Source organism: Ochlerotatus camptorhynchus, unplaced genomic scaffold (assembly GCF_037179485.1).
Source record: "Ochlerotatus camptorhynchus isolate MF236.1 unplaced genomic scaffold, CSIRO-AGI_Acam_v1.1 ptg000281l, whole genome shotgun sequence".
NCBI classification, from domain to species: domain Eukaryota; kingdom Metazoa; phylum Arthropoda; class Insecta; order Diptera; family Culicidae; genus Ochlerotatus; species Ochlerotatus camptorhynchus.
The window spans coordinates 505,574-624,587 of record NW_027040770.1 but is presented as its reverse complement, the minus strand read 5'-3'; the positions used below and the strand labels follow the sequence as shown (position 1 = coordinate 624,587).

Below are 119,014 nucleotides of genomic sequence, written 5' to 3'. Positions count from 1 at the left end.
GGTACAATTAATTTTGAAAGTTTCAAATTTTAAAAATAGGGACGGATAACTTTTGCATTGACAGTTCGATGTATTTAGTTTTGAAATTTGAAGACTTTCTACCAAAAAGAACCAATGCATGCTGTTAATTTTACCATTGGATTGTTTTCTTAATTTTAATAACGATAATTTTGTGTATGTGGCCGTGTGTGTGTGTGTGTGTGTGTGTGTGTGTGTGTGTGTGTGTGTGTGTGTGTGTGTGTGTGTGTGTGTGTGTGTGTGTGTGTGTGTGTGTGTGTGTGTGTGTGTGTGTGTGTGTGTGTGTGTGTGTGTGTGTGTGTGTGTGTGTGTGTGTGTGTGTGTGTGTGTTTTTTTTTTTTTTTTTTTTTTTATAGTAAGGTTTAGGAAAGCTTCAAGAAGCCTGGCCTGTAGTGAAGGTGGCACGGTGTGGTATCCACTAGTTGCCTAGTGCAGCTCCACTAAAACCCATTCCTTACTCTCTCCTCTGCCTGGATCCCCCCGGGACCACTGTGAAGCGACTACTTCGGGGGGTGGCTGTGCTCATGCACTTGTCGTACTCTCAGTGCTAGCTGGCGTTGCTAGATCGCTGCTCTTCTCTCCATTTACGCTGCAGCTCTGACATAATCTGTGTGACTGCCCTGCTGACGGCATTCCAAGAGTCCTCCTCTCGACACATTTCATCAACGACATTCTCCACGTTAAGGACGGGCATCTCCGTTCGCACTGCCACGAACCTTGGACAGTCAAAGACCACATGCTCCGGCGTTTCATCGTTGCCACACTCCGGACAGAGGGGTGACGCTGCGTGTCCGAACCGATGCAGGTATTTCCTGAAGCAGCCGTGGCCCGACAGGAACTGCGTTAGGTGGAAATTGACTTCTCCGTGTTTTCTGTTCACCCAGGTCGAAAGAATCGGTATTAGTCTATGTGTCCATCTACCGTTCTCCGTCGTGTTCCACTCCTGTTGCCACTTAGCCAATGACTCCACTCTCACAACTTTCCGTACTCTTCCGGCTTCTCTCTGCCTGTAGCACTCACTGTCCTCCGCCAGGGTGATGCCGATAGGGATCATACCGGCGATAACGCATACTGCTTCCGACGAGATGGTTCTGTACGCACTCACGACTCGCATGGCCATGAGCCGGAACGTACTGCTCAGTTTCCTTTGGTTCTGCTTCGTTTCCAGCGCTGGAACCCAGGCTGGACCTCCATATCTCAGTATCGATGATGACACGCTGGCCAGAAGACGCCTCTTGCTACTGCTGGGACCAGCGTTGTTCGGCATGATTCTAGCTATCGTGTTGATGGCCTTCGAAGCCTTCTCACAGGCATATTCGACGTGGCTGTTGAAGTTTAGCCGGTCATCGATCATCACTCCCAGGTATTTTCACACACGCTTCGAGGTTAAGGTGTGCTCCCCGACGGTGATTTCCGCCCGCTGTACCGCTTTACAGTTACTGACCAATAACACTTCCGTTTTGTGGTGGGCTATTTGCAGCTTCGCTCCTTTCATCCAGTTACCAATCATGTCGATTGCCTCGGTTGACAACACTTCCACCTCTTCCAGCGTCTCGCCTGTTACCGTCAAGACGACGTCGTCCGCAAAGCCAACGATCTCAACTCCTTTGGGCAGTTTCAGCGTTAGCACGCCGTTGTACATCCCGTTCCAGAGCGTTGGACCAAGGATGGAGCCTTGTGGAACTCCCGCTGTGATCCTAATCGATCTCTGTCCCATGTCTGTCTCGTAGACTAGAACCCGGTTCTGGAAATAACTCCTCAGGATCCTGCACAGGTAGTCAGGGACCCTCATTCTATGCAGTGCTTCGGCGATGGCCTCCCAGCTGGCGCTGTTGAACGCATTCTTGACATCGATCGTTATGACGGCGCAATATCGATCTCCTCTCCGCTTCTGTTTGGACGCCTTTTCAGCTCTCTCGACCACTGTCCGAATTGCATCCACCGTCGATCTCCCTTTCCGGAATCCGAACTGCCTCTCCGACAATCCGTGCTCACTCTCCGTGTATTTCGTCAGCCTGTTTAGGATGATCCTCTCCAAGAGTTTTCCGAGTGTATCCAGCAGGCATATAGGCCTGTATGGTGCTGGATCCCCCGGCGGTTTTCCTGGTTTCGGCAGCAACACTAGCTTCTGTATCTTCCACCTGTCAGGGAAGTGACCCTCGTTCAGGCATTTCTGCAGCACCATCCTGAACATGTCCGGGGATGACTGGATCGCCGCTTTCAACGCTACGTTGGGGATTCCATCCGGACCGGGAGCTTTCTTCACCTTCAATCCTTTCGCCACTATTACGAGCTCCTCGTTGGTGATTTCGACGTTATCTCCCTCTCTTTCTCCGTACGGTGTAGGTGGCCAGGTTGTTGGGTCGTGCTTCGGGAAAAGTCCTTCCACGATGACTTTCAGCTTCTCTGGGCACATTTCAGCGGGCATCGTTGGACCTCTGATCTTCGCCATCACGACTCGGTATGCGTCGCCCCAGGGGTTGGCATCAGCGTCTTGACACAGCTCCTTAAAACAGTTCGACTTGCTCTGCTTAATCACTCGTTTAAAAGCGGCCCTGGCCGCTCGAAACACTTCTCTTCGTTCCTCTCTGTCTGCTTCCGTTCTTGCTCTCTGAACACGTCTTCTGGCTCTGAGACAACTAGCGCGGAGAGTACTAAGTGCCTCGTTCCACCAGTAGACTGGAGGCCGTCTGTTATTTGGCTCCAGTTTCCTCGGCATGGTCGTGTCACATGCTCTCACTAACGTTTCTGTCAGCTCGTCCGCATTTAGATCTACGGGACTTCCGTCCACACGAAGTGCCTCAACGAACAAATCCTTGTCGAAAGCTTTCGTCTTCCACTTTCGGTCACAAGTTCTCGTCCTCCGTACTGCCACAGTATTCCGTTGACCGATGCCATATCGTATCGCCTGATGGTCGCTATGGGTATATCCTTCGCACACTCTCCAATCCATGTTTGCCATCAGCGACGGACTGCAGAAAGTAACGTCGATAATGGATTCTCGGCCATCTCTGCGAAAAGTGCTGCTGGTGCCTTTATTGGCCAGCATAACTTCCAGTTTTGCCAGAGCTTCCAGCAGACTGTGCCCTCTTGCATTGGAACACCTGCTTCCCCACTCCACTGCCCAAGCATTGAAGTCTCCTCCGATGACTACCGGTCGTCGTCCGACCAGCTCTTCGGTAAGTCCATCAAGCATCTCGTAGAACTTCTCAATCGTCCATCTGGGGGGTGCGTAACAACTACACATGAAGATTCCGTTGATTTTGGCGATGACGAAGCCTTCGTATGAGCTCGCAACCACTTCTTGAATGGGGTATCTGCCCATAACTTGTATAGCTGCCATCCCAGCTCTATCCGCAACCCAGTTACCGTTATCGGGAGGGACTCGATACGGTTCCGCAATGATTGCAACGTCGCACTTTGTTTCTGTTGTCGACTGCCACAACAGTTGCTGAGCAATGTCGCAATGATTGAGGTTTATTTGGGTTACTTCCATTACTGTTGGCCTGCCATCGCCTTTTTGTATGCTAGGCATTTGAAGCCTCCCGTCGTATGATCGTTACCGTCCTCTTTTTTGCAGAGCATACACCTCGGATGCTTCGTGCAGCCTCTTGCAATATGGCCTTTCTCTCCGCATTTCCTGCACAGATCAGATCTGTCAGGGCCATTGCAGTTCCTCGCCTGGTGACCGAATCCCATGCACTTGAAGCATCGCTCCAATTGCTTGGTAACCCGAGGAGTGGCTTTCAGCGAGCACAATGACCAGCCAACCTTGACCTTGCCCGTCTCCAACAGCTTATTCGCTGCAGCTGTCGAAAGCCGTATAACCGCCGTTTGCATGCCGCCGTACGCCTTCCTCATGCGGATTGACATCGGGACATCTCTTAGATCGCAGTGCACTCTCAACGCACTTCTTAGCTCCTCTTCTGTGGTGATCTCGTCCAGGTCCCTGCACTCGACCACTGTCTCCTGGGATAGAGCTCTTACGCTCGCCCCTTCGCCAAGAGACTTTTCGACGAGCTCCTTGAAGGCTGAGCTCTTGATAGCAGGATCCTTCTTCAGCTCAAAGAGGATCTCGCCTTTCTGGGTTCGCCTGGTTTTCACCACGTTCTCTCCTAGTTGCTTCAACTCCGGATCCTCTCGTACCTTCCGGAGGAGTGCTGCATACGACGTTTTGTCCTTAGCTTCGACGATCAGAGCATCGCCCTTACTTCGCTCCCGACGAGTCCTGGGTATCACCTTCTTCTGTTCAGCTTTCTTCTTCATGTCTTTTTCCTTCCGTTTTTTCCACTTCTCCTTTGGCTTCTCGACGGTACGCCAGCCTTCCTCCTTGTTGTCTTCTTTGTCGTTCTTGACTTTTTTCAACTCCTCTTCCTCTCCTGGAGTTTCCCTTTTCCTCTTCTCCGAGCGCGGATTTCGAGGTCCCTTTGGCGTCTCCTGTATTTCAGCTGCTGCTTTCTCCTTGGCCTCGATCAGTGCCCTTTCGGCAGTTACGGACCTCGTCCTCAGCGCATCCTGTTCACGTTCGGCAGCAATAATGGCGGATTTGATGCCCGTCACCATTTCCTTTATTGCCTTGTGGACGTTGCTCTTATCCTTGATGAAGTCATGGAGTTCATTGATCCTCCTCCTGACCTCCATCAATTTGGTCTTCCCAAGCTGCAATCCTTCTTGGGGTGTGCTACTGCTGGATTTCGGTGTGAACACCTGGCTTAGCATAAGACCTAGCTCTCCTTGGTGTCCTTGCTGCTCACCTTGGGGCTTACTGCTGCTGTTGGAACTCGCTGTTGCCTCCAGGTTCAACACTGGTGATCTCTGCAATATCCCGCTCCTTGCGAACACGTTCGCTCCTCCGTTTTTGTGTGTGTGTGTGTGTGTGTGTGTGTGTGTGTGTGTGTGTGTGTGTGTGTGTGTGTGTGTGTGTGTGTGTGTGTGTGTGTGTGTGTGTGTGTGTGTGTGTGTGTGTGTGTGTGTGTGTGTGTGTAGGTGGGGGGGGGATTAACCAAAGCACATCAACATTCGGAATGACTACGACTCCATATCACATTCTAACAGGTAGAAATACCAGGTTCACCATTTATTGTGTATATTCAGATAGGTACTCACCACTAAGCACACTCCTGGCAAAAGTTCCACCGATGCCGCCTTTGGTAGATGATCTATGTAGTATTATATTGATTCTATAGCTCGATATTTCAGAGGTCGAGCTTCAGAATGCTGTGATGTTGATGTTAAAACCAAAGGATCTTTAAAAATGTGATAACTGGTGATTATATTGAGTACAAAGGACACATGGACCAAAACAGAAAATTTTCTGGGGATATACTACAATAGATCAAATTACTGGTCGCAGTGGTGTTAGGTCTCGAACAGAGGAAAAAACGGTCCTAGCTAAAATATTCCGGAAATATGGATCTGCTACAGGTTCTCTGGAAGTCATTCTGGACTTATGATCCTAGCTAAAATATTCCATAGAGTGTGGCACTCCAATCCACTACAGCAAAGTCAAGTAAATATTACAATTCCAATCATACAGTTAGGTTCAAGCTCTTGCCGAAACCAGACGTATCTAAAGTATTCGGAATATCTTTTTTTTTCTCTCGTGCGCGCACCTCGGTGTGTGAAAATCGTTTTCGCGTCAGTATTGCCTGACGAAAAGTTTTGCAATTTGCAAACGTTGTGCCTATATAGTGACCATGGCTTCAGTGCGTCCTCGTGAGAACACATTCAAGGTCGACTTCTCAAATTTTCCCAAACGTCCGTCGTTTGAAGAAATCCACACGTTTGTGCATACCGTGGAACATGTCGTTCGTTTGCAAATGAATCATGCACAAAACTGTGCGCATGTGAAATGCCGTGATCTACAATGTGCTCAGGATGTTGTTGAGCAGCATCATGAAAAACATGAACTCGAGGTCAACAAGACGAAGGTGAAGGTGCGCCTGTTCATGGATGACGGTGGCATCGAAGTCAAGACCCATGATTTATCCGAAAACGTTCGGAATGAGGGAATTGTTGTTTTTTTCTGAAACAATTTGGAGACGTGAAGGCAATCAAGGATGTGGTCTGGGGTGAAAACTTTGCACTCAAAGGAATTCCAACAGGTGTGCGTATCGTGAAAATGGCACTAAAGCGCCACATCAAAACTTTCGTAACCATTCAAGGGGAGCAAACGTTGGTTACCTATCGTAACCAACTCCAAACGTGCCGTCATTGCGCAAATCCGTCTCACCAAGGCTCTACTTGTGTGGAGAACAAAGAGCTGTTGGGACAAAAGGTTGATCTCAACAATCGATTGATCCAAGCAGCACAGTCCAACAATACCCAAGCAATCGACAATCCATCAACTAGTTTTGCCCATGTAGTAGGAAGCAACAAGAGTTCCGCACCAACACTGTTGCCCAAGTTCGTATCTCTGGGCCCGGTGCGATCACCATCGATTGCAACTGCTCCAGACACCAACAATGCCTCTACACCTCACTCATCTGCTCCTCGGCGCCTAATACATCGGTGCCACAGTCGGAAGAAGTGTTAGTTTGTTTACTAAAATGAACCATGCCCATTTTGTTATGGCATGTTTGCTATAAGAAATGCGCCTCGTGTTTATTAGCGAATTTCACATCAAAGATTGATTAATTGAGTAGGAAATCAGTTTGGCACGGCATTTGTGACCAGCATACACCTTCCGGTAGTATGAAACAGGTCAAAAACTGTTCAAATCCGCAGATAAAAATTTTTGTTTTGAATTTCTGTATAGCAAAATAGTGAACTTTTCGTGAACTTTAACGGCAAAGAACTCACCAACACTGGGAGACCGTGAGTTCCTGCCCACCTGTCATAAAACCGTCTTGCATCTGCTCAACCCGTCGACGACACCACCACAAGCAACGATCACAGCAACGAACAACTGGCTGCGGAAGGACGTGAGGATGAAAGCGGAATTGCCCCACAGGAGAAGTCTACACGAAGTACTCCACATGAGCGGGTCCCAAGACGGTTTTATGACAGGTGGGCAGGAACTCACGGTCTCCCAGTGTTGGTGAGTTCTTTGCCGTTAATGTTCACGAAAAGTTCACTATTTTGCTATACAGAAATTCAAAACAAAAATTATTATCTTCGGATTTAAACAGTTTTTGACCTGTTTCATACTACCGGAAGGTGTATGCTGGTCACAAATGCCGTGCCAAACTGATTTCCTATTCAATTAATCAATCTTTGATGTGAAATTCGCTAATAAACACGAGGCGCATTTCTTATAGCAAACATGCCATAACAAAATGGGCATGGTTCATTTTAGTAAACAAACTAACACTTCTTCCGACTGTGGCACCTATGTATTAGGCGCCGAGAGCGGGCCCCTCAGCCTGAAAAACAACAACATGCTGAAACTACAACGAGTTCAGTGAGTACCTTCAAAGTCCCATCCAAAGTATCCAATCCAAGTAATATCTCGATGTTGATTTCCGACAGTTAAACATTCTTAACGTACAAAAAACAAAGGCTAGACAATTAGAATTAACCCCCGAAACCACCACCAGCCAAAACAATCCTACAGCTAATCCCGAGTAGACCGAGGGTAATCGGTCACCCACTCTCTAACAAAATGAATATAACACCCTAAGTGAAATGAATAACTCTCCTCTTAGCTACAATATTGGATGTATCAATATTAGTGCTATGTCAAATGTAAATAAAATTTAGTCCTAGTGTACATTTATTCGTTTGATGGATATTGAAATCATTCTTTTACAAGAAGTCGAAAATCCCCATATGTCCATACCACACAGTTCGAAAAAGTAGTGTAAATTTCTGTTCAATATGATGCACATAAATGGAGCGTCACCTATCATATACGTTTACATTATATATCATGTAAAGTTCTGACACATTTCATGCAATGTAGCAAATATTGTATACAAAAGCACATCTTTGTAAACAACATTGTTTGCAAGTTGCTCGGTTGCGTGAAATGAAATACAAGTCTACGTGAATGAATGTTTACATCACAATTAAAATTCAGGATTTTTATCTGTGCAGGCTTTAATGTAATCACAAATGTCGATAACTCCAAAAGAGGAACTGCCATAGCCCTCAAACCTCACGTACCTATTTCCAATATTCAAAGCAGCCCCGACAGTCGAATTCTCACCGTAACTGTTGACAATTCTATAACTATTTGCAATGTTTATGCTCATTCAGGCACTCAAAATGCGTCCTCTCGTGAGTTCCTCTTCAGACACACTCTCCCTCACTACTTGCAAAGCTCTCCGTCCCATCTAGTGCTAGGTGGGGATTTCAACTGTGTTGTATCGACCAAAGATGCAACCGGGTCCAATAACTACAGTCTAGCCCTCAAACAACTAATAGATAATCTCCAGCTGTGCGATAGTTGGGACCATCTCCATAGAAACCAAATTGCATTTAGCTTCGTCCACCCTAATTGTGCTTCGCGTATAGATAGAATTTATGTATCCCCTACCCTTGTTCCGCATCTTCGCACGTCTGAGTATCTCGTTACACCCTTTTCTGACCATAAAGCATACAAAGTGAGATACTGCCCTTCAGATCTAGGTAAACCACACGGCCGTGGTTTCTGGTCGATTCGCCCACATGTCCTGCCTGACTACCGAAAACCTTGAAGAGTATGAGGTTCAATGGAATCGATGGCTCAGAGAAAGAAGAAATTATGGCAGCTGGATGACATGGTGGATCGAATGTGCCAAGCCGAGAACTCTAAGTTTTTTCAAATGGAAGACCAATCTTGCATTTCGAGGATTTTATGCTAGCAATGAATTACTGTACTGCAAGCTTCGTGAAGCGTATGAAAATTTGTACCAAAATTCGCAAGGAATATCCGAAGTAAACAAAATCAAAGCTCAGATGCTTCGTCTGCAAAGCAATTTCTCAAAAGCTTTTGTACGAATTAATGAATATTGCAGGTGAGAATATTTCCGCTTTCCAGCTTGGGGACCGTCTTCAGCGTCGAAATAAAAGTGCAATACATAGAAAACGGCAAGGGAACCATCACTTGACAAGTTCTGTTGAAGTCGAAAGACACGTCTGTCAATATTTTCAGGAACTTTACTCTTCTGAAAATTTGCCAGATAATACAAATTTTCCAAGTAATCGCGTTATTCCTGAAAATTCTGCATCAAACATGCAAGCTATGGATGAAATTACCACCCAAGAAATCTTCTTTGCCATTAAATCCAGCGCTTCAAGAAAATCTCCTGGATGCGACGGCCTGCCAAAAGAATTTTATATGAAAACCTTCGAAATCATTCACCGCCAGCTAAATCTCATTATCAATGAAGCACTGCGTGGCAACATAATGAAGAAATTCATGGATGGCGTAATAGTTCTCTGTAAAAAAAAAGGTGACGATGATACAATCAAAGGATATAGGCCCAAATCACTGTTGAACTTTGATTATAAAATTCTTGCGTGCATTTTAAAGCAAAGAATGGAAAAAGTTATGATGGAGAACAATATATTAAGCCCAAATCAGAAATGCTCCAACGCCAAAAGAAACATCTTCGAAGTTATATGTGCTATTAAGGATAGAATTGCGGAAATAAATTGCAAAAAAGAACTGGAAGGCTCATCTCTTTTGACCGCGTAAATGTAAATTTTCTTTTGGTTGTGATGCGGAGCATTCAACTCTGACTTTGTGTCTCTCGTCCAAAATATTATGTCCATGTCCGGGGGTTAATCATTCTCGTGTACTTGAGAATGGAAATCTAGCAATCGAGCTCCCGATCCAACGCTCAGTCCGTCAAGGTGACCCCTGTGTATGCACCTTTTCGTCATTTACCTTCACCCTCTCCTAGAAAAACTCACTTCGATCTGCAACAACACTCTAGAACTCGTTGTAGCTTATACGGACGACATATCCATAATTGTGATGGACAAAACAAAACTGGATACAATCAAGAAGACGTTTATGGACTTTGGAACTGTCTCGGGAGCTGTCCTGAATTTTACTAAAACAACATCTATCATCGTAGGAAGACATCGCAATATCAGACGCGACTGCGGCTGGCTCGCTGCGCATGAATCGGTCAAAATCCTAGGCGTCGCATACTTCAACTCTCTGAAACGCATTATTGATTACAATTGGGGAGACGTTATACGAAAATCATCTCAACTTATGTGGCTTTTCAAACCTCGAGTTCTCAGCGTTCACCAAAAGGTCATCCTTGTAAACACGTTCATCACTTCGAGAGTGTGGTTCATGGCGTCGGTCCTCAGCATTTCCAACCAGGCAGTGGCCAGAATGACATCTCAAATTGGATCGTTCATTTGGGGGCGATATCCTTGTAGAGTAGCAATGGAGCAATTAACTCTTCCTGTGGAAAAAGGTGGACTCAATCTTCACCTTCCGATGCTTAAGTGTAAAGCATTTGTAGAATATACCAGAATAAACAAGAACAAATAAATATCTTTAAATAACACATCAACTTAAAGCTTGGTTGCATAAACAAACAAAAAAAAAAAAGAAGAAAGAGAAGAAAAGAAAAATAAATGCTAATGATGAATTATTATCACGATAAGCCTTTTTGAGAACTTCTACCTTGCATTCCATGCGACCTTATCTGAAAGCGGAGAATACCTATTCTGCCTAAAGAGGGGAAATTAGAAAGCTCCCTGATTGGTGATTAGCAAATAGAGGCGAAATTAGATGGGGTATAAATACGAGGTACCTGTGATCGCTAAGCTCATGAGTGGAGATTCTCTGCTTGTTCGTCAAGCAGTACAGTCCGGTATTTGCTCGCTCTGTCGAGTTGTTCAAAAGTTTCTAGTTTGTTCCAAACATTCGCAGTTTAATCGCGTCGTCAGTAGTGTCGGTCGCTTCGTGTGATGGGAAGACAGCGCTCCCGGAGCAGGCTCCGAGAGAAAACGGAGAAGAAGAACAGCGGTGAGGGTAGCTTGAGTGTACCTATTTCGAATAGGTACGCTACTCTTCCCACCGATGTAGGGAATCCCACCTCAGCCACGGTGAAGCGGTCTAAGAAGAGGAAGAAAAATCAAGTCCAGTCCGATGGTGCGAGTGGACGGGACGATGCCACCGCGACGAACGTCAGCGTCATTGGTGATTTCGGCGACGCCGTCGACAACGAAACTGCTGCCAGCCCGAGTGCAGCAAAAATGAAGCTTCCTCCACTGGTGGTGAAGCAAGTCCCACTCAACACGCTGATTGGCGATCTTTCATCGCTGGGCGTTGCAGCTGAGTTTAAGCTCGGCAGGATCGGCACCAAGGTGATGCTCCGAACCAAAGCGGAGTACGAAGTGGCCGTGAAATATCTGAAGGATACCAAGGCGGAATTCTTCACGCACGACATCCCCGGTGAGAAGCCCTTCAAGGTAGTCATCAGGGGTCTACCAAACTTCGACCCCAAGATGGTCGAAGCCGAAATCAACCGGTACAAGCTAGCCCCAATCGCTGTCTTCCGAATGACAAGGAGAGATGAAAACGTGAAGACGTACCCGGATTGTCTTTTCCTGGTGCACTTCCAGAAAGGGACGGTGACGCTCAATGCGCTACAAGCCATCCGATCGATCTACTCCATCATCGTACGGTGGGAGCCGTACCGTGGCGGTCATCGTGACGTAACGCAGTGTCAGAGGTGCCTCAATTTTGGACACGGTACCCGCAACTGCAACATCAAGCCACGTTGCAGCAACTGCGCTCAAGAACACGCCACTTCCAACTGCCCTGCGGATGGAGCCGTGGCGATAAAATGCGCTAACTGTGGTGGTGCACATCAAGGCTCTGACAGACAGTGCTCCAAACGCGAGGATTTCAAACGCATCCGAAAGCTGGCGTCAAGCAACAATCAACCAGGACGCAAGAAGGACAAAACCCCATCATTCAGGACGGAGGATTTTCCGCCTCTTCGTGCTCCCCAGCAAAGGCAAGCGAATTCGCGGGTGCAACCCGCCCCTCCTCAAGAAGCTTCCGGTGATTCTGCTGGCCAAAGCTCTCCATCCCCCCCTGGATTCTGGAGACAACCAACAGGACAAAACAACAACCCCGATCTGTTCTCAGCGGATGAACTGATGGAAATTTTCGTCAACATGTCCGGTGCTCTTCGTAAGTGCCGCAATAAGCCCGAACAGATCCAAGTGCTCGGTAAGTTCATCATCCAGTATGGCGTCTAAACCGCTAACTATCGTCACCTGGAATGCTTGCTCTGTAAGAGCAAAAAAGATTGAGCTTGCCGACTTCCTCCGCAAGCACAGCATCGACGTGGGCCTTTTAACCGAGACCCATCTAAAGTCCGGTGACAGCTTCTGGTTGCCTGACCACAACATTATCCGGCTTGATCGCACCAGCTCCAGGGGGGGTGGTGTTGCGGTCGTCGTCAAGAAAGGAATAAAATACCACACTCTGTCCCATATCCGCACCTCTATCATCGAGGCCCTTGGTGTGGAGGTGGAGTCGTCGACTGGATACGTCCAGTTCATCGCCGTCTACTGCCCTCGACAGTGTGCCGCCAGCAGTGGACTAGCGGCTAAATTCAAGAAGGACCTGTCCACCATCACCCGTAACGGTTCCCGCTTCGTCGTTGGAGGAGATCTGAATGCTCGCCATGAGGCCTGGCGGAACTACCAGCAGAACCAGAACGGTCGTCTCCTGTTCGACCACTCACAGCATGGGCTGTACTCCGTTTGGTTTTCGGATGAACCAACATTCATCTCACCGGCGGGCAACCCATCGACGCTAGACCTGTTCATGACAAATATCGGCTTGTCCAAGCCGGTAGCCTTGAACGAACTCAGCTCCGACCACCAACCGGTGGTGGCTGAACTGGGCTGCAACGTGGCTCCTGCTTCAAGTCTGCGCAAGGACTACCATCGCGTTAACTGGGCCCAGTTTGGACGCGTGGTAGACAGGCACATCATCGACAACCCGCCGCTTGACACCGTGGAGGACATCGATCGAGCGTTGGAGGGACTCCATCAAGCCATAACCGTGGCTGACGAGGCGTGCGTCCGACGAGTTCCTGTGAGGGGTAAGTTTATTGCCATTGATTCCCACACCCAACTTTTGATTCGCCTGAGAAATGTTCGTAGACGCCAGTTTCAGAGGACTGGAGATCTGGGCAAAAAACGTGAAACGGCTGATCTGAACAGACAGATTGCTTCCAGAATGGACTCACTCCGAAATGAAAGTTTCGGGCGTGTTGTCCAGAATCTGGACGACCGCTCTAGACCATTCTGGAAGGTAGCCAAGGTCCTGAAAACTCATCCCAAACCCATTCCACCTCTCAGAGTCGAAAATGATGACGATCGGCTTTTAATCACCCCACAGGAGAAAGCAAATGCGATCGGCGAGCATGTCGCTTCATCGCATTTGCTTGGCTCGAATATCCAAAGTCCGCTCGAAGATCAGGTTGCGCAATGCGTTCAAAACCTAGATGCCTCCCCTTGTGTCGTTCCTCCGGCGGATATGATTACAGTACAACAAATTTGCTCAGCGCTGAAATGCACCAAGAACATGAAGGCTCCCGGGTTTGACGGTATATTCAACTTGATCTTGAAGAGACTCAGCATGAAAGTGCAGTCTCTTCTAACCGCTATCTTCAACAGATGTTTGGAACTGCACTACTTTCCAAGTATCTGGAAAGTAGCAAAAATCATACCAATCCGCAAACCCGGTAAGGATCCAACATTGTCTTCAAGCTACAGACCAATCAGCCTCCTTTCAGCGCTGAGCAAATTGTTCGAGAAACTCATTCTCAATCGTTTGCTCAAGTTTGTCGAGGAAAATAACATTCTCCTTCCGGAACAGTTTGGGTTCAGAAAGGGGCACTCCACCAATCATCAGCTAGTACGGGTGATGAATAACATCCGAAGTAACAAAGCTGTATCCAAGTCCACAGCCATGGCCTTGTTAGACGTTGAAAAGGCGTTTGACAATGTTTGGCATGACGGACTTGTGTACAAGCTTTGTAACTTCAACTTCCCATTACATCTGGTTAAAGTCACCCGTAACTACCTTCAGCAAAGGTCGTTTAAGGTATCGTTGAATGGTTGTCTTTCCGACACGTTTTCCATCCCAGCAGGAGTGCCGCAAGGCAGTCTACTGGGCCCGTTGCTTTACAGCATTTATACTTCCGACATTCCTCCCCTTGGAGACGGTTGCGTGTTCTTCCTGTTCGCAGATGATACCGCAATAGCCGTCAAAGGAAGGATGCCTCGCGAAATAACGAACAAACTTCAACGATGCCTTAACGCCTTTGCTGATTATGCCACCACGTGGAAAATTAAAATCAATCCCTCCAAAACACAAGCGATCATGTTCCTACATCGGCAATCGCCCAAACTGAAACCGGCTCCATCTTGTACTGTAATCATGGATGGCACAAGGGTTGAGTGGTCCGCCGAAGTAACCTATCTCGGGATGTTGATCGATGAAAAGCTCCTCTTCCGTTCGCATGTAGAGAAAACTGTAGTCAAGTGTTCTACCTTGGTTAGGTGTCTTTATCCGCTGATTTGCCGCAGATCCCGCCTCTCAAGGGTGAACAAACTGGCCGTCTACAAACAAATCATAGCACCTGCGATCCTCTACGCAGCTCCGGTGTGGGAATCATGTGCACAGACTCACAGGAACAAAATTCAGGTAGCTCAGAATAGAGTGCTGAGGATGGTTCTTGATCGTCCTTTCGACACTAGAATAACAAATTTACATGAAGAGGCAGGCATTGCCAAAATAGATTCCAAAATTAACGAAATTAAGACTAAATTTGCACAAAAATGTAATTTATCAGAACATGCTTTGATAAGCAATTTGTATATAGTAGGTTAGGTGTATATAGTAGTTGTAGGTTAGTTGTAGTTGTAAATAGTAGTTATAAGTAGACTCCTTTTTCCAATTCAAATCATACCAATCCCACCAAGGTGGTCATTCTCTAAAACAGGCCTGATAGGACTAGGAACTGTAATTAATAATTAAAATCTCACTGTACTAAAGTTGAAAAGACGCATCTGTGTCACTTGAAAAATTCATACATGTAAACCACACAAACACAAGAAATAAAGATCATTTAACTGTTAAAAAAAATCGCTAAGCTCATCATTCGCTGCCAGACTGTTGAGCAGTTCAGTCGATTTGAATTCTCTCTAGTTTCGTTCGTTCGTTCGCAAGTCGAATTAGCTCCGCGTTGTGTAGTGACGCTCTCGCTGACCCAGCCATGGGTAAGAAATCGCGCGGTAACGCGAGTGCCGGTTTACCGGGAAAACAGACTCTCCCAGGAGACGGCGCGACCACCGAGCCAGCCCAGAAGAAGCAGAAGAAAACCCCATTGCCCATCCCGACAGGCGTTGCGGACCCGCAGCCGGGGCCTCCCGGAACTAAACGACCCAGACCTGAAGACAGCAGCGCCACCGTATCAGCAGCAAAAAAGCTGCTGAGCAACAATCCGTTCTCCGCCCTGCAGAACGGAGTCCAGCCGCAGTCGGACCCTGAGACGGTGCCGAAAAAAGTTAAGTTGCCACCCTTCTATGTGAAGGGCTTCCCTCCCGGGCTATGGGAGCAGCTGGATTTCTACATTAAGCAGGGCCTTCGCTGCACCATTCAACGGTGCACGGAAGGCTACAAACTGATGGTCCCGGCCGAAAAACACTTCAACGCAGTTCAGGCCCTCTTGGACAGAATGAAGCTGGAGTACTTCTCCCATGACATCGAGGCCACCAAGCCGCTGAAAGTGGTGCTGCGCGGGCTCCACGACATGGACACCACCACCTTTATGGACGAGATTAAGGCGAACGGCCTCAAGCCGGTCGAAGTCCACAAGATGACCCGCAGCAAGGCCATCAAGTATCGTGACCAGCTCTACCTGGTCCATCTGGAGAAGAACTCCACAACCGTGAAGGATCTCCAGACGACACGCACACTGTTCCACATCGTAGTGAAGTGGGAGCGGTATAAACCCACCCACCGTGGCGTCACTCAGTGCTCGAACTGCCTATTGTTCGGGCACGGCACCAGGAATTGCCGCATGGCCAGCCGCTGCATCAAATGCGGCAAAAACCACAAGATCGACAACTGCGACAGCATCGAGGAAGCCACTCCCACATGCGCCAACTGCGGTGCCGCCCACAAGGCCACGAGTAAGGCCTGTCCGAAGCGGGCCGAATACGCCGAGATCCGGAAGAAGGCCTCGTCCAACAGCCAGCCCGGTCGCAAGAAGGTTCCAGAAAACAACGCGCAGAACTTTCCTCCGTTATCACCGGTCCAATCACGGCCAATTCCAGTGTTGCCGCCGCTCCCGCTCAACCAACAGTTGGCTGCCGCTTCAGTACCCGGTCAAGCCTCCGGGCCATCGACGGATCCCCCTGCTCCGGGATTGGCCGGTACAACCGGTGAAGCTACAGACGATTCTCCGCTGTCAACGGATGAGATCGTCACACTGTTGGCCCAGGCCATCATCATCAAGCGCACCTGCGCAACAAGAACACAACAGCTCCAAGCTATCATCTCCTTCGTCGCTAATTATGGACCGTGAACCCATAAAGATCGCCAACTGGAACGCTCGCTCCGTAGGGGCGAAAAACATTGAGCTTGCAGACTTCCTCCGCAAGCACGACATCGACGTGGGCCTTCTCACCGAGACCCACCTCAAGACCGGTGACAGCTTCTGGCTGCCCGACCACAGCATTGTCCGGCTTGATCGCACCAGCTCCAGGGGGGGCGGTGTCGCGGTCATCATCAAGAAAGGCATCAAGTACTGCACCCTACCCCACTACCGCACTTCCATCATCGAGGCCGTCGGCGTTGAGGTGGAAACATCGACCGGAAACGTCCGGTTCATCGTTGTCTACTGCCCCCGGCAATGTACCGTTAGCAATGGTACAGCACAGCAGTTCAAGAACGACCTTGCCATCATAACCCACACCAATGCCCGCTTTGTAATCGGAGGGGACCTGAACGCCCGGCACGAGGCCTGGCGGAACTACCAGCAGAACCAGAACGGCCGCCTGCTATTCGACCATTCCCAGCATGGTCTCTATTCCGTCTGGTTTCCGGACGAACCAACCTTCACATCACCGACGGGCAACCCATCGACGCTGGACCTGTTCTTGGCAAACACCAGATTAGCCAAGCCGGTTGCCGTCAACGACCTGAGTTCGGACCACCAACCGGTGCTGACCGAGCTGGGCTACAACGTGGCCCCTGCACCGTGCCAGCGGAAGGACTACCATCGAGTCAACTGGGTCCAGTTTCGACGCGTGGTCGACCGCCACATCGACGACAACCCACCGCTCGACACAGTGGATGACATCGACCGGGCCCTGGAGGGTCTCCATCAAGCCATATCCGTGGCTGACGAAGAGTGCGTTCGACGAGTTCCTGTGAGGGGTAAGTTTCAAGCAATTGATTCCCACACCAAACTCTTGATTCGGCTCAGAAATGTTCGTAGACGCCAGTTTCAGCGGACTGGGGATCTGCAGCGTAAATACGAAATGGTCGATCTGAATCGGCAGATCGCTTCCAGAATGGTCTCAATCCGGAACGAGAGTTTCGGGCGGCTCGTTCAGAACCTGGACGACCGTTCCAGACCATTCTGGAAGGTTGCCAAGGTGCTGAAGTCTCACCCCAAGCCCATTCCACCACTTAGAGTCAATGACGAACGGCTTATCACCAACGAAGAGAAGGCCAATGCAATTGGGGAGCACATTGCCCAGTCGCATTTGCTTGGCTCTACAATCCCAAGTCCACTCGAGAACCAGGTTGTGCAGTGCGTCCAGACGTTAGATGCCTCCCCTTGTGCCGTCCCTCCAGAAGAACGGATTACAGAGGAACAAATTTGCTCAGCGCTGAAACACAGTACGAACATGAAGGCTCCCGGGTTTGACGGAATATTCAACCTAGAGTTGAAAAATCTCAGCGCGAGGGTGCACTCGCTGCTGGCTGCCATCCTCAACAGATGCTTGGAGCTGCACTACTTTCCAAGCATCTGGAAGGTGGCAAAAATCATCCCGATCCGCAAACCTGGGAAAGACCCTTCACTACCGTCAAGCTACAGACCGATTAGCCTGCTCTCAGCGCTGAGCAAGCTGTTCGAAAAATTGATCCTCAGCCGACTAAACAAGTTTGTGGAGGAACATGACATTCTTCTTCCGGAACAGTTCGGGTTCCGCAAGGGGCATTCCACCAATCATCAGCTAGTGCGGGTGATGAATAACATCCGAAGTAACAAAGCTGTATCCAAGTCCACAGCCATGGCCTTGTTAGACGTCGAAAAGGCGTTTGACAATGTCTGGCACGACGGACTTATATACAAGCTTTGTAACTCCAACTTTCCACCATACCTTGTGAACATCACCCGTAACTATCTCCAGCAAAGGTCGTTCAGGGTGTCGTTGAATAGTTCCCTTTCGGGACAATTTCCGATCCCAGCAGGTGTTCCGCAAGGGAGTCTGCTGGGACCACTGCTTTACAGCATCTACACGTCGGACATCCCTCCTCTAGGAGACGGTTGCGTGTTCTTTCTGTTTGCAGATGACACCGCGATAGCCGTCAAGGGTAGGATGCCTCGTGAAATTACGAACAAGCTCCAACGATGCCTTGACACCTTTACTGATTATGCCACCACGTGGAAAATCAAAATCAACACACTAAGATTTTTTTACAGGAGTCAGTATTTTTTTACTGGGTTTTTGAATTGCTGAAAAAGTCGGTAAAAATTCAAATGACCGTTATCCGTAAGGAATCAATGAAATCGACCAATTTTATTTTCTATCATTAAATGGGGTTAACAGAACTAAGTATGTACAAGTTCAGAACAAATATTCTCATTAATAAATTTTCCACAGATTTTTAAACTTTTACCGAACAGTTCCGCAATTCAAAAACTCGGTAAAACCGTACTGACTCGATTAGTGTGAACGCCTCGAAAACCCAAGCGATCATGTTCCTTCACAGACAATCATTAAAACTTAAACCGTCTCCCTCCTGTACCGTAATAATGGATGGTACAAGGGTCGAGTGGTCCACTGATGTTACTTATCTCGGGATGTTGTTCGATGAGAAGCTCCTGTTCCGCTCGCACATAGAGAAAACCCTAGTTAAGTGCTCCGCCTTGGTTAGGTGTTTGTATCCGCTCATTTGCCGCAGATCCCGCCTCTCAAGGTAGAACAAACTGGCTGTTTACAAACAGATCATAGCCCCCGCGATCTTCTATGCCGCCCCGGTGTGGGAATCGTGCGCTCAGACCCACAGGAACAAAATCCAGGTTGCACAGAATAGAGTGTTGAGGATGATCCTAGATCGTCCATTCGACACAAGAATAGCAGACCTCCATCAAGAGGCAGAAATTCCCAAAGTAGATTCCAAAATTGATGATATGACAACTAAATTTATTCAAAAATGCAATCTTTCTGAACATGCTTTAATAAGCAATTTGTACATAGTAGGTTAAGTGTATATAGTAGAGTACAAAAACAAAACAAACCAATCCCACCAAGGTGGTCGACCGTGTACTAAGTCTAGGACTAATTCTGTAAAACAAATTTTGAATTTTGCCCATACCTAAAGATGAAGAAAGCAATTAAATCACTTAGTAAAAATTTATATGGTAATCGTCCAAGTTAAACTAAAATAAAGATCATTTAAACTAAAACTAAAAAAATCGCTAAGCTCATTCTTGTGACACGTTTTCATGATGACGCAGCAAGCAGCAGTAACAACAACAGTATCAGCAAGGATGGAAGCAGCAGCAGAAGTAGAACAACGGCAGCGGACCGCTCTTGCCAGTGCGATTGACCGCATGCATCAGCGAGGGCCGAAGAGAATTCCGACCCTCATTTCAGCTGACGAGCAGCAACCCGGCAGATTCGTGAAGCCGTTACCCCCGGTTCACGACAGCATTGTTGCTAAATCGCTTTGTGATGTGCCAAGAACAAACTCCTTTTGCACCATCTTTCGTTAGGCTCATGGCAAACCCACCCAACGTCAACGGAATCCCTGCATTGTATCCATGCCTGAAAATAATTACCAAGGAGTTACCTTACATCCCCGGAAATGTGTAAAGGAATCCTTCTGCAAGTAGTATCGAAAACTTTTATCGTAGTTCACTTAAAACACCAAAAGTAATGGAAGAAAATCCTAACGTTCAATGGGCTAAAGTTTGGCGAAACATACGGCTTAGAACCCTATCAGCAGAAGAGAAGTCAACGTATTACCTATTGGTAAACAACAAAATCCCGCACGCGGCCATGTTCTACAGGCAGAATCGAACGGATACTGAAATATGTGCTCATTGCCAGAATGCAGTCGAAGACCTTGAACATAAACTCTTTACATGCAGGCGTGTACGCCATCTGTGGGATTATCTTCGTCCAAAATTGGAGCAAATTTTAAACCGAAGAGTAACCTTGCAAATGTTTTTGATACCTGAATTTAAGAGTGCGAACAGAAAAATGTTTATCGTTTATGTAAACTTTGTTTGAGATGTCAACAGTAGTTTTACAATAGAAGCACTGGATTTTGATCTATGTTGTAACTGTCTAGATGCTAAGATGAAAGAGTTCTAAATAAACGAATTAAAAAAAATCATATGACATATGATTCTGAGGACACTTGCCTCTTCCGGGATCTGTTCCAAAGTTTTCCAGAAGTCATTTTAGACTTATGGTCATGACTAAAATACTCCATACCCTTTCAGAGAATGGTTTTCTCACCTAAAGACACAAATACATATAGAGGTTGGCCCGTGGAAAATTAGAACTTTTATTTTTGTGGGCCAGTCTAATGCGAATGCAGTAAGCTTGAAATGGGAAAAGGAATAAAAAGGCGTATGAAAATCCTATAGCAATCGAATACGATAATAAGAAACTTATCTCAAAGACAATCAGCAGTTAAATCACTAGAATTGTAACAATAAAAATTTGAAAGCTTGCGACTGGTGTGTTGTTAGAACTATTTTGGGTTTTATTGTAAGACACACACATAGCAAAAAAAAACCGTAGACCCTGAATTGAATGAAAATAATTAAATACATCCCGGAATACGTTAGAAACGTTGGAAACGTCAGAAGTCGTGTACATACCAAACCGAAAGCGAATTTACAATATAACTTGTACCATTTTTCAATGGACACCGATAAAGGCATGTCCAAACCATACACATTTATCGGCATATTATGCATCTCGTAATTCATATCAATAGTAGCAAATCTCAGCTATAATCAAACGCAGAACATTTAATCTGTTAAAGCTTCACAAAATCAGATACCACCATTGAAACCACTCGGACGGACAAACGGCTGATAAGATTTGTTCTGCTATGACAGGTCGTATCAGCCGGCCGTTGTCGGTGTTTGCATATCATCGTCACCATCGCCATCTCCGCCGTAATAGTTCACAGAAGCATCAGTAGACACAGTGCACCAGGAACGTTATCTGGCCATGATGAAGAAGGAAAGCTCTCTAAGCCATTGGCAAATCTCATTTGCAATGTCACCGCGAAATGTGCGCTGAGCGGTTCTTTGTGTCCGTTCATTGCAAGTGTGCAATATCACGAAATGGGGCTACGTCGATCGGTGGATGCCGAAAATTTCCCATTCAAATCGGTTCTTAATCAGTTTTTGGGTGCCATTGCCGGTCAGTTTCGTGGCTTTAATTACGAAATGGAACGTAACATTTGCAATGTCTATCTGGTTTTGTCGTTGGCAGTTAATATCATCACAATCAGCCATGGTGCAGCCATCGGATGGGTGTCACCGTTTTTGCCCTATCTTCAGTCTAGCGAAACACATCTGACATCTGGTGCGGTGAGCATCGAACAAGCATCCTGGATAGGATCCCTTCTGTGCATCGGTGGATTAATTGGTGCACCGTCGTTCGGACTGCTGGCTGATCGGTTTGGTAAAAAAGTGGGTCTGCAGCTGATTGTACTCCCGCATGTGGTTAGTAGCACGAACGTCCTCTGTGATGCGTAACGATGCAAGTATAAATATCCGTAGAGTTTTGTTTTGATTTGCTTAAATCTGTGTGACATGGTGTTATGAAATTGTTTTGATGAGAATTAGCATTTCGAAAGAGAAGGTCAGGTCATGGTCATTTCTCCGAGAACACGTGCGATAGAGTTTTCTTGATATTCATTAGGGTGGGTGAACCAGTAACCAGCAAGAAGCAAGTTTTGTTTTTCAAAGCATAAATAAGAAACTTGTTCGCGTCAACCCAAGGCTCAACTCTTCTATTTTTACGAAAATTTAACTTCCAATAGGAAGCATGCTCCTAAAGTTTTAGTTGTTATTGTAATTAAAAGATTCGAATATCTAAATCTTCAATTGAATCTAATTCCTTGCAGATTTTCACCGTTATTCACGCAAAAACCCTCGAAAAGGAATAAAAGCATTAATTTGACTGGAAAACCTACTCAAAGGTGCACCATTGCATTGGAAAACATTATAACCACAGACAAACAGACATAACTCTTAGAAGAAAATTCTTTAAAAAATATCGTCAAGCGTATTTTGAATGCGCACTAGCACCACAGACAAACAGACGTAACTCCTTGAAAAACTTGTTCTTGAAAACATAGTATCTCAAAACATATAACCTCAGTAACGACATCTATCTGGCTTCTCGCGGAAAACAAGCTTGCTCGCTAACTCGTAAACAATATTGCATAAAATTTCTATAGAATATATAGAAACGTCAAAGTGATCCGATGCCAGCGCTGCGGCGAGTAGTTCGCGGAACTGATAATATTCAAATCAACCGTTAAATGCATGAACGAAGATACACAATGAAGAGTTACGTCTGTTTGTCTGTGCTAGCACCATCTATCATCCACATTCCCAAGCAATGTTTTGCAACCGGAGCATCCCTTGTGCATGCAATTTTTTTCACTAGTTGCTTTTCCCTCGTTCTGTCAACGCGTCAGCTGTGTTGAAGAAAAACAAAACAGATACCTAGAATTCAGTGATGTCGGTTCTATGAAATTTTCCGAAGATCTATATAATTGATTGAATTCTACAGAAATTCGGATCCGTATGAAAAATTCTCAGAAGCTAAGACTTTTTTTAGGGATTTGTTTTGTTTGCTTAGTGTGTTTTTTTTTTCTTTTGCTGGAAACAAGGTAATGCATCCAAATATGGGAATTGTCGCGTTTGTCATTGACGCACGACAAGATACATTAAAAAATGGTCATCCTGGAAAATTCTCGTCAAACAACAATTTCTTGTCGCACGACAAGATCACCACGACAAAATAAAGAATCCATCCAGTCGCGACTATATATTCTAGTCATATGTCACTCATTCTGTTCTCTGAGACAAAGTCCATATAGGTTGTTTAAAAAGGAGGATCACGACAAGAAACCATCCATTCTAAAACGGAGGTTAGATTTAAAACAAGGCCGGAAATAATGTTAAATTCCTTCAATATTGGTATTTCCTATTTCAGAAAAAAGTGGGAAATACTGCCAAATACCCTTCAATATGTATATTTTTGGAATCGGGATGACGTCTCGAGACCGAAAATCGATATCCAGCGCCATCTTCAAATCCAAGATGGCGGCTTCCGATTTCAGAAAAAGTAGGAAATACTGCCAAATACCCTTCAATAAATATGTATATTTTCGGAATCGGGATGACGTCTCGAGACCACATATCGATATCCAGTGCCATCTTGGAATCCAAGATGGCGGCTTCCAATATCAGACAAAGTGGAAAATACTGCCAAATACACTTGAATATGTATATTTTCGGAATCGGGATGACGTCTCGAGACCACATATCGATATCCAGTGCCATCTTTAAATCCAATATGGCGGCTTCCAATATCAGAAAAAGTGGTAAATACTGCCAAATACACAATTAGTATATTTTTGGAATCGGGATGACGTCTCGAGACCAAAAATTGATATCCAGCGCCATCTTAAAATCCAAGATGGTGACTTCCGACTTCAGAAAAAAGTAGGAAATACTGCCAAATACCCTTCAATATGTATATTTTCGGAATCGGGATGACGTCTAGAGACCAACAATCGATATCCAGCGCCATGTTGAAATCCAAGATGGCGGCTGCCAATTTCAGAAAAAGTTGGAAATACCGCTAAATGCCCTTCAATATGGGTATTTCCGGAATCGGGATGACGTCTTGAGACCGAAAATCGATGTCCGACGCCATTGTTTTATCCAACATGGTGGTTCTCAGATTCTGAAAAAACTGTCATATACTCTACAATATGTATGCGTATTTACGGAACGGGTTCGACGAAAATATATGTCCGACACTATTTTGTAATCCAATATGGCGGCTCTCAGATTCAGAAAAACTATCAAATTTGGGTTTTTTCGGAACAAGTTCTACGCGTACATCCCGAAAATCGAGGTCTGACGCCAGTTTTAAATCCAAGATGGTGGCAAGTGACTTCAGAAAAAAAACTGTCAAATACCCTTTAATATGGATATTTTCGGAACTGGGTCGACGTGTACATCCCTAAATGATGTCTGACGCCATTTTGGAATCCAAGATGGCAGCCGTTGTTTTCTGAAAAGCTGTCAAATTCTACGATATGGATATTTTCGGTACAGGACGCGTGTATGATGCCGAAATCGATGTCCAATACCATTTTTGAAATCCAAGATAGTGGCTCTCAGATTCGGAACAACTGCCAAATACCCTACATCATGGGTATTTTCGGAACAAAACTACAATTTATGTCCAACACCATTTTTTAATGCAAGATGGCGGCTCTTGTCTTTAGAAAAACTGTCAAATACCCAATAATATAGATTTTTGAGATGTCATGTAGATGCCGAATATCAATGTCCGATACCATTTTGAAATTTAGGAAAAGATATAAAGAAAGTCAAATAACCTACAATATGAGTATTTTTGGAAAAGGAATGACGTCTAGATAATTACATCTAGAAATAGAAGACGAGTGACCTGAAATCCAAAATGGCAGCAACAGGATACAGGCAAAGTTGGAAATACTGTCAAATACACATGAATGTGGGTATTTTGGGATTCGCGGTGGTAACTACGGATTAGCAATTACTGTCCGATGTCATATTGAATTCCAAGATGGCAGCTTCTGGTTGCAGATAAACTGGATAGTAATGTTAAATACCCCCACAACATGGGTATATTTTCAATGGGTCCGATATGTAGAGGCTCAAAATCGATGTCCGACTGTCAAATACCCTTCAATAGACGGAAAATTGATGGCTGACGCCATTTCGGCATTCCAATTTTCGGCATCTGCACGTCGTCTTTGAGCCGAAAATATCCATATTGTAAAGTATTTTACAGTTTTTCCCACTTTTTCTGAAATTGGAAGCCGCCATCTTGGATTTCAAGATGGCGCTGGATATCGATTTTTGGTCTCAAGACGTCATCCCGATTCCAAAAATATACATATTCATTGGCAGTATTTCCAACTTTTTCTGAAATTGGAAGCCGCCATATTGGATTTCAAGATGGCGCTGCATATCGATATTTGGTCTCTAGACGTCATCCCGATTCCGAAAATATACATATTGAAGGGTATTTGGTAGTATTTCCCACTTTTTCTGAAATCGGCAGCCGCCATCTTTGATTTCCAGATGGCGCTGGACATCGATTTTCGGTCTCTTGACGTCATCCCGATTCCGAAAATATACATATTGAAGGGTATTTGGCAGTATTTCCCACCTTTTTTTTTTAAACCGGACGCCGCCATCTTGGATTCCAAACATCGATTTTCGGCAGCTTTCAGTTCTGTCGGTTCCAAAAATAGCCATCACTGCAAACACGAAGCTTAGCGCCAAGATTCAAGCTACCTACTTCGAGTCAGAGGTGAAATCACGTCAAAACAACACAATTCTAGTTATTTCTATCTTGTTATGTCTCGCATCCAAAGCGACATCCATTTATTAGAAAACGACCAGCGGCAGTTTTGTCGCGACAGAATGGAAGAATGACATGACAGACTTTTTTCGTCAATAACCATGTCGACAGTTTCCGTCAATCTTGTCGTCCGACGTACGTGAAACAACTAAGTCATTCTGGAAAACGTCACGCAACAGATGTTTCGTGACCAAATGAGAGAAAGACAAGAATAGAAAATGTTTCGTCGAGAGACAGCCCAGTAGATCAGTCTTTCAAGCAGAATTTTGTTGCATCGTGCTTGTCAGATGAGCGTTGACTTTTTGTTGTTGTCGTTGTTATATAGTTTATCGTCATGAGGTTGACAATTCCCAAGCCTGAATGCATCACTTATTAGTGCCCTTTCTACCACCGCTCATCACTTGAATGTGTACACAGGAGATAAAAAAAAACAATATGTATCAATCAATGATATTCATGGTGAAGTATTGAATATCAATAACTGGTAAAAGTTGATAGAATAGTATATTCATCAACATGATTTGTTCTCGAATTCTGTGTACATCGTACAACGTATTTTTCTGTATTCGTCAGATGTGGCATGTGTCTCCAGTGGAATGCCTTGACCACTTATCATTTTCAAGAGCTGACATCTACTAACTAGACGTGAAAAAGAACTGGCATCACTGAAAGGTTCGAAATGTGGTGGCTTGCTCAATGCTTCAGTGGCGCCACTCTGACAAATGCAAGCACATTCCCTACGAAAAAATTATTTTCGATGAATGTGATTGTGAGTGTTATGTCTGCTTGTCTGTGATGTAACTAACGTGTCAGCCACCCCCTATTTGAGTCATAACAAAAAAATTAAAAATTTGTACAAAATGGTAAATACTGACAGAAAAAGGTTTAATAATCGCGCACACTATTAAAGATGGATTTGCAGTGACAAACAAAACAATAAGACAACAATGAAATGTAATTTTCACATAAGCGTCGCTTACCTTTTGAATTAGACGTGTGCAACGCCATGTGGCGAGCACTTGTACTAGCATGGCAAGAGGCAAAACAAATCATTCGAGCAGCACACATTGAAAATCTGAAATAAGTCATAAAAACGTTCGCCGTTCATATGTTTCACATGTTATTAAAACAAATATCGTTGTATTTTCGAAGTAGGTTACTTATCGTTGAGCCACTACATTCTATTAATATGTAGCACATTAAACATTGTGTGGTATTTTATTGTGAATTTTTTTGTCGGTTTACAAAATTGATTGGAACGATGTGCCATAGCTATCAGTGCACGGAATATCAACGGATATGGATCATGCAGCAGGCGAAGAAAATTTCAATGCTCTCTGAATCAAGAAACCACGTGTGTCAACTGGACGTCCCTGAAAAACCACAGCTAAGGCAGACAGTCACATCAAGCAACTTTGCAAAAATATTGATCCCTTCCAATCAGCATCGAAGATAAAAGAGGAGCTTGTCCGTGACTACGAGGACAATTCCGAGACGGCTTGACGAGAATTAACTCATTGGTAGGAGCCCCAAGAAAGTGCCAATTCTCACACAAAAACATCTTCAAACACGGCAGAAATTTGCGAAAGAACATTTGGATTGGTAAAAGAAATGGCGAAATATCCTGTGGTCAGACGAGAGTAAAGTGAATTTAGTTGGATCTGACGGAAAATGCTGGCTTCACCATCCTACTGGATAAAAAAGAAGATTGATTTATGCAAAGTCAAATATCATTGAAATGGTAATTCATGCAAGATAATGATCCTAAGCACACCGCCCGCAGTGTTAAGAAATGGTTTGAAGATCACAAAGTTGATGTAATGCAATGGCCGGCACAGTCTCCTGATCTCACGCCGATCGAAAACCTATAGTAGATCGTGACGAATTCCGTGAATCCTGTGAAATTAAAAAATAAGAACTGTGTGACAACATCCAGAAAGCATGGTATGCTTTTCCTGCCAGCACACGCCGATTAAAGAGCGGTCCTATTTTATTGTCGCTCAATTTTTTACCGCCGAGTATGCGTCGAGTTTTTTGTCTATGTTTTTTAATAACTAACTTAGATAGTCTGATTTATTCACTAAACATAATAAACTATCATTTTAAGAAAACAATGCTTTCATTATGATGATTTTTTAACGTAATTTTGAATTTAAAATAGTTTCAACAGTCTTATTGTTTTGTCCATCACTGTATACGTATTTAATAAATTCCACTATGAGGATATAATAAATTCTACTAATTCTGCTCTATAATCCCGTTTCCGTTTATACGCGTAGTACACTACTACCACAGATAAACAGACATAACTGTCGCAAGTTGTTCATCGAACACGCGTATAACGATCAATTTAAATGTTTTTTAGATTGCAGTACCGCCAACTGTGGCACGCGTTCCCTTGCGTTTGACATTTACACACTACCGCCATCTGTTGAGCATACTGCCCATCACAGTATACTCAACAGATGGCGGTACTGTTTTAGCGATGATGTTTTATAATGAAAAATATGTGTTATGTCTGTTTGTCTGTGCTACTACACCAGTGTAACTACACCACAAAAGCAAATACAGCATAACTTTGTGCTTTGTGGTTGTTTTACGGCATTTCTACCCAAGTAGCACTTGTTGTCATATAAAAGTTACTGCCACTATTTTGTTACCAAATTCTGTGTCTTAAAATCATTACAGCAACAATGAAGGCAACAGTAATGCTACCAAAAATGCGCAAGATGTGAGTTTATATATAACCAATTCAATGTTTCAAAACTAGTTACTCAGTAGTGACGAAATAACAATATTCGATTACATGCAATCATTAATAAGTTTACTTGTAACGTTGATTGAATTTAGTTTAATTTCGGCGGTGATTATTGTTTTGCAGAGTATCTTTATGGCATAAACCTTTTGAGGCCTTGATAAAATTATAACAACTAATCATACATACATACATTTATTTGTATAACATCACATTTAAGATAAGACATAATCAAGAATAGTACAATACTCGGTTTGCGGCTGCGGCTCTCAATCCTCGGTCATGTCCAATGCTCGCTAGATCACGCTCTACCTGGTCCGCCCATCGTGCTCTTTGCGCTCCACGCCTTCTTATGCCAACCGGATCAGTAGCGAACACCAACTTTTCAGGGTTTTTGTCCGGCATTCTTGCAACATGCCCTGCCCACCGCATCCTTCCGGCATTAGCCACCTTCTGGATGCTGGGTTCGCCGTTGAGTGCAGCGAGCTCGTGGTTAATTCTTCGCCGCCACTCACCGTTCTCCTGCACACCTTTTTTGACCGTAGTTTCTTCTGGAGCCCGTATTAGGCACGACTTCCACTGATGATGTGCCTTCGTATTTCACCAATCCAAGGTATACTAATTCCTCCACTACCTCGAAAGTATCTCCGTCTATCGTGACATTACTTCCTAGACGAATCCTGTCATGTTCGGTTCCGCCTACTAGTATGTACTTTGTTTTTGACGCACTCACCACCAGACCTTTGCTGCTTCGTGTTTCAGGCGGCCGTATAGTTCTGCCACCGTTCCAAATGTTCTTGCGATAATGTCCATGTCGTCCGCAAAGCACACCTTCTAGAGCGATGTTGAAGAGTAGGCATGAGAGCCACCTTGTCGCAGTCCCCGGTGAGATTCGAATGAACTGGATAGTTCACCCGAAACCCTTACGCAGTTTTGCACACCGTCCATCGTTGCTTTGATCAGTCTGATCAGCTTCCCAGGAAAGCCGTTCTCGTCCATGATTTTCCATACCTCTGTGCGGTCGATACTGTCGTATGCCGCCTTAAAGTCGATGAACAAATGATGCGTTGGGGCCCGGTATTCACGGCATTTCTGGAGGATTTGCCGTACGGTGAAGATCTGGTCCGTTGTCGATCGGCCGTCGATGAAGCCGGCTTGATAACTTCCCACGAACTCTGTAATTTTAGGTGATAGACGACAAGAGATGATCTGGGATAGCACTTTATAGGCGGCATTCAAAATGGTGATCGCTCTGAAGTTCTCACATTCCAAATGGTCGCCTTTCTTGTGAATAGGACAGGTTAGCCCCTCCTTCCACTCCTCCGGTAGCTGCTCTGTTTCACAGATACTGACTATCATCCGGTGCAGGCAGGTGGCCAACTTTTCTGGGCCCATTTTGATGAGATCGGCTGCAATACCATCCTTACCAGCTACTTTGTTGTTTTTGAGCTGCTGAATGGCATCCTTAACTTCCCTCAGCGTGGGAGTTGGGTCAGTTCCGTCCTCTGCTGCACTAACGTAGTCGTTTCCTCCATTGCGCTGGTCTCCCGTGCCTACGTTCTCCTCGCCATTCAGGTGCGTATCGAAGTGCTGCTTCTACCTTTCAATCACCTCACGTCCGTCCGTCAAGAGGCTCTCGTCCTTATCCTTGCACATTTCGGCTCGCGGCACGAAGCCGTTGCGGGATGCGTTGAGCTTGGGAACGGCACAGCAGTTCCATTTCCTCGCACTTCACGCGCTCTGCTGTTTCCGCTTCTGTTTATACCGTTCCACGTTCTGTCGGGTTCCATGCTGCAGCATTACCGCCCGCACTTCGTTCTTCTCCTCCAAAATCGCTCTGCACTCCTCATCGAACCATTTATTCTGTCGACTTCTTTCCACGTACCCGATGGTGCTCTCGGCTGCGTCGGTGATGGCTGTTTTAACTGTATTCCAGCAGTCCTCTAGAGAGGGCACGTTGAACTCGCCCTCCTCGGATAACGCTGCCTCGAGATTCTGCGCGTATGCTAAGGCGACATCCGGATGACGGAAAGTTTTGGGCGCAGTTTGACCATCATCAGGTAGTGGTCAGAGAAGTGCCGTCCATCAATCAGAACGTGGTCGATTTGCGATTCCGTCTGCTGTGGTGATCTCCAGGAGTAACGATAAGGGAGGCTGTGTTGGAAAAAGCTGCTACGTATGGCCATGTTCTTGGAGGCGGCGAAATCAATGAGTCGTAGGGCGTTCCCGTTCGTCAGCTGGTGGGCGCTGAACTTTCCAATCGTCGGTCTGAATTCCTCCTCCTGGCCTACCTGAGCATTTAGGTCTCCTATGATGATCTTGACGTCGTGACTTGGGCAGCGATCGTACTCGCGGTCGAGCTGCACGTAAAATGCGTCCTTGTCATCATCAGTGCTTCCGGAGTGAGGGCTGTGCAGGTTGATTAAGCTAAATTTGAAAAATCGGCCCTTGATCCTCAACCTGCACATTCTTTCGTCGATCGGCCACCAACCGATCACGGGCTTCTGCATTTCGCCCATCACGATGAAAGCTGTGCCCAGCTCGCGTGTGTTGCCACAACTCTGGTAGATGATATGATTACCTCTAAACGTTCGCACCATGGATCCTGTCCAACACACCTCCTGCAGCGCTAAGATGCCGAATCCACGGTCCTTCAGTAGATTGGCGAGTATTCGGGTGCTCCCGATGAAATTGAGAGATCGACAGTTCCACGGGCCGAGTTTCCAATCGCCAGTCCTATTTCGTCGCTGGGGTCGTTGCCGTTGGTCTAGGTTCGTATTCCTCTGTTGCTGATTGCTGCAATGCTTTTTTACGGCTGGCTCGCAGGGCCTGACACCAACGCCCTAACTTTCTAGAGGACCAGGGTGCACAGTTGTACTTAGAGTCCTTCACTGGCACTCGGACGTAGATCAGCCACCCCTAACATGGGGAACAGACGCTGTTGTGAGCCGCTCCTCCTGGAGAACAGACGAAGTCCCTGCCCCTTTTCCGCACGAATTTTACAGGTCAAGACATTCGTAACTTTTCGGTCACTGTTGTGTGGCAACTTAGTTACAGTTCAACCAATTGATAACATTAGATCGACAAAAAAAAAGGTTACACTGTGTCACCATTAACACCAGATAAGTCGCATTTTATCTCAACATTGTGACAATCTGACTATGAAGTTAATGACCATTGTGTGACATTAAAGCGTCCTGTTACTCAGGAGGTTATGATGTAACTTCATATTCGCTTGTAACTTCATGTTTATGTAATATTTGTGTTAAGAGAGAATTGTGCTACCTGGGTATATTGCTGACAGCCCAAGCAACACCATTTGTTTCTCAGCGAACAAAAACAACCTTAGTGTGACTAAATAAAGGTTTAAATTATGGACAATGCATCACATATAAAACATCATTGTACTTTAAAAAGCGCAGAAAGTGGAGTCTCTTTGCAACTTATGTTTGTTGCAAAAGGTGTTGCAAATCAGTTTCATGGAAGATAATATGTTAATGACACATAACTTATTTGCAGGTTTTGACTGACTCAGCTGTAATGTTTAGCTGACATCGCTAACAGTACAGTGGTGTTTTCGAATACATTCGAACGACATTCTAGTTAACCATATACATATATATGTATATATGTATATATATGTATTGGATATTTTGGTGTGGTTATGCGGAAATAGAATAATGATGTTTTTCTTAGGACTAAAAAATCTGAGATGATAATCGTAGAAAAAGTCATTTGAATAAACATTGAAATTAATGACTTTAAAGAATTGAAAAATCGGAATACAAACGCTTCAAGTTTATGGTGAAACGAAACATTTTACTTCGAATAAATATACGCGCCTTCTAAAAATTATCAAATTCATATCACAAATCTGCAGCTCAAAAATGTGTCAAAATTAAAAAGTAATCTTCGCAAAATCAATTGAAATCATACTAATGGAAAACATTACAGCTGTAATAAGTATTACATGTTGTTATGTTAATATGGTGAGAAACATTGAAACAATTGAAAATTAAATTCATTATATGTATTTCCGGAGGATTGCACCAACAGCATACTGATTATGTACATTGTGGATCAGAATTTTCATTACAACAATATTTCTCCCTAGATGTGTGTGTGTGTGTGTGTGTGTGTGTGTGTGTGTGTGTGTGTGTGTGTGTGTGTGTGTGTGTGTGTGTGTGTGTGTGTGTGTGTGTGTGTGTGTGTGTGTTTGTGTATGTGATTAATTTTTGGTTTCATTCAGCATGAAGATGCGCTCTTAAAACTGGACAATGTCAAAAAATACATGAAAATGTGTTGGCTGACCGGAAAGTGAAGGTGCGCGCGCTAGCAGATGCCGCAAAGATTGTATTGAGCGCACACGCCATATTTTGGGCGAGATTCTGGATATCAAAAAAGTTATCCTGCCGCTGGGTGCCACACAAGCTCACTCCTGACCAAAAACACGAACGCGAGAGCACTTTGAAAGAGTGTTTAGACTTACTGATGCGGAATCGGGCGGACTTTTGGCGTCGATTGGTAACTTTTGATAAAACCTGGACCCACTATTACACCCCAGAGAACAGAATGAGTGTCCGGCAATGGACTGAAGCCGACACGAGTGCTCCGAAGCGGCCGAGGGAGGCTCGATGGGTCGGAAAGGTTATGGCGTCGGTTTTCTGGGATTTTCATAGCATACTCTACGTGGACTAACTCGAAAAAGGAAAAACCATCAACAGCGAGTATTACATGGTACTACATGGTGCATTATTGGAGCGATTGAAAGCCGAAATCGGTGCAAAACGGCCATCAAGCGAAAAAATATTTTGTTTTTGCAAGACAATGTCCGGTGCACAAGAGCATCGCAACGACGGCTAAAATCAATGACTTACGGCTCCAATTGCCTCCGCATCCTCCGTATTCGCCCGATTTGGCTCCCTCAGACTATTATCTCTTCCCATACCTCAAAAGATGGCTCATCAATAAAAAAAATCAGCTCACGTGAGGAAATCATCTACGCTGCGGAGGAGTATTTTGTAGCCCTTCCGGAAAATAACTTTTCGGACGGGATCATGAAGTTGGAAAATCGCTGGAAAAAGTGTATCGAGCTAAAAGGGGAACCTGATAATTTTAATTTTACCCCACCTAGTAAAATTAAATCTCTCTGGGCAACTCAACAAAAAGAAAATGAATACTACTTCAACAGTTGAGAAAGGTGGATCAACCATTTGTAAACAATGGCATTAAACGCGGATTTCTCGAGAATCGAACACATTCACGCAATCAAGCACCGGTATCTGACTGAGCAAACTTCCTTTATCGAATGGCAATGTTGGTTTGCGTGGGTATTTTTTGAGAAAATTGCGTTTTAAGCCATTGCATACAAATAGTTGATCCGCCCTTTTGGATTGTTGATGAAAGCAGTGTTTTTAATTCTCATCGTTCTTGTCCTCTGAGAAATGTTTTCATTCGGAAAAAACTAACTCCTGCTAAACTCTTTCCATCCACAGGCTTTCTGGCTATGCATTCTGTTCGGACAGAACGTTTACTTCATCTACCTCGGTCGGATACTAGCCGGCAGCGGTGGAGGCGGAATTTTCCGTGCCATCCCTCTCTACATCGCAGACATTGCTCACTGCAAACTACGTGGGATGTTGGGCTCGATTCTGGTCATTTCACTCAACATCGGAATTCTGTTGGGATTTGTGCTGGGACACTTTCTGTCGTTCTTCACCGTGCCGGTCGTGATGCTTGCGGGTCCGGGACTTTTTATCGTCTGTACCTGTTTCCTACCGGAAACGCCCTACTGTTTGCTGAAACAGAATCGAAACGAAAACGCCGAACGATCCTTGATGTTCTATCGGGGAATTAGGGGACACTTTCAGAAGACTACTGACTTTACGAAAGAATTTGAGCAGCTGAAAAAAGTGGTGCAAAACGAAAGAGCATCAACCGACCAACACAGGCTTACGTGGAAAGATATCTGTTAGAACACATTTTATTTATGGTGTGGGAATCCATCTTTTTTTGATTTATCTGTGTTTCTCAACAGGTACAAAGCAAGCCCGAAATGGACTGGGAATCGGAATCTTTCTGATGGTGCTGAACCAATTCTGCGGGGCATTGGCTATTATCACGTATTCGGCCAACGTTTTCAAGGAATCCGGTTCTGATCTATCCCCGAATGTGTCCTCAATCATAGTGGCCCTAATTCAGTTGCTCGGAACGATTGTGTCCTTTGCTTTAGTTGATAATTTAGGTCGAAAAATGCTGCTGCTGATTTCCACTGCAGGGACCACGGTTGGCTTATTCGCCATGGGACTGTTCTCATTTCTGCAACACAGCGGACATGATTTAAGCCACCTTGGCTCCATCCCAATTCTAAGCTTATCGTTTACCATTCTTTTCTCATCGTTTGGAATTCTACCACTACCGTTCGTGATTTTAGCAAAGGTGCTGCCACAAAAAGTATACGCAAACTAATTCGCAATCCAATTGAACTTTTAACCACCAATGCTATCCCTCATCACCAGATCAGAAACGTTGGCAGTACAATCAGCATATTGATGATTTCTTCTAGCGCATTCGTCGTTCTCAAGGTAGATAATCATTTAAATTTTAATTAATTCGTTTCATCTCAATCAACTGGTTTCAGCTATTTCCAATCATGATCGACCGAATCCACCTGTACGGTACGATGTGGTTTCATTCCTCGATTTGCTTAGCTAGTATATTTGTAATTATATTCACAATACCAGAAACCAAAGGAAAAGATCTCTTAACTGTTGAACAGGAGCCAGTGGTAACTGAACGGAATAAGGTGTAATTTTCAAAAAAAAAATAATTATCATTAGTGCATTTGGTATTAGGTACCAGCAATAAAATTAAGACTTTCCCTACGTCATCGATGATCTTTTACTTGAATATTCAATTTAAATTTGAACAATTATTTGACATCCAAGCGCTTTATTCGCAGCCCATCTATCTGACAAAAAATCTATGTTTTATCCAGTTTTGTTCCCTCCGGAATCATATGGTGGCTAGTTGGAGTAATCTTATAGAACAATGCCGGTCGCAAATGAATTTTTCCAAAACATTTAAAGCATTTCTACTTGCTCCACATTTGACGCCTCATTGGGGTAAATCGAAAACAGTACAGAGGGGCAGGATGAAATGGTGAACGTCATATTCTTAATGCAAAACTCAGTTCTATTGGTTATCTCAACCAGAGGCCTTCCTTTCATGTTGGCAAAACAATGTTTTATGAAATTATGGAATAATAAGATATTATTGTAATATTTTGTTTGTGTAAGCACATAATAATGTGAAGTTTGTGTTTGACACATAATACCTGCCAATTTTGCCACATGAGAGTCGCAATAAGCGATTTTGTCATTTATCACATTGTGACTCTGTCAAAGCTAAATCTGCAGGTTTTGTGTCAAACTGAATCTTTACATTTTTTTTCTAGTTACCACATACAAAATATCATTATAGTATCTTATTATTCCATATGTTCATAAAACATTTTTAAGCCAAAATGAATGGAAGGTACCCTGATCTCAACAATGGAAACTCAATATTTTTTTAACGAACAAACTAATTCAACAAATAATTATGCTAGGTGATACTCCAAGGAAGCCTTAGCGTGAAACTTCAAGAACACAAATGTCAACTTCCACAAAGCGTACAAATATGAAATTACTACTCCTTAGTTGCAGCGTTACAACAAACAGAGAGTAGCAATTACGTTATTGCATGTTTTGCGGAAGCTGACATTTGTGCTTTTGAAGTTTCACGCTAAGGTTTCCTTAGAGTATCACCTTAAAGCTGAATATGACTGTTTATAACTGAGTAAGGCAATATTTGTCTGTATAAGCTGTAAGAATAGGGTGGAGCTTATTTTTCAAAATCGCTCGGGACATGTTTTCCCCTGTGGAAAATCATTGGGACTGATAAAAGTAACATATACAAAATTTGACTTTTTTCGTTGACATTTAGAGGTGCCGCAAGAGTTCTAAGTTCAAAATGTCAAACGATGAGCTTTTTTCAAATAAAACATATGCTTATATAAGTAAACACATGATTTTGTGACCCTGAATAGCGAAAATTTTGAACATTTTGGATTTTTGTTTTACTTTATTTAGGAGATAAATTTTGCAATCTTTCCTCGATCTTGAGATATATCTGCATATGGACTTCCCAACTAACATTTTCAGCTTTAAGAGCCAACTTTTCCAGCGTTGTGCTGTTAAGTTGCAGATACAGATACAAGCAGAAGCCAGCAAAATAGTTTTGAAGAGTGTTTACTTAACGATAATGGCACTTCTATGCAAATATTAGTCAACTTTCAACTTGAAGCTGCAAAACAATGCTAACAAAGTGAATATATTACTCATTTGATGGCTTATTCACAACCAACCATTCTTGCTGAATAACATAAACATCAAAAGTGCTTTTCCCACAACTAAATAATCTGTACTCAGCTAATAAACTGTGTTAGCGATACTTTGAAAGCATTTTAACAATGACCTTGGTATATTTTTTGACGTGAGCTGTTTTACAGCTTTTACTCTGCTCCTTTACAAAGCTGAATTAAATAGTCGAGAAAAGTGATTCATGTGCACTATTATAAAGCCTCTACTCAGCAATCTTGTTGTAAAAAGGCATCTAAATTGTTTTACATAAGTTCAAAGTGTTTTCCAATGCGGTCGTCTCGAGTTCGATTCCAGGTTCCAGTGCGGTGTGAATAATTAGGTGTGTGCTTATAACTAATTTTGATGAATTTGATTTGCAGCAAAATAAACTCAATAAATTCCTCCAACAGAAAAAAGCGTAAACAAAAAAGCTGCGTAGTGATTATTGGATAACCGGGAAAAGGTTGGAATTGCAATAAGAGCTTGCCCCAAGCGTCCCAACAGCCATAAGTAGCTGACTAAGTTCACCAGATTTACTTGTATAGAGGTTGAATAAAGGTTTCTTCAAATCGTATAACGTTTGAATACAGCTTGAGGCTGTATAAATGAAATAAGTAAAACGTTTACATTGTGGTTATGCTGATCTACCGCAATCGCAAATATGAAAATGGGAGAGAATAAGAGAGGATGGAAGAGGAACAGAAGTAGAAAACAAGAAAAATGAGGAGAAAAGGTATACTCTATCTAAATAAAAATTCAAGCGAACAACGAGCTAGAACACGATTTCGAGTTATGGTAAGTACTTAAACGTGCATGGGAAATGTGGTCGAAGGAGATACCCTCGGGAGAAGAAGGAGAGTTAACTGTATTTGAAATGTGATTTCAATTATAAGTATTAGAAATACTTAGCAACAATTGTTGTTTTCCTCATGTTAGGAAGGTTTTTTTCATGAAGATTTACATTTACAACTAGGGTTTAGAACTTATTTTTGTTTCGATTTATGTTTACATTGCCATTTTCTATCATCAATCTTTTTCGGTGTGATTGTTTACGACCTCCATATTAATTATTTACTTCCATTAATATAGGGTTCATGACACAGGAAACAAAATCGGGAGATCTCCAATACTCAATGATTACAATGGTAACAACAGTCAAAACAAGCATAATTAACAATACAGTGTGGTAGATGTATATATTGATTTTTTTTCCTTGGTTTGTTTTCCGTCGATCTTGTTTTCCGTGCTGAGCACCAATGCTACCGACGCCAGGGAGGTAGCTCCCAAACCTGGACCCTACCTATCGACCCATCAACTCATGAGCCGGGGACCAACGGCTTTACTTCCCTTCCGAAGGAAGGCGTGATCAGAGATGTTAAATATGCCTCAGAACATCCCGGCGGCGCCGACTGGGATTGAACCCAGGCCTGCTGGGGTGAGAGGTAATCACGCTTACCACTACACCACCGGCGCCGCTGTGTGTGATAAACAAAACTTTAATAAATTGATGAAAAGAACAATTGTTGAAAAGTAGTAATGGGCAGAGTTGATAATCAATAACCGTCGATAACATCTGCATTAACGTCTGAAATGCAAATTCGACGATTGTCGATTGACAACCCTGTTCATGAGCAGTTAATTCCGTAGTGATTTGAGATTTGGGCGTAATAGCATTTGTAAACAAACACGTCAATCGCCGATTTCTCGCGAATATAAGCTCAACCTCGAAAAGTAATAACACTATGAGGTAGAGGAATGATTCCTCTATCATTTGGTATGGTTTGTTTGAGAGATTGAGCTTTTATTCAAGAGAAATCATTAATTGACGCGTTTGTTTACAAAAGCAATTACGCCCAAATCTCAAATCACTCTGGAATTCTATGAATCAATAAATGCTTTACGTTTGAATTCATATCACACTTCAAATACAGTCAAGACTCATTTCGAAATTATTTCCTAAATCTTGAATCGCAAATATCTATGTATAAAGAGTTTATTGTAATAAGGTAGGGTTACGGTATGTAATGTGGGTCTAGTCCTTTCATTCGGCCTATCACGCAAATAAATAATTAATTAAGGAATATTACACAAAAAATAAGGAAAATATTGATCACTGATGATTGATAAATGTGTACCACACACAAATCAATTTATATCACAACATTTCAATACATTTTCAGCTCTCGTAAGTAATAAAACTGGTTGAGAATATCACTCTGTTCGGAGTTTTTAGCCGCCATGACTTCTAAGGTTAAGATGGGAAGGTTGCACTGACGATCATCAAATGGCCTGATTATGGCATTTATTGAATGGAATTACCTGATAATACACACTAGACGTAAAACTCACAGTTACTGTTTGAATATTTTATGTTTATTTTAATTGTTTAACAACGTTTTCACAAGTAAATCATGGACCCAACTTTAAGGACACATTTCTTTTCTATGTTCCTAACTTTGGCCCATGAAATTCATTTGACAGCATATAGCAATAAGAGTAACGTCAACAATGTGGTTTGCATTTGGATGATAAGGAACGAACAGGAAGGGAGATTTTTTCTGCCAAATCTGTATAATGAACATCACAATGTTTTGATTTAGATATTCTGCGGTCGAAAGACGATAAGCGAAATTTTTAATTTTTAATTTTTAACTTGAGTGATTTAATGTAGTTTTTGTAAAATTTTCTCTAAGAAATGTTTTGAGGAATGAAGAGTATTAAGTTAACAGTGATAGTGATAAAAAAAAATACATAAGAAAACGTTACCAAGAGCGTTTTTTTTGAGAATCAAACAGGATAGGACGAAGTTGCATCCATAAATAGACCCAATTTGGGGACAATAGACCGATATTACATACATTTCCCTGGTGAGTTTTTGTCTTAAAAAAAGTAAGTTTTTCAATTTTTTGCGGTTCCTGATAGCAAACGACATGATAAGCATATCTAAGCATACCATTTAGCAGTAGAATATCGTTTGCAGGTAAATTAATTGATGAGTTATGATTAAAAACGTAATCTATGGCTGCATATTAGACCGAGGTTAGGGACGTATACCCTATGCTATTTTTTCCCTCTCTCCCTCTTCCCACTCTACTCTACTGCCGCAGGGCTACTGTACCATAGAGTATAAATCATGTAACATAAAAAGTTTCAAAGTGGCTAGAAATTAAGATTCCTTGAAACCATTCTTATTTTTCCACAGTCACCAATTAAAAAGTCATTCAGTTGTTTACGATTTGACGAACACATTTTGCGTTAATCACGCTTTAAATTAGCGTTATGTAGAAAACTATTTCTATTTACCTCAACGTGACGTGACGTGTTCCAAGCTTAATCGAAGAGGGGCTGTCAAATCAGCAAAGAGCACCAGCAAAAGAGCACCAGCAAAAGAGCACCAGCAAAACTTGAATTCACTTGAGTTGTCCTGTGGTTTCAACTTACGCCGGTGCACATTCTTCCACATTATAAAGGGTGGCCCACATCAAATTGAATCACGGAAAAAAACGCTCTAGAAAATTGCCTAGTTGACCGATCCTTTTCAAACTTCCATTCAACTTCAATACCATAGTCGTACGCTCGCACCTTACGCTTAACTCCAGTCATTAGGTTCTGTACAACATCTGGACTCGTCCAGAACTGTCGATACATCTTTTCGACGTCTGCTACGACCATCACCTGACGAACTCGACTACGCAGAACGATTAACCTTAAGTCTTGTTGAACTAATGGTCCAGCATATAGCGCATCGTTTAGGGATATTCCTGAAGATGTTTTGCAGGATGCGTTGAATACCCCCTCACCTTGGTCGTGGTACTAGACTTTTTGATAACGGGGTGATGTAGCAGAAAACACCGTTTAACTGCATGCTCTTCGCTGTCGTCCAATCTTCGCATGTGACCGAGCTCGAGGTATTCGGTCATGAAATCACAATACTGCTTCTGTAGACTCTCTTGCCAATCTTCGCTCCACAGCTCGCAGCCGTCTTAATGCGATGTCTCGGGATTCACCCAGTTCCACCAAAACTTCGTTGTTCTTGGGGAGGGCTACTGTGTATCGCCCGTCGGATTCCCGCCTAACTGTACGCTGGAACTGCTCCTCACAGTGCGCTTCTTCTGGAGAGTATTTGTTGACGGCTCCTTCTTCTTCGCAGGACCGTGCCATTATCTCTTCGAGATTATCCGATACCGCCATGTTACAGACGTACTTAGTACCTTGGCTGGATGAAGTGACTTCGCCTGACACTATCCACCCAAAAACCGATTCCGTTAGTACTGGTAGGTCCTTGCCCAGCTGTATCTCCCTTCCAGACGGGAAGTAGTTGAAGAAACCTTGGATGCCCAGAACCAAGTCAATCTTTCTTGACCGGAAGAACTCCGGATCCGCCTGTTCGATCTCTACCGGTATGTTCCATCCATTTGCCTGAACTGTAGAAGTTGGCAGACAAGCTGTAACCTTCGGTAGGACGACAAATTCCATCGATCGAGAGTACGATGAAATCCGAGATCTGACGACAGCCTTGATTTTTCGAGTTGCCTTTGTGCTCGACTGTCCGATACCAAGAATCGATATGTTGGCCTTCTGCCTGGAGACATTCATCAACTGGCACAGATTTTCAGAGATGAAGTTACACTCGGACCCTGAGTCCAACAGTGCACGTGCTAGATAGCGAGAACCTTGATCGTCCTCGATCGCAACGACAGCTGTAGCCAGAATAACCTGCGATAAGAGACACTGTGCCGCTTTTGAAGAAGTAGATTCAACCGCTGAGGCATTCGCTGCCTTGGAGTTTGCACCAGTGTCCTGCGATGCTATTGCTATTCAAACTAACGGGGTTCTACGGTAACGTGAACCGTATTATTTTTCATTTATTTATTTATTTGCTTTATTATAGAGACTTTCAGCCTTTAGCTGGTTCGTCTCTTGAACCATGTTATTATTTTTAGCATTTACAAGTTGTTTTCAATTCATCGATGGAATAGAATTTTAGAACAAGTGTACTGAGGCCGAAAACGCCATTCAGGGGCTTCCTTAGGGAAGTCGAAACAAAGCGTTTTTTGAACGCTTGTATACAAACAGTCGTTTAGATTTCCATAATGTGGCCTTTATATGCTTCCGGAATGATTTCGTTCAGAAAAAAATGCATAACAACAGGAACAAATGTATAAAATTTATTATACTATAAATAGAGATGGAACATTTACCGTTTATCGTTTCAAGTTCGATGTCGAATTCATTTTTTGAACAGCAATCACCATTCCTGCATAACGTATTAATAAAATAATTAAATGCTTTATTGTACTTCTAAATTTGTTTTAATAATAACATTAAAAGTAAAAGGAAATTAAATAGTTTTGCTACTGGCTCAGCAATATACAACTAAAATATCAGTAAAAACGCAATAAAATAAATTTACTGGTGTTTCAGTAAGATTTCGCTGTAACTTGTTCGTATGCTACAGCTTCAGCAAAAAAAAATACTGAGATTAAGTAAAATATTTTGACAGAAGATCGAATTGCTGGAAGTTTCAGCAACATTATTTTGCTGGAAAAATTGCAGATCATTCGTCAAGTCCAACATCAGCAAAATGGTTGCTTGTATAGTCGCATGTTGCCTTTTTGACTATGTACAACTGAGAACAACGGCTATAACAGTGTTTGCAAGTTCTGATGAGGCCCGTATAAGGCAGAAAGTTTCTCTTATTTGGCTTATTTGGCTGATTTTAAGTATCAAAGGTAATTTGTTATCATAACTGTATATGATATTATGAAGAGGCTTATTATGGATGTCACTTCATGGTGAAAACTTGTCACTTGTCGTCAAGGTGAAGTGATTCCCATTTGATTTGTACGGTAATCACGGCACTTATTCTGAGTATCACTGTGACACCCGTAATAAAGCTCGAAGTTCCATGAAGCTCTACTGGGAGTTGATCACTTGTCTGAACATCTTGGCCAGTCCACACATAATACGAGTATCATCGTTTATGATCATATTTTATTGGGGCAAAATTCCTCTTTTCTCATAAGCACTAAAAAGCACTTCTACAATTATAAATTGAGAGTTTTTTTTAATGCGAACAAATGCATGAATTTGAATATTATGCGGCAATCACAATGATATGGTACACCGGGGGGAAGTTGAAACGGTAGGTGTATCTATTACCGGAAGGTTATAATCACTGAAATTATTTCTAATCTTGTAGCTTGTGTTTCTATACAATGCCTCCCAAAAATAATTACAGTGAATATTCACTTCCGCTAAGAGATACGCATACCGCTTAAACTTTCCCGCGCGTTTCAACTTGCCCCGGTGTACCTTAATCTATGCACAGGGTAGTCGAGAAAATTTCAAACCGTAAAGATTTCCTTGACTAGACCGGGAATTGAAACCGCCACTCCTACTTCGTAATACCGTGCCTTCACTGATTACACGCTTAAAATCAGAATCTGTCCTCGGTGACATATATTGCCGTAACAGTTCAGTAAACTGATAATTTTCCGAAGTTCCGTTGAACAAATAATAGTTTATATTCGGATCTGGTTCTTAGTAATAATTTATATTCGTATCTGGTTCTAGCACAATTTCGCATAAAACAATCATTTTCCAAGCTTCGTCAATATTAATCACTAATTGGAAAAATCTCAAACTGTCAAAACCAGCAAAATACTTAAAATATCTGTCAAAACGAAGACGGCCAAATTCTAAACTTCCGTTTTGCTGAGAATAAGTAAAATAAAGTAAAAAAAGCGAAAGTGGTAGGCAAGCTGAAAAGAAGAATGAAATTGGCAAATCAACGTTAGTCCCCGTGGAGAATAGAAGATCTACATATGAGAGTTATGACGATTTTAACATTTTGCACGGTGAGGTTGCACGAGAGCAATTTTAAAATGCATTATTTTTCGAATAAATTATTTTAATAAAATTAAGTTATTGCTTTGCAACTTTGTAGCGTCATAAAAGTAATAAGATTTTTAAAAAATACTTCATTTGCAAAACAAAAGCATTTTAAAATTGCACTTGTATACCTCCCCATGAAAATGTTTGAAATTATCACTCTCAGTTCTTCTATTCTCCACGGGGGCTAACTTCGGTTCGCCAATACTCATCACTCAAATGAACGCAAAAAAAAAGTGGATGCGATAATATGACGGAAATGAGATCGCTTCAGCTATTAAATCAATATCCCATTATTTTTTTTTCAGTAATATATAGGTACTGCTAATAAGTATTCATTAATTTATTCGAGAAACAAGATATTTGCAGCATTACATTAATTGTTTGGGGTAGCTCCAGTAAACTTTAGATAGCACCGTTAAAATTAAAGGATAAATTTAATTTTTGGTCATCTATTGCGCAATGTATGTAATGATTAGACAACTTAAACGTAAGAATTAGTTCAACATGAAATGTCTGGATTAATCGACCGTCCGGTATTCGGAGCATTATGAAAGGGTGAAAAATATTATCAAAATTGTTCTTCATCTACTGATTCAATACGTTCCCAAATAAGACTACTCGCCACCAGGTAGCGCTGAGTATTTTCTTGCACACGATATGTCATGCAACATTATACGGTCGTTCAGAAAAACTCTAAATTGAGTCGATTTGACTCAATTTCGTGGATTTATTCAAAAGTTAGTTTATTTTTCCCGGATTTTCCAGGAAAAATATTCTCAAAAACGAGGAAAATCGATGGAGTTTTTACTCAGTTTATTAGTATGCTCCTAGACTGAGTAATATTTGCATGGATTTGCCTCATATTTGAATAGTTTTTCCTGGTTTCCACGACTTATGCCCGGAAAATTCAACTCACTTTTGAGTAAATCCATTTTGCGGGAATTAAGTCGGTTAAACTCGATTTTGAGTCCATGTGAACTAACGTGTAGTAATCCACGTCCAACACGTCCAATGATATCAGCAAAAAACTGAGTGGCTTTTCACTCAAAATCACAAAAATTTCGGTTACTCATAAACTGAATAGAATGTTCCTCACTTTTCCCTCAACCTGCTCGAATAGACGAAAACTTCACTCAGTATAAGCATAGAGGGAACTCTTAGACCAGAAGGTCTCGAAAAAAAGTGCTCAACTTTTTGGCTCAGCTCTGGTACTATCTTTGGTCCCAAGCTAATCGATGCACCCCTCGAAGCATAGGAAAATCCACGAACCCCTCATTTTATCAGTCAAACTTTCATAGCGAATCAAAACAAATATAGTGTAGTACTAGAATTTCGACTAGAATGGGGTACGTTAATCGATTTGCTTGGGACCAGGGGGACCCTATCCCTGTCAACCACATATATATGCACCATAGCTCACATGATCTTGACATTTTTGGAAAATCTGACACTTTTGGACATACTGACAGCGGTAAAACTGACGGAGGCACGACAGAACAAGACAGCTTACTTTTTCACACTTGCATTGCAGTGCTGAATGCTAGAAAGAGTAGTCTGTTGCAGTCATCCTCCTTACCCACTATATTTATCACATTGATGTGAGCTCCGCCGAAATTCGTGATTGTTGCCCCCGTGCTTGGGACCAATAGACTAGTCAAGTAGTGAGCCAATTAATCATATTGTCGAGCAGTTTTGGGACGACTTTCTACCAGCGCGTTTACGGAAATGAAACAATCAATTTCAGATTTTTCAAGCATTTTACAAATAAGACCCTATTTTCTCGAGGTTGTAGAAGAAAAAATATTAAAATATTGTTCCACGTTAAAGTTCGAGTGGTAGGAAACGTCATTTTAAACTGCTCGAATGATGTGATCCATTTAAAATCGTTAGTTTCCACCGGTTGGTATAAGGGCACACAGTACAGAAATTTCTCCACACGAATAAGTAAAAGTGACTCACAACTGAGTAAAAAAGGCTCAGTCTATGATTTTATTTCGTTTACAGTGTATACTATGGACTGATTGAAACCTCTCTCGAATTTCCTCATATACGACAAGTTTTTCCCGGAAAATCGAGGATAATTCTACTTAGTTTATGAGAAACTAACGTTTTTGCTAATTTGATTGAACGAAACTCTAATTTGAGTGGAGTGAGTTTCATCGGTCGTGAATGAGAATAACACAAGATTGAGTTGAATTAGACTCAAAATTACAAAAAGTGGGATTAGTCAATGAATAAGTAAAATTTTCCTAGATTTTCCAGGAAAAACTTCTTGAATATGAAAACAATCGAGAGATATTTAACATAATATACTCATAGACTGAGAAAAATGGTGGGCAATTTTCCCACATTCAAGCAGTTTTTCTAGGAAAAGTAAGAATAATTTTACTCACTCACTGAGTATCCGTAGTTTTTACAATGTTGAGGGCGATGTGAGGGCGCGCTTAACGCGCTTTTAAAATCTAATGCTTGTCACATTCCTTTGTTATAGCTGAAACTTCACGGCACTTTCACCTCAAACGAAGTGACAGACGGAGCGGCTCGAAAACTTTGGTGACTAACCTGCTATTTCAATTTTTCAGTGTACCACACGGAAACACCACTACTACTAGATTGTACCACATGGCAACACTACTACTGGATTGTACTAGCATTTTCACCAAATGTATTAGAAAGTTTTGGTTCTATCTCTTTCACTCTACTCAAAACTGAAATGCATAAAAAAATGGCAAAATGATACACTCTTTACACCACAAACGAAGTGACAGACGACTAACTGGCGAAGAAATCCATTAAAATAATGTGGTTCACTGTAAAAGAATTTCCTTGGAAGCTTGTACCATCATCCACCAGATGGGTTAGTTTTTTTTTTGTTTTGATTTGAACAAAGTTGATTTTGTGTACAATGATTCTTTGACAGTGTGTAAAGAGTGTATCATTTTGTCATTTTTTTATGCATTTCAGTTTTGAGTAGAGTGAAAGAGATAGAACCAAAACTTTCTAATACATTTGGTGAAAATGCTAGTACAATCCAGTAGTAGTGTTGCCATGTGGTACAATGTAGTAGTAGTGGTGTTGCCGTGTGGTACACTGAAAAATTGAAATAACAGGTTAGTCACCAAAGTTTTCGAGCCGCTCCGTCTGTCACTTCGTTTGTGCTTTACGCACTATCAAAGAATCATTGTACACAAAATCAACTTTGTTCAAATCAAAACAAAAAAACTAACCCATCTGGTGGATGATGGCACAAGCTTCCAAGAAAAATCTATTACAGTGAACCACATTATTTTAATGGATTTCTTCGCCAGTTAACCGTCTGTCACTTCGTTTGTGCTTTCACCATTCAACTTCCAGTACCAATTTTAGAATTATCATAAAATTGCACTCCAGTGCAGAACTTCAAAAGCATTTGTTAGCATTTAGGAAAGTGCAACATATATTCAAACAAACAAATGTCTAAAATGAGCTCAAAACCCAGCTGACCTTTCGTTTCTTCTTTGTTTTGCTACACACGCGAGTATTTCCATGTCCAACGGCAATGACTAAACTGGTATTTGCTTCAATGTTGATGCCAAATTCTTCGTAATGAAATGCCTATCGTGTGTGAAATAGAGCTATCACTTTTGTTTTTATTCCTGAGGAGCAAATCAGCTAGAAGTATTAAATTGTCTCCTTTACGGAACAAACATGACGAAAAGGTTACATCTTGAAGCCGAATAGCGAAAATCCAATGAAAAGCCATAAAATAAATTGCCTTCCTTTGACACATTACTTAAAAAGATTAATATCCAAGTAATCCTTAGGAGACAAACAATTAATTCCTCCTGTTGATTGTTTACAAACGCAAATAAGAAACGTAGCAAACTTTGTTTATAAATAATAACCACGAGCGAACTTGCAGAAGCTTCACCACTCCTTCCTTTTTCCTTTCCATGACTTGCAAAGGCTGAACAAGAACTCGTAATTTTATATAATACATTTTTGCATTCACCGTCTAACGATGCGGTGGTTGTTTGTGAATCATAGCTGGTAGCTTTCCGTTACGAATTTTGCAAGGATAATTTTTGTGAAGAGCTTTTAACGTCAGTGCTCTCAAAAATTCCATTAGGGTTTTTTGTATGCGTACATTTGAAAGAATTCAGTCTATGCCAAATCAGAAATAGCTTGATACTGGAAACCAGTTTATTGTTAGAAAATACCAACGCTATAGAGATCACTGTTTGCATAAAAACGATGATTTGCATGTTCTTTTCCGCTAAAGTTGGTCACGCTTAGCAAGACCAGAATACTTAAACAGATAGCAGAGTCATCCCCGTTCGAACCGATAGCAGGAATACTATTTTTTATTGACCACCAGTTAGTTAGTATAAGAAAAGCTTACCAGACAGGCGGAATCGCGAAATTTAAACTTAAAGAGGGGGCAGCGCCAAACGGTACGATGGATACACACTTAGAAAAAATCACCGACTTCGGTAATTCATTTACCGAATTCTCAACAGCTGAACGGTCGGTAATGTTTTCGGTAATCGAGAACATTACCGAAAAATCTGTAAACTGGATCAGCAAAATTAGCTGTCAAATTTACCGAACGATCGGTAACGTTTACCGATGTGCATTGCTTGATTTGTAGTCGACTTTACCGGAGAACTGTAATTTTGAGGACGATATGCAAATCGAAAATTACCGAGAGATTTGTAATTTTCTAAAAAGGTAACCGACTCAACTGTAATTTTCTTTAATATTGTTTCATGGTGGTCAATAAGTTAGTGTTGCAAATTGCACCACCAATGAACAAAATCAAGTTTTTGTCGGAAGGATTCGGCGCTACACTGAAAACAAGGAAGCTTTGGAAGAATATTCCAAATGCTGTTTTCAGATCGTCGCCAACGGGAATGGAACTTGGACCGACAGAAAAAAAACAAGCAACAACATCGGCCATCTGTAATCGGTATTTATTTAGATAACGAAAATTAATTATTTACGGAAAATATCTACGATTCACTCATTTTGGTGTTGAATAACAGCTTCCATAATTTCACCTTCTTATTTTTCACAAGCACGAACGCTTTTAAAGTCGATCGAAAATAACAATATGGTGGATTTGACGTTTACCTAGACCATTACCGAACTCAGTAATGGAACGCTTTGTTTACCGAAAATTCAGTAAAATATTTCACCGAAGTCAGTGATGAGGCTGATTTACAGACCTGCCGGTAAAAATGGTTACCGTTTTCGGTAAATTAAAATGAAATTACCGAAATTCGGTAATTTCATTTACAGTTTTCAGCAATAAAGCGAGAAAATACCGAAACATCTGTAATTTTTAGCATTACCGATCTAAGACGGTAATTTTTTTTACCGAACTCAGGGTCTCTGTTTAAGTGTGTACCGTTTAGATTTATAGCTCTTCCGGATTTTTTTAAACGGTTGTCCCACAAGGTCGGATGAAGTTATTCGTTCATATGTTTCGTTGGCTCGAATCGTATACGCAATACGCATGTACGATCAGTGTTGGTATTGTAGGATCGTGTTATCAGTTGCTATGATCTGTTTGAATGCACAGTGCGCTACCGTTCACGTGGTTCAGGCAGAAGTGCGGAGAGTACCCAACGTGCATTATTATCAATGGATTGTTGATTCATTGATAACTTCGTGAAGCAATTTTATGGCTTTTCAATGGTATTTACTCACTGAGTACAGGTTATAAAACATCATTCTGGTGTGAACGTAATGTGTAGTAAGATTAGATTTTTTTCCGAGGATTTCTTATTCTTACTAGATTACATTTGAGAGTATTGTTATCAGATAGAAATTCAATTACCTTTATTTTTCGTGTGCTTCTCATATTCAACTAGTTGTCGCTTCGAAAATAATATTCTACTTCTACTGTTGAATCGATGATTGTTGGTTAATTAATGTGACCAAGAAATATGCAAAATATTGCGATGCACTCAATTATTATTCGAATCGAAAAGAAAAGTTAATGTGAAAGGGTTGTAAGAAAATTTACATACAAAACCCTGCTGCCAAATAGAATTTTGATTTCTCCGCCCATCTCTCGCTCTGAGTATTTCTAAGTAACATAAATATGCATTTCGTAGAACAAAGTGTTTGTTCGAATTTGCATAATTTTCGGACTAATTAAATTATATGACAAACGTAAAACATAAGAATGTTTACCTAACGGCACCTGTGGTGTAGTGGTAAGCGTGATTATCACTCACCCCAGCAGGCCTGGGTTCAATCCCAGTCGGCGCCGCCGGGATGTTCTGAGGCATAACATCTCTGGTCACGCCTAGTAAGTAAAGCCGTTGGTCCCCGGTTCATGAGTTAATGGGTCAATAGGTAGGGTCCAGGTGTGGGAGCTGCCTCCCTGGCGTCGATAGTATTGGTGCTCAGCACGGAAAACAATATCGAGAAATCAAGAAAAAAAAAATTACCACGCAAGAAAAAAAGAAAATGAAAATGTTTATTTTTTTTTTTTTTTTGGTTTTGTGAAAATTAATTCTTTGAGAATTTGAAGGTTCATTCTGAATTTATGCGAAAGATTATCATTAATTTAAGTAATACTCATATTTGTTTGGATCACAACCCGCATAAATGCGCACCATTACTTGACCTTACCAAAAATTGTTAAAAAAAATTTATAATCCATGCTAAACTTTATATGAACGTTTGTGTGATAAACTTTTAACCTTGTTATGGATTTTTGGAAGTAAACCTTTCAAATAATGAGTTGTTAAGAACTATTACCATTCCCAATTCTTGTGTTCTCCATACATTTTCGGAAACGGAATTATATTGGAACCATTTTATTTATGATGGTAATGGTTTAATGGTAATGGTTATGGTAGTCAGTAAGGTCCATGGATGGTTTTGTTACATCAATCAACTTTATGTGGAATATATCGCGAATTGGTTGCCTGTAAATTACTGATTACTAATTCGCGATATATTCCACGTAAAGTTGACCCATAATACAAAACCATTCATGAACCTTACTGTCTACCATAATCATTACCATTAAATTTATCAACAACCCATTATTTGAAAGGTTTACTGGGCTACAAAATGGTGAGTTGACCACCTGGAAGGAGCGGAGAATCTAGCCCTGGTCCTCACAAGTTCCTACTTCACGCCTCCTCGAGTCATATGATAACAAAAGACTACCAGCTGAAACATGGACACAGCTGGGTGGCGTAGCCTGGGCAATGTTGCCAGTCCGGCAATAGCAAAGTGAAGAGGTGCGACGCGAACACTGGCGCGGTAACCATAGTACCATGATAGAGGAAATGCTTCACCAAGCCCGAGCGTCTGTTCACCATGGAGGTGCGGCTCAAAACGGCGTCTGTTCTCCATGTTAGGAGCGGCTGATCACCGTCCTAGTGCCAGCGTGGGACTCTAAATAGAGCTGTGCACGATGGTCCCCCGGCGAGACAGAAGATTGGGTCAGGCCCAACAAGCCGCCCTGGAAAAAAAACAAAGTTGCAAATACCGAAGAAAGAAATACGGATCGGAACAATCGGCACAGACCTACGCGACGAAATAAGGACTACGATTGGAAACTCGGAACATGGAACTGCAAATCGCACGGCTTCCCGGGTTGCGATAGGTTAATCTATAATGAACTTCAACCACGCAACTTCGAAGTCGTAGCACTGCAGGAACTTTGCTGGACGGGACAAAAGGTATGGAAAAGCGGGCATCGAGCGGCTACTTTCTACCAGAGCTGTGGCATCACCAATGAGCTGGGAACCGGCTTTGTAGTGCGATCAACGCGAGGATGTGCAAGTTGAGGAGCCGTTTCTTCAACTACAGTATCATCAACGTGCACTGCCCACACGAAGGGAGACCCGACGACGCGAAAGAAGCGTTCTATGCGCATCTGGAGCAGGTGTACGACGGCTGTTCGCAACGGGACGTCAAAATCGTCATAGGCGACATGAACGCTCAGGCAGAACGGGAGACAATGTATAGACCGGCAATCGGGCCAAACAGCCTGCATGCCGTATCGAACGACAACGGCCAACAATGCGTGAACTTTGCAGCCTCCCGGGGTATGGTAGTTCGTAGTACCTTTTTCCCCCGCAAGGATATCCACAAAGCCACCTGGAGATCACCTGATCAACGCACAGAAAACCAAATCGATCACGTTCTAATCGACGGGAAATTCTTCTCCGACATTATCAACGTCCGCACGTACAGCAGTGCGAACATAGATTAGGACCACTACCTAGTTGCAGTATGCATGCGCTCAAAATTCTCGACGGTTCATAACACCCGTCGAAGTCGAACGCCGCGACCCAACATTGAGCAACTACGGGACGCCGGAGTTGCACAGGACTACGCGCAGCAGCTGGAAGTTGCACTACCCACGGAAGAGCAGCTTGGCGCAGCTTGGCGCAGCTTGGCGCAGCTTGGCGCAGCTTCTCTTGGAGATGGCTGGAGGGACATCCGTTTCGCCATAGGTAGTACTGCTGCAACGGCACTAGGTACTGCAATCCCGGACCGAAGAAATGACTGGTTTGACGGCGAATGCAAACTGTTAGTAGAGGAGAAGAATGCAGCACGGGCGAGAATGCTGCAACACCGCACGAGATTGAATGTGGAGCGATACAGACAAGCGCGGAACAGACAAAACTCGGTTTTCCGAAGGAAGAAGCGTCAGCAGGAAGACCGAGATCGCGAGGCGATGGAAAATCTGTACCACGTAAACGACACACGGAAGTTCTACGAGAAGCTAAATAGTTCGCGCAAAGGCTACGTGCCGCGATATGTGGAAGGACTTGGACGGTAACCTTCTCACGAACGAGTGTGAGGTGATTGAGAGGTGGAAGCAGTACTATGACGAGCACCTCAACGGTGAAGCAGCAGAAAACGAAGGTGGCACGGCAACATACCTTGGAGCACGCGCAGAAGACGACAGGCTACTGGCCCCCGATCTTCAAGAAGTTGAGGAGGAGATCGGTCGGCTGAAGAACAACAAAGCAACTGGTGTAGATCAACTACCAAGTGAGCTATTAAAATACGGTGGTGAAGCACTGGCTAGAGCGCTGTACTGGGTAATTGCCAAGATTTGGGAGGAGGAGATATTACCGGAGGAGTGGATGGAAGGTGTCGTATGCCCAATCTACAAAAAGGGCGACAAGTTGGATTGCTGCAACTATCGCGCGATCACACTGCTGAGCGCCGCCTACAAGGTACTCTCCCAAATTCTATGCCACCGTCTGTCACCATATGCAAGAGAGTTCGTGGGGCAATACCAGGCGGGATTCATGGGTGCCCGCGCTACCACGGACCAAATTTTCGCGATTCGGCAGATTCTGCAGAAATGCCGCGAATACAACGTGCCCACACATCATTTGTTCATCGATTTCAAATCCGCATACGACACAATCGATCGAGATCAGCTATGGCAGATTATGCACGAGTACGGACTTCCGGATAAACTGACGCGATTGGTCAAGGCGACGATGGATCGAGTGATGTGCGTTGTTCGAGTATCGGGGACACTCTCGAGTCCCTTTGAATCTCGAAGGGGGTTACGGCAGGGTGATGGACTTTCGTGTCTCCTGTTCAACATCGCGTTAGAAGGTGTGATCAGAAGAGCTGGGATAGACACGAGTGGCACGATATTCAGAAAATTCCATCCAGCTCCTTGGCTTCGCCGATGACATTGACATTATGGCAAGGAACTTTGAGATGATAGCGGAAACGTACATCAGACTGAAGGCTGAAGCTAGACGGATTGGACTTGCCATCAACGCATCAAAGACAAAATACATGAAAGAAAGAGGTTCTAGGGAAGACAATGTTAGCCTCCCACCCCGAGTTCAGATTGACGGTGACGAAATCGAGGTGGTCGATGAGTTCGTGTATTTGGGCTCACTGGTGACCGCCGAAAATGATACCAGCAGAGAAATTCAAAGACGCATTATGGCAGGGAATCGTGCCTACTTTGGACTCCGGAGGACGCTCCGGTCGAATAAAATTCGCCGCCGCACGAAGTTGACTGTCTACAAGACGCTGATTAGACCGCTGGTCCTTTACGGCCACATGCTTGAGGAGGACCAACGCGCCCTTGGTGTTTTCGAACGGAAGGTGTTGCGTACCATCTACGGTGGAGTGCAGATGGATGACGGAACGTGGAGGAGGTGAATGAACCACGAATTGCACCAGCTGCTGGGAGAACCATCCATCGTCCACATTGCAAAAATTGGGCGACTACGGTGGGCTGGGCAGGTCCTAAGAATGCCACACGACGACCCAGTGAAAATGGTTCTAGAAAGCGACCCAACAGGAACAAGAAGAAGAGGCGCGCAGCGGGCAAGGTAGATCGACCAAGTAGAAGGTGACCTGCGGACCCTTCGCAGACTACGAGGCTGGCGAACTGTGGCCATGGATCGAGTAGCGTGGAGACGACTTCTTCGGACAGCAGAGAACAACAAGGCCTTAGCCTGATTGGTAAGGTAAGTACTTCCAAAAAACCATAATAAGGTTAAAACTTTATCACACAAACGGTCATATAAAGTTCCATAACCATTTCAGTTAAAGTTTAGCATGGTTATAAACAATTTTTAACCATTTTCGGTAAGGTGAAGTACACTCAGGTCTTTTTTTACACGGGGGATACGGTCCGTGTAAAAAAAAACCGTGTAAAAAAAACCTACGAGATTTTGATTTTTCGCATGCTTAAATGTTTTTAAAAAATCGGATTTTGATGCCATTTGTAATTAAAGCATGATATGGTCCATATAGACATATTTTAAAAATTTCTGTATTTACACCAAAAATTGTGATTTTTTTTAAGTATGCCATTCGATTACAAATAGCTTGAAACGGATAATGTGATTGGAATAAAGTCGATAGGTTGTATCGTTGTCGAGAAATCGTTAAAAACGTACCGTGTAAATCGTGGAAAACCGTGTAAAAAAACCGTGTAAAAAAAAACCGCGTAAAAAAAACCGTGTAAAAAAAGACTTCAGTGTAATGGTTTGCGTTTATGCGGGAATCTACACATATCCTCAATAAACAATACGGATACAATGAAAAATGGAAAAGTTACAGACAATTTTTGATGTCCGTTTTATAACTTGAATAGCCCTTAATTAAAAGAACATATCGTATTTGAGCCACGGTGAGCCAACATCTGTCGATATTTCCATCTACTGTCAGTCTTATACATCTAATAATAATTATGATTGTAAGCATACTAAATAGGGTAGAGAACTACTTTAGCATACGTGTTTATTTTCGTCATATCGAAGAGACAAATCAACAGTTTCAATTATTTAAGCGTGAACAACTCAATATTATTTACGTTTGGTACGATACTTTAGTTAAAAAACTACAATACAAAGTCTATAAGATATTTGGCAAGTCTATAAGAGCACATCTATTCTTCTGAAAAACAAAAAAAGAGCACTTCTTGCTAATTATATCTGTGTTTGTATTTAAGTGTAATAGTATTTAAGAAAATATTTATTAGAAAATGTGACTCTTTATCAAATCCAACGGTATACCCAGATTTACTAATAATAATGAGGGATTCACCATCGCAGGATCTTAATGGAGACCGCATGAACGGGTGATAAGATATAACGAGCTGCGGTCTAATGAAAAAAAGGGGAATGTATTAGTTTGTAGTTGATTTTCAGTCAATGTAATTTACGACGAGTAATCGGAGTCGAGGAAGCGGAGTTGAGGAATCGGAGTCGAGGAATCGGAGTCGAGGAATCGGAGTCGAGGAATCGGAGTCGAGGAATCAGAGTCGAGGAATCGGAGTCGATGAATCGGAGTCGAGGAATCGGAGTCGAGGAATCGGAGTCGAGGAATCGGAGTCGAGGAATCGGAGTCGAGGAATCGGAGTCGAGGAATCGGAGTCGAGGAATCGGAGTCGAGGAATCGGAGTCGAGGAATCGGAGTCGAGGAATCGGAGTCGAGGAATCGGAGTCGAGGAATCGGAGTCGAGGAATCGGAGTCGAGGAATCGGAGTCGAGGAATCGGAGTCGAGGAATCGGAGTCGAGGAATCGGAGTCGAGGAATCGGAGTCGAGGAATCGGAGTCGAGGAATCGGAGTCGAGGAATCGGAGTCGAGGAATCGGAGTCGAGGAATCGGAGTCGAGGAATCGGAGTCGAGGAATCGGAGTCGAGGAATCGGATTCAAGGAATCGGAGTCGAGATATCGGAGTCGAGATATCGGAGTCGAGGAATTGGAGTCAAGGAATCGGAGTAGAGGAATCGGAGTAGAGGAATCGGAGTCGAGGAATCGGAGTCGAAGAGTTGGAGTCGATGAATCGGAGTCGAGGAATCGGAGTTGAGGAATCGGAGTCGAGGAATCGGAGTCGAGGAATCGGAGTCGAGGAATCGGAGTCGAGGAATCGGAGTCGAGGAATCGGAATCGAGGAATCGTAGTCGAGGAATCGGAGTCGAGGAATCGTAGTCGAGGAATCGGAGTCGAGGAATTGGAGTCGAGGAATCGGAGTCGAGGAATCGGAGTCGAGGAATCGGAGTCGAGGAATCGGAGTCGAGGAATCGGAGTCGAAGAATCGGAGTCGAGGAATCGGAGTCGAGGAATCGGAGTCGAGGAATCGGAGTCGAGGAATCGGAGTCGAGGAATCGGAGTCGAGGAATCGGAGTCGAGGAATCGGAGTCGAGGAATCGGAGTCGAGGAATCGGAGTCGAGGAATCGGAGTCGAGGAATCGGAGTCGAGGAATCGGAGTCGAGGAATCGGAGTCGAGGAATCGGAGTCGAGGAATCGGAGTCGAGGAATCGAAGTCGAGGAATCGGTGTCAAAGAATCGGAGTCGAGGAATCGGAGTCGAGATATCGGAGTCGAAGAATCGGAGTCGAGATATCGAAGTCAAGATATCGGAGTCGAGGAATTGGAGTCAAGGAATCGGAGTAGAGGAATCGGAGTCGAGGAATCGAAGTCGATGTTGGTCCTTGAATGTTTTCAAGGCTCAGCTACTTGAAAAAATGTTTTTTTTAATCTATATAATACCAAAGAGAATATCTATGTATTTTTAGGAAAATTTAAAAGGCATTAAAATGTTATTTAAAGAGAAATGCTGAGAAGGTTAACTTGTAACCGTTCGTGAAATTTCGCTAAGGTTTTGATCTAATTCCAGTGGCTTAAGCGCCACTCTCGATTAGGAGAGATCACTGGTCGCGTTAAAACTTTGCCCGACAAATGAGACTTTTCTCACAGAGGACCTCTTGAACGGTCGTTGGTTACTAACGGCAATGAAAAAAACTACTCACTTTTTGGAAATGCCAAGTCCTTCAGTAATACGGAAATGGAGCGCATGGACCAAATAAATAAACCGAAGATATTACTCTGACTCACCAACGAAACGAAACGGAAAGAGAACGAAGGAATGCTTACTCAACTGAGCGGAAACGAAAGTAAACAGAACGTAACGTAGTAAGTGTGTTTTATTCAGGGGGTAGCATTCAAAACGTTCGAAAAACTTATCTTCAACTTTTTCTTTAAACTATATTTTAGCATTAATTCGCATTGGATTTCTGAGAGGGATGTACGGGAAAGAGCAAATCTTGGCCATGAATTAAACATGCTCTAACATACCAGAGCTGAGCTACGACGAAAAGTCGTGCTTTCCCGGGAGATTCGCTCCGCAGAGAGAAGAAGCCAACTTACCTTCGGACGGCTTTGCGTACTTTGTTTCCGCTATGACCACCCGTGATGAAATGAACCCCCTCTCCCGTTGGATTGAATCAGGACCGCGGCACGCTTTTGGCGACGCACTCACATAGACTCCGGTACGCGTGAGTACCTCTCACAGCAGCAGGCCTGGGTTCAATCCCAGTCGACGCCGCCAAGATGCTCTGAGGCACAACATCTCTGATCATGCTTTCCTTCGGAAGGAAACTATAGCCGTTGGTCCCCGGTCTATGAGTTGATGGATCGATAGGTAGGGTCCAGGTGTGGGAGTTGCCTCTCTGGCATCGGTAGCATAGGTGCTCAGCACGGAAAACAAATCAAAGAAAAAATAAAAGATTAAACTTATAATTTAAGTGAACTTTTTTTACCTCTGTTCGGGACATAAATCTACTGCGACCAGTTATTTAATCTATTGTGGTATACTCAGTGTCCTTAGTTTAGTGCATGCCGTATTACCAACCGGTGGAAACTAACGATTATAAATTGGCTCACTACTTGACTAGCCTATTGGTCCCAAGCAAACGATTAACGTACCCCATTCTAGTCGAAATTCTAGTACTACACTATGTTTGTTTTGATTCGCAATGAAATTTTGACAGATAACATTCGGGGTTCGTGGATTTTCCTATGTTTCGAGGAGTGCATCGATTAGCTTGGGACTGAAAAGAGTACCAGAGCTGAGCCAAAAAGTTGAGCACGTTTCTTCCGGACCTTCTGGTTTTAGAGTTACCTCTATGGTATTACTATACAGGTAACTCTAAGACTAGAAGGTCCCGAAATAACGTGCTCAACTTTTTGGCTCTGTACTCTCTTCGGTAGTAGAATTTCGACTAGAATGGGGTGCGTTAATCGTTTGCTTGGGACCAATAGGCTAGTCAAGTAGTGAGCCAATTTAAAATCGTTAGTTTCGTATTGATTGTTGGTATTACTCCATCAATATTGAGAAAGTTACCATGTATAAAGGTTTATTGATTTTTCCCGGTTTTCCCGTCGAATTCCCGAGTCTTCTCCGCGTGAACTGGTTACTTTTTAATTTCCCGGTTTAACTTGTTGTACTACTTTAAACATTATGTTCACAAGAAAAAAAAACGAAAAATAAAGCACCAATTTTGCACAAGTCCTGAAAATTTCGAAAAAAAATTCACAAACATAGGTTTAAATGACATAAGGATTTTAGCTGGATCTATTGTTCTGACACTGACTGTATTTCGAAGCAATTGTCTGTTTTCACGCTATGATTGCTGAAAAAATATCATTTTAAACGACAAAAGACATTTAGAAAAGTGAAAAGGTTCATAATAATAGGTGAAGCTGCCCTATGTTTTTAAAACATTTGCCATATATTTGCAGCAAACCGGGATCAGGAACGTTGAAGTAAAACCGCAAACATAATTTTATTAAATGAATCGATAAACAAACGGCACTATGCAGTTGACAAATATTGTTCTGATATCCTATGGCAACACACTCACCGCTGCAGCGCTAACTAACTTCCCTCTACTTCACTGTTATGTTGCAAAACAAACATTCGTTCCTTAAAGTAGTTGCAGGCGAGAAATGGTTTTAAATAAGGACTTATTTCAATCAAGAAGTTTTGCTCGTTGTTGCTGACACAAACGATCAGTGGAAAATGTGGAATTGTTTTGACACCGATAAGCATTGGCAGAGTGATACACATTATTGTCGTGGAAAGCACGGTGTTTAGTCGTTTAGTGTATACACCTGGTTCAACAGACATGATAGCCCCTAAAACGACACTTTTGTCCCAATATGGACAGTGAGAGAAATTTCTCACCTACTGGCTACTTTATTATACCGATTAGCTCAACATTTCAGCACTCCATATTTAAAATCGTCAAGAAATCCAAATCTAATCCAATCTATCATGCACCATCAGAATGCACATAAAAAAAAGTTCTCTCATCGCCTATTTCCCGCAAATAATATCTTACTCAGTTACAACACTATCAAAGAGAAGAAACATTATCCTACCTGTGTTGATTTGTGTGATTGATTTGTTATTTGTGAGGAATAAAAATGTACGCTGCAAAAAGTGGTCTCCGGAAAGATTGTTCAAAACAATTATGCAGCAAGTTCATGAGAACTATCTTGTATGTCTCGCTGGTCATCATGATGGTAAAATATAACCTATTTGATCCTCTTATCCACGCTTCATATTAACAATTTGCTCAACACAATAAGCCTCTAGCTCGTCTTTCACAAAAAATAAATTTTCAATCTCACTTGTATCGGGATTAATCGCTAAAATAATGACATCATAAGAAGAAATTTTGCATACCAAGAAACATTCCTGAAGACACCAAACTTATTCAATCAACCAATTTTGCGCTGAAATAATAAAAAGCACGTTTTGATGCCCCTGGCACAACTGTGTGTTGGTACTGTTTGCTCCTATATTCAACAAGAAGGTATAGCTGAGTAGTCAGCACTTGAGAAAGACTTGCAGACCACTAGAACTCGATGAATCCATATTGTAGCTTTATTATATTTTACTTTTTCTGTTAGTTTGTTTGCTATTGGAGTGATTTTTTGAAGCTCAGAAACTCTGTTCTTGATGAGATATGCCAATAACTAATTTTTATATTATTACAATTGTAGTGCAAAGGTTTTCTGGTGTTATTTTTGATATTTTACCTCGAGCAAACCAATAGCAAAAATAATTCTATTTTTAATATCAAAATCTGTAATTGGTCAGTTATTTCTTTCTACTCAAAATTTAAAACATATACCCAAGCTACATTTCAAACTGATAATTTCAACAAATTAACATCATTCACAATAAAATAATAACGTAATTTTAAAGTATGGCCAGTTCCCTAAGCCATTGTACGATCATCAAGAACATTTATTTTTGGATCTATCGTCATCATCAATCTACTCTCCATTGTCGCACAAAACGCAAAACATCCACGTACAAAGCCCACATCATGCATAGTTTATGAAATGATGACCGAATAGCTCTTCTAGTTTTGCACAACCGGCTATGATAAAAGGAATCCAAGGACAATGCCACACTTGATTCGCACCTTGTGCTTAAAAAGCAACGTGCTGACAATAGAGTTCATAACACGTCAATGTCATTAGTTGTTGTTATCAGTCAATTCTCAGTGCAAGAAAGTGAAAGTAAATTTACTCAATTGATCAAACAGGCTGTCGTAAAACTCATCGAAAAGGGTACTCGAAATTCCCACGGAACATCTAAATCACTATATAGTAAACCGTGCGTTATCTACTGTTCATGGAAGCAGAAGAATTCCTTACTCGAGTAGCCTATTGGTCTAGCGAGTTGGTTGGAAGCATGTGGATTACATCATGAAGATAAGATTGGAAAAGAAGGCCAGGGGGCTAATGATAGGAGAGAATAAATATCCGAGTCTCGAATATAGCTCATACCGCTCTTACCGTCCGGTATGAAGTTCATAAAGCCTTTTATTTTTTAACGATTTTCATTTTTAATTGCACTGAAAATGCAATCTAATTGCACCTAATTATGTGGCATGATGAAAACATGTTGAACCCTTTGACGAAAATTTCCGGAAATCTTCTTCTTCTAGGCTTTTTAAGCTGCTTTTGCGAGCGTATTACCATTGCTCAACTTAATGTAATTGAGTAATTGAGAGCTTTCTACGCCAACCAGTGTATGAATTTGAATATTATATGGTAAGCATAATGATTGTATATGCCCAGGGCAGTGTTCTAATTTCCTCGACCGGACCGGGAAGCCAACCCGTCGGCTCCGGCCTTTTTTTTTTAACTCTTTATTTGTTCCAAATTCAAAATAAATTAAATTTCATTTTAACCTAGGTGCTCCAGTTACTGCAGTAACGTACCAGCCTTAATTGTTATGATATATATCTAAGTGTTTTTACATTGTTCATGTCTTGGAAATTCAGTATTTTAAACAGGTTTTTTAACTTGCATGTCAGTATAACAATTGATATCTTAAAACTAAATAACTAAAACTAAATCTTATCTAAGTATAAAGGGAATTAATCGTTGCAATTGAGGATTGCAACGATTTTTGCCTGAAATTATTAATTATTTTGTTGGACATTTGTTCTAAAGTCTCAACATTCGAAATTCTATGTACTTCAGTAGTACTGTACCAGGGAGGCAACTTCAAAATCATTTTCAGAACTTTGTTCTGAATCCTTTGAAGTGCTTTTTTCCTGGTAGTGCAACAACTAGACCATTTTGGCACAGCGTAAAGCATGGCCGGTCTAAAAACTTGTTTAAATATTAGAAGTTTATTCGTCAGGCAAAGTTTGGATTTCCTGTTTATAAGAGGATACAAACATTTAATATATTTGTTACATTTGGCTTGAATGCCCTCAATGTGATCTTTAAAAGTTAATTTTTGGTCAAGTATTAATCCAAGATATTTCACTTGGTTTGACCAGGAAATTGGAACTCCGTTCAAAGTGACTATGTGACTACTACTAGGTTTCAAAAAGGAAGCTCTGGGTTTATGTGGAAATATTATAAGTTGAGTTTTGGAAGCGTTGGGAGAAATCTTCCATTTTTGTAAATAAGAAGAGAAAATATCTAAACTTTTCTGCAGTCTGCTGCAAATAACACGAAGACTTCTTCCTTTAGCGGAAATGCCTGTGTCATCAGCGAACAAAGATTTGTGGCAACCCTGAGGCAAATCAGGGAGGTCCGAAGTGAAAATGTTATACAATATAGGCCCAAGAATGCTACCCTGAGGAACTCCTGCTCTAACAGGTAGTCGATTAGATTTGGAATTTTGATAATTTACCTGCAGAGTTCTGTCAGTTAAATAATTTTGAACTAATTTCATAATATAAAGTGGAAAATTAAACTTTTTCAATTTAGCAATCAAACCTTCATGCCAAACACTGTCGAATGCTTTTTCTATGTCTAGAAGAGCAACTCCAGTTGAGTGGCCTTCCGATTTGTTTGAACGAATTAAATTGGTAACTCTTAAGAGTTGATGAGAAGTTGAATGCCCATGGCGAAATCCAAACTGCTCATCTGCAAAAATTGAGTTCGTATTGATGTGAAGCATCATTCTATTTAAAATTATCTTTTCAAAAAGTTTACTTATTGAAGAAAGCAAACTTATTGGACGGTAGCTAGAAGCTTCAGCTGGATTTTTATCCGGCTTCAAAATTGGAACAACTTTTGCATTTTTCCATTTATCAGGAAAGTATGCCAAATGGAAACATCTGTTAAATAATTTTACCAAGAAAGACAAGGTACTCTCTGATAGTTTTTTGATGAGGATATAGAAAATTCTATCATCACCTGGAGCTTTCATATTTTGAAAAATTTTAGTTATAGACCTTACTTCGTCCAAATCAGTCCCCCAGGAATCATCAAAAATATTTTCCCGAGAGAAAATATTCAGAAAATCCCGAGCAACCTGATTCTCAATTTCAAACCAAACCCGTAAGACCCAAACTGAAATTATGGGAACTCTCGAATTGCTTAGCAAGTTTCTGAGCTTTTTCCAAATTTGTGATCAAAATTTTACCACCTTCATTAAGCGCTGGAATAGGCTTTTGAGGTTTTTTCAAAATTTTTGTGAGTTTCCAAAAGGGTTTGGAACTCGGATCTAATTTAGAAATATTATTTTCAAAAGTTTTGTTCCTCAGGGCAGAGAATCGCTTTTTAATTTGTTTTTGCAAATCCCGCCAGATAAACTTCATGGCAGGATCGCGTGTTCTTTGATATTGTCTCCTACGGACATTTTTAAGACGGATCAAGAGCTGAAGATCGTCGTCTATTATAATTGAATCGAATTTAACCTCGCATTTTGGTACTGAGGCAGCTCTTGCTGCAACTATAGAAGTAGTCAGAGATTCAAGAGCATAATTAATTTCATCTTTGGTTTGCAAAGGAATGTTTGGATCGAAGTTATATTCCATAAATGTTCGATACTGCTCCCAATCAGCTCTATGGTAATTGAAAGTAGAGCTGTTGGGATTACAAATTAATTCTTGGGATATTTCAAAAGTTACTGAAAGGTGATCAGAACCGAAGTCAGCATGGGTAACCAGTTGGCTACAAAGTTGACATGAATCAGTTAAGACTAAATCAATAGTGGAGGGATTTCTTGCAGAAGAAAAGCATGTTGGGCTGTTTGGATATTGAATAGTGTAATAACCTGCAGAACAATCATCAAACAGAATATTACCATTGGAATTGCATTTGCATGTGTTTTGCATTAAAATCACCAATAATGAAGAATTTAGACCTATGACGGGTGAGTTTCTGGAGGTCACCCTTGAGAAAATTCTTTTTCTGGCCTACGCATTGGAATGGCAAATAGGCAGCTATAAACGTAAGTTGTCCAAATTTTGTTTCAACAGAAACTCCCAAAGTTTCAAAAACTTTGGTTTCAAATGAAGAAAGAATTTTATGTTTGATTCGTCTATGAATAATGATGGCAACGCCACCACAGGGTCCATCAAGACGATCATTTCTATAAATCAAGTAATTTGCGTCCTTCTTAACCTTATGGTCAGGTTTAAGGAACGTTTCAGTTATAACGGCAATATGCACGTTATGAACTCTCAAAAAGTTAAATAGCTCGTCTTCATTATCTTTAAGAGATCGAGCATTCCAATTTACAATATTTAATGCTTTAAAATCCATTACTGAATTTTAAAGTCATGACAATATTATTTGCAAATTTTACTCCAGTTTGAATAGCATCAAACATGGAGTTAGATTTAAGCATATCAGAAATCATGTCAATTAATGATTTCTGTAAAAATTCCATTTTAGGGGCAGTAATGCTTCCTGAGTCAAAATTGTCATAATTTCCGCTAGAATTACTTTGGTTAGTATTTTAATTTCTACCCGCTGCAATAGCAGCGTGGTAGCTCCATTAACTCGCTGAACATTTTTAGCAGCGAGGGGAGTAGGTACAGATGAAAAATTTGAAGCAGGGGTGATATTTGTACCTACGGGTACGAATGTAGAATTTGTTCCTCGCTGACCGTTGTTAACAGCAGAGGAATTTGTACCTGGTCGGAAACGTGGAGCGAGTCTTACATTCCCAAAAATTGGATTTGTGGTTTTCACCACAATTTGAACATCTAAATTTCTTAGGATCTTCCTTCACAGGACAGTCGTCCTTTGCGTGAGAGGAATCACCACAATTCATGCATTTAGCTGGCATGTAGCAATTTTTAGTTCCGTGGCCCCAACCCTGGCACTTACGGCACTGAGTGAGGTTTTGGAAATTTCCTCCAGTCTTCCTGAAGTGTTCCCACTTCACTCGGACATGGAGCATAAGACTAGCTATGTCTAAGGCCTTAAGGTTGTTTAGTTCACTAGACTTGAAGTGAACTAAATAAAAATCATTAGAAATCCCGTTGCGCGAATCGCCAGGACGTGATTTCATTTTCATTTTGATTACTTGGAGTGGCACAACTGTGCTTCTTCTCAGTAAGATACTTGAGAAGACATTTAAATCCGTCCAAGGTTTCAGCCAATACACGGCATTCACCCCGACGTCCAATTTGTAGTGAAAACTTAACTTTTACGAAATTCAAAAGTTCCATGCGAAGAGCATGGAAATCGGAAGTGGTTATCACAATAGGGGGAATCTTTTCCTTCTTGGCATTAAGGCGGGAAAGTTTACTAGAATTTTTCTTGGATGATGGATCATTCTCATCATCCGTGAGCAAATCAAATTGATTACTCAAATTAATTTCTTCAGAAGGGGGGTCAAGAGTTTGCCCCTTTCTTTTGCGTTTAGGCGCCATGGCGGCAGTAAATTTTTATCCAAATCGACTTCCAAGCAGATTACTATAAGAACCTGAAGGATCGAAGAGGAATTTTCCAAATCGATATCCAAGAAGGATTACCACGGGTAGGGTCCAAACAAGGATCGAAGAGGAATAAGAGTTGAACAAGGTAGACATTTTTTTACAGGTTGAGCACTGAAAAGTGCTGTTTAAATTTGTTGTAGCTTTAGGTAGTAGTAACACTTCCTTCAGCAAAAAGCAAATAGATCCGCACGGCAAGAGAGCACGATGCGGACTGTCGGCTCCGGCCTTGTAATACCGTGCCTTTACCCATATCTAAAAATATCAGGCAATGCAAATATCATATCAATGGTACCAGAAGCAACATAGCTAAAGGCACTGCTATCTTGAATTCAAGGACCTGCCTTGTTGTGGTAGTCCTATAACATACAATGCAATAAAGTATATCTCCCAGAAGCTTTTATCATTTAATCCATTGTAATTAGATTAGTAAACAGACCTTGTTAAACTCATATTTGCTCGGCAGTGAAATGTAATCCAAAATAATACCATCGCACGATAGCAAGGAGGGTACTCGAAGTTCCCACGACATGCCTTTTTTTCACATAAAATATACGATATCGTAGCAACTTTCACTTGGAGGTTTCCATACCGTTGTACCACGCATCATGACCATTCAGCAGCGAAACTCAGTTCGAGTAGCCTATTTTTGTGTCTTATTATCCCGAGTAAGACGCAAAGATAAGCAAGTACAATCATCATAGTGCACAAACCACGCTGTTGCTAGAGCGCAGTACTTTTATTGCAGCCTATTTTCAGACCGTACAATACAATCTGCTAGGAACGAGATTGCACTGGCTTGTAAAATCGGCAGGATCTTGAATCATCTGGACGCTTGTTTTTGTCTTTGAATGATTGTTTATTCGAAACAACCATAGCTTGATCAAACATCCCTCAAAGTGTGCCATATTAAGCCATTCATGGACAGGAGAGGATATCTGCCGCCTTATGTTTGCACTTAACTAAATTTTTGTCCTATTTGACTACTGTGTTTCATTAATTAACGGTCAATGATCTACTTCCACTAACGTTTTTGTATTTTAAAAGTATCCCTTCCTTCCTCTGCAGAAGCAAAGCCCGTATAGTTATGAACATCTGAAGAAAGTGGTTGTCGGAGGTATCTAGAATAAGTGCCTTAGTATCATACATATTAACTGCTCCCATTGATATCGCAGTAGCATGGTTACATATGAAACAGTCTAAATCATAACATACTACTGCTGCCAATGTAGAACGCAACAGATTACAGCGCACTATGCGTAATCGAATTACTGATAAAAAAGAGTCTCGAGTAGCTTCTGTTGGTGGTACATAGCTTGTGTACATTAAAATAACACTTTGTGTGGAAACCTGGGGACTCACCTTCCAAATGATGCGGATGTTACAAAAACAATTATATGGCTGCAAATCTGAAAATCGTGATTTAGAGGTATCCCCGATGAGATTCTTGAAAAAAAAAGTCGTCATAGTCATAACTGAACAAATATTTCGAATGCTCTCTGAATGGGGGCTCCCTCTTCATTTTCACTGAAGCTCCGACATAATCTGCGTGACTACTCTGTTTACGGCATTCCAAGTGCCCTCCTCTCGACACATTTCATCGACTAAAATCTCCACGCTAAGTCGTTGGATAGTCTAAAAACCACATGCTCCGGCATTTCGTCCATTTTGCCACACTCCAGACAGAGGGACTATGCTACGTGTCCAAACCGATGCAGGTACTTCCAGGTACTGCTTTCTGTTCACCCAGGTCGAATGAATCGGCATTAGTTTATGTATCCATCTGCCGTTATCCACCGTGTTTCACTCCTGTTGCCACTTAGCCAACGACTCCGCTCTCACCACTTTCCGTACTCTTCCAGTACCTCTCCACCCGTAGCACTCGCTCTCCTCCGCCAGGGTGATGCCGATAGGGATCATTCCGACGACAACGCATACTGCTTCCGAGAAGATGGCTCTATACGCCCTCATGACACGCATGGCCATAAGCTGGAACGTACTGCTCAGTTTCCTTTGGTTCTGCTTCGTTTTCAGCGCTGCAATCCAGGCTGGACCTCCATACCTCAGTATTGACGACGACACACAGGCCAGCAGACGCCTCTTGCTACTGCTGGGACCTATTGGTATGTTTCTTGCCTTATGGAACTCCCGCTGTCATCCTAATCGATCTCTGTCCCATGTCTGTCTCATAGATCAGAACCCGGTTCTGGAAGTAGCTCCTCAGGATCCTGCACAGGATCAGCGATGGCCTCCCGGCTGGTGCTGTTGAACGCATTCTTGACGACGATCGTTATCACGGCGCAATATCAATCTCCTTTCCACTTCTGTTTGGACGCCTTCTCGGCTCTCGTGACCAACTGTCCAAATTGCATCCACCTTTGATCTCCCTTCCGGAATGTGAACTGCCTCTCCGTCAATTCGTGCTCACTCTCCGTGCATTTCGTCAGCCTGTTTAGGATCATCCTCTCCAAGTGTTTTACGAGTGTATCCAGCAGGTTTATAGGCCTATAAGATGATGGTTTTCCTGATTTCGACAGCAACACTAGCTTCTGTATCTTCCAGCTGTCAGGGAAGTGACGCTCATGCAGATATTACAGCAGCACCATCCTGAACATGCGCGCGATCACACTGCTGAGCGCCGCCTACAAGGTACTCTCCCAAATTCTATGCCGCCACCTGTCACCATTTGCAAGAGAGTTCGTGGGGCAATACCAGGCGGGATTCATAGGTGCCCGCACTACCACGGACCAAATTTTCGCGATTCGGCAGGTTCTGCAGAAATACCGCAAATACAACGTGCTCACACAACATTTGTTCATCGATTTCAAATCCGCATACGACACAATCGATCGAGATCAGCTATGGCAGATTATGCACGAGTACGGATTTCCGGATAAACTGACACGATTGGTCAAGGCGACGATGGATCGAGTGATGTGCGTTGTTCGAGTATCGGGGACACTCTCGAGTCCCTTTGAATCTCGAAGGGGGTACGGCAAGGTGATGGACTTTCGTGTCTGCTATTCAACATCGCGTTAGAAGGTGTGATCAGAAGAGCTGGGATAGACACGAGTGGCACGATCTTCAGGAAATCCATCCAGCTTCTTGGCTTCGCCGATGACATTGACATCATGACACGGAACTTTGAGACGATGGCGGCATCAGACCAAACATCAGCTAGGCGGATTGGACTTGCCATCAACGCATCAAAGACAAAATACATTAAAGGAAGAAGTTCTAGGGAAGGCAATGTTAGCCTCCCACCCCGAGTTCGGTGACGAATCGATTTCGAGGTGGTCAATGAATTCGTGTATATGGGCTTACTGGTGACCGCCAAAAATGATACCAGCAGAGAAATTCAAAGACGCATTATGGCAGTGAATCGTGCCTACTTTGGACTCCGGAGGACGCTCCAGTCGAATAAAATTCGCCGCCGCACGAAGTTGTCTGTCTACAAGACACTGATTAGACCGGTGGTCATCTACGAGCTGAACTATGCTCGTGGAGGACCAACGCGCCCTTGGTGTTTTCGAACGGAGGGTGTTGCGTACCATCTACGGTGGAGTGCACATGGATGACGGAACGTGGAGGAGGCGAATGAACCACGAATTGCACTAGCTGCTGGGAGAACCATCCATCGTCCACATTGCAAAAATTGGGCGACTAGGATGGGCTGGGCACGTCGTAAGAATGCCGCACGACGACCCAGTGAAAATGGTTCTAGAAAGCGACCCAACAGGAACAAGAAGAAGAGGCGCACAGCGGGCAAGGTGAATCACCAAGTTGAAGGCGACCTGCGGACCCTTCGCAGACTACGAGGCTGGCGTAGTGTGGCCATGGATCGAGTAGAGTGGAGACGACTTTTTCGGACAGCAGAGGACAACAAGGCCTTAGCCTGATTGGTAAGGTAAGGTAATCCTGAACATGTCTGAGGACGGCTGGATCGCCGCTGTCAAAGCCATGTTGGGGATTCCATCCAGACCAGGAGCTTTCTTCACCTTTAATTCTTTCGCCACTGGTACTAAATCCTTGTTGGAAACTTCGATGTTATCTCCCTCTCCCTTTCCGTATGGTGAAGGTGACCAGGTTATTGGGCTGTGATTCAAGAAAAGTCTTTCCACGATTACTTTCAACTTTTCCTGGGCACATTTCAGTGGGCACCGTTGGACCCCTGATCTTCGCCATCACGACTCGGTATGCGTCGTCCCAGGGGTTGGCATCAGCGTCTCAATAAAGATCCTTAAACAGTTTGACTTGCTCTGCTTTATTTCTCGTTTAAGGTGATTCCCTGTAGCGTCCTTTTTCGTGATACACTTCGCAATTTCACATGTAAAAATAATAAGGATTGTGTGAATGCACGAAACTGAAACTACTACTCGTTGTTTGCTGCGGAGAAACAAGCAATTTCTGAAATTTGCAGATGTATAAACCTCGTACATCTTGAGTAGCGTGGTCTTGAAATTGAGAGGTGTTATGGACAAATTGACTCTACAAAGAAACACCTTAAGTGCCACTCGGAACACTCTTCTACGTCTGCTTCTGTTTTTGCTCTCTGAAAACGTCTTCTGGCTCTGAGACAACTAGCGCGGAGGGTACTAAGTGCCTCGTTCCACCAGTAAGCTGGACGTCGTCTGTTATTTGGCTCCAGTTTCCTCGACATGGTAGTGTCATATGCTCTCACTAACGTCAGCTCGTCCATGTTCAGATCCGCGGGGCCCCTGTCTACACGGAGTGCTTCAACGAAAAAATCCTTGTCGAAAGCCTTCGTCTTCTACTTCCGGTCGCAACCCAACAAACCATACAAAGCTGCAAATAAGCATATCTATTGAATAAATGCTGAACAACAGTGTACATTACTGAATAAGATGATATGTCGAATAATGTACCGAACAAAACTAATTTTGATCAAAAGATACGATTTTGTTCCACTTTTAATTTTTATCTGAATAGTATACTTATTAAACTCTTTACAAACGTTGTCTAACTGCCTGACTCGATGACAGAAGATTTGCCTTATAATAAAATAAATATGTACAACTTCCACCCAAATCGACTTGCTGCAGTTGCTTAAATAACTTGCTTATTAGATGCCTAATAAATGTTCCTAGTTGCATTGTTCGATTGTACTAGATTCATTAATAGTCAAATTTAGAACTTCTATTCCACTATACGTACATGGTTGAACAGTGTGCTTAGTAATGTTCAATAACCGTTGCACAAATCTATTATTAGACAACAGTGAATCAGCCTAATAATACAATGGCATAATTGCTTATTGAAGAACCTCCTTTATAGGTTAGTTAATTAGGTAGTTCCGCAAAAAAGCCCTTCTATGTTTAAGGTGCCGAAGATCTGGAAACTATCGCTATATAATAGATTTTTCGTAGACGATTAAGTTACTTTCTGTGCTGTGGAATAATGACCGCCGAGATAAGAACGACACCGAATCTGTCGTATAGTGCAGTGAATAAAGTGGTTCAATTATGTGTTGATTTAATAGGATATGTACCCAGAATTGCTGAAATCGAATGAATAAAGGAAGATTTTGGAAAATAATAACTATATTATGTTTATTTTTGGGAATAGATCGTAAATTGTTTTATGATGTGTGCCTTGTAGCGATTTAAAGTCTATTACTTTGTTTCTTCCATAATGCTGAATAAAACAGTCGAACAAGCGTTGTGTGGACACCATTATAAAGCTTCTAATCAACGATATTGTTGTAGAACGACATGTGGTATTTCCGTACCAGTTCTAAGTGTTGGTGTAGCGAAGTTGGTAGCGTCGATGTTTTCCAATGCGATCGTCACGAGTTCGAGTCCACGTTCCAGTCAGGTAATAATTTGCTAGTAAAGTTATGATAAATACCTTAGATAAAGGTTAGTCGTAACATAATAAATAAATATAGGAGATATGGAGTGTGGAGTAAAATGAAACAACTTGCCATGTGTATGAAAACAATATTTTGCTCGGCACCTGTGACAAAGCTGTATAGTGATTATCTGGCAGCTGATTAAAGCTGGAATAAGCGCCTTTGATGTTCATACTCAGAAAACAGCGTTTAAGAATACAAGAGCATATTTAAAAAAAAATTAGATGTGGCTGACTAATTTCGCTGTACAGAGGTTGTATAAACCATACAATGACAAGCGTATGCAACGAAGATGGCCAATCAGCAGTGAAGTTTAGTAAAAGCTGAACCAGCTAAAAAATAGTTGAAATGATGTTGAATGATGACTGTCGAATACACACTTTTCACTATGCAACGCTCATCAGTTTAATTTTTAGTTGAATAGATTCTCCAGATTTGTGTGAACAAAGCTTGAAAAGAAGTGGTGACAAAACATAGTGCAACTATTATTCAGTATGCAACTTATTAAAATTATCATGAAGGCGTATCTACAAACAGAAATTGTTTCTTGGGAAGGTCTCGTCCTCCGTACTGCCACGGTATTCCGTTGGCTGATACCATATAGGATCGCCTGATGGTCGCTATGAGTATATCATTCGCTTATTCTTCTTCTTCGATTTTGAAGCGTATTGCTTATCGCATTTGCGTTCTCACAACTTAGTGTTATAGATGCACTTCAACAGTTATTAATTGAGAGCTTTCGATGCCTGGTACCATTATTGCATTAGTATAATTGTGTTGCTAGTGCAATCATACTCTATGCCCAGGGAAGTCGGGACATTTTTTAACCCGAAAAATTCCTATACCGAACCGGGAATTAAACCCAGCCACCTCCAGCATGCTTTGTAGCTGCGCCTTTACGAACTGAGCTAAGGGAGGCCCCATCCTTCGCACACTCTCCAATTAATGTTTGCCACCAGTGACGGACAGCAGAAAGTGACGTCGATAATGAATTCCTGGCCATCTCTGCGAAAAGTGCTCCTGGTGCCTTCGTTGGACAGCCTAACTTCACCTTTTGCCAGAGCTATCCTGTTACCTTGGAACATCTGCTTTTCCATTCAACTGTCCGAGCATTGAAGTCTCCTCCGATTACTACCGGTCTTCGTCCGATCAGCTCTTCGGTAAGTACATCCAGCATCTCGTGCAACAGCTCCATCGTCTTTCTGGGGGGGATGCGTAGCAACTGTAAATGAAGATTCCGTTAATTTTGGCGATCTCGAAACCTTCGTATGAGCACGCAATCACTTCTTGAATGGGGTAGCTTGCATTACAGCATTCCAGTTCTACACGGGAACAAATCCAATCCCCCAAATGAGAAAAATGACTCATGATTTCATGAACATAGCGTATTTTCTTGTTATGAAAATACACCATGAATAATATTCATGATATCATGAGCTATGTTTGCGTAACGCACCCAAGATTCTCGAAATAATGAATCATCCGAGTTGAAATCATTAACAGCATGAATTTAACTTTTAGTTTTAGCTTTTCCTGGATTCAAACCAAGAACCTTACTTTGACCACTAGACTATCTTCTTCTTCTTCACATTTTCAAGCTTATTGCTTATCGCATATTAGCTTATTGCGTGCTCTAAATTTAGTGTTCTAGATGCACTTCGACAGTTATTAATTGAGAGCTTTCGATGCCTGTACCATTTTTGAATTGGTATAATTGTGTGGCAAGTCCAATCATACTTCTATGCCCAGGGAAGTCGAGAAATTTCCCAACCCGAAAAATTCCTAGACTGGACCGGGAATCGAACCCAGCCACCTCCAGCATGGTCTTGCTTTGTAGCTGCGCCTTTACCGACTGAGCTAAGGGAGGCCAGGGACTATCATTATTTGTTTAAGATGGAAGGCAAAAGGCGTATAAGAGAAAATCTATGTAGTGCAGTGAACACGGTTTGCCATGTAACGCTTGTAGCGGTCATGATTCATGATTTCGCTACATTATGAAATCATGAATATCCATCACGAAATCATGAATCCTTGTTATGATTTCATGGGATGGCAAGTTTTTTCATTTCATGATTTTTTATTCATGAAAATGGAATCGGATTTTTTCCCGTGTATCCACTTGTATCACAAGCCACCCAGTTTCCCTTATCGTGAAGGACTCGATACGGTTCCGCAATGATTGCAACGTTGCACTTTGTTTCTGTTGTCGACTGCCACAACAGTTGCTGTGCAAACAACTGAATAGTTTTGTTTCGTTTCACAACCAAACTTTTAAATACTCCCGCAAATCCAGATCAAAACCAAATTCGTTCAAATTTAGCACAGTTGTTAGGGACCCCAATATTGATCGAAGAGCAATGAGGAGCAGGGGGTTGTAAAGTTGACCCACCCTCATGACCTTATTCATTTTTTTAATAATTACTTTATTTGTACAAGCTCAATCGAATAAACTTTACAGAGCCGAGTTATCCTTTCCGTTATACATTATTACTGTCTTATCTTTAAAATTAAAGGAAAAATGAAATTATTTCTATTAATCTTGAAAACAAACATTGAAAAAAAAACCCACACGTACAAAATACAAACTAAACACAAGGTTTTTCAAACTTACAATCTAAAGTTAATATTCTTAAAGTAAACATATATGAGTTTCATAAACTCCAGAATATCCCGAACTGGACCATTAGGTTGTCTACCTCGAGCCCAAAGGGAATCGTAAAAATGTGATCTGACTCCACGATACTCCGCACAAGACCAAAGGATGTGATCAGCGTCCTGGTAACCTTGTCCACATTCACAGAGGTTGCTGTCTCCCAACCCCACACGGAACAAGTGAGCGTTGAGACAATAGTGATTGGACATGAGACGAGATATCACGCGTATGAAGTAAGTACCATGCAAACTTTGACACCTTAGGGATAATTGAATGTAGCCATCGTCCCAAGCTCCCTTCACTCCATTGAGACCTTATTCATAGTATTAGGGGAGAGTTTAACACACTTGATCCCCTATTTGTCTTTGAATTAATTTAGTACACTATGTACTAAATGTGCATGATGTACATTTTCCACAATAATCACAAAATATCATTGACATTGAACATATTTAAAAAATTCTTAAAATAGGCATGTTTTTCAACAGTCTAGCACATCAAAGAATGACAACGTTGGCTAGAATTTCAAAGAAATGTTTAGCTCGAGAGATAATTTCAATGTCTAATCTAATATAATCTAATCTAATACAAACGCAGCCAGTACGAGAAAGCATCCTGGAAAATGATTAGGTTAGGAAAGATGATTCTTGGAAATGAATGGGAACATTTCTTGAATCAAACGCTCCGAGTTACTATGTGTAGTTTTGTGTGATGTGTAAATATTTGTACAATATTGAAGAATCATAATCTTACCGAATTTTCTCCTAAGTTGGTAATGATTCTTTTGCGTTAAAAAGTTCCGTTGGATGCATCTGCTCCTTGTTAATCATGGGGTTTGGGATGCAGTTCTTCGTCATTGCTTGAGGCTTTGTTTAGTCCGTCGCGTCCGGACTAGATCCTTAGCCATAATCTTGACCGCATCCATCTGATTTTCTTTGGCCAGCTTTTTGATGTCGGCGATGATCTTCTTTTCCTGCTGTTCCATTTTCATCTTCTCCCGATCCAAATTCCGCATCGCTTTATTCAGAGCCCGCTGGTTCTTGCGCATCATCTCGTCCGGAGACATTTTCTTACCGAACAGCCATTCCATTTTGCTGGTTGTTTTCCGGATCAAATAGTGATAAAACTGGTTGAATAAAGCGGAACTTCGGTGTTCTCACAAGCTAATCTTGCTCAAAATTGGATTCTAATTTGTTTTTCGAATCTGAATCTACTTATAATCGGAATACCGATCATAAATGCACTTGGAAAAAAACCTTCTTTCTAAAAAGAAAAACTATTCTTCAAAAAACTTATCGATTTTCAAAACTGGCAAATCATCTTCAGATAAAATTTGGAAAACTGCGACGAAAACATAATATACAAGCAATTTCTTAGCTCAAGAGATAATTTCAATGGGTTCCTAATAAATATTGGAGAATTCTAAGTAACCAGAATTAATAAACCAAGGTGGAAAAGCGATAAATTAGTTTTACAAATTGTTAAGGGAATCTAAAGCTTAAAAGAAATTAAGATCCAAAGAATAGATTTTTTAAGGTTAGGAACTCATGTTTTGAACAATATTCTGAGCCCGATATAACTTTAAATTTTTCCCAATTTGGTAAACGTTGAGCATTTCAAACATTTTTTTTAACCAAGACTTATAAAAGGATCATAACCTTGCAATAATAGTGCATATAATCAACTCTGAAAGATTTTTTTCCTTGATTTGTTTTCCGTCGATCTTGTTTTCCGTGCTGAGCACCAATGCTACCGACGCCAGGGTGGCAGCTCCCACACCTAGACCCTACCTATCGACCCATCAACTCATGAACCGGGGACCAACGGTTTTACTTCCCTTCCGAAGGAAGGCGTGATCAGAAATGTTATGCCTCAGAACATCCCGGTGGTGCCGACTGGGATTGAACCCAGGCCTGCTGGGGTGAGAGTTAATCACGCTTACCACTACACCACCGGCACTGCTATACTCTGAACGATTAGCATTTAGAAAATTTTACAATATTTTGTGACTCCAACAATTAAGCAAAGCAAAATGATAAATCTTTAGTATCCCTAGTTTATTAAAATTGTCAATTAATGTATAATTATAAATATGTTGCGCGTTTTTTAGCATGAAAAGGATTTTAATATTCTAAGATTTGATAATTGTTCCATACTTAAAGATTTCTTATTTTATCGAAAACATTCCCAATTTCTCATCTCATCTCATCTGTTTATCTTTAACAACTTACAAAAATATGTTTGAAAACTTAGTCTTGGTAGAGATCTACCATTTAATTCGATAACAGATTTTCAATAATCATCATTAACTTGAGCATTTGTTAGAAACATTTTATTTCGATTTTTCTTTAAGGATTGGTAAGGATTAGATAAAAAAAAATTGGCACTTGTTATTGTTTTTAGACCATTTAGAATAGAAATCCCTTCAAACTTTCACCATCAACAGAATTTTTTGAAATTCACTCTACAGTATTGTTGGTATTCTCATGAAACCTCGCACTTCAGTTTATTCTATGTATAAAATACTCTTATTATATTCATTCCAGTTCCTTTGTTAATTTCTTCAGATTTATCTGTAAACATTTTTCAGAAACCTTTTGAAATTCACCTTCGAGCTGTTATTGAAGTTTGCTAATAATATTCTTGAAATTTTCCTCTTAACACTCCTTAAAATTTCTTCAGAACCTTGATAAAATTATTCTTAGAATGTTGCAAGGGTTCTCCCTAAAATTTCCTAATATTTAGTAAGAACCCATTGAAATTATCTCTCGAGCTAAACATTTCTTTGAAATTCTAACCAACATTGTCATTCTTTGAAGTGCCAGACTGTTGAAAAATAAGCTTATTTTAAGAATTTTTGAAAATATTTAAATGTCAGTTTCTTGGGAATGTTAAAGAGTCATTGGCATTTCATGGAATAGAAAAAAAATCAAAGTTACAAATTGGATTTAAGGAACAAAATATTGTAATATTTAAAAATCTGAATAATGTTTCTCAGTCCTTCAACTAAAACCAAGGATCATGAGGATTTTCGTAGTTTGTAATTATCATAAAAAATATTGTTCATTTTTCCGAGTGTTCTGAAATAATGAAGCTAACTTCAATCTGATTGGTAAACTCAAATGTGGAAGATAAACATTAAATAAAAGTTGACAAAAGCTAGTTAAACTAAAAAATTATACTTTTTCCTAGATACAAGAAATCTAAAAAAAATATATTTTTCAGCTGAGTTAGGAGGGTGGCAGTTACGACATAGTTGCTCAAAATATACTGAATTTATGCTCAAACTAACTGTTTCATTAGAGTGTCAGTGTTACTCCCAGTTGCTCTACAGTTTCATAGTTTATTCAAAACATAAAACCAAATAACCGAAAAAATATCTAGGGCCGTTTGATTTGTATTGATGGAAAATTTATCATGAGATACATAATTCTTAAATTTAAGATCCTTTTGCTTCTAGTGACGTGGTGACTGGAAAAATTACTGTTTCTAATTTAAATCAAATCATTCGATGATTAAATTAGAATTAAACCTCAGGTTTCTATTAACGACAACTTCAAATAGTTCACTTAAATTTATTTTAATATCATTTAATAAAATATCATGCTGACATTTCTATTTTCAAACGCACTTCCCTTCAGTTGCTTCAAAATTGGACGTGATAAACCTTCGCCAGCTTACGCAAATGATTTACAATACCCACCTGTAACTGTTTATGATGATAAAGAAAAGTTCTTCCTTGCTGTTACACCTCGAAGTAATCAGTAGCCGTTGTATGTAGCTGTTTACATCGCGGCAAACATATATAAGCATCTCCGGACCTACAGTTCGCCATTCAAGCTTAATGTATCTATAATAATCGGGACTTAAAGTCGCCTCTCAACGTCGGTCATACCACCTCGGTTTGCTCGGTTCATTTAAGCGATAGTCAAAATACGCAATCATTAGCACCGATTAAGTGACGCTCCATGCTTATTGTATTGTGAGCTGCTGTTCCACATAGCTTACTTTACAAATTTGCGCATTTGCGATCAGCTTCCTTCGCCCACCGACGCGCCATCAGCAGCGATCGAGCACAGTGCGCGACGCTGGAGAACTATCATATCATTCGTTTGGTACCCGGTGCCCGAGAAGCATCATCTCACCAGCAGCAGCAGCAGCAGCGTCCAAACCTCGAATTGTTCGAATAATTCAAACTTTAATAACAACGCAGAACAAAATCAAACGGAGCGTGGTGCTAATCGGCTACATACATAAAATTTGGTACCAAATTGAAAATACGTGCTCAAAAGATATTCTTATTTGGCGGGAGTGATAATTTCCTGGAATTCGGAAACAATAAACCTATTCGATGATACAAAGATTGCCAAACAAGTGCCTCAAGTGACGATCGATCATACTCTATTGCCGATCACGTGTTAATAGAAAAAGTGCTTTGAGGGAAAAAGATTTCACCGCAATTGAAGAAAGAAAACAAAAAGTAATTCCAGTCAGTGTGCTAGTGGCGGAAGTGTTGTGATCTATAATTGCACCTCATTACGTACTAAACCGCTTTGTGGTATTAACAAAACACCATTCAGCTACCGATCAGAATCTAACAAAGTGATCTGCAGTGATATCGATATCTAATCACAGCTATGACAGAAACTAAACTCCCTATCTCGATAAAAGCAGATCGAAGGGTCGTTCATCAGTACCTGGCGGCTGTTTGCGGTAAGTTGAGTATTGTAGTGACGGTGTTCTGTTCAATTTCTGGGTACAATACTAATCCCCGGGAGTATTTGCATTTAAATCATGATTGCAGTAACGCTTGATTTAAGTATTCAAAGCACAAATTGTTTATGAATCTTAAAAGAGAGAACTTAAGTCATCGAGAATACGTGATTTTGCTACACCTGTTTTACACAGTTTAGTACATCAAATTATTTTCAAGTGTTTATTCAAGCACGTTCAATGACACAATAATCACACTGTCGATATTGAATAGGTAACATAACCATAAAACCTGAAAAAAATATATAGACAAAATTAAGCAAGTTTAACAATATTCAGTTCAAAATAATTTCAATTGCATAAACGATTGAACGAGATACATAATCTCATCCATCAGAGCTGTTGGTGAAATATATTCTGAATCCAGCAAAACATACAGCTTATGATTTCCATAATTTAAGCATAGTTTGAAATTGAACACCTACAGGATGAAGGTAAACGAGAAATCATAACAATTTAGAATACCTGAAAAAATAAATTTCTTCAGTGAGTTGATGGTCGATCTTTAAATCTTCAATGCTCCATTTAAGTTGAACTTGAATCATTTGGACGGGCACCTTAACCGTAAAATAACCTATACCAAGATAATAAGCCGCTCCTCGTTCCGGTTGTGCGAAAAAAATACTGTGTGTGTTTGTTTGGAGCAGATTTTAATATATTAATACTACAAACTGTAATTTTTCATTCTGAATCCAATCTATTTTGAATAGGGATACCGATTGCAGTTTGGAAAAATTTTCAAACCAGCTCAGGAAAATGTGCACAAGCCTTCATACAAAATGTTAACCCAAAATTGAAAAATTATAAAATGACAATCAGAACTGGTTTTGTCTTTGTTCTATAAACACATGGTTGATTTAATAAGTCAGAACCAAAATTTTCAATTTCAATATCACTATAAATTAACAAAAATCCTCATGGCTTTGCAAAATTATGCATGCAGCAAATGCATAGAAAAGAGTTAGAGAGGATCCTAGAATTTCGTATCAATTGATAATTTTGTTCCTTATCGAAAAATATTTGATCCGTATTTTTTTTTTCGTCGTTAGGGTGGTCCAAAAAAAGTGCATTTTTTTAATGCTTATTGTAAATAAAAATCAAGCTTAAATTTTTTGGATCAAAAAGCCGAAAGAATGATTTTTAAATCTAGTTTTTAGGAAAATATGAATATGGACTTAAATCGTGGTATTTAATTGAAAACATTGATTAAAATCGATTTTCATTATTTTCATGGTCTCGGGACACAAGGCACTATTGCATGTTATATTTTTGATTGAAAATTTTGTATTTCTACTTGAATCAACACATTGTAATTAATATCTATAATGACATCCAAAATTCTGCAGTTAGTAAATGCCCTCCAAGAAATTCGAATGAATTTATGATCTGAAAGCTATCCCAAGTAACCACCATTCACCACGCCCGTTAATAGTCCGATAAGAGCCCTTTTTGTAATAAGGACTGCATCGAAGTTGTAAGCAAATGTTTCTTTCCAAATTCATAACAAATATTTCAAAATGTAAAGAAGGTTCATTAATTATCTATTTTTGTCAATTCATTTATTTGTCAAGACTCAAATGCAGAAGCTGTACGGAGCCGAAATTCGTTTTACTTTTCACAATTTTTCATAATACTAGAGTTAGTACAAAAGGTGTCTAAATACTCGCGACTTACTCGAGGATATGGGCTAATATTAACAGGCAGGGAGGGGATCAAGGAAAAGGAACACAAGGGTGCGATAGATATATTTATCTGCACCGCCTCTCGAGATGACTGATGCAACGAATCATAAAAAGAGGTGCTTGCGAAGGGACAACGATGAGAGAACAGATGCTAAAATTGATACACGAACAGACCAAACTCCACCACACTCTCAAACGTTAGTATTTGTAACGTCAAAGTTGATGCAATGGCCATTTAATAGCTAGTTACTTGAAACAAGTTTTCAACATTGGAATCATCGAAACAATAGTGTTCCCCATGGAGTCAAACGCATTCAATGTTTCGAGAATGCCATCCACAATTCCAGAAAACGTCAACATGGCTTCATGTTGTTCTGGATGTGGAACAGGAACATCTGGAGCCTTGAAAGAACCATGAAGTCACGGAAAGTCCTTATCAAAATCAAATGATTTGAAGCCCGGTTAAGGGGTTTTCGGAACATTACCGCTACATCCTGGTTTCTTCAAGTTGACTCGAGGTTCAATACGAGAGGCCTCCTGAGGCTGTTGCTTGGTAATTTTGGATCGCTTCCTAGGTGGGGCTTTGAAAACGAAATTACTTCCATCGCCAACATTAGGGTCAGAGCCCTGGTCATCAACTGAGAGAATTCGATCTTCTGGGTTACTAAACGGGGGAACTCGGGAAGATGCAGCCTTCAAAGATCGTTGAAGTTTGACTCCCTGCTGTTTGTACTTTGAACAATCAGCGAGAGCATGCGAAATTGCAAAACAATATGGACATGAACTTATGTTCTCTCCGTATATTTCTCCCCACATAGATCACAGCGTGCCTTGTTGCACATAACATATTATGTGGAACTTCATGCAAAATAGCTGACTATTGGTCCCCCCAAACTGGCGCGTTTTTTACGCCGTGGCAGCGATAGCGAATAAATCGCGTTTACCGCGGTAGCGAAATTTGCGTGGGTACCCACACCGGAGCGGCAGTTTTTTCGTAGCGTCGTAGCGATCGTGAGCAATGGATTCGTCGTCGGATGAAGAATAGGTGCTTTTGTTAGTTTCACTACAAGCAGTGAAAAATGCGTTGAAGTATTTTGGCAATTTGTTTCATTTTAGTGATATTTGTTTACAGTTTTGTTAGATATTACAGATTTCTCACCACTGGTGATCACGGAAGTTCATGAAATTTTAAAGAAAGTCTGTCAATCTTTAGAAAAAAAATACAAAACTTAACTTCCCCTGGAATGCGTTTCATCAGAAAAAATTGCAGATATTCGAGAAATTTCATAAACAGAACACCAGGGAAAATCACATAACTTCAGTGAAATTTAAAAAACTTCAGGAAAATTCGTAGATCATCAAAAACTTTGTAGAATTTCAAAGAGGTTCACAGAACTTAAGAAATGTTGATAGATCATCAGAGAAATTTGCAAAACATAAGGGAAGATCACAGAACTTCAGTTTTTCAGAAGATTGAAAAACATATCTTCCGAAGAATTTGTGAAAGTTCAAGGAAGTTCATAGAATATCAAGGAATTCCGTAGAACTTAACCATAAATTTGTTATCAAAATTGGGCTGTAAATAATTAGTTGGCAGGTCGTCGCATAAAACATCGGCAAATAGTATTCTACTTTTTTAATGCAAACGTTAATATTTTGCTGCCTGCGCCGGTGGTGTAGTGGTAAGCGTGACTGCTTTCTCACCCCAATGGGTCTAAGGTTCAATTCCAGCCGAGGTCGGTGGGATTTTTCTGAGGCATAACAATCTCTGGTCACGTCTTCCTTCGGAAGGGAAGTAAATCCGTTGGTCCCGGCCCATGTGTGTTGAATGGGTGCGATATCCTACGCAGGTGTGGAAGCTGCCTTCCTGCACATTCGATTGCCGTCAATGGATGGCAATCGATGTCTGTCGGTGATTGGCACTAGATTTTGGAACAGAGACCGACGTTAAATTAAGGAAAGAAGAATATATTTTGCTGTGTGAAGTAATTTAGATGATGATTTTGTAAATGGTTAAGGAAATACTAAGACATGGACCACGTTAGAATAATTTCAAAAAAAAATTACTACCCCCTTGATCACCTTACTCATTTAAACAGCTGGTATAATAAATTTGACACATTGAAGTCCTTCTATTCCACTTCAAATCACTGAAATGGGGTCGATTTTTGATGATCGAGTTCCACATATGTTATGTGCGTAGTCCCCGCTTAATGAGTTGAAGGGTCGATAGGTAGGGTCCAGGTGTGGGAGCTGCCTCCCTGGCGTCGGTAACATTGGTGCTCAGGACGGAAAACAAATCAAGAAAAAAAAACTTGACCGATTCAAACCCTCACTTTGTACACTTTCATGACTATATACGACTTATCCAAAAATGATTTCAGAATTCAAACCTCCAGATAGGGAAAAAGGTGACTTCGGCAATACCTAAACCTATTATCGTCAATCGAGGGTAAACAATATCCTAGAGCAATCAAATTTGGCCAGTAGATTCTCTGAAACACAATGTATCCTCATGCCAAATTTGAGCTCTCAAGGACGTTGTTTACCCCCTGACGATAATAGGTTAAAGTATTGCCGAAGCCAGCATTTCCCCTATGTTTTTGTTTTTGTATCATCCTTTTGCCAGTGCAATCAGAACGATGCATTTGTTTTCTTTAAAAGAGTTGTATGTCAATTTACTTAAAAAAAAAATTGGTGGGGTTGTGTATAAGACACGACCGCATGGTTGACGTAGACTACGTTAAGCTGTGTAGTGAAATTCTCGTGCATTTTTCTAGATATTGATTTAAAATACACTAGAAGCCGAGCTAGAAGCAACCGGTGAACACTCGTATTTATTTCAGTTACCGTGGGGACGTAATTTGTGATTAGTCCCGGTCCCTTTCAAATTGTATCATTATTTATATAGGTCCTTATATTTGAAATGACGTTTCACAGTCGTCTAGTGATGGCCGATTTTCATTCGAATAATTGATTAATCGATTGACGAACCGAAAAGTAAAATATTTGTAATCGGTTATATCATGCCGATATAAGCATTAACATCTCCAGAGGATCATCACCGATCGTTTCAAACATATACTGCATTCTCGTTGGTGGAAAAAATGGTAGCACAGCGAATAAAAAATAATTGATTAGTTGTTAATCGAGTAATTAAAAAATGGGACATCTCTGATTTTGTTGTGATTGTTTTGATAAAAATGAGTGCAAAATTTCATCTCTACCGAGGGGGCAACAAAACCACAAAATTACCTCGAATACGGGGGGTATTCATTGGATGAAAGGAACCGTCAAAGAGGACAATAAAATAGATTTTTTTTCTTCCGGCAGTTTCATCTTAGTATTCATCTTTGGTAGAAGTAACCTATGATTTCGGTTCCATGTACATATTTTGGATTTTCTTATTGTAAAACTTGGTTCAATTGAGGGCCTCATAAAAATGCGAATACATATTCTATTACATTTGGTTCCTAAATTACAATCAGCTCAGATCAGATCCGGTGATTCATTAAAGCGTCCAACAATGACCGTCATGATGGCTGATAAATATTCCCTATCACTTCAAGATTTCTAGGGCAAAAATCTAGGACGGTTGTGACATCACTCATGAAATTGAAACTCCTTGTGTACTGCACTGCAGCAAACGTTAAGTTCATTTTTATTTGTTATAAAGGGTGATACGGTCAAAATTTGGTTTAGGGAAAACGCGTGTAAATCGGTGAAATCGTTTATTTAAAAAATCAAATTAAATTTCTTTTTCAAGTTCAATTAGTATAAAATTCAGGAAAAATATTCAGTTAGGCTTCCGCTTTTCCAAATCCGAATTGCCGGGCCTTACGCTTGACCCCTGCCATCAGATTTTGTACAGCCACCTTGTCCACCTTCTTCGCCGCAGAAAGCCAGTTTGCCTTGAACTGCTGCTCGCCCTTAGCAGTTTTTTTGGTCTTCTGCAGGTTCCGCTTGACAATAGCCCAGTATTTCTCATTTGGGCGGAGCTCTGGCGTGTTGGGAGGGTTCTTGTCCTTGGGAACCACCTGCACGTTGTTGGCGGCGTACCACTCCATGGCCTTTTTACCGTAATGGCAAGATGCCAAATCCGGCCAAAACAGTACGGAACAACCGTGTTTCTTCAGGAAAGGCAGCAGACGTTTATTCAAACACTCTTTCACGTAAATTTCTTGGTTGACAGTCCCGGAAGCTATGAAAATGCTGCTTTTCAAGCCACAGGTACAGATGGCTTGCCAAACCAGATATTTCTTTGCGAACTTTGACAGTTTCATGTGCTTGAAAACATCTGCTACCTTTCCCCTTCCTTTTGCCGTATAAAACTCCTGTCCCGGAAGCTGCTTGTAGTTGGCTTTGACGTAGGTTTCGTCGTCCATTATCACGCAGTCAAACTTCGTCAGCATCGTCGTGTACAGCCTCCGGGATCGCGCTTTGGCCGTCGTATTTTGTTTATCATCGCGATTTGGAGTCACTACCTTCTTGTAAGTCTATAGTCCGGTTTGTTTTTTGGCTCGATGCACGGTTGTAGACGATACACCCAGCTTATTTGCGGCATCTCGGAGAGAGAGGTTAGGGTTTCGCTTGAAACTACCGGCAACTCTCTTTGTCGTCTCAGCGGCTTCCGGTTTTCGATTTCCCCCCGATCCAGACTTCCTGGCTGTCGACAAACGTTCCCCAAACACTTTAATTACATTTGTAACGGTTGATTTGGCAACTTTTAGCGATTTTGCCAACTTTGCGTGCGAGTAGCTCGGATTTTCGCGATGCGCGAGCAAAATTTTGATACGCTGCTCTTCTTGCTTGGACGGCATTTTGACAACTGAAGAGTGAATTCCAAAATCAAAATAGGAGTAACATTCTACACACACACACCTTCAAAATGAGGGGTGTTCAGGTTTTTTAAATGCAAAATTGAAAGAAATACGTCAAGTTGATATTGACCAAATTTTGACCGTATCACCCTTTAAGTTATGTGAGAGCTGATATTTTTGCTCTTGAAATGTTTATGTGGTAATGAGAATGATCAGAATTAAGGTTCCAGCGATTCAACTTCAAAACGCTAAAAAAAATGCACACACAAAAATGCAAGCAAAAAATCGGGGATTTTATAAACCGTTCTTGTAAATTACCGAAAAATTACGTGAATTGATGAAATCGCCATTATGCCTTATTACTGTGAAATCACTCGACACAGCAATTCGGTTGGCTCACAAAATAGGACTTACCTTTCCTGGAGTCTGCTGCTGAATGCAATGGAACAAGCACGAGCTTTCGTAGCCACATCCTTTGTGCCGTGTTGCCAACGTTCCACATCAGTCGTACCAACATTGTATGAAAGTATCACAAACATTTTCATTAGTGGGGGAAAGGATTCTGTGAATATTAATTCCCGTATTCATGTACCTCACAGTTCTATAACATAATTTTCCAAGTAGGATTGACTTTCAGCTTAATATCTAAAAATAATAATATAGGTACCGTATGATAATTTCACTGCTTGGTACAGAAATCTGTAATCTGTGTAGGGAAATCCTTTTTTCCCACCACAGAAACACCCCGTTTTCTTATGCAAAATAATGAATGTGCGTTCACAAAACACACGAAATATAAAAAAAAAAAACAATATTTAGTATTATTTTTCAGTCAATAGATAAAAGATGTACCGAGAATTAAATGGAGGGATTCCAAGCTAAAATGTTCTGACCGCAAGATATTCACGATCAATACCGAAATTTCGCATAAATTTCCAACCCGTGTTGTGTGTGTGCTGCTGATTTTCTCTGTTGCCCAATGCTTAGGAAGCTTTCATAAATAACATAGTAGTTGAGGGGGGAGAGGGGTTTCAGAAGTTGTGACCGGCCATGTATTTGGTATAGCAAAACACGCTACGAGGGGAAGAAAAAAAATCTACGTCATTTATGGATGGTCCCTAATTTTACTTCCAAGACTGTGTCCCAATGGGCGAGTTAAATTTAACTCGTGGTTAAAAGTGACAAATGAGTTGTCGAATAACCCTGCTATCCGAGCGTGGTTATTTCTGACCAGCTAGATGGAAATCCTATCTTGTTTGCCTTGCCTTGAAAAGAGCTAACATCACTGCGGGCCCGCGAAACATAAACTTAGAACTCATAGAGCATTATTTTCTGCTTTAACTATTTGTTTTATATTACTTCTGCGTGAAGTCAACGATTTAAATAGTTGAAGATGCTAATTTCAAATAACAGATGAGAGTGGTAATTTTTATACGATAGATGAGGAGATGAAAGTATAGAATTGATAGTTTCGTTAGAGTACGACAGTGTGAAATTGTATATATAGAGAGTAGAAAGCGAGCTAGGGCAACTTTTATGCATGAAGGTACAAGGCCAGTGGTGGCGGGGGGGAATACCCTCACCATCCCTCTCCAACGGGGGAGTTTGGTAAAGAGAGATGATCAAACCGATTTGTACCTTCATTCATAAAAGTTGTCCTTGCTCGCTTTCTACTCTCTATATAAACAATTTCACACTGCCGTACTCTAATGAAACTATCAAATCTATGCTTTCATCTCCTCATCTATCGTATAAAAATTACCACTCTGTTATTTGAAATTATCTTCAACTATATTATTTTCTGATTTTCTACCACGAAGTCAACCATTTATATGGCAAAAAAGGGAAAATAATTCCATTTGATTTAAATAAGACAATCCAGTCACGCGATATTTGCAGTTCACACTTGAATTGTGACGTTTCAGATATTGGTTTCAATAATATGGCGGCATATCAGCCAGCTGGTCCCAATGGGCGAGTTAAATTTAACTCGTGGTTAAAAGTGACAGGTGAGTTATCGAATAACCCTGCTATCCGAGCGTGGTCATTTCTGACCGACTAGAAGCTAAGTTTTGGCAACCGTGGCAGAGTTCTGTTCGAAAACCGATCAATTTTCCGTGATTTTCCAACATTGAAAATAACTTTCAAAATGTCACATTTAACCACGAGTTAAATTTAACTCGGAAATTGGGACACAGCCCAAGAAGTATTTCTCGATTTTTATCAGAACTGGTCCCGGATATAATTAAAACCAATCGTGGAATAGTTTTGTTATTTGGATTATCGTTCGTTTATAGTTATTTTTGTTACATTTACTGATCGAACATTTTATGCAAATATTATGAATGCAATATGTATCCAAATCTTGTTCATATAGTGCTGGTCCATTTTTATGATATGAAATTAGTAATTCACATTTGTTAGTACTATGTTACCAGTTACTATGGTATGTATGTGTATATGTTTATTTAATGATTGTAAATACCAGACTTGAAAATGTTCATTACAGCTAAAATGCTACTTTTTGAAATAATGAAACTATGAGATTTTATAATAATAATTGTTATATGTAAGATCCAAGAAGAGAAGGTAAAGTTTGTGTACGACACATAAAACCTGTCAATTTCGCTTCGCTTTGTATTATTTTTCGTTGCCCTTTGTATTATGTTCGTACAATGCACGCATATTCTTTTTTGAGAATACGAAGGTTTCGTACTTTTTTCCAATAGACACGAACACTTATTTATTTTGTGAAACATTCGTTCCTAATACGAAATAAGATCAGTAGCGAGTGTGGTATTTAAAGCGAAAAGAAATACGAATCTATTACGTTGCAGAAAACAACCAATGGATTCGTGGATCAAACGAACGATTTCGTTGTATAAACTAAATTTCAATTTCAGTGCAGAGATACGAGTAGCATTGCGTTACTGACAACCACACGTGAGTTTGTCATTCCACTTTTACTAAACATACAGAAAGTTGGGGTTACGAGGTTTCCTAGATAAAAGTATCCATTACAAAAGTAAGCTTATTGTACAAGAGGGTACATGGGATATGTCATTTTGCATTAATCTACATAGATTTATCGTTGCTGAAAATAATAAGAGCGTCACCAGTAGTTCCTTTTCACATATATTAGTACCGAGTTTGAACCCCTGGTCTTTAATTTTCAGCAAATTACACATCATCAAATTGTTCATCACAAACACTTTGAAGGCAAAAATATTTAAATGCTTGGATATATTGAAGTTTAAAATAATAATTAGTTAAAGTTCTCCTAGATAGGCATACTTTGGATTTCGTGATATTTTGGTTTGCTGAAAAAAATAATTTCGTTTTAAACTCAGAGATCAGCATCGGGACCACGGGTAGAATCCTCACTATTGATATCTAAAGTTGATCTATGTATTGCTACTAAGAGGTAAAATATGAACTAATAATACCAAAAAATAGCACGACTAATACCATTTTAAAAACAAATCCTGATATTTGCATATCAAGCAAATACCAAAACTTTAGTACCTACTTTGTTATTGATTTACTACCGTAATTGCTTAATTTTCTATTGGAACGATGCTGCAGGAACAAATTTCAAATATTATTTATTGATAGTAATGCATATAATTTGTTGATTTCAATATCATAATATTGTATGGCTGATACATTTTCATCTACTCGGGTAGCTACGCAGTAAAAGAGCGTTTTCAAAGGTTTATGGAGCAGTTCATCTTTTTGATGTTACAAAAACCAATTTCACAAATCTAAATGTACCGCCTTAGAAATCTAATTTGATTGAATCAGTGATGTGCACTTAGTGAATCGAGATCTTTGTTTATACGCACAGTTAGCCAAAATTACATACCATTTTCTAAAATGTATGGTTCTCTAAATAGCTTAACATACATACGTGCATCTACAACCCATCATTAGAATCTAAATTAGAAGGCATTTTTGAATACGCTACTCAAATTGCACACAGTACTACAGACTACATCCACTCTCAACACATTCTACTCTGATTCAATCATCCATCCACTAAACCTACTGGATCATTCGCTGTTCCATGTTTAATTTTTTGCTTCCACTCTCCATCACAATTTGTGCTTGCTACTCCCGCCCCTTGACGTGTGGTTTCCCGCTTCTTAGCATTGAACTTGCCCGTGTAGACAAATTTAAGCAAATCATTGCATTGTTGTTCCTATACCTAGGTACCTACCTATCTCCGGTTGTTTAGTTTTCGCATTCGGATGATTATAAATGTTGTGCTCAGTTCCGTAGCAGGCAAGCAATTGCTTGGAATTTACGGCAGTGCCGGACGACAGGTGTTGATACAAGTGCAACTGGCAGAGGAACGAAATTTGCGTTCCGCATTATCAATATGATTGTGCTGAATGGGCCGTTTCTTAAATATCATCGCGATGGTTAGAAGAGTTCTGTGTTGCGAATTAATTATCTCGCTTGAAATAGCTACATTGTTTGAAATTTGAAGTAGCTAGTATGTTCGACATCTAATGATAGGGTTATGCAAGTTTCACAGTCCCAAGGTAATGTGAGTATGAAAGTGATGAGCACCCTGATAAATAATCTGTAGGATTCCCAGAGGTTATAATGCATTGAGCAAAGTACGTTTACATCACGTACGCATGAACGCATTATTGACGTAGGATTACGAAATTGTATTTTTTTTGCTAAATTTAATAATAATTACAAAATTATTAATTTATAAAGTTTATTCTAAAATAAACAAATATTAAATTTTAAGTTTTGAAATTAAGCGACATTCAATATCCTTAATTGAATTAAATTTTCATATTTCAAATTTCAGTTCTTATCGCATTCAAAATTAGGTTCCAAACATGTACCTCCAATTTTCAGGTACCTATTGAATAATGTTTACAGTAACCGGCGAGACTATTTGCCAATTATAATGCGTTTTAATAGTATACTGACAAATAAATACGTTACAAGCCAATACTTTACATTCGTGTAAACTTCATTTCACAAGTAACGACGGCAGTTGCCCCGTAACGTGGGTAGATCACCTTTTCGTGGTACGTTACGGGATGTAAGATCTTCCACCGATACCTAGTCCTGACTACTTCAAACTAGGGAGACAGGATTTTTCAGTAATCCAAGGAACACATCTTAGTCCTTGTTACTTTGTATGTCTTGTTGACAGTGACAAGACTCGGCTTTGTCCACCGAGGATGATCTTGAAACAAGGAAAAAATGAGTTAGTTAGTCTTCATCTATTTAATTCCTAATCTTCTATTCGTTGTTCCCTAGGTTTAAAGTGGTTAAGACTAGGGTTCTGATGCATGGTCATTATCGATGTCATCCAATTTTGACTGACAAAGGGGCGCGCCTTCGGAGGGTGTTTCAGCACTCCGAAGGGTATGAATATCGGGACCTTTCAATTAGAGTCGGATCTTTGCGATAAATGCAAGAATGACAATTGTGAAAAAATCGAATACTTCATCATTTCTCAATTGTGATGGAGTAATACGACATGCACTAAACTAAGGACACGGGATACACTAGATAGATCAAATTACTGGTCGCAGTGGTGTTAGGCCCCGAACAGAGAAAAAAAAACGACGGCAGTTGCAAAACAGCAGATGAAATGAGAATTTAAGACAAAATCAAAGATCCAGTTCGGAGGTGAAAACTATGAAGAATAAGAAGAACTTATCAAAATTTCGATTTAAATAATCATCATTTCAAAGATATACTTACTTGTCTGTTGACAGTATTCTGAACTAAACTGTGCACCATTCAATAGGTCTTGTGTATCTGCACAACTCGGCAGCAAGTCACTTCGTACACTAGTGTCGCCTAGTAAATAAATTTTCAACTAAACTGGCCAAGACCTTATAAATCTGATCAACAGTGCCAAAAAAATGCAACCACCTATTTAGTTGTGCTTTCAAATTAAGGCAAGTAATTATAAGTCAAATCGTATACTCGTGCCGCCTGGTGTGATAATTCAGAACTGAGCTGTCCATTATACAATAGGTCGTGTTGAGAGTAACCTTCTAGTCGAGATGTCTACTTAAGCAAGCCAGTAGTATCAAATGGCACTAGTGGTTAGGGATTTTTTCGAATGAGACATGATAGATCTTGTAATTCAGAACAACTTTACTCAATACAGCAAACTTATATCTAGTCGTACTGTCAAGTTAAAGCAAGCAATTAAATGTCAAATTGCACACTAGCGTCACTTAGTGAGTGAATTCTGAACTGAACTGTCCTTATTCATTAGAACAGCTTTATTTTAGTCCACTACCTTCCATTATCTAGTCAAGGTCGCAAATTAAAGCAATAAGAAGTTAAATGGTATACAAGCAATCAGAAGTTAAATGGTATACAAGCAATCAGAAGTTAAAAAGTATACGTGCTGTACACCATCAAATAAAGACTCTTTCACTTCAGCAACTTTTCCAAAGACAGAAACCTTCCATAGAGGTAACTCTAAGACCAGGTCCCGAAGAAACGTGCTCAACTTTTTGGCTCGGCTCTGGTACTATCTTTGGTAGAATTTCGACTGGAATGGGGTACTTAAATCGATTTGCTTGGGACTGTCAAGTAGTGAGTCAATTTATAATCCATAGTTTCGTATTGATTGTTGAATCTTCTATCTTGTCATGATGTAAAGTTAATCAAATAAATTGAAAACAAATGGCATATTAGAGCCACTATACTAGCAATAAGAAGATGAAGTGCTGCCATACCCTGGAGGGTCCCTAGTTCTAACCACCATTATATCACTGAACATATCACTTAAAATCGTAGAATGTACGGTTACACACTGAGTGAGTAAAATTTTCTTCAAACATCTGCTCGAATATGACGAAAATCGAAAAAAAAATACCTAATATACACGGCCGATAAAAGTAACTCAGTACCTGAGTCGAATTCAGCTCAAAATTCCATTGCAGTGTGTAGCGCCAGAGGTTCCCATTAAGCGAATTCTAAGTAAACGCTATTCAAACTAAACGGGGTTGTACGGTATTCAAGAAGTTTTTCCTGGAAAATCTAGAAAAAAATTACTCATTCCCTGAGTAATCCCAATTTTTGAAACTTTGAGTCAAATTCGACTCAATTGGGAGTTACTCTCATTGACCGTAAAATTTAGCTTATACTTATTCAATCAGATTTTTGATTAAAATCGATGAAAATTTTGCTCACTCAGTTCTCACCTTCTACTATTCTGAAAGATAACCTACTCAATTTTGAGTTAGCCTCATCGGCCGTGTATGACGCATAACGATGTGACAACCGCCACATCCACAGACGAACTAAAGCAAATCATACTGATAATCTTTTTTATAACTCGATAGTCATAGCAAGCAGGAACGTGATTGTTTGACTGCGGCCTAAAAGTTTGATCAATTTTCAAAAGTTTACCAATGATTAATTACTATTATCTTTATACCAAACAAATCTTACATCAAATCTGAACCAAATGGTGTGAAAAAAATTGAAATCTATAATTAAATGGCCAAGTAATAAGCGTTTACAACCTGACACTATTTTGTCACAGATTTTTTTGAGTTGTACCTCTAGTATAGTCCATAAAGGCATATCTATTATTACGAAGTAATGATATTGCGTTGTTACCGGAATGCTAAAATAAAAACAGTAAAAAGACTATCTTCCATTCAATTCCACTTTATTAATTTTGGTATCCCCGAATACTTATTTCGACTACAATGTGCAGTCTTCATCAGTGTGTTTGCTGTTTTTATCTATCATTGATTTTTTTGACCTCAAATGTAAATCTTTTAATTTTGTAGGAACTCTTAATGGAATCCCTTTATGAAGAGCTTTTAGTGTGTTGGTTTATTTCCTTTTAATTGCTTATCTTTTGACAGATACGCGTATTTCGTCTACTACTTGCAGACTTCATCAGTGCCAAGTACACGACATCACTGAAGAATCCATCTTTTAGCTACGATTTATATACTAATCATAGCCTAGTCAGTAAAGGCACGGTATTACCAAGTCTGGTCGAGGGAATCTCTCGGGTTGGAAATTTTCTCGATTTCTCTGACGCAAATGATTGTTTTATGGTACCATAAGATAACACTTGAAATTGAATTCCCTTTTAAATTGCTGCATCAATTCCGATTATCATTTTTTAATTTGACTCAGAATGACATGAATTATGTGTCTGCAAGAGAAAATTATGTATGTGCGTGTGTTTTTGAGTATTAATTTACATTTCAAATATCCAAACAAAACCAAGAAATTATTAGAACTTCGACTATTTAGCAACCGGAAGCACGATGGTGTCATTTGATGCTGACATTAGCGCTGCACAACTTTTGCATGCGATGCGATTCACCATGACGACGACAAGCAGCGGTTCAACCACTGTATTTATCAGTGAAAGTGTTAAACATTTATTGTTGATGTCAGGAATGGAAAAGTTGTACTGGTGTTGCCATGTTGATTGAATTTGGTGAGGTTGTTCCTGTTAAAAACAACCCTTTTGTTGCCCCCGGGTTGGTGTCAATCGTGCGTGATCACTCCGGTTTAAGTGATAATAATTGTTTTGTTTTATCGTATCACAAATCAAACTAATTTCGTTGTTTGGAAAGTGTTTAGAAATTGTCGCGTCGGTCGTAGCTTGTTGAGAAGTAAGGGGCACGATAGCCTGATAGCCATCGAACAAAATCTTCCTCCCGTGATATTTGTGGGATGTTAAGGAATACTCGGTCTCTAATACAGTAAATATCATGCCCACCCTAATAAACAAGTACCATAAACGAACTGTACCCTGGATGAGTTCATTATTCCATAAATGGTTTGGATGATACCCCAAACACGTCGTTAAGCTCTCTTTTATGGTTATTTTTATTAGGGCAAACATTACCTTCCCATTCTCATCTGACTGTACACACTAATTTAGCCAGTAAGGTTTAACTGGGTTTTTGAATTGCGGAACTATTCGGCAAAAGTCTAAAAATCTGTGGAAAATTCAAAAATTAGAAAATTTATTCCAAACTTGTTGAAACTTAGGTTTGTTAACCCCATTTAATGATAGAAAATAAAATTTGTAAACTTCATTGATTCCTTGCGGATAACGGTCATTTGAGGGTAGATTAGGTTATCTTTATTAGCGAGACTTTCAGCCAGAGGCTGGATCATCTCTTACGGTCATTTGAATGTTTTCCGACTTTAGCAGCAACTCAAAACTCCAGTTAAAATACTGACTCCTGTAAAATAATTTATGTGCGTAAGGACGTGGGCGGCGCCGTTAATGATCCATTGAGTCAATGGAAATTGTACAGTGAGAATTAACGGTCACTCTCAGTCAGTCATTCAGTTGATTCATAATTCAATTTTCGGATCAGATCAATCACGGAGTACCATCCATTGATATGTGCCGTCAGTCTAAGCTAAGCTAAGCTATAATTATTATTATAGTCACTGTAACACATTTTTTGCCATTCGTTACTTTCCTATGACAATAAGAATTACACTCATGACCTTCAGCGTGAGAGGCATGGGTGCTAATGACTGCGCCAGGCCCGTCCTCTCTTTTGTAATTATAATTTAATGGCAAAATAAGCAATCAACACTATAGTTAAGGTGTTAATTTGAATGCTACCTGTTTTTGCTTGAATAATTCCTTGCACCAAAGTCGAAATCAAAATGCTATTTTTAACTATTGTCTCATCTCATCATTAAGTTGGGACGCAAATTAAAATTTGAATTTACAATTTACACATGTACTTTTTGTGAAGGTCTTGATGTGCATTATCTCTATTTACTGCCAAGAGAACCACTTACAACATTTTTACAGTCTAAAATTTTAAATCATTGGTTATGCAAGAAATTCTTCGCTGCCATTTTTCTCACTGAGCCAATTTTATTTAGCAAATATCATATTTCAAACTAAACGGCGCCGGTGGTGTAGTGGTAAGCGTGATTACCTCTCACCCCAGCAGGCCTGGGTTCAATCCCAGTCGGCGCCGCCGCGATGTTCTGAGGCATAACATCTCTGATCACGCCTTCCTTCGGATGGGAAGTAAAGCTGTTGGTCCCCGGTTCATGAGTTGATGGGTCGATAGGTAGGGTCCAGGTGTGGGAGCTGCCTTCCTGGCACGTCGGTAGCATTGGTGCTCAGCACGGAAAACAAGATCGACGAAAAAAAAAAAAACCATAGGAAAAAAAAAAAAATATTTCAAACTAATGTGTAAATCTAAGCTCTTCAAAGCACATAAAAATTTAATCCTATCAAGCCCGATTATCATTACATATTACATATTGATTATCCGTAAATGCATTGAACAAGAAATGGAAAAACTAGGTTTAAATTTTCAGAATATAACAGTTACGTTGCTATTAGGTGGTGATAATTTTTTTTCCTTGATTTGTTTTCCGTCGATCTTGTTTTCCGTGCTGAGCACCAATGCTACCGACGCCAGAGAGGCAGCTCCCACACCTGGAGCCTACCTATCGACCAATCATTTCATGAACCGGGGACCAACAGCTTTACTTCCCTTCCGAAGGAAGGCGTGATCAGAGATGTTATGCCTCAGAACATCCCGGCGGCGCCGACTGGGATTGAACCCAGGCCTGCTGGGATGAGAGGAAATCACGCTTACCACTACACCACCGGCGCCGGTGGTGTAGTGGTAAGCGTGACTGCTTTAAACAACCCGATGGGTCTGGGTTCAATCCCAGCCGAGGTCGGTGGGATTTTTCTGAGGCATAAAAATCTCTGGTCACGTCTTCCTTCGGAAGGGAAGTAAAGCCGTTGGTCCCGGCCCATGTGTGTTGAATGGGTGCGATATCCTACGCAGGTGTGGAAGCTGCCTTTCTGCACATTCGATTGCCGTCAATGGATGGCAATCGATGTCCGTCGGTGATTGGCACTAGATTGCGGAACAGAGACCGACGTTAAATAAAGGAAAGAAGAAGATTTAATTCCACTTAATCAATTTTGGTATCCTTGACAGATTCGTATTTCTACTACGGTCCCACTATGCAGAGTGCACATTTTAGTCAAAATACGTATCTGTTATGGATGCCAAAATTAGTTAAATGGAATTAAATGGAAGACATCCTTTTTAAGCATTCCGCAAACAGCCCAATTTCATTACTTCAAGGTGATATGTTTTCTAAAAAATCTAAAAGCTTACTTACTGCTCTGAACTCTACAACTGAACTAATTATTCTTCCTTGAAAATACGGTACGGAAAGTACAACTTGATCTGAAGTAATATTTGGTGTTAAAATTGCTCAAATTGGTAGTTATTATAGTTTTAAGTATAAATATTAATGATATTAACTGTCAAGTGAAATGCTACAAAGTTAAAAAAAAAACAGTGTAACTTTAACGCATACAACTCAATGAAGTTTTACCGTTGTTGTTTATGTTTACATCAGCTTTCTGTTTGTATCATTTTTGCCTAGATTTTCATTTTCGATAGCTCTGATTGTTTTCGGCTTCGGCTTTTGAACGGCACTGGACGGTCCCCCAGCAGCAAATCTCTGCAAGTTGCAAGGCTCATGGCATAATACGACCATAGAGGTAACTCTTAGCCCAGAAGGTCCCGAAGAAACGAGCTCAACATTTTATCTGTCAAACTTTCATAGCGATTCAAAACAAACATAGTGTAGTCCTGGAATTTATACTAGAATGGGGTACGTTAATCGATTTGCTTGGGACCAATAGGCTAGTCAAATAGTGAGCCAAATTAAAATCGTTAGTTTCGTATTGATTGTTGATACGACCACGGAACCTCGCACGGAACCAACACTCTGGGATTCCGATTACAGGGGCGCCGTTGTCAGTTGATTCCCGTTCCATCGAAGGACACCACATTGATTTCGTGGAAATTTATGACTATTTCCTGGCAACGTAAGTGCGGCCGATTATGTGCCCTGAGATCACCACCCAAAGAATGCCAAATTTATGAGAACAAGGAGTTGATTTCGATGGCGGTGGCCAGCAAGATTATCAAGGAATAACTTGCCTCTCGTGTGAAATCCATTTTTGATTAAATGAATGTCAAATGTACACTAAAAACCAGAAATATTCAAAAACAAAAAAAAACAACTGTCAGACAAAGTATAAGATAGTATAAATATCACACATATTATAATTAGAGTCGGTGTATAATGAGTCACGCCAAGAGTGAAGTCTACCCATCGAACTGTCAAACCAGGTACCTATCGTGCAAAGTAAACAAACGTTACGATGCTATGAAAGGTCCACGAAAGGTATTGCAATAAAATATAAAATATAATCGAAGAAATGATAATAAACACGCAGTGAGCATTCAATTGTCATGGGATACGTTTGGTAATGATCAGTAATAAGAATTTCTACTGTTTTGTGTTAAGATAATTTGACAAAATCACTGATTTAATGATTTATTACAGCCGATATTATTTTTTCTCGCTAGAAGTCATTTGAAGTTAATGTAGAAGTCCTCTGTTGCCAAGTTAAAAGAAAGGGAATCTTGCGAAAACCGTGATGCGAGTTCAACTGTTTTTCTCTTGGCGTGACTCATTATACACCGACTCTAATTAATCATACATAATATTTCCTACATCGGTATTGATGCTGATACTTGGAGCTGTCCTTCCCCTAGGTATAGACCTGTTTTACTACTTATGCTAAAAATGTTTACAATGCAAAATGTGCTTAACGATAATTCCGCTATCTGCGCGTGTGCATTCCTTCGCCGACAGCTCCTGTGTTAGTCGGTTGTCAAGGGGTGATCTTGTTACTGTACCAGTACTGTTGCTAACTCTTCTTGTTATTGAAGTAATTTCTAGTTCTGAAGCTCTGCTGCTTTGAGTGTTGAAGTCCCGGCAGAAGGATTTATAACTTAGGCCGGAACAAATGTCAAGTTTTTCTTTTTTCACCCCCCCCCCCTCAAAATTTTGGAATATCACAAAGGGGGAAATAAACAAACCTTCAGTTTATATTTATTTTTTGAGTATCTCAAATTCTTTTGGGCATGAATACTCGCTTTGCTAGATTTTAGTATGTTGTAGAATAAAGGGCGAACACGAAATTATTGCGACACCGAAAATGTCATGCCAATTTTCTTATAATGTTTAGAATCAAACCAAAATTTTAGGGTAGTTTTACACATATATTTACTTCAAAAATCAAAAGAAAAGTTAATCGATGGAGCCTTGAGTGTAAAATTGAACGCATTTTCGCTTGATGCACTCCATCAAAGTCTTTACAGTGTCATCCGGTACCAGTTTCTCAGTTTTTTTTTTTCCATTTTCTTAACATGTCCTTCTCGTCTTTGACTTCCGAAGTTCCCGCTTCATTATTGCCCAGTACTGCTCCACCGGGCGCAGCTCCGGACAGTTTGGCGGATTCATGTCCTTTGGAACAAAATGGACAGAATTGGCCTCATACCACTCCAGGACACTTTTAGAATAGTGGCATGATGCCAAATCTGGCCAAAATAGCGGAGCTTCGTCGTGCTGCTGCAAGAACGGCAAAAGGCGCTTCTCGAGGCACTCAAATTTGTAGATCTCGCCATTTACTGTGCCCTTTGTCACGAAAGGCTCACTCCTCAGTCCGCAAGAGCAGATGGCCTACCAAATGAGATATTTGGAGGCGAACTTCGACATTTTCTTCTTCTTAAATTTGTCGTCCACATCGAACTTGCTCTTGCCGGTGAAAAACTCCAACCCCGGAATTTGCTTAAAATCGGCTTTTATATACGTTTCGTCGTCCTTCACACAGCAGCCATATTTTGTCAGCATCTTCTCGTAGAGCTTCCGTGCCCGAGTTTTAGCCGTCGATTGTTGCCGCTCATCGCGGTTTGGGAAGTTCTGTACCTTGTATGTATGTAGTCCAGCTCTCTTCTTTGCATTCTGGACGTAGCTCTGCGACATGCCGATCTTTTTAGCCAAATCACGGCTTGAGACGTTGGGATTTGCTTTAATCATCCGCTTCACCTTTCCCTCCGTCTTTTTGTTCTCCGGCCCGGTTTTCTTCCAGCTCCTTTGCCGTGGTCCAACGTCAACCGCTCCTGGAACCGCTTCAACACTCTGGAGACGGTTGAATGGTGAATGTTCAACATTTTTCCCAACTGCCGGTGCGACAGGTCAGGAAATTCCAGGTGTTTGGAAAGAATTTGTTCTCTCAACTCGCGTTGGTTCACCTCCATTTTCGTTGAATCGAAAAACACGACTTCGAGTTTGACAGCATGTACACAATACACATCAATGAGAAAGTGTGCAAAATTTGGTTGACTTTTTCCAAACTGAAACCAAACTTGGGTTTGACATTTTCCTAAGTGAGCTCCAGATTTTTCTTAACTGCTTTGACATTTGGCAAGGACACAAAACAGGTCATCTAGCTTTTCTAAAAGTGTATAAAGTTTTCCGAAGTGAACCGACACTTGTTTGGCTTAAATTTTTCCAAATGGAGTCCAACCTTTTCTGAAGTGGTTCAATACCTTCCTAAAGGAGTCCAAACTTTTCTGTTGAGTGATTGAATTATATTTAATGTTAGTCTGAACTTTCCTCAAGTGATTTAACTAACATTTAACGTAGATTCCGCTCCTTTAGACTCCTTTCTCGTTCTTGTGAGATATACATTCTTTGAAAATTAGGCTGATTTCAAAGAATGCTCCTTCGTGTGTTCATTCCTAATTCTATACGTATTTGTATAGAAATTTGGGTTTCTTGATCAGCCAAGTTGGATTTTGGCTCCGTCATTTGAAAAACAGGCTTGGATGTTATAGAATAGACCTTTGCGAGTTCATACGTGATAGTAGATTTGTTTGAAGCCAGGTTGGATTTCGGTTCAATTGTTTGAAATTTGTGCTTGGATTTTATAGAATGGAACTTGCTGAATACCGGAAGAACGAACATGGTTAATATTCACAAAAGAAGGTATTTTAATAGAAAATTGATTTTTCTGTTTTGCTGACCTGAATTTTGGCTCCTATCTTTGAAAAATAGACTTGTATTTTATGGAATAGCTGAAACCATACGTGAGGGTTGAATTTCTTCAATTTTTGAGAATACCGAGTTTAAATTCACAAAAGTACGTATTTTCATAAAAACTTTGATTTTCTTTTCATCAGCAGCGCTTGCTTCCTCTCCACTGTTCTTTTCTGCGCCCGGGGGAGGTTCCTCGATTGACGATGCATCACTTAACAAGCGTACGTACTGGTAACTTCCTCATTCCATTCCGTCCGTTGTTGTGCGGGATGCTTCCGGGGATGCTTTTGGCAGGAATTCATCTGATGCCCCTCTGTCTTACAAAGGAAACACGCATTTTTATTTCGTTAATAAAATATGTCCCCCTTTCGATTGAGGAAATGCAACCACCCTTTTGCATTCATACATGGAATCCGAACACTTGTGTGCATATCGAGGCCCAAGGCAGCTGGAAATTTCTCCCGAACTACACGCTTTACATCACCGTGTTTCGCTACCACCAATGCTAGACCGCTATCTGGGACTGCTGTTGGAAGGTCGTAAACTCTCACGTATTGAACGGTGCCCCAGCAGGTGACATTCAGGCCAGTGACAAGGCCTATACCAACAGCAGCGTTTGACTGTAGGCAGCATGTTCCGGGCTCAAATCGTTTATTTTGCTGAGCTGGGCCCGCTGTCACGGTATCACATGTTGCCTACGCGCCTGCCACTGGGCTGGTGACATTCGTACTTCGACTGATTTCCCATCGGCATAATGGAAAATTAATTGTTCACGCTTGTGTAGCAAACAATTAAACATCGAATCCTCCGATTTGAATATGATGAACATAGATTTTTCCTCCGCTATGCGATATGTACACTGAACGAAAATCTCCGCCAAATATTGTAGGATTATTGATTCGATGGAGCCCTACAACACTAATCATTCGATATTCGGATGATTATCTTTTACTCTTTCTTACAACTCATCCCATGTGTTTCATATGAGTGGCATCCTGATTTTGGAATACTAGAATACAATTTTAAAATGTTCGCTATCTGAAAACCAAACGAAAATTCATCAGTTATGTTAATGAAATTACGCTTAAAACTGAACGAAATTTACCTAAAAATTTACATAATTCATATGATGTTGAATTTTTTCCCAGCTAAAATATTTACTGCCTGGTAGAAACATTTATAAAGACACTTTATTTCCCTTTAACAATAAAGAATTACACTTAATTACACTACGTGTTCATGTTGAACTTTGAACTAGAATTTGAACGAACCCGAATGATTCCCGAGTCCTTGGCATGTACCGTGTTGTAAGTGAGCTGCATAATCGTTGATGGTTGCACCAGGGTCAGGTGATGCAAGCGTGTTGTCTCGGAGTTGTCCTCTTGCCCACGGGATACCTGTGCCTGATACTGTTCCTTGTTGGCACGAATAATCCACTATTTGTTACGCTGCCGTTTCAGCCCTCCGGTAGCCTACACACTTAGAAAAATTGACTTAAATTTAGGTGCTCTGAGACTGACATATACGAGCTCAATTTTGACATAAAATTGAGTCATAATAGACGCGAAATTCAGCTCAATCAAACGTACTTTAAAAAATTTCAGTCTCGGAGCACTTAATATTACATGACAAGAGCAAATTTTCATTATGTCGTAAGTAACATTCGCACCAATCCGAGAAAAATAAAGTTTTGTTTTGATGACCGAAAAGTTATTCCTATTTCCAATTAAAAACATATAATCTCATAGTGATAGCAATGTTTAACATATTTAGCCGGGTTTTAATCATACAAAGGCAAATCGCTAGCTTTCATGCTAAGAAATACTGGTTTTTGAGTCAAAAGTTATTATACGTCGTTACTTAAGTCAAAGTGTATTTACCAGGATTTTCGGGAGAATTATCAATTACGTCTTCTTATACCCCGGACAGACTATGGCTTATATCATGTAATATAGGCTAGCTTGCAATGAGCACTCATATATAGGATTTCCAGTGAAAACTAGATGTATGAAGGCTCATTGCAAGCCGGCCTATATTACATGATATAAGCCATAGTCTGTCCGGGGTATTACGTACAGCCCATTCATCATTTTAGGACCACCGAAATCATCTTAGCAACAAACAGTTCGATTTATTCACTTTAATAATGAGAAAGCGAAACGACGAAAGTACACTTTTCGCGGGTTTCTCAATGCTGTTACTTAAGGCAAACGGCATCTCCATAGAAATCGGGTGACTTAAGTAACATCGAAAACTATTTTGATTGGAAGGTGATTACGTCAAAAAGGAATTCGACTGGTAAATAAATTTAAAAATGGGATGTGATCCTATATTCGGACAGTATATAGTGTAATAGCAGGAGCATCGATTGACACTGATAGCTCGACTTTGTTTACCTTTGTTACATTCGACGTAATGAAAATTTGCTCTTGATGACATGTTTGTTTACGTCTCATCCTTTATGTCAAAGATGGATTCCGTCACGTGTAAGATTAGGTATATCTAAGTGTGTAGCTTGACATTTTATTTTGCTGGATCTCAGTGAAAAACTTGCCGTGATTCAGCTAACAAACGGGAATTATGCTGAGATCTCAGCTAGCAAACAGAAATTGTGTCGAGATCTCAGTAAAAATAAATGCCGAGCTGCTCGGCGGAGTCAAACTCGGCAAAAAATCTATGTTTGTAGCTGGAACACCTTGGTTAAAACAATAATGTAAATTGATTTTAATTTGATACAAATTAAAAAATATATATAAGGCATGATGAAAAAAAAATCGATTCTTAAAGCATATGCCCACAAAATTGGGCAAATCATCATTGCGTCGGTCATGAGCACCGAATCTCGGATTAGATCCTATTTTTGGATTGGGCTGGATTGTCTACAAATACGTCAGTCAACATTACTTGCACGTTTTTCTTAGAAGGCAGTAGTGTACAAAATCACAGACAAACAGACCAAAAGCTTTCTCTTAAATATTACTAGATTCGCGAATCTGTCACAACACCGCTGACATCGGATCACTTTGACTTTTCTATACATTCTATTGGACTTGTATGCAACATTGTTTAAGATTTAGCAAGCAAGCTACAAGCGCGTGAGACGTTAGTGAGTTCCGTGACGATATCACTGACAAACCAACATGAATTACCATAGCAAAAACAATAAAATGTCTGACCAAAGCACACTAATGACATCTGGCTCCGGGTTCGCGTCTGATCTATTCTGCACAAATTATTTTTATCTAGATAAAAAAAATCCTACAGTTTTGACAGTTCGGATCACTGCACATTTAAATCGACCGTTTACGATTATCGGACATAAGTCAGAATTAAGTGTCATGTCGGTTTGTCGGTGACGATATGTTTAAGGAAAAGAGTTACGTCTATTTGTCTGTGGTAAAACAATTCTCATTCGCAGAAAATAATGAGCGGATTATTAATGACTTTTATAAAAAAAATTCTACAATTAGTAAACTGTGTTTTTATTAACCTTTGGAGATAATTTATTAAAGTACCATTCATCCCCATGTAACTGCCCTATGTGGCATAACAGTCAACCGGTGAACACTCGTGTTTATTTCAGTTACCGTGGAGACATAATTTGTGATTAGCCCCGGTCCCTTTCTTTTTTTTTTTTTTTTTCCTTTGGTTTGTTTTTTCCGTCGATCTTGTTTTCCGTGCTGAGCACCAATGCTACCGACGTGCCAGGAAGGCAGCTCCCACACCTGGACCCTACCTATCGACCCATCAACTCATGAACCGGGGACCAACGGCTTTACTTCCCATCCGAAGGAAGGCGTGATCAGAGATGTTATGCCTCAGAACATCCCGGCGGCGCCGACTGGGATTGAACCCAGGCCTGCTGGGGTGAGAGGTAATCACGCTTACCACTACACCACCGGCGCCGTTCCGGTCCCTTTCAAATTGTATCATTATTTATATAGGTCCTTATATTTTAAATGACGTTTCACATTCATCTAGTGATGACCGATTTTCATTCGAATAATCGATTAATCGATTGACGAACCGAAAAGTAAAATATCGGTTATATCATGCATATATAAGCATTAACATCTCCAGATGATCATCACCGATCGTTTCAAACGTGCTGCACTCTCATTGGTGGAAAAATGGCAGCACAGCGAACAAAAAATAATCGATTAGTTGTTAATCGAGTAATTAAAAAAAGGAACATCTCTGATTTTAGTGTGATTGTTTTGATAAAAATGAGCGCAAAATTTCATATCTACCGAGGGGGCAGCAAAACCACAAAATTACCTTGAATACGGGGGGTATTCATTGGATGAAAGGAACCGTGAAAGAGGACACTAAAATAGAAAGTTTTTCTTCCGACAATTTCATCTTAGTATTCATCTTTGTAACAGTCCCATTAGCGTTTTTGGCGAAAATTAGTTATACGATGGAATCGATTGTCAAGTTTCATCACTTTACATGAAAAAAATTTCAAACCCATGTTGTCCCATCCATAAGAACCCACAGAGAGGAAAATCATCAATAGCGTTTTTCTCAGCTTACTGTTTTAACGAATGGGACAATTATGCTGAGAAGGGCAGTATATGCCTGCACCGGAGGAATTTCTGGCTCTGAAAGCAATGGAACTTGGAATGAGATGAAAATAATTATAAGGCTTGTACTCGAAAAAAAATGCACCATTTTTATCCGTGTGTAACTTTTTTATCCGTGGGTAAAAATTGATGAAAATCTGAGTATAACTAGTTTAGAGTGAATTGTTTACATGTGCAAAATTTCATAACAATCGGTTCAGTGCAGCGCTGCCATTTATACAGATTTATCTGTATTATACAGATTTTTTAATCTTAATACAGACCCGATACAGAATACAGATTTATCACAGATTTTTAAATTCCAATACAGATTTATACAGATTTTTATAAAATGCTTGAGAGAAAAAAAAATCAAAATTTATAAAAACAAAATAACTTGCTCGATTTTATCAGCGTACCCCCTTCTCTCCAAAATTAATTGTTGTGCTAAAAACCATATTTTTTGCAGTGGGATCTGCTCGAGGCGTTGCTGTTTCTTTTATGCTTCTCTCACTCCCTCCAACGGAAAACGCAGTCACACCCGATTCCACTGTGCGTTTATATAGCTGCCTTTTAATAACTCATGATGACATCAAAATTTGATGTATTTTTATTTTGTTTTTTCGGCATGCATGCAATAACATGTTGATAACTAAATTTGTAATCTAAATAAAATATCTATATCAAAATAAGTTATCAAGCAGTTCTCACTAATATCAATATATGTTATAATTTTGATATTCTTTGCATATCTTTTAGCTCTCATTTTTGTTCTGTTAGCCATCAACTCCATCAAAATGAAATCAATTTGAGTTATCAGGAATAATGAAAACAATATAATTCTTGTTTTCATTTTGTTCTCACCCTCTGCTCGGGAACCTATCAAATTTCCATCGACAATTAATCATGTTATGGTGTTTTTGACAGCATTCACAACCAGAGGACCAACCGCTTTCGGATGCATATGGAGCTGGTAGTAAACGATTTGAGATTGTATGGGGATTTACAGTATTAATTGAATATTTCCAATATAAGCATGTATGTTAAATACAAGAAAAGTGCCCAAGCACATTAAAATGGTACAAATACAAGTACAAATACAACATTTTACTTGCATTGAAAATGTATTTCGTAAGAAATTGCGGATTTTCTGATATTCTCCATACTGCAAAAATGATTTTACCAGCACTGGCGGGGTGACATCTCTCGACTTTTCGGTGTAACTATCACACAAATGATGTAATTAATTGTATTCATCTATATTAAAAATATCAAATAGTAATGATCGTGCACTTTTTTGCATTTAAAACTGCTTATCAGGAAGAAAATGAATAGAAACTAAAATCTCCATACATTTTTAAACGGCTTCATATCACTCTTATAAATAAGTACGGACGATATCACAAATGGCGCAATTATATCCCGTATGGTTAGTACGATAGCCCGAATAGGTGGTTAAGCACTTTTTAAGGTTATTTTGTATGCACTGTATTTGTAAAACAACAAAACATGATTAATTAAGAAAAAAATCGTCAATACAGAAAATACAGATTTTTTAATAGAGTGGATACAGATTTTTTATAAAACCACCTGGCAGCTCTGGTTCAGTGGTTATTGAGATGTCATCGAAACAAGAAGAAAATCGCCGGATAATTTTGCGCGCCGTCAAGGAAAATCCGACTGTGACCATGAGATGGATCGATCGGAAGACAACTGTGTCTCGGCTGTTAAAATTGTTCAAGGAGTCCCAGACGACCGAGCGGCGGGCTGGAAGTGCAAGAAAATCGAAGACAACTGACCCTGTGAAGGCCCGGAAGGTGTTGGATTATTTCAAGCGTAATCCGAACCTTTCGATTCGCGACGCGGCTCTGAAGGCAAAGTGTTCCGCCTGGTTCGTTCAGCAAACCATGAAACGAGCTGGGTTTCGTGTATTCAAGGTCCGGAAGGCACCGAACCGGCGTGATCAACAAAACACGGCGGCCAAATCCCGCGCAAGGAAGCTGTATCGAGAGTGGTTAACGAAACCGATGTGTGTGGTTATGGATGACGAAACCTACATCAAGGCAGACGCAAAGCAGATACCGGGGCTGGAGTTCTACGTTGCTAAATCACGGTTTGATGTTCCGGAAGACATAAGGAAGAAGAAAGTGGACAAATTCGCCAAAAAATACTTGCTCTGGCAGGCCATATGCCAATGCGGTAAACTGAGTAAACAGTACATCACAATGGGTACCATCAACAGCGAAATTTACCGCACCGAGTGCCTCCAGAGGCGTATGTTGCCCTTCCTGCGGTTCCACGGAGACGAAACATTATTTTGGCCGGACTTGGTATCATGCCATTACGCGCGATCGACGTTGGATTGGTACAGAGACAATAACGTTGTTTTTGTACCAAAAACCACCAACCCCCCAAATTCACCAGAGATTCGTCCGGTGGAAAGATTTTGGGCCATAATGAAGGCCAAAGTTCGAAAATCGTCCAAGGTGTTTAAGAACGAGCTGGAGTTGAAGAAAGAATGGATGAAAGTGACCAAAAAGGTCGGCTCCACCATTGCACAAAATGTAATGAGGGGTCTTAAGGGATAGGTGCGGGCTTTCAGCGATGGAAAAGAAATTGAATAAAGTAATTATGCCGAAACATAAGTTCATTCCCTGAAAGTTTCAAGAAAATCCGACTTAAAATAAATTTTTGGCGAACACTTTTGTCTGGTGCATTTTTTTCGAGTACAGACCTTACAACACATTTGACCATTTGACCGTTTTACTAACTTCTCGTTCCATCCATTCTCGTTCTACTCCACAGTTAACATCATCTCGTTAGCGCAAGGCACGGCCATCGGATGGCTATCGCCGTTTCTTCCGCTGCTAGTTTCCGCTGATGCTCCCCTGCATACTGGTCCCGTAACGGATGTTCAAGCTACGTGGATAGCTTCGCTGCTCTGCGTAGGTGCCATCTTCGGAACCGTTCTTTTCGGATGGTCAGCGGACAAATTTGGCCGGAAATTTTCCCTCTGCATTGCAGCCATTCCGTTGATCGGATTTTGGGCATGCATCGCCTTCGGAGGTTACGTGGAAATACTGTATCTTGGACGACTGCTGGCAGGTTTGGGCGCTGCAGGAGTTTTCCTCCTTGTGCCTCTCTACGTTACCGAAATAGCTGAAGACAGGTTGGTTCGGAAATCAAACGGAATTTGCCATGAAAATTAATTTAACCATAATTTCTCTTGATTCGTTAGCATAAGAGGCTCTCTTGGATCTTTCTTCATCCTGTTCATCAATCTGGGCACGTTTGTGTCATTTGTTGTTGGAAGCTATCTATCCTACCATATTACTTCATACATCCTCATCGTATTGCCGATCGTATTCTTGCTTTGTTTCATCAATTTCCCGGAGACTCCACAGCATTTGATTCGCTGCAACAAAATCGAGGCTGCTGAATGTTCCCTGAAGTATCTCCGCGGGTACACAACCTCTCCGGAGCACGTGGAAATGCTGAAGAGTGAAATGATCACCATGATCAATCAGGTTTACCCGAATGGAAAGGACGACAGCGAGGAGTTGTCGATTCAGTTGGCAGATTTCGGTAAGGAAGTCAACGGAGTATTTCAATCTAACCCTTGTCATATCTATATTTTACATCTACTGCAGCTCCATTTGCCACCAAGAAAGCCCTTCTAATCGGAATGGTGCTGGTTACGTTGAATCAGTTCTCCGGATGCTTTGCTCTTATCAATTACACGGCCAACATCTTTGCCGAAGCCGGATCAGACCTAGATCCCAACATGGCGGCGATCATTGTTGGAGGAATTCAGATAATTGGCTCATACGTCTCCACGCTGGTGGTAGATCGATTCCAGCGAAAGGTAAACACTTCAAACTTCTTATGATTTTTTTTTACTTATCGCAATGATCCCCACAGGTGCTTTACATCGCTACTGCATTCGGTTCAGCAATCGGCTTATTTGCCATGGGAGTTCACGCCTACCTGAAGGTGTCCGGATACGACGTCAGTGCAATTAACTGGATTCCGGTGGCCAGTTTGTCGTTTGTGATATTCATTGCTGCTTGCGGTATTCTCCCGTTGACCTTTGTGATTCTGTCAGAGATCTTACCGCAGAAGCTTCGAAGCTTTGGGGGATCCCTGTGTACCACGTTCCTATGGGTGGTGAGCTTCATTGTGATAAAATACTTCCCGGTGATGGTGGAAGTGCTAGGGATGCATGGCTGCATGTGGACCTTTGCCGGATGTTGCCTGTTTGGAGTGTTCTTCAATGCACTGTTCATACCGGAAACGCGTGGCAAGAGCATCGAGGAAATTACGCTTGCCATGGAGGGTAGGAGCAAGAACTGATAGACGGTGCGGCATTGAGGAATAAATGTATTTGTATATATGTACGTGCTTTTGATTGAGTGCCATTGTACGGTTGTAAAACTACAATAGTCCGTGATGATTTAGTCTGCTAGAGTAATTATGTAGAGAGTGATGAGTGATTGATGGTTTATTTAAGCGATTGAAACATAATGTTTCGTAGTTGATTGATTTTCTCTCATTAGCTTTACTTAGAATATGGTATATTTTTTTCTAATTTATCTCAACGAGTTGTGATTGATGTGATTAAGCTAGTTCACTTTCTAGAATAAATTGTGATGAAGAATGTAAAACAATAACAATAATTTATAATCCGAAAATCCTCAATCTGAACGCTTGCAGGGACATTTTCCATTTCTACCTACACTCAAAAAATTGCACACGTTTGATCGAAGTGTTTAAACACTTGATTTTTTAAATGCACAATCACATTTACTTTAAGTGTATTTCACCTTGGTTCAATGTGTTATACACGTTAATTTATGGTGTTTCAAACTTTGAAATGTTGAAAATCATTCACTATATATTCAAGTGTATAGCACATTGAATCACACTACTGTTCAAAACAGATGGATTTAAAGTGTTTTGCATTTCAATACGATGTGAATTGCTTGCTCAGAAAGGTAAACATCGAAAACAAGAGTTGTGACTTTATCCTATCAACCCGCCTCATATATGATGACAACCGTGGCACAGTGAGATCGAACGAAGACTCCGGCAGCAGCTCACCCCAACAGTCCATGATCGAATCCCAAATCAGATCCATTAAAAAGATATGTGACAGATCTGGCCTCTGGCAGTTTTGTTTATATATTTGTCGATTCATTTTTAGAGCCGGTAAAGTAGAAGTCGATAAAGTAGAATATTGTATAATATTGAACTATGATGTGCAAAGCTATTGATATGACCATATGAGGCACATAGAATCCAAGTGTGTCACAATTCAAATCCATAGTGTTCGGGCATGGTTCATAGCATAAAATTCACACATGAAATGGATGTTTTTCACAATATGCGCAAAATTAAGTGTGAGACACATGATGATGACGTGTGGAATTTTTTGAGTGTAGACTTCAAAACGGTTTTATAAGAGCAACCATAACGGTCGTTGGAATATGAGTGGCTATGGCTATTTTAACTACGCAGTGCGCTCTCATTTTAGTATAAAGGGTGTCCACGATGAAATTGCCACACACAAAATTGATTCGCAAAATTCGAGTTTTCATCCGATTGCCATCAAATTTTCAGGGATTGAGAAATAACTGTTAAACTTCATTTTACCTTTTTACTCGTATTTTATTTACAGTCCATACGCAAATGCCCGCACCTTGGCCTTAACCCCGGCCATAAGATTCTGCACAACCTGTGAATCAACCGTTTTTTGCATGTAAACCCATACTTTCTTCAGTTCCTCGACTGTCTTCACTACCTTAGGTCGTTTAAGAAGGTGCTGCTTCATAATCGCCCAGTACTTCTCGATGGGGCGGAGCTCCGGAGTGTTGGGAGGGTTGAACATTTTCGGCACGAAATTGACCTTATTGTCCGCATACCACTTCAGCACGTCCTTGGAGTAGTGGCATGAGGCCAAATCCGGCCAGAAGATTGTTGGGAAGTTGTGGGCCTTCAGGAGAGGAAGCAGCCGCTTCTGGAGGCACTCTTTTATGTACACCTGTCCGTTCATCGTGTCCTGAGTCACGAAAGGTGCACTCCGCTTCCCGCACGTGCAGATGGCTTGCCAAACCAGGAATTTCTTCGCAAATTTGGACATCTTCTGAGTGCGGACATGCTCCGGAACGCTGAACTTATCCTTGGCCGTGAAAAACAGGTTGCCGGGGATCTGTTTGAAGTCGGCCTTCACATATTTTTCGTGGTCCATGATGCAGCATTCAACTTTCGTCAGCATGTTGAGGTACAACTTCCTGGCACGGGTTTTGGCGGACTTGTTCTGCTTCTCGTCGCGATTAGGGGCCTTTTGTACCTTGAACGTTCGAAGCCCAGCCTTAGTTTTGGCCTTCTGGACAAAACTTCGGCTTAGGTGCAGCTTCTTAGCCACATCCCTAACGGAGGCGTTCGGATTTCGGTTGAAGGCCCCAACTACGCGGTTGTGATTTTTGGTGTTGTACGGAATACTTTTTCCTTCACTTCTGGGCTTCCGATCGGTGGTCAACCGTTCCTCGAACCGCTTAATCACTCGCGACACCGTGGAATTCGCAATTCCCAACGTTTTAGCGATGGAACGATGCGAGAGATCCTTGTTCTCGTGATGAATGCGCAAGATTTTATCACGCACGAGCTGTTCTTTCGACTCCATTTCCGCGAGTTTTGATCACAGGACTTTAAAACTTGCAGGATGTAAATAATGCACTATGAACTAAATCCACCCAAATTTTCATTAAATTCTACCCAACGGTTAAAAAGTTAGAGCAATTTCATAGTGTGGCAATTTCATCGTGGACACCCTTTAGTCACTCTTTTTCACACAGGTCGTTGCTATCGCGGGTACCAAACAAGTTGTCCCATTCCGTATCGGTAGTGAATATTTTGACAACGAAACCGTCTGTTTAAGCATCCTCGAACTATTCGCTGTGTTTTTCGGATTCCAGAGACGACGATCTGGAATTGGTACACTGAACGAATTTGACATATTCCTGTTATGTGGAAGTCTAATAAATTTGCGCTATAAGATAATCCATTGAAAATGATATGATTGAAAATGTGTCAGGTAAATTCTATATGAATATCTGATACATTTACAATGCTGATAATTTGGTAACTTTTATATGATCGTCATATGATAAATGAAAATCGATTAATTTATAATAATTAACTGAAATGGATTTGAAACCCATAAGCATAAGCTATACTTTTCACCACAATATAATATATGTGTCATAAATCAATCGAAGTAAAGTTTATGTGAAAATAACATGAAATTTACTTCTTCTTTTGACACATATATTTAATCGATTTCTAAAAATAAATTCGAAAAATAAACATCAGGCAGTGGGAGCTTTCACAGTTGTGCCTTTTTTTTATTGTAGCTGATTTTGGATTCGATCAAGATCTGTTGAGGTGTGATGCTTTCGGTGTCTGTGCTCGATTCCACTGGGCCACGGCTGACTTCAAGATTGAGCTCGTTCAAATAGCATGAAGTAAGAACAGCTCTCCCGACATGGAATGTAGTGCAACTTTATGCTCGTTTTGCTAGAGTGAAGACAAATAGCACTGACAAATTTATGTTCCGTTTCGGTGGTGTGGTTTGTTCAAATCTTTCTTAATGCACCTGTGTGCAATAAATCAACGACTAAATTATATGATTTGATAGAACTGGCTCATGAAGTTCGAGTACTACTTAGGGCTGGAATCTGAATTAGCCGTGTAGAAGGCTTACAATTAGAATCATAGCAAAGTAAATATTACAGTAGAATCATTTTTTTTTTCAATCTCAATACATTCTTTTCTGGAACCAATTATCATATGAATGAGTGTACGTTAACATCGTTGAAAATTGTTTCAATAATTTATAAAGAACAATCATGTAAGATGTATTTTATTGGGAGCGATATTCATCCCAGAAAAACATGCAAAAACAAATGCTTGCTGTTGGATTTCTTAAAAGGCATTTCTATATGACTATTTAATGATTGGGATAGATCTGTTTACAATCTTTAAACGTCAAAAATCAAAGCAAGCTATTACAATGAGATATACATGTTTTCCTATACTGCAAAGTTAAATGACAGTCCAATAGTTTCTACGTGTCTATTTACACGCGACATATCAACAAACGTCAAAAATCAGTAAAAGCAACTCCAATAAAATATACATGATTATCTTATAAGATATATATTTTAGTGAGCAATATTCATCATGAAAACAGGTATATTTTACTGAATTTTCTCATAGTGCAAACTTATATGATTTTCCATTAGTTTCTAGATGTCTGTTCCCACCCATGACATATCAACAGTTTTTCACCATGAAATATATCAGACAATATTCATATACTTCTTACCTTCGCTAACCACGTTCGAAGGAAAGTATTATCAAGTACTAAGTATGTGAAATTACGATAGAAATCATTCCATATCGCAGTCATAGTTTTTAAGTGATAATCCAATGGAGTCTTTCAATCATCACATAGAATGAATAAATATGCTGACATTGCTATGTTATAAGATGGATCCAATAAACGGTACATGTCGATTTGTTTCAGTGTAAGCAGGATTTTATTCCAGACGCAAGCTATTGGCGTCTTGCAGTGAAACTTTTCCAAGCTTTCGCCTCCTACATTTCGAAGTGAGAACTACTAGAAAGAGGATAGTTTCCAAATTTTCCAGGGGGAAATCGGTCCATTAAGAAAAACTAATAATTTCCCGTGGAAACTTTTGCTTGAATCGTGTAAGAAAACGTGTTTGAAAACTAATTGTTATTATTTCGATATAGATCGGAGATGTTTTCATGGAAAATAATACATAACAAGTTTGCACCCACAGCAAGAGGTTACCGCCTGCGCAGCTACATTTTTCGGAAAATGGTGAATATGTGCGATTTCTACTAAGATGAAAGTGGAAATGAAGTGAATTTACTTAGGAAAGGTTGTATCATGCTGGTGGTAATGGAGAATTGGTTGTATAGGACGCCAATATTCAATAAATGTTCATTTTGGCCGTTTCTAAGCAAACATATTGATACTCACAATTTTCGACGGAAAACGCAACGGAACTTGATTTACTCAACACGCACCATACTACAAAATGGTGCTAGATGGTTTTCAAAGTGATAACAAGATGACAAATCATCTTTATTTTGAGCAATTGAGCAATTCACTTCTGTTTACATCATATTTACGATGCAGCATTGATGGAGCCGCGAAATGAAATGAATGTATCTTATGAAAGTTCATCTGGAAAAGTCAAAGATACACATCAGTCTGATTGGCAAATCAAAGTTGGCACTTGTGGAGAATAGAAGAACTATGAAAGTGATGATGGTTTCAAAATTTTCCACTGTGAGGTATACGAGTGCAATCTTAAAATGCTTTTATTTTGGAAATGGAGCATTTTATTTAAATCTGGTTGCTGCTTCAGTTGTAGAAAAGCTGAAATCTATGTCTACACATAAAAATCTGAAAAGAAATTATTTTTTCTATATTATATGTCTATTAAGTAGTCCTTAAGTTTTCTACTAGCGTAGCATTAACCAGATTTAAATAAAATGCTCCATTTGCAAAATAAAAGCATTTTAAGATTGCATTCGTATACCTCACCGTGTAAAATTTTGAAACCATCATCACTCTCATAGTTCTTCTATTCTCCACGAGTGCCAACTTTGATTTGCCAATTGTAAAAACGTTTTCTTCTTCAATTTGAATGTTATATTGGAAGGATTTTACACACACAGCAAAAAAATAATTTTGATATCACGTCAAAGTGGATGCACTACAATCATGTCGAAAATATGGTGTAATATTACTTGCTAAAAAGGACAAAATTATCATTAATACAATGCATGAACTGAAATTACGCTGCTTTTACTGCATTTGTTTATTTATGTGGTCATAAAAATTACATGAAATTTTCGACATGATTGTAGTGCATCCACTTTGATGTGATATCAAAATTATTTTTTTGCTGTGCAGGCTTGATGAAAATTATGATTTAACGCTAATTTTTACGAATTTTATATGCAGTCTGTCAACATTATCATCATCATGCAGTGGTGACATCTGCGTTGAGCTTTTACGGCAATCTCCCAATCGTAGCAGAAACGACTTGTACGCAAGAAATAAACAGACGTGCAGGGAGACGACCCAACACTGATAGCACCGACATACAAGCTACATTTAAACTCATGCCCAAGACGCCATATTTAAAAAAATTAAAAACTATCGCCATGTACTCATCCAATAGTATCATGAACAAGGACACGAACCCTCCTAAAATTTATATTGCTTTGGTTTGCGTCTCACCTCGTTTGACAAATCGAATTATGGACATACGAAATGCTCCGGTGGCGTGGCATGTCGGTTCATCGGTGGTGATAGATTGGCGCATGAAAGAACTGAACGGCTGGTGTTAGATTATTTCTCAAAGTCCGACGTACAAAACCGACCAATTTCGAAGACAGTTCCGCATGAATAGAGACCGATTCTTGCGCATCGTGGATAATGTTTAAGCTGTCAATGTGTACTTCATTTCCGCTTGTTTTAATGGATTTCATGGCAAGGCTTTGCGGAAATTTAGGAAAGTCACGAGTGCGGTTTCCAATAATTGGATTGTGTAAACAACAATGATTGACAAACGTAACATGCGCACTGCATAGGTGCAGGGACTGTATAGTGTTGCCAGAAACATGAAATATCGATTAAAATTCTAACCATATTGCTAAGCAGCGCCAATTAGTGTACCCAGGTGTGCCTAAACCTGTTGTTTGCACAGTGTGCGGAGTGACCAACCCCTTGGAGCTACTCTAAAGTGAGTAAACCTATAGTTACTCAGTTTTGAGTAATGAATGTATCTTTCAAATTCAGAGTACTCAGTTCTGGATTTTGTACAGCAACAAAAATAAAGACAATGCCATGTTTTTTTCAAACAAGATTTAGTTAACTTTCCGAGTTGGTGAACATCTTGGTATACCCAAGTAATCATAAACGCTGTCCAGACTGGAGAGTTATAACATGTTATAACGGTTGTCAAATAATTGCAAAATCAGTGTTCACTCGGCTGTCGACAAAAGCAGACCACTCTCGATGTGTGCTACGCGATCGGCTGTTTTCTCGGCAGCAACCATTGTGTGGTCCTCCTCATTGTTCTTCATCAGCAGTTCTTTCGGTCGATGCGTCGTCGACTTTGGAAAGCAACCGTTTCGTGATGAGTGTGTGAGTGCTGACCACGTTTTGCGTCCATTGCTGCAATGGACGCGCTCTGACCCTCGTTGGCGTATAACAATTTGCCATACAATGAAACTACTGGAAGCGGCTCCAGTTCTGATGGAGGAGGCTTTTTGGATAGCGGAAGATAAAGTGTTTATTGTGTTGTACCTTTTGACTATATTTTTAAGATGTATTTTATAGTGACCAAGAATCCTCGGCTCTGTAAAGTTAATTCGGTTGAGCCTTACCAAATAAATTAATAAACAAAAAAAAAAAAAATAATTGCAAAAAGAAACCACCATCAAGATAGCGCTATAACATGTTATAACTCTGTAGTCTGAACGTACTAATAGGCACGTTATTTCGCCTTTTTGGCTATATACGGGCCTCATCAGAACGTACAAATACTGGTATAGCCGTTGTCCACCTGTATGTTGTGACGCTTTCCGGCCATTTTCAAAATTGCTGCTTGCAGTGAATGCACGACCAATCGCGGTAACTATCTTACTATCGCCAACAGAATGACGAACTCCAATGCTCGTCGGATTATCGGATCACACGAGAGAACCAACATTTCAGTGCCAACATTTCAAAGGGGCGTAATTGCTTTTGTAAACAATGACTTTAGCCGTCAATTTCTCGTGAATGAAATCTTACCTATCGAAAATAGCAATGCTAGCTGGTAGAGGAGACATTCCTCTACCTGCTGGTGTTATTATTTTTCATTCGTGAGCTTTTATTCGCGAGAAATCGACGGCTAAAGCCATTGTTTACAAATCCAATTACGCCCCTTTGAAATGTTGGCACTGATTTATCCAAGGGGGGGAGGTGGCTGTCAAATACGAACAATCGTCGCCTACCTCGCATGCCTCGCATAACTGATTCCAAACGTAAACAAGCCATAAGAAACCTACAGCGATTGTTTACGTTTGGAGCCAGTTTCATACAAAAATGATCAGTAGGCTGATTTGACAGCACGTCCCCCCCCCCCCCCCCCCCAGCATTTATCTGAGAGGACCTATTCTCTTTCTCACCTTTCTTTCACGACCCGTGACTTCTATACCTTTCTTGCTTCAATGAATCGTAGAGTGTCATACGCTCTCGCTTTCGCTACCTTGCTTGAGAAGCTCACTCGTAAACCAAGTCCACTACCGCTGATTGTCATGATCGGGTTTCCGCATTCTCCTCTCAACCAACAGGCGCTGACAAATCCCGAATACTCGTTGCTCGTATTAAGGCTCTGAACCATTTGGTGGATTATTTTAACTTTTGGTTAAAATTTGACAGATGGAAAGTTATCGATTAACCCTGCTATCCGAGCATGGTTATTTCTGACAGACAAGAAGTTAAATTTTGACAACTGTGGATCGAAAACCGGTCGATCAACAGCACGGGGATTTTCGAACATAGAAAATAACTTTCGAAATGTCACTTTTAACCACGAGTTAAATTTAACTCGGCAAATGGTTCACAGCCTAAGCAATAACCATACCCGAGCTCTTTTCCCGATCATTCCCCTTCAATTATACGATCGGTAGCCTTCTTCCGGTAAGGGATAGCGATTCTATACTGACTGACAGCAGGGAAGCAGTGCGTTCGTTAGAGCAACCATACCAATGAGTAAATAAGGCACATTTACCAACCTCTACCATAACGCTACTTGCGTACCGGGGGTTGCTATTCAGGTGGGGGAAATAGCAATCCGCACCTTGGGAAGTAGGAGTTTATAAATTTAGCAACCCGGTAGCAACGCATCAGACGGTTGCTATTGTTAATAAACGTCAAAAGTTTGTTTTGCCGGTGTGGAAAACGGTAACTTAAATTATGACTCTGATAACAACGACCGGTGTGGAGAGGAGTGATTAAGCAAAAATGGAAACGCTGTGCGTAAGAGCAACCGTACCAGTCGTTGCCATTTGCGGCACTATTTTACTTACGCACAGCGTTTCCATTTTGGCTTAATCACTCCTCTCCACACCGGTCGTTGTTATCAGAGTCATAATTTAAGTTACCGTTTTCCACACCGGCAAAACAAACTTTTGACGTTTATTAACAATAGCAACCGTCTGATGCGTTGCTACCGGGTTGCTAAATTTATGAACTCACTACTTCCCAAGGTGCGGATTTCTATTTCCCCCACCTGAATAGCAACCCCCGGTACCCAAGTAGCGTTATGGTAGAGGTTGGTAAATGTACCTTATTTACTCATTGGTACGGTTGCTCTAAATAAAATAGTGCCGCAAATGGCAACGACTGGTACGGTTGCTCTTATAGAGCGGGTTGGTAATAGCATACCCTGAGAAATATTATTACATTATTTTGAATAATTATTTCATTATTTTATTTTCTTCGCCCAAATCTACTACACTGTATACAATCAAAAAGGCGAAATAACGTGCCTTTGGTTACTTGGGAGAGTCCTCTCACTGACAAGAGATTCAAACTCCTGTAATGGAAGGTAATTTGATATATCTACAAATCCACGGCATCACGGAAAGAGTTGAGAGACTTATGCCACGGATACAATTGTATGACAAACTATGATCATGTGCATTATTTGTATATTAAATCACGTGCAAATTCATGGTCACACTTGTATAGTTTTTAGATGTACTCATAATTTATTATATAAATTTCGGATAGTGCGGGTAGGATTTCCGAGGAATTTATTATCAAAAACCGGAATAAACGAATGAAATGTACCAAGTCTTTGACAAAACACGTTGAGTAACAATCCGATTATTCAATACTTTGGCCCAAGGTGACTACATATAGGTGTTCTAATGTGTCAAATTCATGATTCAGCCATGTTGGATTTTTGTATGGGACAGCGACCAAGTTCCCGAATAGAAATTTACATTAGCCCAACGTTTGATTTTGATGTCTACATCAGCATCGAAATCAAATGTATGCCTGATGTCAAACATTAGAAAACTTTATGATTTAGTTGTATTTAAGCAACGTAACATGGTGTATACATCAGAAATTTTGGAACAAAATTTTGCCATTCTAATGTCGGTCTGACGTCAAA

The 119,014-nt window shown here is 40.7% G+C and overlaps 1 protein-coding gene across 1 annotated transcript; it reads left to right on the top strand.

The window, feature by feature from the left end:
- Positions 1-21,521: 21,521 nt before the first annotated feature.
- Positions 21,522-109,377, top strand: LOC135706471 (facilitated trehalose transporter Tret1-like). Its single transcript, XM_065228087.1, has 7 exons — positions 21,522-21,627; positions 21,700-21,932; positions 34,120-34,594; positions 107,544-107,907; positions 107,977-108,323; positions 108,389-108,603; positions 108,660-109,377. Exons 1-7 carry the CDS (start codon positions 21,549-21,551, stop codon positions 109,089-109,091), a joined length of 2,145 nt encoding a protein of 714 aa, XP_065084159.1. The 5' UTR covers positions 21,522-21,548; the 3' UTR covers positions 109,092-109,377.
- The last annotated feature ends 9,637 nt before the right edge of the window (positions 109,378-119,014 follow it).

Coding starts and splice junctions, on each gene's coding strand:
- LOC135706471 (XM_065228087.1), top strand. CDS start 21,549: ATGGGGCTACGTCGATCGGTGGATGCCGAAAATTTCCCATTCAAATCG. Junction 21,933..34,119: donor TGATTGTACTCCCGCATGTG/GTTAGTAGCACG, acceptor TTCCATCCACAG/GCTTTCTGGCTATGCATTCT. Junction 108,604..108,659: donor TAGATCGATTCCAGCGAAAG/GTAAACACTTCA, acceptor TGATCCCCACAG/GTGCTTTACATCGCTACTGC.